The 141217-nt window shown below is 55.4% G+C and overlaps 1 protein-coding gene across 2 annotated transcripts; it reads left to right on the top strand.

Moving 5' to 3' along the window:
* The first annotated feature begins 20934 nt into the window (after positions 1 to 20934).
* Positions 20935 to 106742, top strand: NECTIN1 (nectin cell adhesion molecule 1). Of its 2 annotated transcripts, XM_076002586.1 has the most exons (8): positions 20935 to 21710; positions 68919 to 69269; positions 69844 to 70146; positions 70447 to 70564; positions 72027 to 72178; positions 104797 to 104944; positions 106042 to 106117; positions 106611 to 106742. In XM_076002586.1, the coding sequence occupies exons 1-8, from the start codon at positions 21632 to 21634 to the stop codon at positions 106740 to 106742; spliced, it is 1359 nt and encodes a 452-aa protein (XP_075858701.1). In that variant the 5' UTR covers positions 20935 to 21631. The 2 variants fall into 2 exon arrangements, with proteins under 2 accessions (XP_075858701.1, XP_020142336.2); XM_020286747.2 differs by lacking the exons at positions 104797 to 104944; positions 106042 to 106117; positions 106611 to 106742 and adding an exon at positions 80969 to 85174 and having other exon boundaries at positions 20938 to 21710.
* The last annotated feature ends 34475 nt before the right edge of the window (positions 106743 to 141217 follow it).

Raw genomic sequence — 141217 nt, 5'->3', positions numbered from 1 at the left:
TGCCTAATCTCTTTGCATGACCTTAATTCTAGAAAGGAGGCAGGAACCACTTCCAACTAGGTTCACACCCACCCCTACCCCTCAGCACCCAATTGGGAAGGAGACTTCCTCCAAAGGGCCCTCCACAGGCCCCCTGTCCCCACTCCAGATAAGCAGGGGCCAGTTGTGTCCTGCCGCCCCTGCCATTCACTCTCTCCCCCACAGCTCATCTGTCAAATGTGGTGTGCATTATTAATATCCAATGCGGGTCATTCATTCATTCCTCTAAGGAGGCCATAAGGCACAGCAGCTAAAACCATGGACTCTGGAGCCAAAATGCCTGGCTTAAATCCCAGCTCCACCCACTGATGGCTGTGTGACCTTGGACAAGTTATTTAACCTCTCTGCATCTCAGTTTCCTCACCTATAAAACAGGGATTATATCAAAAGCTATCTCACAGGAGTAGTGTGAAGTTTATATGGGTTAATACATGTCAAGTGCTTGGAATTACAGCTGACACATAATACAAGCTAAGTAAGTGCCAGCTACTATGTACCATTATATACTCAGTCACCCAGAAATTACTGAGCACATCCGCCAGGGGTGGTTACAGGCCTGGACCCTGCGGTGAACCGCCCAGGCGCAGTCTCCACTCTCATGGAGCTTACGTTCAGTGGGGAAGACAAACTTTCAACAGTCAGGTAAAATCTTCTGCAGGTGACACATGGTGACGACAGCTGTAAAGACAAAGGATGTGGAGCCCTGAGAGCCTGTCACAGGGGACCGTGCTGAGATTCACGGGCCAGGGAAGGCTCCCTCGGGAGTGACGCACACCTCGCTCCTCCCTGCCATGTCTGGCCACCTCGAGTGTGCCGTCGGCGTTAGCAGGTGCCAGCGTGGACAGAGCCCAGCCTGTGCCCTTCACAGGCGTGGCCCCGGCATGTGTCCGCTCACTCTCTCAGCATGAAAAGTCCAGGCAGAACCGAGGCCCCCGGATTCTGCTCCAGGTTCTCACATTGTCCGGTCAAGAGCAGGCACCCTTCCTATGGAATTTCCTGGCACCATTTGGCTACCCTGAAGGTCATGGCTGTCCCTCGGGAGTCCTACTTGCTGCCCTACAGACTGTCCTCAGTCTGATCCCAATCCAGGAAGATGAAGCAACGCATTGTTCTAGGTACCTTGCAGTTCATTCGGCAAATTCTTACAGTTGTCTCATGTAGTCATTATAACTCTATGAGGTCAGTGTTATTATTATTATGCCCATTTTACAGATGAAGAAATAGATTCAGAAAGGTTATGCCACTTTCCCAAGGTCACAGAGCTTATAAGTGTAACACCTAGGACTCCAACCCAGGTCTGCTTCACTCCAGACCCTGCCGTCTTAAAACTGCATAATATGGTCTTTTAAATAGCATGACTAATAGTGATTATAATAATAGCTAATACTTACAGAGACTCTCTGTGTGGTAGGTGTCATTCTGTACATTTTACGTATTAAAGTCATTTAATCCCCATAATGACCCTATGAGGTTGGTGCAGTTGGTGCGATTGTCATTCTCACTTTACAAGTGAGGAAACTGAGGCACAGAGAGGTTAAGCCACCTGCCTAAGGCCACTGAGGTGAGTCATGAGATGGAGTCACCATGATGTGAGTCAGAGAATGGTGACGCTGGGAACAACCTCAACAGCCCTCAGGGGGAGGCCCAGAGGGAGGAAGTGACGGGCTTGAGGCTGCAGTGGAGCAACCCTGTCCCCTGAGCAGAGCCCACTGTCCCCCACACCACCTCCCTGGCCCATCCGTCTCTGGGTATCGAGAGGCTGAGTCTGCCCTTGGGACTTTGCCTGTCCCCTCCCCTCTCAGTTGGCCCACGCTAGTGAGGGCCTGGGCCCCTGCACTCCACTCAGGTCTCTCGCTAGGTGACCTCAGCGCAGCACAGTGGGCCTAACCCTATAAAACCAGACCCCAGGGCCTGCGTGGGCAGGGGGTGCCCTTGCAGTGTGGCGGCTCCCACCCAGAGAAGGGTGCAGACCACCAGCTCTCCATTGTCCCGATTCCAGAGACGTCTCTGCACCTCTCAGGCCCCGTTCAGCTCCAGCCCCTCTCCCCGGCACGCAGGCCTGTCTCTGTCCTTCTCAACACAGGACAGGGAAGGGCACAGGTGAAGGATGAGGCTGAGGGGGCAAGAATTAAAGGCAGCCAAGGACTTTGGAGACCAGAGAGTTCATTTGGCTTTTGTCCTTTAGCCGATGGCCCCATCCCAGCGCCACCACCAGAAAGCCACGGGGGTCTCTACTACTCTGGTCCGCGTACCTTCTGAGCACTTGGCCTCCTTTTCCCTGGGGAATAAATGAGGGGAAGGGTTGCAGCGGAAGGCCCCTCCGGACAGCCGGGAGGTGTGGAGCACCAAGGGGAGGGCACAGAGCAGAGGCAGGTCCTCAAGGTGACCCCCTCCTGTAGACCCCGGCTTGACTCTCCAGAGGTCTTATATGGAGGACAGACAGTGTGTAAAGAGAAAGGAGCCTGCAGGGTGACGCTGAGAGAGGGCCCTGCAGGACAGACGCAGAGTTTAGTGGTCCCCGTGGACGGGAAGGCAGGGCAGGTGGCAGGTTGCTGAGCGGGCTGAGGATCCTGTGGGGGTGACGCCCCCCTGCCCTTCAAGTTGCACAGAAGCATCTTGCCGAGGCTTTGTGCTGAGCTGGCATGTTTCTGCCTCCCAGCTGGACCACAAAATGGGAGGAAACATCCCATAAAGCTCCTGAGCTGCCTCTGTGGCCGGAAGCCCTGCCAGGGGCCGCTGATTCCCCTTCTAATTGGTTTTAATTTCCATGATTTGCAGGCCCCAGGCTCACTGAGGGCCCATTCCCCATTGTGATGAACAGGCAGGAAGAGTTGGCCTGGTGAGTCAGCCCCGCGGGCTCTGATCTGATCCAGCAGGTTCCTGCAAGGCGTAGGACACAGCTCGCTCCTCCTCTGCCTACACCCAAGCCAGAGCCCTGGGCCACGAGCCCCCACTAGAGCTCAATCCTTTCTCCCATTTAACCTCTGCAGGGGGGTCTCACCTCCTACCACACAGCAACAGGATGCGGGAAGAGAACAAGCTCAGTACCTGGGTTCAGACTGAAGCTCTATCACGTATCGCTGGGAGCCCTTCCCAGGGCCTGACACATAGTAGGTGCTCAATAAATACACATGACTCCACTGCCCAGCTGATCTAGGGGGAACATGAAACTTGGACCTCTCCTGCCTCCTGCTCTCTGGTTCTACTTTTGTCACAGTGACTAAGGTACAACTGTGGAGTCAGGCTGCCTCAATTTGAACTCCGAATGAACTACTGTCCAAGGAAACTCGGGCAAGTTATTTAGCTTCTCTGCGCCTCAGTTTTCTTATCTTTAAAATGGGAGCAATAACACTACCTACCTTTCATACGTGCTTTGTATGAAAAAGTTCAAGTATGCTGTGGTAGACAGAATAATGGACCTCAATGCTGCCCATGCCCTAATCCCTGGGACCTGTGAGTATGTCGCCTTGCATGGCAAAAGGGACTCTGCAGATGCGTTTAAAGTCTGGTGCTTGAGAAGGAGAGATTACCCTGGATCATCTAGGTGGGTCCAAACTAATCACATGAGTCCTTAAAAGCAGAGACCCTTGCCCGGCTGGGAGAGAGAGAGAGAAGTGCTAAGAAGTGTCAGAGAGACGGGCCGTTGTTGGCTGTGAAGGAGGAGCCACAAGCCAAATTTAATAGTGGCCTCTAGAAGCTGGAAAAGTCAAGGAAGCAGGATCACCCAGAGCCTCCATAAAAGAATGCAGCCCTTCCCACACCTGGATTTCTAGCCCAGTGAGACTTGCATTGGACTTCTAACCTGCTACAGAACTGAAAGATAATAAATCCGTGTGGCTTTAAGCCACTAAGTTTGTGACCGTTTGTTACAGCAGCAATAGAAAACTAATGCATGTGTGTTGCACTCAGAACAGTGTCTGGCACACGTAAGAGCTCAATAAACATTAGCTCTTGGCCGGGCACGGTGGCTCACGCCTGTAATCCTAGCACTCTGAGAGGCCGAGGCGGGCGGATCACTCAAGGTCAGGAGTTCAAAACCAGCCTGAGCAAGAGCGAGACCCCGTCTCTACTAAAAATAGAAATAAATTAATTGGCCAACTAAAAATATATAGAAAAAATTAGCCGGGCATGGTGGCTCATGCCTGTAGTCCCAGCTACTCAAGAGGCTGAGGCAGGAGGATCCCTTGAGCCCAGGAGTTTGAGGTTGCTGTGAGCTAGGCTGATGCCACGGCACTCTAGCTGGGGCAAATTGAGACTCTGTCTCAAAAAAAAGAAAAAAAATGGCTCTTTGTTCTTATTACTATTAACACAGCTGTTGTACAGGGTAGCGGACACAGGTTGCTTCCCTCCAGGGCACTGCCTCTCCAGTGAGCTGCTCAGAGCCCATAGCTCATGTCACTGGGTACAAAGACTGGATGCATGACAGCCTGGGGGCAGGAACATCCTCAAAACATCACTGACACAGCCACCTAGTGAGCATAAGACAAATGATCAGTGCCCCCCAACACCGTGGTTCCTTTCTTCTAAAGAACAGGAATGGTGGGCACCCCAGGAGAGAGGTGTGGGCCTGCCTGGCACAGGCATGCTGACATTCCTATAGTTGTCACTGCAGAGATGACAGCCCTGGGGCTTAATTGCACCATCCCATCCCCATATGACTGGGACTGCCCAGGAGACAGAGTGGCCGGGGAAGGCCTGGCCATTCGATCAGGTTGGCATCCAACCCTCGTGCCTGCTATGCCATGTGACAATGAGCAAGACCCACAGGAAGAAGGACTTAGCGTTAGACAAGAGGGCAGACTATCTTTAGTGAAAGAGCACTGAAAGCCAGATAATGCAGGATTTGCTCCAAAGAGCCAAAAGAATGGGAAGGGCTACTTTTCCTTCTGAACAGCTGTGTGCTGGTGACAGGGACAGGGAAGGGAGATAAAATAGTGCCCAGAGGCCAGTCTGGCCGGCCCGCTATGGGACATCCTCCCAATGCCCCCAGCCAAAAGAGAGTGAGTCTGTGCCCACAAAGCCCCCCACCTGCCTGCCTCCCCTCCTTTGCCGAAGCCCTTCATCCCCAGTTTTCCTCCCCAGCAACCCCCAACATTCTCCCTGGATGCTAGGGGCCCCAGAATCTGTCCCCAGCAGATCTAATCTACCACTTCTCAAGTGCCAAAGAGGGCCAAATTGGTGGCCTCTTATAGACCTCAGTGCTCTAGGGCAAGAGTCTTCACCTTAGACCAGACCAAGCCCCACTGTCAATACCGGACTGTCCACAATGTCCCAGACCTCCCCCCATCCCAGGGAACAAAGGCCACTTCTAGATGGTGAGGTCCCTGAGGGCAGGGCCCACCCCTGACTATTCACAGCTGGGCCTGGCTGAGTGGGCCTCCAGAACGAGTTGCTGAACCAGGGAACACCCTCTAAAGAGCCCACAGCCCTCTGGGGGGCCTTGGATAAAACCCATCCCCTTCCCAACTCCCTCCAAAGGGGAACTTGGCAGAAAAGGCCACTCCAAAGAGCAGGCTGCCTTGGGGTGACTGGAGAAAGGAGAGAGCTAGGCTAGGGGGCAAGGGAGCCGCCACTCCCAGGGGCACCCTGACAGAAGGTGAAGGGCCCATCCTACATGGGAGCCCACTGTCAGCAGGGACCTAACTCTCAACACCCCAACCTCCTCCACTGCTCTCTGCTCTACCTTCATGTTCGTGACCCTCCCTCCACAGCCTTTCTCCTCCGTCCCCAACTCACGATCTCACTTTCTGATAAAGAAACTCCCCTCCACTCCCCCAACTCTGACTCCAACCACAGGCAGCCAGCCTGCTTGGGGACCTGGCAGGGCCACTGCTAGCCCACGTGATACCCTCGCTCAAGTTAGAAAAAGTGCTCTTTCTCCAGGTGGAGGCGGGCCCCACCAGGACACATGGCCTGGTGAGAAGAGAAAGTGTAGGCTGGATTTCAGCCCCATCTCCCTCTCGCCCAGGTGTCCTTGCACAGTGCACAGACTACCCACCTGCACATAGCAACCTGGTTGACAGACTGCAGGGAGTGCATCCACTGAAGGGGCCTGATAGACAGTCCAGGCTTAATCCCTCGTTTTACAAGCAAGGAAGTAGAGCCCCAAAAGAGGGGGGTATTTATCCAAAGTAACACAGTAAGCTGGTGGCAGAACCAAGGTTCCAGACCCAGGTATCATAACTCCTAATCCAGTGCTCATTCCCTCACCCAGCTCTACCCAAGACTCACTTCTGGGGACAGATGGAAGAGCCAAGACAGCAGGAGAGCTCCTGACAGCAGCACCTGGGAAAGCCCTCTTGCATTAATTACAAGAGAAGTGATGGCCTCATCTCAAACTCTGTCTAGACATAAAATTGAACATAAAGCTTTCTGAACCGTGCACCACCTAACCCTTGGCTGGTGTAGAACGTAAATACAGATCTTCCCCAGTTATTTCCCAGCTACCAACCACATTTATCTCATGCTACTTCATTGTGCTATGTCCCCTGATGTCTGCCTAGGCCAGTATATCTGCCTTGGCCTGGAAACTCCAAGATGAAGTTTCTTGCTTCAGGAAAACCCTGAATGCACAAGTGCTCAGAAGATGAAGGCAAGGGCAACAGGGTGTTGGAGGAGGAGGAGGGGGAAAGGATGAGAAAGGAAAAAAGGATGAAGAGGAAGAAGAAGAAATGCAATTTCTGATGTCTTACTTTCTTATCCAGCATTCCCAGTTGTCTATAACACCACTCAGCTCTGCTTTCCAGAAATGGTAGTGGAGATACACACGTACCTGCGTGCGCATACTGTTCACTCGCTCTCTGTCTCTGTCTCTCTTCCTTTCTCTGTCTCCCTCTCTCTCTGGGCAGTACCTGCAATATAATGTGGTGATTAAACTCAGGCAGAGCTAGCCTTCCTGGCTGTGAGACTCTAGGCAAGAGCCTTAACTTCTCTGTGCCTCAGTTTCCTCTTCAATACAATGGGATAACAACACACATGACCTCATGAAGTTTTATGTAGATTACGAGAGTGACTATATGTGTGACACTTAGTACAGTGCCTGGCTGATAGCAGGTATTTGGTAAACATCAGCTGTAACTTCCTCAGGATGCTGTTTCTTGACACCCCGTCCTGGCCCTGTTTTCCCGCAGATGGGGTGGAAGTGGGGGGCAGTTGCCTGGCACAGTTTCCGAATCGGTATTCCAACCCTCAGCAGAGATGGGCTTTCTGGGAAAGAAGTGAGTTTCCAGTCCCTGGGAGTGATCAAACAGGATCCAGATGAACATTTGGCATGGAAGTGGCAGAGGGAGAGGAGGAGGGGAAGGTCTCTTCCCAAGTCCCTTTCAACCCTGAGAGCCTGTGAATATGCAGATAAACCCACATCTCCAGGCACCCATGTGGGCACAGCCTTGCCCACAAATGGGGACACATGTACAGGGGTACACCCTGTGCACTGACTTTGGGGAGCAGGAAGAAGTGTTACAAACCAGGCCAGCCAGCATCCCCACCCCCAGCCGATTCCTGTGTGCACACAGCACCCAGGTGGCAAGCAGGAGCTTTGAGGGAGGCACCAGGTAGGATTCCAAAGAGCCTGTTTCCTGCCACTCCCAGTTCCCTTTTGACAGGTACCAACTGCCAGCCCCCCCCCCCCACCAGGGCCCAGCTCTGAAGGGGGTAAGGGGGCAGGGAGCAGCAGTGGCGCTAGGTAGAGGGTGATGGTTCTACTCTGCCGCAGGTGGACTGATAGGGAACTGGGCGTCCTAGCCTCTAAAGGCGGGGTGCCAGAATTCAGACGCAGTGAGCGGTGACTTCCCTGTCACAGAAGGAAACGAGCAAGAGTTTGCAGAAGGCTCAGAAGTCCCACTTCTCGAAAAGGCTCAAATCCAGTGACACCCTCAGGTCCGGGCAGTTTCCTTTTAGGGGTCAGATAAGACAAGAGATTCAGAGAAATCTTGCTGTCAAAACTATCCCTGCCCTCTCCTCCCGCCACCTCACACGGCCCCCCCACGTTCCTTGCTCTGGGAGCTGCGTGCCCCTGTTAGCCACTGTGTGGAGAGGACCGTGCTGATGAGCCCGAGCAGCAGCTATTCTGGCCGCCCTACCAGCCCGGGTTGCATTCCTGCACAGGATTTGTCTTTGCAGCAGCTGCCGCAGCAGTTCTTCCTTCCTAACAACACTGGCTTCGCCTGGTATTAGAAAGGGCCCCTAAGTGCCACGGAAAGTCTTTGCTGGGAAGGCAACCACACACCGGGGGGATGGGGAGGTAGGCCAGCCCGGAGCGAGCCATGTGCTGCGGATGCATCCAAAGGCAGGTGATCCCGCTGCAAAAATTAAGTAGAGGGTCGGGTAGAGGGATGGAGAGGAGACCGACAGTGAGGAGGGGCCAAGAAGCAGGCAGGAGGCATCGCTTTCCCAAGACCAGCCCCCGCCCCCGCCCCTCCCCCACCCACCCCCGCCCCGCCCCCACCCACCCACGTACCCACGCCCCCGCAGAGCGAGGGGCTGCAGGAGGCGGGGCGTGTGTGTGCGAGTGTGTCCCCGCGCGTGTCCCCCAGCTCCCCTACCACAACCCGGCTACTCTTCCCAATCAATGGCCTCTTTGTGGCACAGAGGGACAGAACGGCATGTGCGGGGGGAGGGGCGGAAGGCTGCCTCCTGGGCACCCGGGCTAACTGCCGTCGGGGCAGGGCTCCCCGGGAGAGTCGCTCCCACGGAGGGTCTGCACACCCTCTGGACACAGAGAATGGGCGACAGGGGCCGTGGCTGGAGCCTCCACGACTCTGCGCCGTGGGGCTGCCGCGGTCCCAACGCCGGGAAGGACCCGGCCGCGCACTCTCCGGGCCGGACGCCCGCTAGGTGGCGCTGGGCCCGCCGTGCTCGTCCCGCCTCCTGGCAGCACAGCAGCGTCCGAGGCGCCAGCGCACCTGGAGGTGGGCGGGGGTGACAGGTGCCTGCTCAAAGACCCACAGAGGGGGGAGAGGGAGATAGGAGCAGCATTCTTGAAGTCACTCATTCATTTGTTCCTTTATCCATGCCCACTGAATTGGGCAGCTGGACACTGGGACAGTTGCACATCCTTCCCTTGAAAGTCTAATTATAATACCCCCGTCGAGAAGGCCACAACCTCAGAGAGACTAGAGATGTGCACAGGAAAAGTTAATTCACAGCAATCTATGCTAAAGGCCAAGTGAGAGGTGGAGCCAGTTTCCCGAGTTCAGAAACAACCATGCAGAGATGGGCTACCTTGACCATTCCACTCCAGACCAGTCAGATAGGTGAGAGCCATTCATTCCTGTCTGTGGCCCTGGGCCAGACCATGGGCATTCAACTGTGACCTCGTCCTGGGGGAGTTTATGGACTAGTGAGGTAGAAAGACATCAGGCAGATAGCTATACAAATAATTACCTAGCTACAGCTGTCATATAAGTGCACAGGTATATAAAGACTTGGGGAGGAAGAGTCAACATGCACCCCAGGTTGCCTGCTCCAGCCCTAGCCAAGGTTGGGATAGGGGAGTTTGCCTCGTGCAGAACATAATTCCAGTTCCTCTTAGTTCACAGTAGAAATAAGAAACAGTTGCCTAACATCTGAGGCATGATGAAGGCTAGGGTGATCTTTTTTCTCTGGGTGAACCAGGGAAAACAGGAAAGAGCCAACAGTTACTGAGTGTTAATTCTATATGCAAGGCATGGGGGATGTCATCTCATTTAACCTTTCCTTCACTCAGTGGAATGGATGTGAAGCCCACTTTACAGAGGAGGAGACTGAGGCTCAAGGAGGTAAAGGACTAGCCCAGAGTACCAAGAGCCAATCTGTGGCCAGGCTAGGACTGGAACCCACAACTGCCTGAGGTCCAAATCCCACACCTATCCTGCTGTTGCAGCCTCTGGAGCCACGTCTGGCTGCCCTGCTGGGGACAGAGCAGTAAGAGGAGAGAAATCAGAAAGAGAAAGGGGCTGGACAGGCTGAGAAACCTCCAGACTGGGGCCCTGTCACCACTTCCAGCTCATCCCAGCCAGCCCTTTCTCAGAATCTCCTGACCAAACCACCACCCGCTTAACATTCTGCTCAGTTTCCTCTCTACTCCGACTCCAAATGTTTATCAACACATGCTGTAATGTAATCAGCTCCTGGGAAAATACACACCAGGTAACGGATGCTGACAAGAGTGTCAAACAGATGTCCCCTCCCTCCCTCCCTCCCAGCCAGAGCTGGCACACCCAGGAGGCTGGGGAAGTGCCTCTTGCCATGCCACCCCTCCAGCCCTGGCAAGGGAGGCATTCCTCCAGAAGCTGCCAGGAAAGGGGACAGGCTGGACTTCGTGGGGCCCAGCAGTGTGCCAGACACTATGCTGTGGGCTTCACACACATCTCATCTCATCCTCACAGCAGCACTGTGAGTTTGGGGTTCCTATCCCAATTTTTCAGATGCAGAAACTAAGGGAGACAATGACCATGAAACCAGAGGGAAGTAGCAGCAGCAGCAAAAGAAGCAAAAGGGACCCTCACTCTACCTGTCCATTTGCCATTAGGCCGTCTCCCTACTGACCACAGGCCCTGGAAGGAAGCTGCCCTTGTCACCTTTCAAAGTTGTCAGATCTAAGGGCCTGGCCTCTGTAGACTTGGAGGCCAGGTGGAAGAGGGCTTGCAGACTGCCCTGCATTTCTGTGCCAGCCAGGTAGGAGATGGCGTGCCAAACCTGTCCTGAAAGCGCAGGCCCAAGCAGGAGCGAGAGGCTCCCACTGAGGGTGGAGGAGGAGAGAGGGGCTCCAGGGAGAAAAAGACCCTCCTTTGTCCTTTTCTCTTCCCATCTCCTTGAACCAGAGGTTAAGGAATCACAGGCCAGTCTAGACAGAGGGGAGAGGAAGTGCACAGAGTTGGGGAGAGCCCAGATGGGACAGGATCCCACCCCCAGGACCTTCCAGGCTCTCCCAGGATCGTCCCTCTAAGGCTGGGCAGTCCTAAAGGAAATCGGTATTTGCTTTTCCCTCCAACGCAGTCAATTGCTCCTTTCATCTGACAGGGAGTTGTAAATGAGACTTTATGGGATTTCTAATGATGGCAGTTTCCCTTTATCAGCCTCCAATTCCCACTTCTCAGCTGGAGTGAACTCCAGGAAATGTTTTGACCAGGAATCAAGAATCTAGCAGGATTCTGCCCTGGCTGCTGCTCTCTGTGGTGAGAGCTGAAAGTTGTCAAAAAGGTATCTGAGGGCCATGGGAAGCTCACTACTGAGAAGTCAGATCTGAGTTTCGGGCCGCCTCCCAGATGGCGAACTTCACCCCTCTGGCCTCTGCTGCTTCCACTGTAAACCTGGGGTAATAATGCCTGCTCCACCCACCTAGCTCACAGGGCTGCTGTGAGGATCAAATGAGATTACAGGTCTGAAAGCCCTTTGAAAAATACAAAGCAATCACCCAACCTGGTTTTGCTATTGTTATTATTGCTGTTGTGATTGTGTGTAGGTGCAACAGGGAGAGCAAATTATGGCAACCTGCATGTCTTTGAGAGTGATCTTGTTTGTGTACATGGATGGAGGCATATGCACCAGTTTTATGGAAGGGTGGAGTTCTGTGTTTGCACCTGCTTTTAAAGGAGTATATGGGGCAATGTGTGTGGGTCTATAAGTGTGTTGGTACATGTGCACACATTAAAGTATCTTAATATAATAGTAACATATTAAAATATCACATAATAGTCCTATGTGCCAGACATTGTGCTAAACACTTGATATGGATGATCCTTTTTGATCCCTGTGATGCATTTATAAAAGAGGGGGTGTGGGGCAGCACAGATGTGCAGACATGTGTGTGAGGCCACGTATAGAGCATTTACAACATGCATGTGTCAGTGCTAGGTGGGGTGTGTCTCAGATGAATGTAATGTAATGTCATGTCTATTCATCTCAGCCAGGTAGTAGGGAATCTGTCCATGTGTTTGCCTGAGTTTCAGAGAAAGTGTAGGCATAAATGTCAGGGAATCTGAATGTGAGTGTGCGTGCATGTGTGCGCACGCACACGCATATGGATGCACACCCACCTCCCTGTTGCTGGGCCGATTAGTGTAATTGTTTGTTATTTATTGGCTGTCTGGGCTGCATGAGCCCCCGGCATGCCCTGAGCACCATTGCCACGCAGCCATCAAACCCACACAGACACACTGTGGTGACAGCAGCGTGCCTGGGAGGGGGCTCCACTCAGCTCTCCAGGAGCCACAGTCTGTGCCAGGCAGTGGGCCCCCTCCAGGGAAACGCGCAGATTGACTCCACCAGATTTGGAGCTGCAGGAGGGCCTCACATACGGGCTGGGCACAGAGCCTTCAGGGCAGGACAGACACAGCCAGTGCGCTCAGCTCCAGGGTACCTGGGCCCAACAGCAGAGCCTGAGCACAGTATGGTCGGGGGCTGCTGGGTGGCCAGGTGGGAAACATTCTTGCTCTGCTGTCGCCCTACCGCAGCTCCTTGCTGCCCTCAGGATGAAGTGCAAACTCCATAACGCAGCAAGCAAGGCCCATGCGACACACGGGCACGCGTCCCACCCGGCCGCCTCTCCCATGCTCTCCTGCTGCCTCACAGCAGCCGACTGAGCTACTCGCAGTTCCTCAATGCACCCAGCCTCTGCGCCTGGTCGCCTCCTTCCCCTGTGCCTGATTTCCCCACCCATGACAGCCCTGGCCAGCCAGTCCTCATGCCTTGGGGCTCTGCTCACAGGAACACCCCCAGACCCTTCCTGACCCTGTAGATAAGGGAAGGGTCCCTGCACACCTGACATTCCCGAAGACCCCCAGATTTCCCTATCACCCCACTTCCTTGTGGGCCCTCGCCTCCCTCGTTAGACTTTGGTCCCAGGAGGGAAGGGAGTGTGTCTCAGTTGTCCCTGGCTTCCTCCCGAGGCCTAGCCCAGTGCCTGGTTGCAGGTTGTCCATAAATATTTCTCGAGTGGATTGTTAAAGGCCTGTTGTGAGAGACAGGCTGCTCATACAAATCATAGTGCTCATCAGACACATGCTTGGTCTCTCGGATCTCAAGGCTGGGGAGAACGACTCCTTCCCCCACTCCCCCTCTCCCATCTCACCCCACCAATCATCATCATCATCTGGGTGTGAAGATGGTGGAGTTCACGGAATGCTTTGACAAAGGTCCAGAGTCACCACCACCATCTTACAAGGGAAGAGACTGAGGCCCAGAGAGGCAAAATAGCTTGCTATTAGGGTGACAGACTTGTCCCACTTTCCCAGGACCTTCCCAGTTTTAGCACTGGAAGTCCCATGCCCTGGGAATCACTCCCTTCCCAGTCCCAGGCAAACCAGAATGGTCACCCTTCTTGTCCATGGTCTCACAGTTAGTAAATGGCAGATGCGGGATTCAAACCTAGTATTCCCAACTCCAGATCGGAATATCAGAATATCCTCCCCCTGCTCGGCTGCCTCAGGTTCCTCAAAATTCAGTTACCTGCATGGGCATTGTCTACTCTTTGAGTGTCACCTCCAGGCCACTTGGCACCCTCCTGGAGCACTTCTCCCTGGAAATGTGTGCTTGAGGAGCGCAGGGCATTAATATTAACCTAAATCAAATATAATTCAGAAGCTCATTTCTGCAGGAAAAGCACTTTACATAATATAGAAAAAAATTAAATCTATTATTAAAGTAACTTCGTAATGACATTAAAGTAAATTTTAAAATAAAATTAAAATAAAAAAAAATCTTCACCCACAAATTATTTTCATTTCTCCATGTCACCTTCACATTTTTGTCTTTATAGGTGCATATTTTTACAGAATTGTAATGCAGTATATGTGTAATACTTGTTCTTTTCACTTCACATTATAGAAATCTGGTTTGGATTGTCCTCATTTGGGATTCTCCATGTCACTAGCATCCCTCATTAGCCCAGATCACAGGGAGTCTGGGCTCAGGGCTGCCTCCCTCCCCAAGGACTCCTTCCTCAGCGGGGATTTCTAACTCAGGGCCCCAGCTGGGTTTCGGCAGGTTGCCATGCAAACACCGTCCTTGCGCATATGTGCCACTTGCAGGGCAGAGGGACTGGCATTAATCAGATCCTGATGTGGGCTGAGATGCAGAGAGGCAAGACCCATGGCTCTACGGCCCCAGCCACGTGTCTGCACTCCCAGGCAGGTGTCCACTACACGCTTCCTCCGCTGGGCTTGAGCTGACCCAGGAACTCTGCTCTTCCCTTATAATAAATTCCATTTCTTGGCTTCTATATGGCTCTCAGAAAGTTCTAGTTCCTCTAGACCAGGGGTCCTCAAACTTTTTGAACAGGGGGCCAGTTCACTGTCCTTCAGACCGTTGGAGGGCTGGACTATAGTTAAAAAAAAAAACTATGAACAAATTCCTATGCACACTGCACGTATCTTATTTTGAAGTAAAAAAATAAACGGGCAAAAACACCTGCATGTGGCCCGCGGGCCGTAGTTTGAGGACGCCTGCTCTAGACGAGTAGTCCACTCTGATAATTATCCTGACCACAACACCCACCCCTGGATGTAAGGGCATCGTCACAGGGAAAAGCATGTGCGGGGGAGGCTAAGTGTCCTCCTTTCTCAAAGTTCTCTTCCTTCTCATCGCTCCCCTGTCCAGCGTGCTCCTCCCTGAGCTCTATCTAGTCCCTTTCCACCCTCATGACCGAAGCTCCCTGGTCCAAGTGGAGCCTCAGTGAAACCCTCTTCTCAGTTCTGCTGTCGAGTTTTAAGTACTCCCACCCCTAATGAAAAATGCTGCTTCCACCCACATCCTGAGTTCTCTAGGATTTGAGATGTGGCAACTCACAAGAATGTATGGGGGGCCTTCTGACCAGAGCAGGGCATGGACAAATTCACCTTCTGGAGTCCCTTTTTCCTGGAGAATTGGGACTGGAGCCTTTCTATCCTTGCACAGAGCTCCGGCCCCAAAAGCATGCAGATCCCACAAAGAGAGCTGGCTGCCTGTTAGCCACCTTGGTGGCACATTGACATGGTGGATTGTCAGCCCCGGGAGTGGGTGCAGCTATTTGCAGCTGATCCATCCCCAAGAGCAATGGCAGCCAAGGCAATAGGGAGGCTCTGCAGTGATCTCTGTGGGAATAATAGTAATTAAATGTTGCTAAGCACTGTGGGATACGGAGGCACCACCATAATCACCACAGCCACCAGGGTGATGATAACAGTAATTACCTTCTGTGGTTTCCCAACTAACTACCCCCAGGAACACTGCCTGGGGTGAGGTTGGCCTGTCAGGTTGGGGAAGGGGTACCCATGCCAGGTGGGTCCTCTCCCATGCCTGGGCTTAGCTAGGGCGTTGGCCATACTTTCTCCATGGGATTCCTGCTCTTCTCCTCTCCCCTTGCCCTCAGGCTCAACTGACCCCAGATTGAGGATTAAGGACACAGGAGGGGGCGACTCCCAGCCAGCACACCACTCCAACATATCTTCTCCCCTCAACAGATTTCAGGGGATTGCAGAATCTTGGGGACTTCTTAATAGGGCTCCCCGCACATCAAAGTGAGCTTTATTAGCCAATTACTGAATGACACAGAGGGGCCCAGGATATGGCCAGGAGGGGAAGTCATTATTGTATTGACTTTGGGCTTTTTCCAAGCCCAACAGCTGCCTCTCTGAAAGAGCTGTGGAAGCCGAGGGAGGGCTTGGGGGAGAGTTTCCTAGGGACTGCGCCTTCTTCAGGGCTGATCTCTGTCCAGGGCCCCCACCCCCACCCCGTGCTGCCTCCAGCCCTGGGGCAGATGAAAAAGGTGGGCCCAACTGCCTGTCCTTGCTGTGGGCTGTCATTCCTACAGTCATCAAGTCTCAGAGCCAGGAGCGAATGTGGAACTCAACACATCAACTCTCCACCCCAAGGCAAGCGAAGCCCAGGTATGGCATCCCTGATAAATGGACCTGCAGCCTCAGGCTGAAAGCGACTAGGAGCTCATGCCATTGTGGGTCAACTCGGAAGCCTAAACAAGTCTTCCCTAGACCAACCTGAAATCTACCTCACCAAAACATATGCCCACTGGTCCCTGCTCTTCCCTATGAAGGCACACAGATTACACTTGCTCCTCTCTCCCGGCAGGTTTTGGAAGATTGTAATCACACCTCCCTACCCCTCCTTTTGGCCTTCTGAATTGTGAAATCTGAAGCCACCTTCCAACCTCCCTCTGCAGGCAACTTCAGCTCTCACTTGACTGCAATGACTTTATTCTTAACTTCCACCCATTCACTGCTCTCTTCACCTGCCCTCCAAGCTCAGAGAAAGATGGGTCCTTCCCAAGGCTGGCCCCCTCACCACCCAGCCTCTCCAGGGCCTGCTCCCCAAATTACATCCTCTCTCACTTCTTATACCTGCTTCTCCAATCCCTCGCTGTCCACCAACTCTTTTCCCTCTGACTACAAGATGCTCAGTAGCTTTTGATTTCCCATGAAAAGGAGAAAATAAGCCTCTTGGCCTATCTTCCTAACCCTCTTCAAGCTTCTGATCCATCTCACTCATTCTGTCCTCCAACAAACTTCTCAAAAGCAGAGAGGACACCCGCTGCCTCTGCTTTTCCACCTTCCAGTTGCTCCTCCTTCCCCTCTGATCTGGGTTCTGCCCCTGCTTGGCCACCAACATCACTCTCTCAAAGGTCACCGGTGGTTTTGCCACTGCTTCCAAAGACCCTTTCTGATCCCCACCCGCTTTCTACAGCATTAGCTGCTGTTAGCAACCTCCTCCTCCTCCTCTATTAAATTCTCTTCTCACTTGGCTTCCATGACAACCCTCTCTCCTCGCTTCCCTCCTCCTTCACTGACCAATCGTCATCTGTCCGTCCTACCCACGTTGTTGCCAGATTCATCTTCTGAAAGCGCAGCTCTGACAGCTCCCAATAAGCACTTCTCTGTTCAGAAACCTTCAATGGCTCACCACTGCCTGGAAAAAAAAATCATGGAGTTGTAAAATCATGCAACTATATGTAACACATAATATATAATACAATAATCTGTCATGGCTTTTCAAACCTTTTTAAGCAGCAGAATCTTCAAAATCCATTAAGATGAATCTTTGTCAGAAGCCCAATGTTTAAAGTGCGTGAAAACAACATGCTCTTTAAACATGGCTCCTACTGAGGCAAGGACTGGAGAGCCTAGGAAATTCTAGGGCTTTCAAAACACAGTTGAAAACCAATGAACAATTTAAATTTCTCAGCGTGCAGATAAGAAAACTGAGGTCCAGAGAGAGGAAGGGATCGGCAGAGGGTGGCACAGGATGTGAGGTTGTCAATCGACACATTTTTATTAAGTGCCTACCAGGTCCCAGGCATGTTCTAGGTGCTAGAGATACGGCAGAGAACAAGACTGATAGGGCCCCTGCCTTGGGGGAGCTGACAGCCCAGGAGGGAGTGAATGAAGCACTACAAGTAATTACTGAAGCCGTTACAAGTATGCAAACGGGGCTGGGAGAGGACATAGCAAGAGACTCACCCTTTCTGAAGGGCTGAATGGGCCACCATGAGGGAGTGACACATGAGCCCTAAAGGATTAGGAGCTCTCCAAAAAGAAGGGAAGAGTGTTGGTGCAGATGGACAAACTCAGGTGAAGGTGGAGGAGGCGAGTTTGGTGGCTGGAAAATTAGGAAAGACCAGAGGCTCCTCCTACTCAAAGCCCTGGAGCATGGTGAGAAACAGGCAGAAGCCCTAAAATCCTTGTTGAGGACTTGACATGGCCTCAGAGTCTGGCAGGCCAAGGAAGGGTTCTCAGGCATTGGGACCTGAGAAGATAATCCACTGCTAAATGCAACATAGTATCCTGGACTGGATCTTAGAACAGAAAATAGACATTAGTGGGGAAAAAACCTGGGGAAATTCAAACAAATTATGTAGTTCCATTAATAGTATTATGCTAATGCTAATTTCTTAGTTTTGATAAATATATCACAGTTATATAAGATGTTAACATTTAAGAAAGCTGGATGAAGGGCACATGGAAACTTTATACCATCTTTGCGACTCTATTATAAATCCAAAATTATTGCAAAATATAAAGTTCGTAAAATACATACATCTTTCTGGCAGAGAGGAACAAAACTGGATATGGAGAGACAGATTACAGTAGTAATGATGACTAACACTTAAACAGTTTTTCCTGTACACCAGACATTATTCCAAGTACTTACCATGTTTAACTCATTTAATCCTCACAACTCCTCTCTAAGGTAGGTGCTATGATTTCCCCCTATTTTACAGATGAGGAACCTGAGCACAGAGAAGTTAAGTCACTTGCTCAAGGACACTTAGCTAGTGAGTGGCAGAGTTGCAGTTTAAGAATTCCAATCAAGGCAATAGCTCCAGAGTCCCATGTGCTTGACCACTATGTTTTACTCCTTCCCCTCAGTATGTGCTGGCTATACTATCAGAGGGCATTAAAGGACCAGGCAGAAATCATGAATGGCTGAACTAAGGTGATAACAGCAGAAGTAAAGCAACTAGGCCTAAGATATATGTCAGAGGCCGAATCAACAAGGTTTGCTTTTGAATTGGAATATGGTGGTTGAAGAAAAAGGAAGAAGTGAGAATGACTCCTGGGCTTCTAGCTTAAGGGAATGAACCAGAGCCTACTTTCCTGAAACTCAGTCATGTGCTTCTTCCCACCACTGAAGGAAACCTTCCAGACATTTTGCATATTGACCACACCTACCTGTCCCTTTCTCTTACACATTCCCAGAATGCAAAACAAACTGGACTGCCTGCTATTCCAACACAGGTGGAACCTCTCCCACCTCCATGCACTTCCATGTCCTTATACAAGCTATTCTTTCTACCTGAGATTCTCTCTGCCACCTCCTTTGATCCAAATCTAATCCATCCTTCAGGGCCTCAGTCAAATGTCACTTTTTCCAGCAGCCCTCCCTGCTTGTTTAAAGATGATGCATGAACAACCATTCTATCTCATTTACTGGCTCCATCTTCTCCCCCAACCCATCCCCAGGGAGCCAAGCCCACCCTCCAGATACACCCTCTCTGGAAGTCCATTTAAGAGCAAATGATCAAAGAAGCCTTACCTGAGGACTGACAGGGTGGGAGAACAAGAGCAGGGAACTAGCAGACATTGGTGCGTCTGGAATTGCCCCATCAAACCCATCCATTCGGTTCCTATGATGGGCCAGGCACAGAGTTGGAGGCCATAGCAATGACCCAATTCAGCCCTGGCCCTTAAAGCACTTAGCAGCCAGATGGGAGATTCCTGCCTGCTGAACTGGCTGCCACAAACTAAAGTTGATATGGTGTTCCCAGCTTAAAACTGGGAGCAGTGGCTATGGGGCAAGATTCGCAGATCTGCAAGTTTTAGGCTAGGGCTATGACCAACTGACCACTTGTGGGCCCCTTACTCACCCAGCTGTTGCTCACCTGCATGCCTTTCCTCATGCTGACCCTCTACCTTAAATGCAGTAAGAATGCCTCTCCCTCCAGCACTTCCTCTTGCCTGATGACCCACTGAGACCCTGTGTTCCCTTCCCCCAAAGCCTTTCCTGACTCCCACCCCACCCAAGGCTACACTGGGCACTTGTCCCCAACCCACCAAACCCACCCACACCATATTAAATGCTTCTTTACAGCATCCATTTCTATATGTCTTCTCTCTGCTCCCCAACTAGATTGAGTTCCTTTAGGGCCGGGACGGTGTCTCTATCCCCAAGCCTGGCACAGTGTTTTGGTACAAAGAGAGCCCAGGTTACATTTGTTAAATGTGAAAGACCATACAGTGAGTGGGTGAGTGTTCATGTGAGTGCCGGATTTGACTACTGCAGCGGAGACTCCAGGAGACAGTCCAGGGCTGGATCCCAAGCAGCGGGAATGTGCTGCTGTCCTCGCCCCTCCTCCCTCTGCTCCTCCTCCTTTCAGGAACCAGAATTTACATGTTATCAGAAACAGGCCACGTCCCCTTCTCTCCTGCCCGCTTGGAGGGCAGAGGGCAGAGGGAGCATTGTCCGATCAGGCGTCTAGGGAGAACTGGGCTCTCTTCAGTAGGAAACCCGGGGCAATGGGATGCAGATAGGAGGCCCCGAGGGCAGGGGGAGAGGGCAGGCTTCGGGCTGCCAAGGGGCCTGGAGGGCGCAGTCGCCTTGGCAGGAAGCCTGCCACACCCGGATGTGGCGGGTGGTGAACGGGATGGGGTGGAGAGTCCCTGCCCTGCCAGGGACGCTGACTGGCTGGGCCACTTTCGCGGGAATACTGCAAATCGCTCTAAGTCAAGGTGCTGGCCAAGCAGCTCAGAGTGCCGGTCCGCTTGGGGAAGGGGGCGGTGCTTCAACTGTCGGGAAAGGAACCCCGAGGGGAGCGGGCTTAGAAAGGACACCCCACCAGAAACCTCAGTGGCCGCATCACGCCCACTCAAGCCCACCACCGACTTCTCTGGCTGTTTCCTGTTGGCCCCGCGCTTAGCTGCCCCTCCATTGAGCTTCCCAGCGATGTAGGGGAGAGGGATCCGAGCTCTGGCACTGCCTGCCCTGGGCGAGTCGCCTCGTCCTTCTTCGTGCCTCTGTCTCCTCATCTGTGAAATGGGGCGAGGGCTGGAGCAGAGGGCCGCGGAGGCCCTTCCCGCTCGGACACTGCTGGACCGTGCTCCTCGGCACCGCACGCCGCTCCGCCGCCGCCCGCCGCCCCGTGTTAACTCCGCCCCCGCGGGCAGCCTCCCCGGCGCCGGCCGCTAGGGGTCACTGCCCGCCTTTGTCAGCGAGGGAGGAGGCAGCCCGCCCGGCCCTCCCCAGCCTAGAGGCGACGGGGCACCTCCGGGGCGAGGGGCCGGAGCGGGACCCCGCGGCCGCGCTGGGGACCCGCCTGGGCGGCGGGCCGGAAGGTGCACGCGGGCGGCGGGCGGCGGGCGGCGGGCGGCGGGCGAGGCCGCGCCGCGGCGGGGCGAGGAGGGGGTTAACGCTAACCCCTCCCCTCGGGCTGACATCACGGGAGAGCGGTGAGAGGCTGAGCCCGAGCGAGAGAAAGAGAGGGAGAGCGGCGAGCGCGGCTCGACTCGGCGCCGCGGCGGCTCCACATTGTTGCGGACCGCCGGCACCGGCAGAGCGGCGGCGGGGACGCGCGGCGCACCCGGCTCGCTCTCCTCGCGCCCGGCCGCGCAGCCAGCGCCGCCCGGCAGCTGCCGCCCAGCCGCGCGCCCGCCGCCTGGGCCCCGCGCCCTCCGCGCCGCCGGGCTCGTCCCGCCACCCTCGGAGGACAGCCGGCCATGGACGCCTGCAAGTTGGAGCCGAGCGGGAGGGTGTGAGCGCGCCGCGGCCGGGAGCCCGCGCCGGGCAGCCGGGCGCGCCGGGGGTGGGTCCCTCTCCCCAGCCCAGCTCTGCGTGGAAGAAGAGGGCGGGGACGGCGCGGGGCGGAGAGCGGAGGCGGCGAAGGGGCATGACTCGTGCAACTTGCGGCGGGCATCTGCCGAGCCTCTGAGCCGGCGGCGGCCCGGGCCCCGGACTGCGGCCGCGCCGATCCCACCCAGCCCACCCCGCCCCGGCCGACGGCTGCGGCTGACCTGGATCCTCCGAGCGCCCGCCGGCCGCCAGCGATCCGCCCTCGTCTTCCGGGCTGGTTTCTGGAGCGCGGGGAGCGCTCTCCTCGCCGCCCCTCTCGCCGGATCCCCGGCCCCCGATGGCTCGCATGGGGCTTGCGGGCGCCGCTGGACGCTGGTGGGGACTCGCTCTCGGCTTGACTGCATTCTTCCTCCCAGGTAGGCGCGTCCCACCCCCTCCACCCCATGCAGTGCCTCCCCGGGGCTCCGAGCTGCATGGGGGGCACGACTGGGTTGCAGGGAGTGTAAGGAGCCAGAAAAGTTGGGTCACGGCTTGGGTAAAGGGGGCGGGAGGTGGCACGGCAGAGAAAGAGAGGTTGCGAAGCCCAGCAGCCTGCCCTGCAGGGAAGCAGTCGGATGCACGTCTCTGTAGCGAGAAAGCACTTTCTCCGCTCAGTTCTTCACAAAAATAATAATATGTAATAGCGTTCTATTTATTTAATAACCAGCTCTCAGCTCGGGAAGCAGTTTGGAAACACTGCATGTTACATAAATGCAAAATAATCACCGTAATCACTGCGTCGGGGTATGAGACAACAGCCCCAGGAGGAGGGCGTCAGTCTCAGGGCTGGTGGGCTGTGGGTTCGGAGGGTGGCACGGGGGCTTCGTTCTTTAGCCAGCCCCTTTGCCAGACCGTTTCGAGAGCTTGGGCCCCACATCGCCCCACAGCGGGCGCAGAGAGCCCGCTTCTGCAGCAGGGGCGGCTATTGGCTCACCTGCGGTTTCTTTCCTGGAGGGTGAGGCCGGAGCCACCGGCGATCGCAACCTCCGGGCCTTGCGCGGGACTGGGCTGCACCTCGGAACTCCGCTCCCAGTTCTGGGGGCTCTCCCTGGAGGAGGCGCCACGGGCTTCGTGCCAGCCAGGTGGCTGCGTGACCCACTTTCCCGGGGGTGCTCCGCGCGTCCCTCCTCGAGGTGCGAGCTGCCGGCAGCTGAGGGGTTAACCCGGCCCCCGACCCGGGGGTGGCCCGCGGTGGCCCATTCTGACGGGTGGGGTGGTGGCGGAGGCTGGGGCCGGCCCAGGCATATTGTGCTGGGGAATGAACTGGAAAATGCGTTTAGGAGGCAAATCCTACCGAGTCCCCTTGCCTGGATTTAACCCTTTGTGTCCCTGGGGACTCTGCCCGGGGCTCCTGCCGGGGCTGGCGACACCAACTCAGGTCAAGGGGGGAGGGGAGGTCCTCTAGCTCTCTGAGAAGAAACCTGAGACGACCTCCAGCCCTAGCAAGATGGGCTTTTTTTTGGTGGGGGCGGGGGGGGGGGGAAGCTTGACTAGAGCACGAGGTCCTCGCCTTGGGGTGGCAGGGTAGGGGGTCAGAATATGGAGATCGGCAGCTCCGCAAGGGGCGAGAATATTAGGTCCCCAGCGCCTATCGTGCTGCAGACTGGCCGTACAGTTTATTAGCAAGGGGCCAGCCCGGTTGCCGGCTCCGGTGCACTCCTGGAAGGCAGGAGCCTGGCCTCATTCACTTCTGTGCCCTTTCTCCCGCCAGCCAGCTCACTGCTAGGGCTGGACAGATGTCGCTGAGTGGTGGATGGCTGGGAAGCCGTTTGTGAAAGCCTGTACTGGGGTGCCCCCACCCCTACAGCCTGGGGTGCTGCCTTGCTGAGTGTGGAGGGCAGGGAAAATTCAAGGGCTCACAGGTGTCACTGCCCACTTCACAGGGGCAGGACTGAGCCCCTCTCCCAGAGGGTGATCTTGGTGAGACCAAGAGGTCTTCATCTCACACCGGATTGCCTGGGAAGCCTGCCGCAGATACAGAAGCTCGGGCTCTAGGACTTGCCTGACCACCGGGGTTTGGGCTTCTGGGAATCCTTCAATTCCATGTGTCCCCATCCGAAACCCAGAGAAAGGAGAGCTTTGCGGGAGCTCTGGTTGGTCCCGCACACTAGGGGTTAATCTAATCCTGGGATGGACAAAGGGTGGGAAGGTTTGGGGGAGGGGGAAGGAACTCACCCCATTCTCCCCTCTTTTTGTTCTTCTCTTTCCCCAGCTTTGTGATCCACAGTGGTTAATTCCTTCATTTGGGGGCTAGAGGTCTGCTGTGTTCCACCCACTCAGGAATCAAGGGGCTGGGAGGTGACACTCACCTGGCTCAAGGTGGACACTGCCTCTACCAAAAATCCAATGAGGGGGTGCGATGCAGAGGAGGGAACCACAGCTGAGACAGGCACTTAATAAGTGCTCTCCCATTGATTGAAATTGATGGATGTGTAGCATCCACCGCAGCCAAAGTTCCCGGACCTGCCGAGCTCCTCAGCCCTGGGCTCCTGGGGCCTCCTCTGCGTCCTTGCTCTGGGGTCCATTGTGAAGGGAGGCAAGTAGATAGGGTTGTGCCTGGTCTGACACTTGGATGGAGGCCAGTAGGCCCAGAAGTTGCCAGCCCACGCCCCACTCTGCACCACCCGCGGCTTCCTCCTAATTGCCCGCTACTGCTTCTCTCTAGGGACTTGCCAGTCTGATGCTCTTTTCTGGGTTCTCTTGGGCAGTGACAGGGAGCGTGGGGGCACGGGGGGGGGGGGGGAGGTCAGGGGGGATGAGGAGAGAATGAGGGAGGAGCCCTTGTGTGTTGTGTATGTAATGGTCCCTGTGGCCCCCCCAACTTTAAAACACTCCCCATCTGGCTACTGAAGTGTAAACACAGAAGTATGTTTTCAACAACACAGACTTTACTAGGCAGGGTGGTGAGCCCCACAAGCCTCTGTTTCCTGAGATGACTGTCTGTGGCCCCTTGCCACTAATTTAGGGTCAGTGGGGCATGTGGGCTGCATCCCAAGGAGGGATGGGGGAGCCAAGGAGGAGGCAGAGAACCTGCCTGAGAAGCAGGTGCGCTGAGCCAGTGTCCCAGCTGTGCCACGCCCTCCCTAATTGGCTTCCCCACACCTTTTGTCTGGAAAGAGAACACACACCCCAGGTGTCATGCACACCCTCGGAAGACCTGTCAGGTCACAGCACACCCCTCTCTGCAGTCTGTGCAGAGCTCACTGTCATGGTGTTTTCCTTTGACATTCTGAGTGTCAGGGCTGTTGGGTTAGTTTCCTTCCTCGCTCCCTGTTTCTCATAGACAGTGGTGTGCTTCGGCGTGCTGGGCAGGGCTTTATGGCAAACACAGTTCTGCTGGCCTGGGGTTTGCAGTATGTGTAAAGGGGAATCTCGCCACCTATTTGTAAAGCAGCGCTGTGGAGTGTCTCAGAATCAGATTCTAGGCCTTATAGTCAAGGCTGGAAAGGAAGAGGAGACATTGCAGAGCTTGGGTCCCGCTGTCCTGGCTGAATGGCCTAGAAGGTGTTTCTGGAACCTGAACTTCTGAGCATGTGAGACAGGTAGCCCCTTGTTGCCTGATGCTGGCTGAGACCAGAGGTGTTATCCGTTCCCTTCTCAGCCACTCAGCTTTGCACAATGAATCTTCCTTGGCCACCGCCTGGCCACTGGACCTAGTTGTTTGCTGCCAGGATGGTTGCACCGGCCAGAACCCTAGTGCTGACAGCTGAGCAAGTGGGCCAGGCTGGAGGTAGAGGGTCGGCCCCGGTGCTGTGTCTGTGATACTGCCATTGTTTAGCCGCTGACTAATGTTCATTGTTCAGCACAAACAGAAAACACCCGAGGGAGGTGTGAATGCATCTTCGATTTTTCTGATTATATCTTTCCTGGTTAACCTGGTAAATTGAATGCCTCCCACCTGGGGGAGGGGCACATGGACAGGTATCTGCATACTCACCTGTTTTGCTGATTTTTGTTTTTATTTTTTTGACTTTGAACATTAGCCAGCATGCCAGGTAAGAATGGACAGTAGCCTGTTGGGACTTAGGCTGTAACATTTCTGACAGTTCGAATACGGTCTCACCTTTACTGTAGAGTGAATGCATGCACACACGTGTGCGGGGCTCTGTGTGTCTGTGCTGGCGATCTGCAGTCCACTGGGCATGTGCAGACCTGTGGGGACCAGGATTAGGAGGTGTGTGTACTTGTATCTGTGGGTCCCTGTGGGGCTGTGGCCATAAACACATAATAACAAATGTATGTTCACCTGTAACTAACCTCCGATAGCTTTCTGACTAGGACTTTGTGAGTGGTCCAGAGCCTTGATAATGCCTGTGCTTATGTCAGAGTGACTTTGGGAGGAGACCCGGGATTTTCCCTTGGCTAGCTCCTTCCAGGACATGCTGCTGGGTCCTTTGGGAGGTGGGGAGCCTAGATGTTGTTTCCTTTTTCTGTTCTGCCCTTGGCTTTAGACTGGGCCTCTGAATCTTCACTGGGGGAGATGCCAAAGACCTTGACAACACCTGGAGAGACTTTTCTCTCTTGTCAGCCTTCTGTTGTTTCCCTGGCAAGCAGAGCCGTGCTAGAACCTGGTGGTAACTGGGGCCAGGCCTGCCCCACAGGTTCTCAGGATCCCTGCATGGCTGGGAGGGGCGGAGGGAGATAGGTTTCCAGCTCCTAATTTGGCATCTTTGCTTCCTACGTGGGTTCTTGGGGAAAGAATCATGGTGTATGTGTGTGGGGGGAGGGGAGTAGCATATTCTGGGCTTTTAAAAAGGGGTGTGAATGTGAGCCTTGGTCCCTCATGAGCAGCCCTGCAGAGCCATATGTGTGCCCAGGTCAGCAGCATACGTACGTGTGTCTACAAGCATCTGAGTTCATGTAGCAGAAAGCAGGAGCCCCCTTGTTGGAAAAGGAGGTGGGGATGAGGGGCAAGGAGCAGGGAAGAAGGTAATCCCAGGAGCCCAGCTCCCTGTGCCTGAGCCCAACTGGAAAATGGTTCCCCTGCGATGCCCGCCCCTCTCCATAGAGACCAGGTCTGCAGAGCGGGCAGCAGATGTGCTGGCTGGGGCAGGAGGTAACTTAAGATCTGAGCAGGGATCACCTTGCCCAGGGAATGCCCTGAGCTGGAGATAACACACTTTAGTCCAGTTAACCCTTTAAGCGCTGGATTCTCTTGTGCTGTGTGGGGCAGGGGAGTGGTGAAAGAGAAGAGATATGAGCAAACGCATTGACCCTAATATCTGAACCCTGACCCATTCCACAAGCAGAGATGGACTCAGTGCAACAGAAGAGTCCCAAGAAGGACAGAAAGAAACACTTTCTGACAGCAGATTGCAGGACCTTCAGGGCAATGGATAATCCCAGGCTTATCCTTGGCGGGGGTGGGGAGAGGCAATAGGTATGTATGCTTGGGGGCTGGTGGGATTGTGCCTTTCACAGATTCTCAGGGGAGGGCAGAGCGGCAGGGACACAGCAGATAGCTCACTTCCTATCCCTGCAACCTGCTGGTTACCCCATCTCTGTAGCCCACCATAGTGAGATCGAAAAGTGGGGCAGTTGGACTGGGCTGGAATCCCAGCTCTGCCAGTTGCTAGCCGAGTGATCCTGGTCAAATCACTTTGTAGGCCTTAATTTTCCCATCAGTAAAATAGGTTTTTTGTTAATACAGGTTTCCCAGGAGGCTGTGAAAGGTGAGATTGAGAATGATTTGTAAAAAGTGCCTAGCATGTTGCCAGGCATGTGAGAACATGCAGCAAAGTGTAACTTCTATTCCCTGTGCCTTTCCTCGGAACGGTCCTGGCCCCCTCTGGGTCTGCTAATTGGGCAGTGCCAACTTTGTGTCCCCTTGAGAAAGAGCCACTCAGCTGCCTGCCCACTGCTGACCTCACTTCCCACGTCTCCGACCAGGTGCTGCTCGGGGAGTGCGTCCCTGCTCCCGATTTGGGGGCAGCCCCGGGGGCTCAGGTGGCTCGGGCACCTGCGCAGGCCCAGCTGCAGTGGTCAAGTCCTGCGCAGACAGCAGGTGCTGTGCGGCCTTTGTTCTGTAGCATGTCGCCGAGGGCTCTACCAGCACCCGCCTCGCTCCCTGGCTGCAGCCCAGCCGCGGCGCCATTGCCCATCTGGAGGCTCGCGGTGGCAGCAGCCTGGGTCTGGCAGGGAGAGCCTGGGATTCAGCCCCTGCCTCCCTTCAAACGTGCACATACGAGGGGAGGGTGGGCCGCAGGACCCTCCCTTCAGGACTCACTCACCCGATGAGATGGCACCGGCCAGCCAGGCAGAGGATCCCTCTGGGGTCACCACCTTCTCATCAGCAGAAAGTCCTTTCTGTCCCTCCTGTTGCAGATCGGACCCTTTCACAGCACGGTGATGATGCTGTTGGTGGCACTCTTCACAGCTCATAGCCCCAGCTGAGCCTCTCCATAACCCCGTGTTAATGGCACCAGTATTACTTCCGTTTTAGAGATGAGGAAGGTGAGACTAGGTTTAGTGACCTGCGGACCATCTCCTGCCAGTGTGGCCACGTTAGATGCCAGATGAGTCTCCCGACTGCAAATCCGGTACATCAGGAAGATGAAATGAACCGGGATGGGCGGAGAAGAGTTGAGCCGGGCCACAGTAGAGTGTGTCCATGTGATGGTCATTCTCTTTGCCGGCCACCTCCAGTTACATTCTCCCCCCACAGCAACCCAGAGCGTGGGGCTGCCTGGGGAAGTGAGGAAGGTGTGGATATTAGTTGGAGGGTGGCCGCCCAGCTGGAGCTGACTACAGAGCCCAGGTTGGCACAGAGTATGGGATGCCTAACAGCTGGGTGGCCAGGGGAGTGGTGTCTTTCTGGACACTGGAGCATCTCCCCCTAAGGATCTGGGCTGAGATGTGGGCAGGGCCCCTGGGTTGTGAGTGTGGAGCCCCAGGGCACAGGCAGGCCCAGGGCCAGGGTGTGGGGCTGGCCTAGGGGCAGAGAGCAGGTGCTCAGAAAGCATTGTGGGCTACACAGAGCAGCAGAGAGGCAAAGGGGCACGTCGACTTTCCTGGGCCTACCCCACCCCCTCTGGTCTGCACAGACCCCAATTTCATTCCCAGTTTATGAGGAGTCTCATTACCAAGCCACAGACAATAAAACCTGCCTGGCCACTCTGGCCCGGATCTCATTAGAGGACATTAGTTCCGCTGGCTGGTGGCTCCACTGGGACACAGCTGCAGGCGTGGCCCTGGCAGCAAAACAGGCCAGTGGCCATAGGCACAAGAATGTCCCTTTGGGAGTGTGAGTTCACTCTATGGGCATAAATGGAATCCCTCCCTCCAATATCCTGGAATGAATGCTCCCCAAAGCTGGAAACATGGGGTCCTCTCACCCACTCAGACTCGGGTTCAACAGCCTCCAGGGCTGTTGTGAGGAGTCTGCCTTCTCTGGGAGGAGCTGGCTATGAAGCTCAGCAAATCATCATTCTGTGCAGGGAGGCCCTTGGGGACAAGGGACAGCACACCCACCCGTACCCCTACATCCAGAGGTGCTCACCCACCCACACCCCCACATCCAGAGGTACTCTGAGAGCTATGTCCTAGCAGCAGATGTGGAGTCTGGAGTCCTCACAGCAGCCGTGGCCTGAATCTTGGCCTCTCTTTCCATCTAAAAAGTAGGGCTCGGGACTTGGGGACCCCAATGTGGAAGCATTTCCCCTCACCTGTAGAGGGAGTTCCACTCAAGGCTGAAAGAACCAGCCACTACCAAGAGCCAGCGGGTAGCTGTGGAGGGGCTTCCTGGTCCCACCGCTCCCCAGGGTTGAGTACCTGCGCACTGTCTGTGGTGGGGCCTTGCATTCCATCTGGGGCTCTTTCATCAACTGCGGGACTGTTTCTTAGCAGAGTCTAGTGCCTGTCGACAGCCAGCCTGCCTTCTCTCCACGTGTTCCCCTCCTCTCTGCTTTGCCTTTCCTCCCCTGCAATCCTGCATAGCTTCCGGGCACCAGAATACCACCACAGCTCAAAGGATGTCACCAAGAGAAACAAGATGAGCACAAAGGCCCCTTCTCAGTGCCCCAGGCTTGTGGAGGAAAGTGAATGCCAGGCCCAGATAACTGGTTCTTAGCACACATGGGCTCACTCGGTATGCTTGTACCTGGCGGGGGGGTCACGAGGGTCAGCCCACGCTTTGGCAGGTGAACTGGTATGCCCACCAGATGCGTCAGCGGAGATGGGAGCGCCAATCTGTTTGGGCAGATGTGAATCAGCTCTGCTCTGAAGGAAAAGGGACTGGAGGCCTGTACCAACCCATAGAGTGTGCCTGTGAGGGCCTGCGTGCAGCTGGCCTGGCGCGCACACAAGTGGGGCTGGGAGGCGGTTCCCGTGAGCTCTGCTCCTTGTGCCCCAGGCATCCCCTCCCTCAATCCTGATGTCCTGGGGGCTAATGCTGTCAGCTGCTAGGACAAGGGTGGTGGAGAAAGTGCCTCTGAGCCAAGCCAGCCCTGACACCACATCACAGGGGTCCAACAGCAGGGGATCCTGGTGGCAGCATCCTCATTGTAAGCCGCACCCCCTGGCTTACTTCTCTCCCTAACTCCTAGCTCCAGTCTGCCCACGCTGCTGCTGGGATGCCTATACCTACAGCACACCTAGGAAGAACACTGCAGACCCGGGAGCTTGGGATGGCTGCCCCTCCCTGGCTCATCTCCCACTGCCCTCCCCTGCACACCTCTTTCATGCCCAGTGCTCACCTCAGGGCCTTTGCACATGCAGTTCCCCCACGTTCTCCCTTATTTCCAATGCTATATCTAAATACTGAGGGCAAGAGCCACGTCTGTCACAAAGTCTTCGTGAACCTTCCCTGCTGAGGATAATCTTGTTCATCTCAAAGCCCACCAGCACCTCATGCATGCCACCTTATGACACTGATTCCTTTCTATCTTGCTATTTAGTTATTTGGACCTGGAATTTATCTTCTCCACAAGACTGAGAGCTCTACTGCTGCCAGGGCTTGGATCCCCCAGGGCCTGGCACAGCGCCGGCCACATAGGGGGTCAGCAGTACATGCTGGGAGGGTGGATGATTGCTTGTGTGGACTGTTGGTGATGATAATCATAGCAGATTTTATTGAGAGTTCTTGGGTGCCAGGCACTGTTGTAAACATCTTACATGTAACAACTTATTTAATCTTCATAACAACTAATATTCTCTGTGTTTTTATGTATGGGAAAACAAGGCCCAGAGAGAGTTGGGTAACTTGCCCGTGATCACTCGGCTAGTAAGCAACAGAGCCAGGATTTAGATGCAGGAAGTCAGACCCGGTGTCCGTGATCGTACCAGCTGGCTGAGCTGCTTCTCTTGCTGGGGGGTGGTGGGATGGTGATGGGGAAGATCCTTACTCAGCCTGGAGTACTCATGAGGCCGAGCTTCCAGAATCACCCCAGGGATAGCCCCTTCTTCCTGACAGTCCTGTCCCTTTGAGGGTGCAGGGATGACCTGGTGCTGTAGTTGCATATCCCTGGGACATTTAGGGAGTTACAGTGCTGGGTCTTCAGAAAGAATCGGTGGCACAGGTTGAGCATCCCTAATCTGAACATCTGAAATCCAAAAGGCTCTAAAATCTGAAACTTTCTGAGTGCCAACATGATGCCACAAGTAAAACGTTTCACACCTATCCTCATGTGATGGGTTGTGGTCAAACTCAGTCAAGACATTGTTTCATGCACAAAGTTGTTAAAGATATTGTATGAAATTTACCTTCAGGCTATGTGTATAAGGTGCATATGAAACATTAATGAATTTCATGTTTAGACTTGGGGCCCATCCCCAAGATATTTCATTATGTATATGCAAATATTCTAAAGTCTTAAGAAAATCCCAAACCTGAAACACTTCTGGTCCCAAGCATTTTCGATAAGGGATACTCAAACCTGTATTACTGTTACATGCTTTGGATGCCCTAGCAGAGTTAGAAGTGCAGTTGTTATGTTCCTGCCGTGGTCACCGTTGTGTCTTGGGAGTATTCATGTGGCTCTGCTGGAGTGGGATGTCTTGATGTCATCATCTTTCATCCCCTGCGTCTTTGGGCATCACTGGTGCCATTTGGGGGGCCTCCTACTATGTTTCACAGTGAGACTAGAGGCAGGTGTAGTAGTTTCTCCGAGAGAGAATCTGCCTGCGTCTCCCCGCGTGGGTGTTCCCAGGCTAGTGGGTGTTCCCAGGCTAGCCCCAGATCCTGGGTGGATCCAGGGCTCAGTAAGCTAATCCTCTGTCAGAGCCTGTCCTAAGCTTCTGGAAGGTTTCAGTCTTTCATGCCCTCACCCTGAGATCCCAAAAGATGGCTAGGGAGGGGCCCTTACCCGGGAGTGGGGATGGGGCGAGGATTTAGGGTGTTCACCTCTGCAGGCTGCTTTGATCTCCTGGGATGAAAGGGCTGGTGCTTCCTCTGCCCCAGGCAGGTTCAGGACAGGGAGCTGGGGACAGGCGGCTGACCCTGGGCCCAGGCATCCTCAGCCTTCCAGTGGGGGTAGAGAACTTTCTCCAGAAAGATGACAGGAGCAGAAAAATCAAAACCATTCCCCGGTGTTGTAGCAAAGGACTGCGAGTTGACTCCAAACTGTCCATGTACAGATTGTCCTCGTAAGGGTCACACGGGGCCAGTGCTCCTCCCAGCGCTCTCTGACCCTGCAGGTCACCATGTGGGCTCAGGCCTCACAGACTCCCTTGCTTAATTAGGAAGGTAACTCGGCTGCAAAAGAGTCATCTGATCTGTTTCGACGCCAAAGAGAAATTCCTCCTAGACCCTCTGCTGTTCTAGATTATCCATGCTCCGTTAGCTTGAATTACCGCGCGGCCTCTGTGGCCCAGACACAAGCCAGAGCTGTGCATCGGCTCCTGGGGCTGGATCTGCCCTGCACCCAGGAAGTGCCTGAGAGCAGGAGGAGGAAGGCAGGCTTAGGACCCGCCTGACTCCCATCCAAAGCCAAGGCTCGCCCAGGGGGCACAAAGGGGCAGCGTTGCCCAGAGCCCACTGCCCCAGGGCCTGCAGGTGCCTGCCCCCCGACTCTTGAGCCTAGCCACTTTTATGCCCCTCTTTTCTGTCCCCTGGGGCCAGGCTGCCTTGGGGGGTTTTGGATCAATGGCAGAGGCTTCCCGCAGCAGCGTCTGGGTGTAAATTGGAGTGGAGGCAGGGACAGGCATCTCCCCGAGTGTAAATAAGACTGGAGTGGAGCAGCCACACTGCACTGGATTATTATATTACCATGCCCACCTCCCCCGCCCCCAACCATCCTGATCTCATTGGCCTAGATTGCTGCATCTCTCAGCATGATGGAGGGACTGTCTCTCCCTTCCCAGGAAGGGCGGCCAGCCCTGCTACCAAGGCACCCTCCTCCCCGGCCCCTTCCCAGATTTATTCCCTGTGTTTATGGTGCCCAGAGAGTAATCAGTGTCCTGGGCCAGCCAGGCACTCTGATTATCTCCACGGGCTTGATGGATGGGCTCCAGGGGAGCTGATGCGACAGGCCCTGCTCCCTGCGCCTGCCTCTGCCCCGCCACAGCACCCTCCCTGACCCTCCCGGCCCCTCCCAGGAGTCCCCTGGTGGGCCTGGGGTCAGTGCTGCATGGGGGCAGGGCTGAGGGAGGGAGGGAGGGAGGCAGTGACTGTCCTGGCGCCCACTCCCCCACCCCCAGCTCAGCTCAGAAATGCCCTTCCCAGGAGTTCTCCCCCATGGCCCTCTCGTCACTCCATCGCTCCTGTCCCCTCGGCACTTGTGTGCACAGTTTGCGCTATAATGATAATCTGTGCTGGTTTATGTGTTTCTTTACAAGTGTTTTTATGTCCTCTGTGTGTGTCTGAGAGCGGTTTATGGTGTGTGTGTGTGCGTGCATGAGGTCACGTGCCGTGTGTACGTGCCCCTGATTAGACAGACTCTGATTGCCGTCTTCTCCCCCACGGAGGTGGGGCTCTCACCCAGCTCATGGGGTGGGGGCAGACTCTGGGCATGGCGATGGAGGTGGGGAGAGGGAGGGCAGGGTCCACCCCCCCCCCCACCGCTGCCAGGGAGGGAGCAGGCCAAGGTCGGTCTTGGGTAACTGTTTTGTCTATAGGGTCACCAACAGCTGGTTTGTTTGACTATTTTTCCGCACTAAATTGACTGAATCCGCTGGTTATTTTGGAGCCACATGGTCTTGGCCCTTGATGACTTACCTGTGTCAGGGTGTACGTCTGTGTCTTGTCACACTCAAGTTCCCTTAGCTGCGCAGAGGGGAGGAGATAATAAAAGGTTAGAGGAGGTAAGTAATGCACCTGGTGTGCTTATTAGCACAGGCCCTGACCCAGAGCAGGTCTTCACACCGTGGGCTACGACTCCCCCAGAACCCTGAGTCTACACTTGATCTTAGCCAAAAGGCTGAGAAGCGATTGGACCCTGAGTCTAGAGGGAGGGTCCATTCCCTGGGGCTGGGGCAGCCGGGGCAGGAGCCCCTCTGCTGGGCTCCTGAGACTTCTCCAGGGCGGGCAATGTGGGGAGGGTGCGTCAGGGGCTCAGGGCCCTGGACTCCTGGAGATCTGCCCCCAGCCCCAGATGGTCACCTGGGAAGATGCCTGGTGGCTCTTTGGAGCCATCTTGTCCTCCCCTCTTAAAGGCTAGTTGGAAACAAGAGTGAGACTCAAGGTGCAGGGTTCTGGCTGCCCCAAGTGCCCGTGCTGGCCTCTGTGGGGATCCCACTGCCCTGGGTGTGCTGTGGGAGAGGTGGGCAGGTTCGTCCCTGCATTCACTCAGCACTGTGAGCCCTTAGTGCCTCCTCCTGTGTGCCAGGCAGGGAGGTGAGAGCAGGGACACAGCAGCAAACATAACGTCCAGTCCAGTATGGGATAGCATCCACCCTCTGACCTATGACCTCACACAGCAGGTGACCCCTGAGTGTGCCAGCTCTTTCCTGCATGAGCAGGAACGCTGGCCGGACAGAGGTCTGGCTGGGCTGGGGAGAGAGGGAGCTGGGGCCTTGTGGGTCAGGCTGGCATAAGCCCCTCGCTCTCCCTGAGCCATCCCAGGTTGGACATGAAGGGGCAGGTGACACTAGGCTGGGCACTGCATTCTCTTCACTCTCCAAAGGTGTGTTAAACACCTGAGCCTGATGTTCCCCCTCCTAGACCCAGGTCTGGAAAGCGCCTCCCAGCTGGGCCCGCAGGGGTAAGTCAGAGACTCCTAGAGCCTCGTCTTGGAAGGGAAATGAAATAATGGAACACCCATCCGTTTCATAAACCCCCAACCACACCCCTACCAGTCGGTTGTCATCCAGCTGCAGCATGAGTACCTCCAATGACAGGAAACTCACCAACCTCCATGGAAGTTCTGGCGGCCCTGACTGCCCCAACTCGAACTCCTCCCTGCACTGAGCTGAGACCTGCACCGCTCCGTAAGCCCGTGGAGCACATCTGGTCTCGCACATGACCCTCCAGGCACTCCCAGACAGCCCCGGCTCCAGCCCCTCTCCCTGAGTCTCATGCCCTTCCCATCTCGGGTGCCCTCCTTGGAACCCCACTAACAGGTGTGGTGCTCCTGGCAGGGGATTGGGGCCCAGGCTTCCCCAAGCACTGCAGCTTTCTAAGGTCTGGGAAGAGGCAGATGTGTTGGCTGTCCTCATGCATCCACCCCTCCATCTCACCCTTTCCCAGTCCTCGCCCCTTCCCAGCCCTGTTTTCCTTTGGATTAATGATGAATTTCTGTGAAAGACCTGCTTATCTCTAGTGGGCATTAAGGAATTATGTTGGTGAGGAGGAGAGGGGATGGGGAGAGAGAATGGGGAGGGGGAACGTATCACACAAGGTCAGGGCACCCATCTGGGGACAGCAGGGCTGGAGGAGCAGGACCCTCTGCCTACACCAGTTCACCCTGGAGGCAGGTTGGGCTGGGCTCTGGCTGGTGCCATTGTAGGGAGAGGGATTCAGGGCCACCTTGGATGGGTGTGGTGACTCATGAAAGGAGGCGCATTGCAGGGACCCCACAGGTGGGGTGATCGGGTAGCGTCTCGCATCGCCCGTTGGTGCTGCATGGCAGGGTGCAACGGCTCTGTGGCATGTCATGGCTCTGGGAGGGCAAGCTGCGGCATGCGGCAGGGCGGGCTACTGAGCCCGATTCCGCATTCAGGAGTCCAGGGCCACCCCCACAGGTTCATGATACCATCTAGCGCTGAAACACCCCTAGGAGGGCCCTGGCAGGGACATGTCTTCTCCCGCTGAGCTACTTTGGTAAGACTGACCGAGACACGGCCAGCCCTTGCCAGCCCGGGTCCCCCAGGCCTGTGGTTGAAGGGGGCTTCCACCCCTGGACAGTCTGAGCTGCCCTTTGCCCTGAGGGACTCATAGCCTCCTTCCCGAACACCGGGAGAAGGGATCACTCAGGATCTGCTCCTCCAGCCCGGCTTCAGCTTCTCGGCTCCCAAAGCCCAGGAGACTCTGTCTGGAGCTTTGTCCCCAGGCCCCAGTCTAGCTGCTCCTTGCCATCCTCCCTGGCACCAGTCCCAGCAGGGGCTGCTGAGCCCAGGACTGTGGCACTGGACAGTGCCTGTCAGTGCCTCCTGCTTCTCTCCTACTGGCGCCTCCACAGCCCTCTTGCCAAACCCTGGACTGAGCAGGGAGAGAGGAGGGCAGAGCTGCCCTGCAGAAGGTTGGGGTGGAGGGGGGTAGAAGTGAAGAGGGGGTGGGTCCCAAGGACATGGCTGTCTCCTGGGTCACCCAGACCAAGCTCACCCAATACCAGTTTCAATCACTGTCTGCCCCTTCCTTCCTGACCACCCTGCCCCCAGGGCTGGGAGGAGGGGGTGGGATTCCCCAGCAGCAGCCTCAGGCCATGGGAGATAAGGGCAAGGCCAGCGACAGTCTGGGGGAGGAGGGGAGGCAGGACACAGTGGGGCTTCAATGGTGTGACTGATGCTGGGGGACAGAAATTGGGCCCTCAAGTCCAGGAGTCGAGCTGGTTAATAATTAGTAACTATGGTTAATGAATATTGATGGTTTTTTCCCCCAATTTCAGCTTCACCCCCCCCCCACCACCACCACCACCCTGGAAATCTTTCTAGGCTCTGCCCAGGCTTCAGAAAAGAAGCCCCTGCCCCCACCCCTGCCCTGGGCTGTCACTTCCCAGGCAAGATTTGCCCTGCCCCTCCTGGGCCTCCTCCCCCTCCCCCAGCTGGTTTCTGGTCTCTGGAGCCAGCCTGGTGGTGTTTAATCTCCAAGAGAGATTAGTGACCTGCTTTAGCAGCCCTCCCCCAGCAGGCTGTCTGGATGCCCCTAGATATTCCCTGCTGGAAGGGCAGGCCCTAAGGCCACCCCAGAGAGGCCACCCCAGAGGGCGTCCCCAGGTGCCCTGCTTGGCAGTGCCACCTGTCCAAAATGGCTCACTTGGCTGGGCCCTTCCTACTGGTCAGGTGGTGTCATGGGCAACCCTGTGGGTAACTCATCCCTAATGCTTTAACGTGAGGTCAGTCAATCAACAGATGTTCTTTGGGCCTCTACTACGCACCAGGTACTATGTGTTAGGAGAGAACACTTAAACCGACCGGAATCAAGATTAAAGGCTGGTGCATGTCAGGGGCACCTGAAGACCAGGATTGGCTGTTTAGGTGAGGAGAAGAGGGGACATGTGTCCCTGAGGTTTGGCATTTTTCATCTCTAGCTCCGGGACACTCTGGTTAGCCCTTGTCCCCATTTCCTGTGCCTCTCGCTGGGGATCCGTGGTGCAATCCCATCCCTGTGGCTGGTACAACAGTTCTTTCTAGAGCAGTTTTGGTAAGCCTTGTGGTGGAGGTGGGGGTAGGACAAAAGGGGGAAAAGGAAAAAAGGGAGGGGGGCAAGGGTTGAAGCAAGGGAACTGGGGGGCCGGCTCCTGCCTGCTCTAATCCTTTGCTGTGCTGGGGCCAAGAGTGCTGTGGTGCTGGACTGGCCTGGGAACAGGTGTGGTCCTGCCCCTGGGGTGATGCTTTGCACAAAGCCTCCAGGCAACTCAGGGAATTACTTGGCTGATTAAAATGTGCGCTAGGCTGTGATGGAGACACACAGGCCTGACCTGGGGCAGTGACGGGGTTCTGAGACCTGGAGCCTAAGGAGGAGTAGGCTGGAGAGTGACCAGGACAGCCGAGGGAGGGAGAGAGGACCAGACCTGAGCACTCCTGGAAGAAGACCTGAACCTGCAGAGCCTATGGATGGGACAGGGGTGTGGGGATTGGGAAGGCCGTGGAGGATTTGGGGCTTAAGACCACAATCCCCCAAGCTATTCTCTCTGATTTCAGCCTGACCTGTGTGCAGTCCAAGCTCAACACATCCAAAGCCACCCTCGCCCTCCTCTTTCTAAGACATAACCCTCCCTGGGCTCTGCCCATTTCTGCTATTCACTGGAGCCTGGCTCCTCCTCCTCCATCCCCTGCCTCTTCTTATCTTATCATTCCATTTCTGCAGGGCCCCTCCCCAGTCCCACCCCTGTGAGCTCTGGTTCTGTTGGCTTTCCTGGGTGCCTCCTCCCCATTCCCGGGCAGGCTGCACACACCGACAGAGCAAAGGGAAGTTGGAGCATGCCACTCCCCTGCCCCAAAGCCAACATGGGCTCCCCAGTGCTGCCGACTTAAGTACACACTCTGTGACCTGAACCAGGACTTTTCAACCTCAGCCCTACTGATTTAGGGGCCTGATGATTCTTTGTTGTGGGCCTATTCCTGGCCTCAATACACTATATGCCCATAGCATCCTCCTTCCTCCCTCATCCCCCTGCAGTGTGACTGTAAAAAATGTCTTTAGACGTTGCTGAATGTCCCCTGGGGGGCAAGGGCACTTCCATTTGAGAGCCACTGGTCTAGGCCTTCACTGCAACCAGTCTACATTTCCAAAGATACCTCCCACAACTTTACATGAACATAGTCAAGGTTCCAGCCCGGACCAATGCTCCCAGCTCTTGCAGTGCACTCCTGCCCAAGCCTTGCTCCTGATCCCCCCTATAAAATACCTGGTTCCCAAACAGCCCTTCCCATGAGCCCTCCCACTTCTGTCTCCTGCTACCACATTTAGCACTTACTTTCCCTCCTCCTCTCATCCTAAACCCTGAACTCTTTGAAAGAGAGGACTCAGCCTTGAAACATCTCTGCAGGCCCTAGCTCAGTGCCTGGTACACAGTAGGTGCCCCATAAATGTACAGCAAACTGATGGGAACTGGCTGGCTTCTCAACCCCAATAAGCTATGAGGTTTCTTCCTCCTGTGGTTTGTTTTCTTGGCACCCTGTTGAACCTCCGTAGCCAAAGTAGGAAATCCTCTGATGCATGCCGTTGTCCTGACACCTCCCAAACCCGCCTCATTTTGTTTGCAGCAAACAAAATCATCCTTTTTCTATTTGTTCCACATTTATGAGTACCAGGAGGCTCTGTGGTTGTGTGTGTGTGTGTGTGTGTGTGTGTGTGTGTGTGTGTGTGTGTGTGTGTGTGTGAAGTTGTCCGTGAATGTGTGGTTTCGCAGGCGGGTGCTGTGTGATGGCATGTTTCCATGTGTGGGGTGTTTGTGTTTGAGTCAGAAATGACACCTTCCACGCCAGGGCTTGTTTCAGGGTCCTCTCCTGCGCTAACTGCTCTGCCCCCACCAACTCCACTCATACTGGGCTTATCCCCATCAGAAGCCCTGACTTCTCTGCTCACCATGCCTTTGTTCTTGCTGTCCCCTCTGCCTGCAGGGCCCTGTTTCACTGGCTGGCAAACTCCTACTCATGCTTCAAAGCCCAGTGAAATCTTACCTCCTCTGGAACACACTCTTCCTTCTAATTCCCCTCCCCAAATTCGTCATTTCTTGCCTATATTATCATGACACTTTGTGAACAGTCCTACTGTAGCAGTGATCATGTTATTAGTTAATTTATCCCCTGTCCTTGAGGCTAGGGATCATATGCTTCACGTGTGTGTGCACACATGCGTATATGTTTATATCCCTGCTTGCAGACATGGTAGATTCTTAGTACATGTTTATTAAATATATGAGAATAAATTGCTTCTTTTGTCTTCTAAAGATTGTCTTTGTACTCGGTTAAAAGTGTGTCTCTGCATAATGACTTTGCTTAACCTTCCTGCACTGCTCCTGTGTGTTCTGTGCATGTAAACGCATGTACGTACCACAGTGTTTAGTTGCACACGTGAGCCTGGGTGTGCGCGTACATGCGTGTGCTCTATTTCAGTGCTCTGGAAATTTACAACCATGTGCCCCCACTGCGGCGCTTCCCAGCTAGCACCCCCTCAGCCTCCATGTCCCCACCTCCCCACCTTTGAGGACTGCAGGGGTGAGGGTGGGGTGAGTGGGTGGTGACCTCCCCTAAGCAGCTTTCTTTACCCACCTGAGGTCCCCCTGCCAGAATAATGACCCCAGGTTTCCTGTCCTTCCTGAGGACTGAGCCCTCTGCGGCCTAGTCACATCACACCCCCTTCCCTATCCATCTCTGCCCTGTTTAATTGGAATTTGGCTAGTGGAGACCATCTGTTCTATCCGGCCTGTTTCCATGACAACCAAGTGGCTTGAGACTGAGGTTTGTGGTGAGAGAAGTGGCCTAGGGGATGCTGGGAAAGCAGCTAGGCCCTCCCCCTCAAGCCTGTGCGCCTAGCCCTCTCTGCTCTGCCCTGCCTTTACCCCCAGACCCAGTAGGAGAGTCTCCGGTATCCTCTCCCACCCAGCCCCAGACCTGCTCTTCCCCGCTCCCTCTGGGCTCCTTCCCCGCTGCACTCACCTGTACTTTCCACCTCGCCCTCGAAGACTGGGGCTGGCCCGGCCCTCCTCCCTCATTGTCTGATGCCCTCCCCTGGGACATGAGTGTCCCCCTGAGCCCAGTCACAGATGCTCAGGACCCCACAGAAAGGACTCGGTCTGTAGAGGGCAGTGGTGGCCCCCCAAGTCTTGGCGGGGTCGCACAGAAGAGCGCTGGCCCACTCTGTAGTGGCGCGGGTGATCCCAGGACTCCCGCTGGGATGTGCGTGAAGGTATCTCTCTTATTTGTGGACACACACGTCTGTCCTCGTGGTGTTACTTTCTGCCCTAGTTTCCCCATCTATGGCAAGGCGTCTGCGTGCTTGCTCTATTACCAGGGGACCTGCCTGTCTTCAAAAATAGGTGGTGTGGCTTGTCAGGTGACCTGTCTGTCACGTGCAGGATATATGAGATATGTTGGCTGTGGGGGGTGGAGGCATCCCAGGATGTCTCCAGTGTCCCCGTCCCCCAGCAGAATCAGTCCTAGGTGGGGGAGGGAGGAAGGTGACACTCAGGCTTCAGAAGGTGGTTGTTCACGGCAGCAAGGAGCTGGGGACCCCACACTGGGGGTGCTGCAGGCTTGCAGAGGTCTCCTGGGGGCCTGCCTAGCTCCATTCTAGCTCCCCGCCATCCATCCTTCCTCGTGTGCCTATTTCTTCGGTTTTTATTGAGATGTAATTCACGTACCATAAAATTCACCCTCCTAAAGTGTACAATTCAGTGGCTTTAGTACATTCACAGAGTTGTACAGCCGTCACCACTACCTAATCCAGAGCATTTTCATCACTCATTAGCAGTCTCTGCCCATGTTCCCTCCCCCAGCCCCTGGCAGCCACTCGTCTACTTTCTGTGACTGTGGATCTGCCTATTCTGGACGTTTCATAAATGGAATAATACAGTATGTGGCCTTTTGTGACTGGCTTTCTCCACTTAGCATTCCACGAGCCTCTTTCTAAAGCGCAGATGTGACCATGTCACCACTTTGCTTAAAAGGCATCAGTGGCTCCCAGTTGCCTACAAGGTGAAGTTCAGACCCTCATCTAATACAAAGCCCTTTTAAAATCAGCTCTTACCTCCCTCTTCATTCACCCGCTATTCCCCACGCCTCTGCCCCAGATAGCCAATGCTTTAACCACATCCGTGCTTTTTAAGACACTCTTTCCTTTTCCTGTTCCCGTGTGTGTGTGTGTGTGTGTGTGTGTGTGTGTGTGTCTGAGGGACTCCTGCTTATCCTCTTGTGTGATACCCCAGCACCCTCAGAATCACTCCTTCTGAGCTCCCCTTGCTTAGAGTTCATACTTAAAAAAAAAGAAAAACCAGCACTTATCACTCACTTGTCATTTGTTTTCATGTCTGGGCCACTGCTAGACAGAGCTTCTAAAGAAAAAGAAAATGTCTTAGTCTCTCTTATTCCCCTGCCTTCCTGCCTCTTGCCACTGCCGGCATCCCCTCCACCCAGAGGCAGCTAGCACAGAGCCTGGCACATGGTACATGCATGGTACATGCATGGTAACGCTTCATGAATAAAAGCAAGGGGGGGGTAAGTGAGGTGACGGATGTGATCATTACACTGTATGCATGTATCACAATGTCACATGTACCTCAAAATATGTACAACTATGACATATCAATTAAAAAATTCAAAAAATTAAAACAAGAAGGCTAGAAGAACCAGTGGATTTAGTCTGAGAGAGGCAACTCTCTAGAAGAATCTGGAAGAAGGAGAGGGTTTAGCAAGTTGGCATAGCAGGGGCAAGGTGGGGTATGACTGGGTCTGGGAACTGCATATATGGACGATCAGAGGGGAGAGAAGGTGGGGAGAGGCCATGCCCTCCGCCTTATGGGGCGCCTAAGTGGGCTGGAAGGTTTGGCAGGGGTGGAAGCAGAATGGGAACAGCCATGAAAGAGAAGGTGGAGGTGACCTTCAGCCAGGAAAGGGGAGTGGTGGGTACAGGGGAGGTGCACCCAGCAGACAGCACAGCTTGTGCAAAGACCCAGAGGCAAGCAAGAGCCAGCGTCTGGTAGGTCCTGGAGCAGAGCCCAGCATGGGGTAGGGAGAGGGCAGCGGTGAGGCCGGGCTGGTGGAGCGCACAGGAGCCGGTCACCAGGGGCTTTGTGTCAAGGCGAGGGCAGTGGCCTTTACACCTGTGTCTGACGAAAACCTCCCATCCTGCAAGTCACTTGAGGATGGATGGCCTTTCCCTGTCCACCCCATGCAGCATGGGCGGCAGTGGTCTCACTGCTCTTGCCAGCTGAAAACCACTGGAAGGCAAGCAATGGATTCTAACCCCTCTCCTTCCTCACCCAGCCCCGGGGGAAGAACTGAGGGATCAGGTGGACTTAGGTTCCCTGCCACATGGTAGCTTTGTGCCCTTGGACAGGCTACACCAGCTCTCCGACCCTCAGTTTCTTCTCCTATGAATACTGATTGAGTGCGGATAAAAGGGGGATCATGATAGCAACTGGAGGGTTGTCCTGAGGATTGAGCGAGGTAGCGTGTGCCAGCGCTCTACAGGGGCTGCGCCAGCATTCGTTCTCAGGTGTGCTGTCAGCGCAAGGTGACTGAGTGAAGGAAGTGGAGGCCCAGGGTCTCTCTGTTTGGAAAAAATCACCAAGGCCCCTGCCCCCTTTCATGCCCTTGTGTTTTGTGACATTTCCAGGGCATCAGAAGCCCTGGTGGGAGCAATGCTGGGCTGCGTAGCTCCCACCCTTACTGCTAGGGTACAGGTGACAGAGACAAGGTGTAATGCTGCCTGGATGGGGGCGGGGATCCCTCCCTCTCCGGGACACCAGCAGTTCTTGGAGCAAAGGGAAGCTGGGCCCTTTCTGCTGCTGTGGGGTGGGGGCGACATGGGGGTGGGCCAAGGACAAGGCCACAGCCTTCTCCCCTGGGAGTTACAGGAGCCACTGGCCCTGCCCACAGGGGGATCCAGTTCCCAAGGAGGGTGCCAAACAGACCTTCTGCCCCTGCAAAAACAAAGCCATCTAATTGCCTTTAATGCGGGGCTGTGGGTTCCTCTGGTGTTGGTGCTGAATAGTGAGGGGAGATAATATCTTTCCTTTGAGTGAAAAGTTATTTGATCTCTGTGTGTCAGAGGGAAGCCTGTGCCCGGGAAGAGGTAGGGACGGAAGGGGAAAGTGGAAGGAAAGAGAGGAGTGAGGGCCTGGCTCCCCGCCCAGTGGAGGCTGCTGCTGAGGGCTTTATTTCTCCCAATAACACTCATAAATAAAGGGGAACAAGCATCTCTCTGGTCTTGGCTCAAGGCCATCGTTCTGTGCATGGCTTCCTCCTCACCCCTGCCCTTCCCGCCTCCTTTTCAGGCCCAGGTTGAGAAGACAGCCTGTGTGCAGAGCCAGGGGTGGCTGCCAGCTGTCCTACCTGGACGGGTGGGAGAGGTGACCTCCACAGACCGGGATGCAGCCCCCACCCTGCCCTGCCTCTAGCCTTGGCTCTCCCTCCCCAGCCCTGCAGAGGCCGCCGAGATGCCCCAGATGATTGCAGTCACCTCCTACCCAGTCTGCCTGCCACCACTCCCCACCGTGTGTTCTCAGCAGTGCCGGTGATCTTGTTAAAACACAGCCCGGGTCATGTCCCTCTGCTCACACCATCCAACGGCTCCCGTCTGGCCCAGAGGGGACGCCTGGGCCCTACATCATCTGGCCCCTGCATCCCTCCCCGCCAGCCACACCAGCCAAGCTCACCAGTCACACACCCACCTCGGGGCCTCTGCACCTCCTGCTCCCCACCAGCCACATGGTTGGTACACCACCTTTGGTTCTTTGTTCAAATGTCCCCTTTCTCCGTGAGGCCTCCTGTGGCCACACTTGATCTAAAATTAAATACTCCTGCACACACTCTTCTTATTTATTGTTTGCCATTGCTGGAATGTAAGCGCCACGAGGACAGAATTTTTTCTCTTCTGTTCAATGCTGATGTCCAGGACCCAAAAGGTGCTCAGTGACATCAGTAATATTTGAATGAACACATACCCCAATCAATGGACAGCTGCTGCCTCCTGCCCACGCATACCCTTCCTGCATCCACGCATGTGTGCACGCACGTACACAAACACCCAGTCTCTCTGAAATCCCTGCTGTGGGAGGCCTGCTCCAGCAAGCTGTCCCCGACCCGCCACACTGAGGTTCCATCCCAGCCCGCGGTGAGGGCTCCCTCTGACAGGGCTTCGCTCCCTGCAGGGCTTTACGGCAGCTACGGGGTGTTCTCTCCTTGGCTCCTGTGCTGTCCCCTCGGACTCCTGGCACCCCCCGAGGTCAGGGCTGTCTCCCTGGTTTACATTTGAGGAAAGAAAGTTCAGAGAGGTTAATGACTTGCTTGAAAATACCACCGCATGTATAGGCAGGACCAGGACTCAGACTTGGGTCTGAGTGGAAGGTGCCCACGTTCCCCAGAGAAGCTCCCGCTGGGCTGTGAGTGGCGGAATGTCCAAGCCCTCCCCAGCCGTGGGCCTGACACCCTGGCCAGGCTGCAGGAGTCAGCAGCCAGATGGGGAAGGTCCCTCCAGGAGCTGCTCTCTGCCCACGGCCAAGGGCAGTCTGGACTGTAGCCTGGCTCCCGCTGACCCCTTGCTGTCCCATGTCCCAGGGCATCTGGATGCCCCTCCCTGGCATGTGTACAGGCACAGCTGAGCTCTCAGCTTTTCTTCTGCACCTGTCCACCTGCTGGAAAGAGCCTCCTAGGGTACAGCAGGGCCCTCTTAACACCCCCAAGGCCTACCCCTTACCCTAGGGAGTAGAGGGAGGCCCACTCTAAGCACTCCCGACGTTTAGGAAACCAAGTCGTAGATGGGAAAGTGGAAGCTGGGAGGGCCCAAAGGGCCTCTTCCTACCCTTAGGCTGAGGGACTCAAATCCAAGGTCTCTGACCCTGTGCAGCCCTCTGTCCCCAGAAGCCATTCTCTCCAGCTCTGGGCTCTCTCTGTTGCAAGAAACACTAGGGTGGTCAGGGGTAAGACCCAGAGGGAGGAAGGAAACTGCCCCTGCCCTCAGGTGCTTGTGCAGGAAAGTGATGGGGGTGGGCCAGCTGTGTGACCTTGGGTGAGCCACCAGAGGTGGCTCCTTGCCCTGAGAACCCAGTCTCTGGGTGCTAACACAGGGTCCCTGAGCCAGAAGATTTGCAAGGAGGAGTGGTCATCTTGGAGAACAGGCAGCAGGTGGCACACTAAGGGTGTGTGCCCAGCCAGTGTGAAAGGGCAGACATGACAAAGGCCACTCATCCTTTGGAACACAGCTCCTGGGCACCCACGTGCCGGCCCCAAGCTGGGCGCCGTGGATGCGGAGGAGTTGACAGCCTGACAGGCTGAGCCGGGCATTTCATTAACCCGGCAGTAAGCTACCTTGCACCTTACGGGATTCATCCTTTTGGGATCTCAGAGTGGGTGGGAAGGGGGGAGTTCAGGCGCGAGTCAGACAGGAAGTGGTTTACTAACGTGGGCCAGGTGTGCTTCCATGGAAAGAGGGTCCTGCCGCAGCCGCTTGCCCATCTGTGTGGCACAAGTGACTATTCCTACCTCCTGGTGAAGTCCATGGCACTCAGACCAGGAAGGATGCAAGAGTGGTGCCTCGACTCTCGAGGGTCAGTCAATCTGTGAGCTCTGGGTCTGTCCGACCGCACCTTGCTGTAAGACATTTATCTGTCCCTTTGGTACCAGTGTGAGGCTCTTCCTGACTAGTGGGCCACGGAGTGGGGCAGGCAGGAGAAACATGTGGCCAGATCCTCTGTCGGGCGCATTTCTCAAACCCGCCCGGGTCCCAGACCCTTTCCACTGGGGCCGGGGAGCTTTGAGGCACCTTGCCCTCCGGGTCATGTCATGTGTCAGTCAACTCTTAATTATTGATCACACACACAACGTGATTATCACCTCCCGTGTGCGGGTGCCGGGCATGTAGCTTTGAGCGAGGCAGGTGCCATCCATCCATGTTCTCAGGGAGCTCATGGTCTGGGGTTGGAGGGGGACCAGACATCGAACAAGCTATTTTGCATGTGGCAAAGGCCTGGGCCTGGTGGGGACATAGACAGGCTTAACTCAGTCTGGGGACAGGGGATCTCTCCCAGGGAGAGGGATGCTTAAACTGAGACTGGAAGACGGGCACTGGAGGAAGAGGAGAGGAGAAGCGGGGAGAGCGCTAGTGAAGGCTGCATAGAGGCAAGGTGCTGCCTTGGGGCCCGGGGGCAGAGGGGGCGTGGTGGGGCCACAGCACCAGAAGCCACCGTCCGCTGCACGCTTGACCCAGCCAGATGCCGCTCTCCATGCTTTGCTTATAGAAATTTATTTAATATTCCCCCAAACCTTTGAGGGAGTTGTTATTTTCTCTCCATTTGTATAGATGAGGAAACAGATATAGAAAGTTTAAAGCCACAAAGCCAGCAAGTGGCAGAACTGGGATTTGAGCCCAGGAGCCAGGAGCCAGGGGCTTCTCTGCTCTGCAGCCAGAGGGAACAGAGACCTCCAGCAAATGACCCTGGTGAGGTGGGACTTGAGAGGGGCAAGAGGCCAGGCCAGGCCCAGCCAAAAGTGAAAAGGAAGACCCTCTTCCTTCCAGCACCAGGGCGGGTTTGGCAGTCCACAGACGGCCTCAGCCCGACCCCGGCCTGACCTGGATGACGTCTGGCGGTGGCTGACCCTCTCCCAGACTCTGTATCAAAAGGCGTGGGGAAATGGACTTCCTCTTCAGCTAAAGGGATGGAGATGAAACAGCAGGAAGAATTTCCCAGCTGTCAGGACCATACGCTATTAAAATAGGCAGCCAAGGGAGGTGGAGGCCCTTGCAGAGAAGGTTAATGCCTTTGTTGCTCGGAGCTGCTGAAGAGGTGAGTGGAGCAGGGAAGGTCCACGGTGACCCCTCCAGGGTCTGGGGGTGAGGTCACATCACACAGGTCAAAGACACTGCCCCACAGAAAGAGACTATCGCCGGTCCCCAAGCTGGTGCTACCCTCTTCCTGGGACCCTGTCTGCCCAAGCCCTGCCATAGGACTTCATTAAATTGCATTTTCCCAGAGGAGGGCAGGCCGGTGACAGAATGAGTCAACGGCAGCTTGCTACAACTGTCGCCCCTGGAGCTGGCGGGCATAGAGGGAGATAATTGGGAGTGGTTTGACAGCTTAATGTCTGGGGTTGGCTTCCTGGAGCAGGGGAGGGTGGGGTGGGGGTGGGGCAGGGAGCCAGTGAGGAGGGGGCAGGTGGATTTGGCCTACCTCTGTCTTCAAATTGACCCCCCACCACCACCTTTCCCCTCCATTTCCCTCGCAGCAGCTTGTTGGGCAGAAAAATAAAGCACAGCGAAGGAAATGAGATCTGGAGAATAAATTAGGCTTTCTTTATTAATTTGTCAGAACTAATTAACATCTCCCCTAGATTTGTCTCCTCTCCAGATGCCCCCCGGAGCCAGGAGGAAGGGAAGTGTCTGGGAGAGGCCCCTTGTCCCTCCCCACAGTACCTACCTGAGAGCAGGGAAGGACAGAAGAGGTGTCACTCAAAGGAGGGGCCCCCTACAGTCCCTTTCTAGGGTCTACAAACTGAGATGGCCCCCACAATCCCCCTTGTTCACTTACTCGGGGTGCTGAGACCCAGAAAACCCCTAGCATCAAGTCTCAGTTGCTGCACCTCCCTGAGCTCGCATCCCTTCATCAGTGAACCCGAGTTAGCACCTGCCCCATTCAGGGCTGGTGGGAGGATGTCCTGCAGGGAGTACCGCTGGGGCAGAGCCAGCTCCCGGCATTACTGTGGGAGACAGAACTTAAGTAAAGCATGGAAAGTTCTCGAATGCCCTTTATCCTCGTGACGTCACTTTGGTTTGACCTTAGCAATAATCATAAGGAGCAGTAGTTGGTGTTCCCATTTGACAGATGGCAAAACTGAAGCCCAGAGTGGTTATAGCTTATTGGGGCCACACAGCGAATGGCTGGCATAGGTAGGAATGGAACTTAGCTGAGCAAGCGCTCTGCTCCCCAGCCTAGCCTCCTGAGCACCCCTCCACCCCACTGCAGAGCCCTGACTCACTGCTGGGAGCCTCACTTACTAACAGACACCTCACTTCCTGGGTGTGAGTTCCAGGCATCCCAGCCCAGGAGTCACCCCTCAGCTACCGAAGCTCCGGTGCTGCTGTGGGCCGCCCCTTGACTTGGGCAAGAGCCTGGGTTTGTTTCGCAGAGTTGGTATTTTCCCTCATATGCCCCCGTCCCAGAAGAGGGCCAGCCCTGCCCCTTCAGAGAGCGAGCAGCTCTGAGAAACACCCTTCCACCACGGGCACTCGAGAGCCCCTTGAGAATCGGCCACGCCTTGCATGCAACGTGGCGGAGGGTTGCAAAATCCAGTCTGTTCCTATCCCGCCAGTGCTGCAATAGCGTCCTAGAGGTTTCATTCCCGCCTCTTGACAGCCCCCGGGACCCTGGGAACGCGTAGAGGGGACGCTCACACCCACACCTCCAGGCCTGGGGGCTTGTTGCCTTTCACACCAGAGCTGGCTGCCCCGCAGAGACTCTCAGACTGGCCAAGCCGGGGGACCCTGAGGGAAAGGATCCATCAACCAGCCCTCCTGCGTTTTAAATGAGGAAACTGAGGCCCAGAAAGAGAAAGCCACATAGTTCACCGGCTCGTGGTGGCATCAGGATTAGGACCTGGGTCTCCTGACTCCCACGCCAGGAGGCCCCTTCATGAACTAAGTGTCAGTGCTTGAAAAATGACATTGTAACTAAATGAATTTGTCACTTTAGGGACTCTCAGAGCCAAGAATGGGCACCTCCCAGGGGGGTGGGGCATAGGCCCCGTGCGCTCAGACTGCAAGGTCAGCGTCCAGGGGCATGGTCACTCCCCGCACCTACTCACTGCCCACAGTGGCCACGAGGGCAGAGATTCTCCCCCAGCCCCTTGGCAAAGCCGTCAGGGGTCCTCACCCCCACAGGGACACATGCTGCTGCTCAGCGCCTCTCCTGCAGTGGCATGGCGCCTCTCAGATCTCGCTTCATTTGATGGCCCCAGCAAACCTGCAGGGGCTGGTGTGGCGGTGCTTGTGACTCCTGCCTTACAGGTGGGGAACAGAGACCCAGAGAGGTTGTGTTGTCCCAACAGAGCTGGGCCTGGAAAGCACCCGAAGCCTCTGGGGGCCTTGGAGAGGAAGGGGCTGAGCCAGTGGGGAGCACGCTACATTTGGAGCCTGGCAGACCTGCGTTTGCATCCTGGCTCTGCCGCTAACCGTGACTTCCGCAGTCCCTGGGTGCTGCTGAGCCTTGGTCTCTTCAGCTGTCTTACAACCTTTGCTTTGGAAGTTGTGCTGAGGACTTTATGAGCCAGGTGTGTGACATCTCCAGGCCAGTGCCCGTGCCCAGGGAAGCTACCGAGTGTCTTCCAAAAGGCCCTACCCCAGGCTCCTGCCACTCTCCCTTGCTCATTTGTGGGTGAGGAGGGAGCAGGCGGAGATGGAATGGGGCCCTCCCAGACATCCTGTGACTCCAGCCAGGCCCAGAGGCCCGTCGCACCCACGGTGCCAGAGTGCAGAGGTGGGGCAGGCTGCTGGGATAGGGGCCTCTGCTCTCCAGGACTCGGGCTGGGCACCGGCACAGCAGGGTGTGGCCAGCCTGAGGTGGTGGGGAGGACTCAGGGAGAGGGAGGAGCTGTGCTCATTGGCGTCTGTCAGCTGGACATGGGAACAAGTCCCAAAGTTCCCTTGAGGACACTTGGAACTTTCTTAGACTCCAGGAACTAGGGAAGGAGATTGGGGAAAGGCCCCTCAGCTCAGGTCAAACCTCTAGCGCCCCTGGTCCTTCTTTTCTCTGCACCTTTGGGACCTGTTGCATACCATTGTGTGGACACAGGTCTATGCAGGTGCCCACCCCGGGGGTCAGCTGGTGGACACATGGCATTTCTCCTAATCCTCGCAGAGAGGATGGCCCCAGCCCCACTTTGTGGAGCTCTCCTAGGTGCCCATGCTACTGGCCACAGGACTCCAGGACCAGGCCAGGCACCATAGACCAGAGTTAGGGTGCTAATTGTGGGGGAGAAACAGTTGAGCTGGCTGGGACCTGCGGTGGGGCTTTGAGGCTGCGCAGCCTTCTGTGGGTCAGCAGAGAGAGACAGAGGGGAGTAGCCTTAGCCTTTGGGGAGGGCCTGGAACCCACTTTGGGGTGCTGGAAAGGGCCCTGCTCCAGCCCTGAGAGAAAATCTCAGCTTGCGGCTCTGTCCGTGACCCCATGGTGCCCGCATACCAGCCACCACTTCCAGAGCAATTACCTACCTGTGTCAGGCACCTGGTTAACCATGTACGTACATTGTTTTATTGAATCCTTATAGCCATTTTGTAATAAAATATTAGGTCCATTTTACAGATAAGGAAACAGGCTTACAGGGGTAAATCAACTTGCCAGTGAGTGGGAGAGCCCAGCCCCAGGTGTGTCTGCCGCCCAAGCTCCCTCCCTAGCCAGCACCACACCCCACTCCCATTCTCTCCTTAAGGGGAAAGAGCTGTCTGATCTCTAGCTCTGGTACCTGATCTGGCAGGCCCAAGCACACCAAGGGACATAGTAAGCTTCCACTGCAGCAGCAGGAATTGAGGGCAGACATCAGGAAGAACTTCTCCCCAGTGAAGGGTATAGAACATTTTAGCAGTTTCCCAGGGTGAAGACCTTGAAAAAAGGAAAAGAGATCATTTAATCACCTGGGTGGAGTTGTTTGGGGTCAAACTTTGCCAAAGGCAGAGGGTAGTGTATGGCAGCCATTCTCAACTGGGACGGTCCAGAGGCTCAGGCCCCAACTCTGGCAGGGCATGACTTCCATCTGCTGCCACCTGGCCAAGAGGGTCAGGCATGGGTGTTGCTTTTCCAAGAACTTTCTTGCTCAAGTCCACTTGGGAGCCTTTGCCAACTGGTGCCTGGGGCAGCATGTCAGGCAGGGCAGGGCCTGGGCAGGTGTGGTCCCCAGCTACCTGTCTGGGCACCAGTTGGCTCCACGCTGAGACTTCGCCACTCCAAAACCCCAGTTCTTGCTCTCTTTCCCTTCTCTGCCCCTGGTAAGTTTCTGGGAGGAGACCCAGTCTGGGCAGGTCACCTAGGTCATCATCAGCTTCTGCAGCCCACCCTGTCTGTCCTCTGGGGAAATCAGTCTTAGTAACGTCAGCAAATTTGTTGATAGCTGAGGATATTCAAGCCAGTGAGTTAGGCACTGCCTGCCTACAGAGCTGGAATGCGGTCTTAGGGGAGAGGGTCCTAATTCAGAAGAAAGAAAAACAGAGGGCAGTGTCATTGTGAAAGAGCACAGCACACTGCAACCAGAAGACTCGGGTTTAAGTTGTGAGTCCACCACTTTTTAACCATGCAACCTGGCAATTTCTTAACCACTGGCCCTCAGTTTCCTCCTCTGTAAAATGGGAATATTAGTACTTGCTCCAGAAGACAGAAGTGAAAATACAAGATCCTAAAGGAGAAGCACTTCACAGTGCTTGGTACATAAAAGGTGTTCAGCCGATATTGGTGCAAATAAAACAACTTGCTGCTAGAATTCTGGGAGGCAGGAAATACAAACACTGTCCACCAGTATTTATTTCTAGGGTTGAGGGAGCCTACAAAGGAGGGGGGGCTAAACCTTATAAAAACTAAGACACACAGTCTGTCTAATCACTTTGAAGATGAAAAGTTGCTGTGAAATGCTGGCCGTTCTGATGGGACCAGGGCTGGAGCCAAGATGAAGAGACACAGCAGGGCAGATTGTGTAAAATAAAATGCAGATTTTTAATTGCTTGAGTTCACATCTCATAAAAGAAAAAAAAATAATAAAGCACAAGCCTCTGCCGTTCCCCACCCCCCTTTCTCTGCTATGAGTCAAGAACCAGTTCCCACCAGTCTTTCTGGGGTTCAAAGAGTCTCCCCGCCCTAATCCTCACCAGAACCTCCCTGCCCCCCACTCCATTGTGGACTCTGGGGGCCCTCCCTGAGCACTGCCTCCCAGGGCCGGCCTGTGCCTGCTGCGGGTGGGCAGCACTGAGGGAGGGGCCGGGAGATAAAGGATGCGCTCCACCCCACCTCCACTGCCAGCCCTCCAGCCTCCTGTTGATTGTTGCTAGCATTGTCAGGGTGAGGCAGGCAGCTATCTCCCCATTCTCAGGCCTCAGTGCGGTTCTTCCCTAGACAATGCAGGCAAGATGCTGCCTCCCTCCTTGCTGCCCTGCCTGGCCTTGGGTGCCGCCAGCAGCCCTGCTTCCCAGGGCCTGCCTGAGCCTGTAACCGGGAAGGCAGGCAGGGGCCTTAGGCCAAAGACCCACTGAGCCAACACCACCCACTCTGAGAACCCACCCTTTCTCTGGCTTCTGCCACCCTGGTCCCCAAGTCCTCTGAGGTGGGACAGACCTCCTGCCCCTCCTCCCTCTCTCTCCCTCACCTCCCGGCCCTGACTCACTCCCTCACTTCCCACTCAATTGTGTCTTTGGGACATGTCTGGACAGGGTGCCTGGGTTCTGGTCCTACAGGCTCCGGCCCCGCCCATTCTCAGTGGGGGTGGGGCAGGTGGGGAGGATTTGCTTTGACCTGCTTCTCCAGGCTTCCCTCCCTCCTCCAGCCCCACCCTAAAGTGGTAGGCGGGGTTGAACTCTAGAGAACCTCCTGATTGCACCAACAAGAGACCCCCCCAACAGGCTGCTGAGGCCCAGTGGTGGGGTGGGATGGGGAGAGGGGCTGCCACCTTCGCCCTGATCCAAGCCAGCCTGCCCTCCAAACGCTCGGCCGGCAGTCTTCACCCACCAGGGCCTGTCTCTGCCTGGTCCCTCTTCCTCATCCTTTTGGGACCAGGGAAGGGTCAGGAGACTTGGATTCATTTCAGCTTTTACAATTAATTTATTGTAAATCACCTCACCTTTCTGGGTCTCAGTTTCAACATCTACAAAATAGGTGGCACTTTCCTCTCAATTATTCCAGAATCCAGGATCAGCAGGGTAAATGGGGCTGGAGGAGAGAGATGGGATCACCTTGGCGAACTGGCCAGGGTAGCAAAGGATGGGGCTCACACACCCACTGGGGTGTGACCTGAATGCACCCCACACACATGGCATCTCAGCCTTTCTCTTACTGACAATCCCTCCGTTTTGCAAATAATCATGGCCCTGACCAGGGAGTCTGTCCTCCTGATCAGTCAGCTTCCTGAGAAGTCAACAGAGACTCCCGTCCCCAAGCATGTTGTTCTCTGGGATCTGACTCTGGCTTGGGGTTCATTGAGCAAAGCTGGGTCCAGGCCCCTGGTTGCTAGGTTGGGTGCTGGGGCTTCAGAGATGAACACGTCTCTGTTCCTGGCACAGCCAATGCTGTGTTCCAAGGAGAGCGGTTTGAGCAAAGAGCTAGGTGCTGTGGGAACTTGAGGACAGAGCTGGTGGCAGTGTGGGACCTGAGTGTTGAAAGGGCGGGGTGGGGGTTGGTGTGGAGGGTGGGGACATGGGAGGGGCAGGAGAGGAAGCTGAGAATAAGGGCAGGGACAGATGGTGAAGACCTGATAAGTAGTTTAAATTTGCCCCAAGGCAGTGGAGAGCCCAAATGGAGACTTGTGTAACACGTTCTGATTTGTATTCAAATCCACTCACTAACTGTGTGGCTTGGACAGATCGTTTCACCAGCCTGAGCCTCAGTTTCCCAGCATAAGGGGAAAAGGGAGGGTCAGCAGAGTTTACAGCATTTTTGTGAGGATGGAATGAGATTTGTTGCCTAACGTAATACCCATTAGATAGTGAGTGCTCAGTGAAGCTTTGCTATTTTCAGTGTTATCAGCACCATGGTTCCAGAAGAAATGGTGGGTTGGAGCCTAAACTCTCAGTTGAGCTAAGGATAGGGAGCTCAAGGGCTGTGTTCTAAAAATTCAGAAGGGCAGTCAAATTGCCATGGTGATGTGACCAGTGTGGTTGGGGCCTGGGAGGGGTGGAGGTGAGGGAGCAGCTACAGTGGTGTTCGGTGGGGCACACAGAGGGCGGGATGCCCACCTGGTGGATGGACACATGGATTTGGGCCCTCAGCTTTGAGGCATCACCAAAGGTCATGTGGGCCCACTCTGGAGTGGATGGTGGACCAAGCGTCCACCCCCAGATGGCCAGTCCTCTCCCACCTGCTTCTCGTCTCCTATTGCTTTCCCCAGGCTCCTGCTCCCCAGCGTAGTACAAAGTCTGTATGTCACTGTAAGGTTCAAGAAGCTCATCCTCACCCATCCCACCCTCCCCAGCCCCCATCGCTCAGGTGCTGGTGGGTAGGTGGGTGTGAGCCATGCAGAAAAGAGGTAAAAGATCAGGAAGCTTAAGACACAGGCTCATCCAGCCCCAGTCCCTGTAGACCAGGAAGAAGAGACCCAGAGAGGAGAAAGATCCACAGGCAGTGGCCTTCCAGGGCACCCAGCTCCCAATTGCCTCCCACTGTTCTTTCTTGCTACACCTGGCTGCTTCCTGACTCGATTTGTGCTATTTGCTTATCTAGTGACCCCGAGGCAGGGCCTTTATAACCCCAACAGGAGGAACAACCACAGTACATTTCTACAGGCTTGTGTCTGGCTGATAACTCTTGCTCAGGTGCTCTCAGGCTCTGAGATGCTGTGATAACATTATTGGGCCAGGGAGTTTCAAGCCACACCTCTCCACCCTCTTCTTCCAGGGTCTGACTCTGCAGCTCCTCCTTCCTTGATTCCCACCAACTTCCTGCAACCTTGGCCAAGCTGCTCTTCCTTGCGCCTCCACTTCCTCATCTGTAAATGGGGAGCTTAGACCAGGCAGTCCCGTCTAAGGTCTGCCCGCCCGCCGCCCACTGAAGGACTGTCAGCCTGGCCCTTCCTCCCGCCCACACTCTCCCTGGGTCTCAGGCTGACTTCTCTGTCCCTTTGACTTTCCTCTCTATTTATACACAAAATGCACCCACAACATTTCAGTTTTCCATTCGAATCATTAATTACCCCAGTAATTAAATCCAATTAGCAGTTGTAGGGTCCTTTCTGAGCAAGGAGCCATTAGCTAGGGTAAAAATGCACGGGAGAGAGAGAAAGAACCCTCCCCCTTCCCAGCATTAAAAATGAAAGCAGGAGATGGCGCTGCAAAGCAGAGGGCCCCAATTAAAGCCGGGCCTGGCTCGTTAAGCTAATTTGCTGCGCTCTCCTAGCAGCCTCTGGCGGGAAAGCCGGCTCGCTGTCCAACGCTGGCTGGTGGCCGCGAGGTGTGTCAGGGCACCCTGCTCACCTTGGGGGCCAGAGCCAACCTCCAAGCACCCCTAGGGACCCTGAGCCCTGAGGACTGGGCCTGGAGGGCCTCAGCTGATTTCTCATGAGCAGGGCTGCCGCTTCCTGGCTTCAGGGTGGAAACAGCCGGAGTGGGAGGGGCGGGGTGAAAAAATGTGGAGGGAAAGAAAAAACAGCACCTTCCTTTTCTAGGGAAAGGACGGAGCTTGGCAGTCACCCCCTTCGTCTCTTGGCCTGGGGCTGAGGGGACTGGGGCGGTGGTGAGGATTAAATGAGATTGTATCTGTGGATGCCTGGTCCCCACAGCCCCACATCCAGGAGGCAGCAGGGGAGGTGGCGACCCCCACCCAGCGTGTCCCAGGTGGAAGAGCCACCCTCAGAAGACAGCTCAAACTGGACATCAAGTCTCTGAACTTCCGGACAGGGAGGGAAAGGGAACGGGGAAGAGTAGAGGTTTTTTCTGTATGGAGTCCCCAGAAATGTCCCTGTGGCTGGGCTGCCCCAGCGCTGCTGGCCCCTGTGGTCCCAAAGGATGTGTTGGGGTGGGGGTCAGAAGCCCAGCCTCTCCCCAGAGCCAGGGGTGGGAGGCAGAAGGGGGTGGTGCCTGCCTTCCCCACAAGGAGCCCTTGCCAGCCCCTGGCCGGGTGCAGGCCAGGACAGGGACAGGGTGAGGCCTTGGAGGAGCGGGTGTGGTGCCAAGCAGAGCCGCTGCACACAGATTGCCCTGGACTGTGCCACCTTGGCCTCTCTGAGTTTCCTCATCTCTAATAGGGACAGTAATGGCACCTCGCTCCCAGAGTTGTCGCAAGGACTAAGTGAATTAACGTGTAGATAAACACTCAGACCTGGGCAGGGCCGTAAGTGATATACGTGTGTTAACTGTTCTTGCCATCACTGGGGGGCATTGCAGGGAACCCAACCCTTTCGGACTCTCTCTCCCAGGGAGAGGGAGGGGAGCACTTGAGGGGATGGGCCCATTCTCGGGGGTGGAAGGGCTTTCAGGGGCCACCCTGGACAGGGTGGGAGGCGGGGCCAGGAGGGCACGGGCATGGGAAGGGAGGCGGGAGCAGGTGGCCGCAGAGGCTGGGCTGCGCCTTGCAGCTGGGCGCCGAGCCCTGTGCCTACGTGCTGGCTCCCTCTGCGAGGCAGGACGAGGAGCAGGCCCTGGCATGCCGGCCCCTACCCAGCGACTCCTGAAACCCCGACAAGTCTGAGCTGGAAGCGGGACTGGGCGAGGCTCCCAATAGACTCATGTTGGGCAGAGGGATGGTCGGGGAGGGGGAGGAGGAGAAAGACCCCACGCTCGAAACTCGGGCACCACCGGTGTTGGGGGAAACTGGGGGGAGCGAGCAAGGCTGGGGGCAAGTGGCTGGGCGTGGGGTTCTCACCTCCTGCTGCTCAGGTCCCCTCACCCCGCGTGCCCCTGCCTGGCAGGGCAGGAAGAGGACAGGCCGAAACAGCGGCGGGGATGTGCTCCTCTCAGCAGTTTGCCAAGGGATGATTTCAGTGCTGCTGAGAACCGGGGAGGAAGGGAAGATGACAACCCGGTGCTGGGAGCGGAGGGGCCCGGGCAGGAGGGCTCCCAGAAGGCCCCCCGGACTGTGGAGGTCATTTTATGCAGGCACCCTCACTGCAGCCTCACCCCAACAGAATGAGGTGGACGTGCTGGGGCCCCTTTCCAGGTGAAGAGGCCGGGGTTCAGGAAGGTTAGGGACTTGCGCATGGGTCCTGCTGCTGGAAAGTGCTGAGGCTGGCATTAGCCCCAGGACAGAGGAAAGCTGTGCCCTCACACCGCCCCCATCAGCCTCCTGGGTGCTGGGGAAAGGGACAGCCCTGGGACCAGGACGTGCCTACAAGGCCCTGCTGTGGTGGGGAGACTGCAAAGACACAGCCTGGAAACACAGTGCCCCAGCCAAGCAGATCACCCCAGAGTGGCTCGGCCTGTGTCCCCCGGAAACCCAGCCTCAGGACCTTTGTACGCCCGCTCCAAGTCGGGGGACTCTCAGGTGGAAAGGAAACTATGGGCCCTGGCTGTCCTGCCCCTGGAGGGTGACGCTGAGCTGGGCTGAGACCTGGAGCTCCAGAGGAGCTGTGGTTAGGGCTGGTATGAAAGTGATGTGTGGTTGAAGCAGGAGAAGGTTAACACTAGGGTGAGGGTTGTGACCGGGGTTTTTGTTGTGGTCTAGGTGGGCACTGATGTTGAGACCTTAGTGGGGGCTACTACTGGGGTTTCCATGGGTGGTTGGGGAGGATGCTTTTGTGTGTTGACTCTGAGTTAGGCACAGTGAGTTGGGGTCTTACAGCCAAGGCTGGTGTTCACGGAGAGGTTGGGTGAGTTTGGGAGACCCAGCACCAGGGCAACAAAAGGCCATTCCTTATATTTTGGGGAGAAATGTTCATTTTCACTGGTACCTTGGCCAGGGGAGAGAATTGGGGTTAAGGGTAGTAGCTGAGCCAGAAAGCAGGTTGAGTGTGGGGGACATGAACAACGGATGGCTTCTGAAGTGATGGAAGGACCATTAAAAGGCTCTCCCTGCCCATTTCCCCCAGTGCCACCACCTCTGTTGCATCCTGTGATGCAGAGCCTGCCCTTGGGTCCCGCTCACATGCTACCCAGACAGAAGCCTGGGTTTCTGGGCGTGGGGAAGTCTCTGCTCTGTGGGGTGTGGGTTCTCACATCGGCCAGGGGGACACAAGGGCTAGGGGTTTCACCTCCTCCTCGTACCCTAGCAGACCTGGGGCCCTGGTCTGCTGGCGCCTGGGGAACCTGTCCCCTGACCCACCCCCAGCCCACTTGCTGGAGACCCTTTAGGGGATTCCTGGAGCTACACTAGCTGAGAAAAGTCAAGAGAAAGCTCGACCCCAAGTCTTTGCCAGCCCCTTGTTTCCAGCCCCCTCTTGTCTGCATCAGATAAAGATTGCCACCCTCCAGCCTGAGGTCCCTGGTCCAGGAGCAGAGCTCACAGGGTAGCTTTTTTTTTTTGGATGGAGACAGCACTGAACTTGGAGGCGTGGAAAGAGAGACTGCCCCGTTGGGGTCTGAGTCCAGGTGTGTCAACTGAGATATTGCCAGCCGCGGCTTCACCAGGGAGGGGCCACGCAAGAGGACTCCCGCCATCTTCTCCAACATCGCTGCTCCGTCTCCGAGCACCGCCTAAGTCCTGGTACAGAGGAGGCCCTGAGCACCCTGTGCCAAGGCCTGGTGCAGTTCTTGTGCCATCCGTATGGTGAAGGGGTTTGGCCCTGCCCGAGGATGTTCTGTCTAATCTAAACCTTGTGCTGCAGTTTGAGTACAATATCGCTGATTGGGTCCAGCCCAGTGAGTCCTGCCCAGAAATGAAATGGCAGGTTCGCTGCCTGTGGCAGACACCTCCTACCTGCTGAAGCTCCTTGGGAAGCAGGTGGAGGGGAAGAGATTGCTCTAGGGCGCTGGCTACTGATCCCACTCCCTGACCAAGAGTTCAGGGGCACCACCGTGCTGTGGCTACAAAGCATTGACCCAGAGGTCCCAGCAGTAGGGGCTGGTGGGACCAAGGCCCTCCTGGGGGGCGGGGGGAGGGAATCAAGAGCGCCCCCATCCGAGTATCCCTCCAGCGTCCTCAGTGCTGCTCCAGCAGTGCACAGCGAGCTCTTAGCCCTCCCGGAACACGTGGACACAACCTCCTGAGCAGTTAGGTCGTGTTCTCTTTGTTGCCCCTTCAGTAGTGGGGCCCCGGCCTAAACTGTGGTCTCTCCCTTTGCGGCCCCTCCCACTGTGGAGTCCCTCTGGGCAGGCAGGATCCAGACCCTAAAGCCTTGCCTAGGAGGAAGCCCCGAGGCAGGAGGAGGTGGGGCCGAGCAGAGCTGCCTCCACGTGGAGGTGCCTGGGTGGATGGAGGTGCTGAGAGATGCCAGCCCTGGGAGGGACGGGCTCAAGGGCTGGTGCTGTAGGGTCCAACTGCCAGAGGGGGAGTGTGAGTGTGTGCGTGCACACGCGTGGGCACTATGGGAACGGCCTGCACGTGCACAGTCAGACCCGTTTGCGTTCAAGGGGAAGACAGAAGAGCCTAGGCCGGGGCTGAGGAGAGCAAACAGCAAAACTTAATGACTTTAATATGAAAGAATTTGCCACTAATTAAGCACAAACACTCCACTAATGCAGAGAACACATGTTGTGGATTTCACTTAAGCAGGAACCAAATGAGGTGAAAATCCTTCCGAAATGATAGCAGTTTACCAGCAAAGGAAGACGCTGCCTGACCTCGTTTTTGCTCTTCCAAATACAGCCAGCCCCCGCCCTGGCAGCCTCCCTGCCTGCCCTGTCTAAGGGTGCCCGCGACACTCCCCACGCCCGTCTCCCAGTCTGTGGCCCTCCCTCACGCCCGCTCTGTAACCACGTCTGACAGCCAGAGGCCCCCCCCCACTCGCCACCTGTCTCCCCCAAACACAACGCACTGCCTCCTCCTACAGAGCCCAGGAGCCGGCTCCCCGGACAGGAAGGCCTGCACCCCTGTTCTTGCCCACCACTGGGCCCTCTGTCCCAAGACAAATGGGGACGATCCCCCACTGGAATCCCCCCAACTGTGCTCCCCCTTCCCCTCTGCACCCACTTGCCGCAGTTGTCCTGCACAACCATCGCGAGCACCACCACCCTGCTTGAGCGTCACACCCCTTCCTCTAGAACAGTGGTCTTAATTGGGGGTGATTTTGCCCCCATGGGACATGTGCCAATGTCTGGAGATTGGCTATTCTGGCATCTAGCCAGGAGAGGCCAGGGATGCTGCTAAACTTCTACAATACACACGACAGCCCCTCAAAACAAAGAATTTTCCAGCCCAAAATGTTAAGAGTTCCCAGGTCAGTAGGGCTCTGGGGAAGTGGCCTTATCACAGCAGAGACTTGCTTGGGATCACCTGGTGTGTTGTCAGAGCCCAGACGGAAACCAGCTCACCTCATTTCTAAGCAGGTTCCCTCCCCTACACGAATAATTCAACCTCTTAGGTAGCATAACTAGGTGCCAGGCACTGTGCTAAGAGCACTATGAATTATCTCATTTAATACTCAAATGAGCCCTAGGAAATGGTACTATTATTGTTCCCACTTTATACATGAGAAAGCCGAGGCACAGAGAGATGGATGCAACTTGCCCGAAGGCATCCAGCTAACAAGCAGCAGACACAAACCCAGGTCTATCTGAATTCAAAGTCGGGGCTCATAGAGGAATTACGTTATACACTCCCACCCCATGTTTCTCTTAATCTCTTTCCTATCCCATCTTCCACCCACCCCCTAGAGCTCTCCTCACCCCTATTCCTCTTAGAAGGCAGCTGCACGGGTGGACAGGGCGTCAGGAGGGCTGGGTGCTGGGGTGGTCCGACAGGCCCCTCCTGGTACGTGGCAGATTGAGGTTCCTCTGCTTCCAAGCAGGTGTCGAACATCGCACAGAACCCACAGGGCTGAGACAATGCATATGTCAATACTGAGCTTTTAAAGGGTTCTCTGGGGAAGCCTGGGGAATTCTCTCTCTGCTTTCTCGGCAGCCCCCAGCCTCTCCCACCCCCACACTAGCCTTCCAAAGAGGCTGCTGCCTACACTCCAAAAAGTGTCATTAAAAATGCACATTTGCTGAGGGAAATCCGGGCTGTGAGACAGTGCAGTTCGCTGCAGCTGGGGCGGAGAGTGTTGGCATCGGCAGCAGGTGGTGGGACCTGCCTGAATCTTAGCCTTAGAGCCAGGTGGTCCCAGGTCTGCCAGGCCTCAAAAGGCCAGGACAGCAGTTCCCCCAGCTGTGGTGGGAGGGTGTGCATCTGGGGAACCAGCAAACACAAACAGGGCTAAGATCTCAGGAGCAGGGCCTCAGGGCTGCAGCTTGCTTGGGTGAGAAAAATGTTTGTCACCTTATGGTCTGGCGTGAGGAAGGAAGAGGGGGCTGGGTGCTAGGAACCAGGGCAGAGGAGAGAGGAAAGGAATCAGGACGTGGCAGCTGGGAGGCAAGCAGAGGATATGGGGCTGCAGTGGGCAACAGGTCGGGCTGACCTGCACCCTGCTAGGGTATAACATCCTGCTCTCAGTTGAGGAAGGACCAGATTCGGATCCTGACCTGCTTCCCTTCCACATAGGTGCGAGGCCTCCCCTTCCATCTCTGCCCCTCAGCTGGTATGACCAGGAAGCTGCAGTCAGACCTGAGATATGGCTAAGCCTGCCCCAGGCCCTCAGCTGGCTCTGGGCCTCTCCACCAACCACTCGGGCTCCTGTGCTTCTCGTATGCCAGGCATTGGGTTGGTGGGAGTCCTGGCCTTCCCTGTGTTGCAGGGGGGACGAATGATATGACAGATGCATGCTCAGGTACAGGGCCCTCAGGGTGCAGGGATGCCCAACCCATGACAGTGGAAGGGAGAGGAATTCAGAAGCCACTTAGGAGCTAGCATCAGCTGGACTTGGTGATTACTTGGCTGGAGAAGAGCCCCATGTGCCCCAGCTTTGCCACGGTGTGGCCTGGGTTCTCCTGGCATTCCGCTTAATCTGGGAGGTCTTCCTGGAGGAGCTGGGCAGCATACAGGTGCAGAGCAGCCACTTGGTAGCCAGGTTCCCAGAGGATGATCAGGGACGGTGCAGACTTAGGACAGAGAGAGCTGGGCAGGTCATGTCCAAAGTACAGTCATCCTCCGGGGTCACCAGGGTCAACACACCCACTTTACAGACAAGGAAAGTGGCCATACCAAAGGCCATACAGGGGAACAGTGACCAAGTAGTGGGGACCAGAGCCACCTCTGCCAATTCCCAGCAGGTACCCTTTCTCTCCACCACCTGGACCTGCAGGACCGAGTACATGTACAGGTACAGGGGACTGAGAAGTGACGCCTTGAGGGCTAGAGATGGAGGGGACAGGGCGGGCAGAGAGTCTCCATGTTCCTGAGCACCCTGGTGGAGTCAGGGGCTGGCTGAGGACCGGCCCTGCCCTGGCCCTGGGGGTGGGGCCAGCAGCGTGAAACAGCCTGTAGGAGAGCAGCCCAGGTGTCCTCAGACACCTGCTTCTCAGTGGGAGAAGGCAAAACTCAGCTCCCTGATTCATCCCTGTCCCCCAACCTGTCCTGCTAGGTTTCAGAGAGAGATGGGACTTGCCAGAGCACCCCCATCGCTGCCGCTACCCCGGGGTTTCTGCACTGCCAAGAGAGCAGAGCAGGGCTGGCCTGGCCTGTCTGGACGGGGCTCCTGCCTCGGCTCCCTCTCTCGGGGCTTTTCCCAGGCTGCCGCGCCCCCTCCTCTCCCACGCACTGCGCTCACCCGCCCAAGGCGCCGGCGCCAGCCCCACAGCTGGTCATTAACCCGCTCTGTGTGGGGAGTGGGGGCACATCAGACAGGAGGAAAACATCTGCAGTTTCTGTGACCCCAGAGGAGGGGCGGAGGCGCCTGCCTTGGACGGTAGCAATTAGCCCCTGGCTGTGGGCTCCTGGGATGTTATCACCACTGCCGATAGGGGGTGTGGAGGGCCCGAAGGCCCCAAGACACCTGGAACAGTCCTAGCAGGCACTGCCCCAGAGGGAATCTCCCAGGCCAAAGTCTCTGCCCTAATGGAGGCCGGGGATGGAAGCAGAGATGCTGGGCGGCTTGGGTCCAGACTGGCCCTCGTGCCTTCATGCTGTGCCCAGCCCTGGGGAGGGGCCGCTAGGCTGCTGGGACAGGAACCGGCTCCGCTGGGTCTGCTTCTGCTTCCTCACTGAGCCCACTGGCCTGGGGCACGCTGGACCCGTGCTGGGTGTAGAGGGCGTCTGGAGGCAGGGACACAGCCTGGGCACTGGGGAGCTCCCAGGCTAATGTAGAACTGTGCCCGGGGCATAGACAAGAGCCCGGACAAGTTCAGAGGACTTCAGTGAGAAGTCCATGTGGGTTTTGCTGGCAGAGTGATCAGGTCCAGATGATGCTGATTGGCAAAACCTTCTGAGGGGGGGACCCTAGAAAGGGGATTCCTTCCTGATTTCACTCTCCTCTTGGCCAGCTCTCTCCCAGGTGGGGCTGCCAGCCCTGGGAGTTGACATCTGGGGAAGTGGCTGCGCTGGGAGGAGGGGGCCTGTAACCTTTAGGTCACTGTGCTGACTCAGCAGGGTTTCAGCTGGAGGCCCTACCCCTCCCCAGTGAGTGAGTCATTCCCGCTTACTACTTAGCTGGCTTCTCACTGGACATCCTGTTCCCCTTTGCCAGTTCCTGGGGGTGGGAGGGGAGCATCCCTGGAGAGCCCTAGAGGTGGATCCCAAAGGACATTGATTTCCCAGAGACCCTTATGAGGAGATCCCATGGCCCCCCACCCACATGTGTGTGTGCACACATGCACGTGCACACGCGTGCACAGACTCCCTCTCTCTAAGGTGCTGCCACTTTGCTCCAGGCCAGGCCTGCCACCCCTGCCCACCCACCTGAGGGCGCCTAGCAGAGCCTCAGGACAGGAGGGGCTAGAGAGGGCTGGTCCACGCCAGGAAGTCCCGACCCGCCCTTGTCTCACCTAGGCACCCCTCTTTCACCCACCCACCTGGGCCCAGTTCCTGCACTCTTGGCTAGGATGAGAGGGGTCTGGGGTTTAAAAGGGCAATAAGAGAAACCACTGAAAGTGGGTACGAGGGGAGCAGAGCATGCCACACCCACCGCGTGGGAACCTGTGGCACCGGCCTACAGATTAGCTCCATGGCAGGCAGGCCTTGGGGAGCAGGTTTGTCTGCCGCAACTGAGGAGCCTTTGTGTTTTGTTGCTGAGCTCGGGCTTTTGGACGTCTACGTCTCGCGGGGCCGGCCCAATGCCTGCTGTGCTGGCTCAGCACTTCTGGGAAGCTGGGCGGCCTGAACTGCCCAACCTGAGCTCTAGTGGGGAAACCGAGGTGCTTGAGCACAAACCCCAGGGCCTGGGTCCCAGGGCGCGGAGCTCGTAGGGTGGTCAGGGAGCATACAGGCAGTGCTTGAGGTCTGGAAACAGGGACTCATGCTTTGGTATCCCAGGGTTGCAGGAACTCCTCCGCTGAGAGCACAAGTCCCCATGGTTGGCCCCACCCTCCCTCCCTCCCCACCTGGGCTCCTCAGAGTCCCTGTTTCTGACCCATCAGCTGACACCCAGTTGCTGGACTTCAGGGTGGCCTGCAGGCACAATGGCCATTGTATTGTAACCAGTGTTTGCGCCATTTCTTGCAAGGGCTGATGGAGGTACTGAGGTTGCATTCTGGGAGGGGCACCACCCAGAACGAGGCCCCAGGGAGTTAGATTGAGCCAGAGTCTGTTTTTGTGGCAGGGTGGGAAGAGAATTGGGCTGGGTGCTGCTTATTTTGTGTCCCTGGGCAAGTGACCCAACCCCTCTGGACTTTGTAAATGATGGATTGCATGGTCCATTGAGCTCCAGTATGCTACCACTTTAGTGGTCCCAGTTCCCACATCTGGGCCAGCCTCTGCTTCTTGTGCAATAAGGAACCTTTGGGGACGGAGAAAGAGTGCATTCTGTGGACCAGCCCTAACTGCTTGGGGAATGAGAGTCAGCAGGGAACTCACCAAGCCCTGGTGTGACATGGGTGACTTAACCCAAAGCCAAGCCTGCCCCTTTCCTCTCCTATAGGGGCTTACGATATGTTGGGAGACGGGACAGACTAGACACATCTGCCAGGAAGCAGAGAACAAAGGGGTGCAGATTAATGCTATATGCTCTTGGGATATGAAGAGAGGTGTCAGCTGAGTAGGAAAGGCTGGGAGTCACAAGGGCATCCTGGAAGAGGGACCCAGTAGTACCCAGTGCAGTGCCCAGTGTGGGGTAGGTGCTCAATAAGTGTTTGTTGAATGGAGTCCGAGGGAGGGAGGCCTACTGCCTCACAGATGAAAGATGATGGTGGCGGTGGTGATGGTGATGATGATGACACCTAACATTTATTGGGCATTTAATTTGTGCTAAGTGCTGCTTTCTAAGCTTGCCATGTAGTCCCCTCGCTTAATCCTTACAACAATGCCATAGGACAGATATTAACTATTAAAATCCCCATTTTGCAGATGTGCAACCTCATTGCAAGCTGAGCCTCAGAGAGGTTAAGTCATTTGCCCAAGGCCAGACAGCAGGTGGAATGCAAACCCACACTGCCCGGCTTTTAACAGCCCCACAGAACTGCCCCTGAGTGAGTGGTGAGGGAACAGCCCTTCAGAGGGTGGGAGTGGGCAGCATGTTTTCAGGTTGACAGGGCTGGAGTATTTGGTGGAGAAGCCTAGACAGGCCAAGAGAGGAGCTGCACAGTCCCCAGCTTCCATGCCCCTCTTCCTGCCCCCGGAGCAGGCTCCTCAATCTCGGAGTCCTCCCCATACAGCAGCCCTCCTCCCAGTGCTGAGCCCTGCTCCCCTTCACTTAGGCATTTTGACCTTGCCTGCCAGAGTCCCTGGGGGTCTGGCCAATCTAAAGAACAAGGGACATGCTGCCCCACACTGAATCCTTGGACCAAGACAGGCAGCCCCGAGCCAGAAGCTGGGGTCCCAGGTCCCTAAGTCTGGAGTGGGGAAGAGGAGGTGAGTAGGGGGAGTATTTAGGCTTTGCCAACCTTCTAGCCCCACCCAACTCTAGAACTCTGGGATTCCCACCCTCAGTAACCCCAAACCCCATACTCCAAGGGCTCCCTGTGCCCACCCAGGGCCACCTCTCTTGGCCCTGCTAACAGTCAGCTGTGGCAAGAGGCGAAGAGCAGAAGTGAGTCTGTCCCTGTGCCTTAGAGATCCTCCCTGCCCCACCCTCCCCCCTCCCATCACTGGGCAAAACAGCAAGGGCCAGAAGCACCCACTCTGTGCCCAGGGAGAGGGAACGCAGGAAATTTCTTCACTTCCCTGCCAAGAGGTTGCTGATGGGAGAGCCACAGTGGAGAGATAACAGCCACCTCCACCCCAAAGTAGACCAGGGGTTGGGGACGCCTGCTGCCCGGAGAGGCATTGGTAGATGCAAGGGGGCCCCTGGGGTGCCTGGACCCCTCACAGCACCCACTCACTCCACACCCGGGCCACTAGCAGCGATCTCGCCTCCTGGCATTGACACACTCTGAAAGGTGAGGTCACTGCTGAAGGCGCAGCAGATGAACATGAGCCTGTGCGCCAGGGGCTACACCCTGCCCGTCCCCACACCTGCAGGCCAATGAGAGGAGCAGGGTTGCAGGGCTTGGTGGGCCATGTCCCTCTGCAGGCCCACCAAGCCTGGCGCCAATCCCAAGATGGCTTCTGGTGCCCACACCCCTCCCCCCACTCCCACCTGTGGCCCAAGCCCTCCCAACTGGCTTTTCCTGTTCCTAGCTTTGTGTGGCGTAAGAGCTCCAATTATGCCCGCATTATCTCAGCTGCTGGGCAGTCTCCAACGGGCTGGGGGAAGGGCAGGGAGCACCCAGTTATCCTGCTGGGGAGAGCCCGGGGCTGAGCTGCATGCAGGCAGCCACTCAGTGAGAGTGTGGGGTGTCTGGCCCACTGACCTCACCACTGGACTTTTCCCTGGGTGTGGCCACCACTGGGCTGGGCAGCCATCAGACAGTTAGGGCCAGAGGGACCACTGAGATCGGGGAGTCCAGCCTGCTCCTTTACAGAGGAGGAAAACAGGCCCCAGAATGGGAAGTGGCTGGCCAGGTCCCACTGTGCTGATGCGGCTGGATGCTTCTCCCATCAAACTCCTGCCATCCCACGGTGCCCCTGCCCCAGGCAGCACCGGCTCCAGAGCACCCCACAGACTGGCCGAGGGGACGGCCAGTAGGGTGCAGGAGGAGACAGTCCCATTGGGCCTAGGAGGGCTGTAGGGGAGGGACATGTCAGGGCATGGGAGCACCACTGGCTTGGTGGGGCCAAAGATAGATTTATTCGGTGAGCATTTCTTGAGTACCTACTGTGTGCTAAGCATCGGGGATACCTCAGTGACCTAGAGAGACCTGGCCTGTGTCCTCCCAAGGGGAGGAGGGGGGGCAACTCATTTGACCAACCATGGGAGCCCCCCGAGGGACCTGTGCTGCCCCCGTATCTCCATCATGCAGAGGGGACAAGTGTAAGCCCCAATTCCCACTCTTGGGTCCCAAACCCCCTTGGGGGGACCATTTAGGCCATCCCCCATGCCTTGAGCCAGTTCGGGGCCTGGCATCATTGATATTATTGACAGTGCTCAATAAATTGGGTGAAGTAAGGATACAAGGATGAGATGTGTGCTAATGACAACAAGGACACAGCTTGTGGGAAGTTGGCAAGGCTCGAGAGAGCTGGAGGGCAGAGCCTAGTGACCGGGACGGCTACCCCAAGGGAAGGGAGCCAAGCCAAGTTCAGGGGTAAGGAAGCTGAAATAGGAGACATTCTAGATGGGAGGAAACAGTCTGTGGGGAGACCACCAATCACTCCTTCTTGCAAATCTCTACTCTCTTGGCTGCAATTGCAATTTGTCTGGCAACAAATATTTACCAGCACCTACTATGTGTCAGCTGCTGGGCTGGACACTGGGGAGCCAGAGGTGGAAGAGACACAGACCCTGCCTGGAGGAGTTCAGAGTCTGGTGGAGGAGTCACATGTGTCAACCACCACATTCCAAGACAGGAAAGAGCTGTGCTAGAGGTCACCGGAGTGGTTAGCTCAGGCTGGGAGGATCAGGAAAGCTACCCAAGGAGGTGGCCTTGGTGGCTGACCACAGGTGGGGAAGGAGAAGGGCCATCTAGGTTGAGGGACCTGCCTGAGCAAGAGTCTGGAATGTGACATGGATAGGCTCTGTACCCGTGGCCGGCGGGACTGAATTGCTCACTGACATGCCCCAGATGTTGATAATAGATCCTGCAATCTAGTCACTCAGCAAATCATGGCTGAATAAATGGGAGAAGGGAGGGACGGAAACACGGGAACGTGGCATATTCAGAGGACGGGCCCAGTCTGGTGTGGTTGGAAAGCACGGCTGATGGAGATATGTCTGCAAAAGGCAAGGACGTCGAATGCCACGTTAAGATATCTATGCAGTGCCTACTTCCCTCTGCCTGACTGGGGAGGAGGGGCTGACCCAGCACACCCCAGGGGACAGGGACCCAGCTGCAAGGGAGCGGACGGCGGGGGTGGCCCTAATGCTGGCCACTGTGGGCCCTCACGCTCACCCAGAGCTTCCTGCCTCCTGACGCACTTTCTCGCCCATCATGCCACTTGGTTCCCCTGGCAACCCTGTGAGGCAGAGAGGACTGAATTATCCACCCCATTTACCAGATGAGGGAACCGAGGCCCAGCAAGGTGAAGCGCTCGCGGCTCCTAGGTGGGGGCTCCACCTGGAAAGCAACACATTCGACCCTCATCAAAAATGAGGGTGTGGACACATATTTACTATCACAGAGCGATACTGATAATATGTTACTAAGTGAAAAAGCAGCTTATGGAACAATATCTGATCTTGTAAAAAAAAAAAATAGATGGCTATATGGATATACATACATACAGAAAAAAAAGCGAAAGAAGATAGAACCCTCAAGATTGTCCTTCACGATCCTTCAAGATTATCCTGAGTGACAGGATCATGGGATGTTGTCATTTTCTTCTCAATATTTTTCAGTATTGCCCAGTGTGTTTATAACAAGTAATTAATATTTTTATAATCAGAGTAAAAAGAATAATAACTGCTATAAAACACAAGACCAGAGTGCAGGGAATTGTGTGGGTGGCGAGGGAGCTGTGCCTGCCACTGACCACTTCCTTCTCTCCCTCGGCCAGGCGCCCATGCCCAGGTGGTCCAGGTGAATGACTCCATGTATGGCTTCATCGGCACGGACGTGGTGCTGCACTGCAGCTTTGCCAACCCGCTGCCCAGTGTGAAGATCACCCAGGTCACGTGGCAGAAGGCCACCAATGGCACCAAGCAGAACGTGGCCATCTACAACCCCGCCATGGGCGTCTCGGTGCTGGCTCCCTACCGCGAGCGCGTGGAATTCCTGCGGCCCTCCTTCACCGACGGCACCATCCGCCTCTCCCACCTGGAGCTGGAGGATGAGGGTGTCTACATCTGCGAGTTTGCCACCTTCCCCACGGGCAACCGTGAGAGCCAACTCAATCTCACCGTGATGGGTAAGCTGGCCTGGGCCTCAGCCCCATCCCTGCCTGTCCAGACCTGGGGGGTTGGCCATCCTCAGTGTGCCCCAGTGGCCCCAGACACCCTCCTTGAGTGGGCATGCTCCCACCGCTCCAGGCGTGGTGCTCCAAGTCCCTTCTGGCCAGGCTGCCCCACAGTTCACTGGGGATGGGGGGTGGGGACCTTAGCTCTAGACACAGTGGAAGGTCAGTATTCAGGTTGGAGCCCCACCATGGGCGCTTTGGGGGTGGCCAGGAAGCAGCAAAAGCATCAGTCACTGTGGTAAGGAAAGGAGCCACTTAAGCGGCTTGGCTGGAACACGCTAAGACTCCAAGAAGGCCCAAGCTTGATGGAGGGGGATCTAAGCTGTAGAGCAGGGAGGACATACATTAGACAGGAAGGACTTCCTGCAAGAAGTTCTAGGAGTGGCTTTGGTGAAGCACAGCTGAGAGGCAGGGGTGGCCAAGGCGACCTGAAGACGTGGCCTGGCGGGCGCCACACCCTCCTGGGCCTGCGCATCTTTGGCGAGGCAGCAGAGCTGGTCCCATCGCGCTCTCTGGTTCCCTGCAGCCAAACCCACCAACTGGATAGAGGGCACCCAGGCAGTGCTCCGAGCCAAGAAGGGGCAGGACAGCAAGGTCCTGGTGGCCACCTGCACCTCGGCCAATGGCAAGCCTCCCAGCGTGGTGTCCTGGGAAACACGGCTGAAGGGCGAGGCCGAGTACCAGGAGATCCGGAACCCCAATGGCACCGTGACGGTCATCAGCCGTTACCGCCTGGTGCCCAGCAGGGAGGCGCACCAGCAGTCCCTGGCCTGCATCGTCAACTACCACACGGACCGCTTCAAGGAGAGCCTCACCCTCAACGTGCAGTGTGAGCCGGGGCGGGCACCGGGCCCCTGGGCTGGGCGCCGCTAGCCCTCTCCCCCAACCTCACCGCTCCCCTCCTCTGCCTCTCCTCCCCCTCCTCCCCTGCTCTCCTTTCTCTCCTCCTTCCCCATGCCCTTCCTGTTTCTGCGCTGGGGTTCTGTGGTTTCCACCCTCCCTCTCACGCTTCCCTCCCTTCCAGATGTTTCCATGTCGCTGCTCCTTCCATTCCTTCCTGTCTGAGGCTCCCTCACCCCAAATCCTACTCTCCTGACCACACCCTCTTTGAACATCCCTTGCCCCACAGATGAGCCCGAGGTGACCATTGAGGGGTTTGATGGCAACTGGTACCTGCAGCGGATGGACGTGAAGCTCACGTGCAAAGCTGATGCCAACCCCCCAGCCACTGAGTACCGCTGGACCACGTGAGTGCGGTGGGGCTGGCGGGGCTGGCTGGTCATGCGGGAGATACCACAGCGGGCCACCCCCACCACCACCACCACCTCTAGGAGCCGTAGGTGGAGAAGAAATTAGGATCTGGTCTCAGGTTTCCCAGTGAGAAGTGGTACATGAGAGAACACACACACACACACACACAGTGTTTGAGAGTGTCAGAGTCAGTGGGACACACCATTCTGCCTGAGGGGGCTTCCCCTGTGATCTGCTTCCCTTCCTCTCCCTAATAAAGAGTTTTGTCATTTTCCTTTGGTGATTCAGCCTGAGTCACTCCCACCCCAACCCCCAGTATTTATTTTTATCGAGGTGTCCCCAGGGAAGCCAGTGTTCTGGAGCATCCCAGATCTTTCTTTGTTCCTGTTCCTTCTCTCCAGCACCCCCGGATTCTCAGGGAGAGGCAGCAGTCAGCCCAGAACGCCTGTGCTCGTGGGGTGCCGCTCCACAGCCCCATTCTTGGCCACATGGTCTTTGGGCCTGGCCCTCGGGGGGCCCTGTCTACCCCCCACGCCCGCCCCCAACAACTGGCTCTGCTGGCCTGAGCCAAGGCTCTTCCCAGAGAAGAGCTGGATGGACAGAAAGACAGGGGCAGGGGGCATGGAGAAGACGGTTGATATGGGTGGCCAGAAAACGGCTGCCCAGGGGACTCTGCCCTTTTTCTAGGAAGCAGAGGGCACTGGCAGGGCTGAGCTCTTGTTCTCCACTTCTTGGAACAAAAAATGCTCCTCAAGGTGCAAGTGGGCAGAGCCTGCTTGCCCAGTTCAGCTCTTTGGACCGAAGAGCTGCCGGGTTCGACAGTCATTGCTTTGTGGCATCTGGAATCAGGAGGAAGGAAAAAGGTCCCCTGTCCTCGGCAAACTCCCAGGATGCTCCCCACATGCAAAAGTACTGTGACATTCCCAGCAAGAACGTGGATAGTGAAACGGAACACAACAATCCCCGTCTCATTACTGAGCGGCTTGTTAAAATACAAATCCCCAGCCTTCATCCCAGAGCTTCTGCTTCAGGGGATCTGGGGTCAGAACCCAGGCATCTGTATTGTTAACCAGCTACCCAGGAGGCCAAAGACCCACAGTCAGGAGCCATGACTAGTGAGTAGAAAGAGCACTGCACCAGGAGTCCAGAGAGCTGGCAAGAGCTCCCACACTGCTCCTGACTAGCTGCGTGTCCTTGGCCTTGAACCTCAGGTTTTATCTATTAAATGGGACCAGTACCTACCTCCTGCCTTTATTTCAGTGCTATGAACATCAGACATGAAAAGCTGAATAATATAAAACTGTCAAATGCAAGAGATTATTATTTTTTTTCCTACTTCCAAGACAGAGCCTATCACTTGAACTCAGCAACAGGGCTGGTGGGCTTGGAGCCAAGTGGGTGACACAGGGACAGCTTCCTGGGGCTGGAGAGTCGTAACCCTGTGCTGTCTCCCTGTAGGCTGAATGGCTCTCTCCCCAAGGGCGTGGAGGCCCAGAACAGAACCCTCTTCTTCAAGGGACCCATCAACTATAGCCTGGCAGGCACCTACATCTGTGAGGCCACCAACCCCATCGGCACCCGCTCGGGCCAGGTGGAGGTCAATATCACAGGTAGGAAGCTACTCCCTCCCCTGCCTGTCCCCACCGTGGGTTCCTCCACTTCCCACGTCCCCCACCTCTGGGTTGTGTCACTGCAGGAAGTGTGTCTTCTTTTCCTGCTTCTCTGGTTCTCCCTTGAGCTCTGGCCACTGGTCTTGCTTTGCTTTTCTCTCTTCTTCATTTAAGGCTGTTTGGGAGACAGTCAGGGTGACCCCCAATCAGACAGGGACAGGAAGGAGGCTCCAGAAGGGAAGGGGGGAAGTGCTGTCTACAGTAATGCTCTTTTGGGGGGCAGAGCCTTCCCTTGGATTTGCCAATAGAACGCTCCATGGGATGCTGGCCCGGTGGGGATGAGTTTGCAGGTGGAGCCTGTCTCCTCTAAGCTCCGTGCCTGCACGTAAGGAAACCTGCATGATTTGACTGGGCTCAAGCAGGGAGACTGGCAAGAAAGCAGGGAGATAGCCCAAAGCCACGATGGTACGTGTGCCCTGCACCTGAATTGCTGTTTTCTCTGCATCTTTCTCTCCGTCAACTCAGCTGAGGGGGCTCAGCCACCTCACATCTCAGGGCAAAGGGGGAACAGGACTAGGATGTTCCAGGGAGAGACTTCACATGGGCTGGATGTCAGACAGCTGTGACCCTGGACAAGCCCTCATCTGTAAAATGGGATCATATGGCCTGCTTGGAAGGGCTGTTATCAGAATTACACATAATGCAGGGCAAGTACCTAGCCCAGGTCAGTCCATCAATCAGTGGCCAGTGCTCTGTGATTATTGCCCTGACCGCCATCATTATCATTATTAATGGGAGCATCAAAACAAGTCAATAGAGGGGTAAATTGTCATCACAAGTTCACACGAGGAAGTGTCTTTAACATTGTACCTGAGCTGGAACAGGAAATGGCTAGAAGAGAACACAGCCATGTCACGCTGCTGCCAAGATGGACAGGAAGTGACATGCACAGGAGGTGACCTCAGGGATATAGAAAACTGGGCAGCAGTTACTGGGCTCCCGACACAGACTTGGGCCAGCCCTGAGGATTCACTAGCCCTGAGCCGGTGTCTCAGGAGTGGGAGACCTCACTTGTGTGCACATTCAAGGCCCAGCTGCAGAAGGAGCAGCCTGACGCCGTCCAGGGGCTGTACCTGCCTGTCCTCAGGGCTGATCCATCACCTCTCCCAAATGGGGGCGGGTGGGCAGAGCCACTGTTTTCTCCAACCCCCTGCCCTTGTGTCTAAGACTGGTTACAGGAATAGGAGCCTGGGGGAAACTGAGGCAGCCCCTCCCTCAGGCTAGGGTTAGGGGCTCCCATAGGTTGGCAGGTGGAAGGGAGGGCCAGAGTCACACGTGTCTCCCCACCTGGAGAAAGTCTGAGCGAAGCTCGGTAAGAGCCTTTGGTTGCTGGAGCCCCAATCCCAGGGCAGTGGGGGCAGCCGAGGGGGAGGTGGGGGGGGGAGGGTCCTCATGAGGAGTGGGACCACTCCTCATGAGGAAGGAGTGTCATATGAGGGACAGACTTGGCCTGAGTGTGTTCACATACTGGCTTTTCTTAGCTGTGTGTCCTTGAGCAAGTTCTCACCTTGCTGAGCCTCAGCTTCCTAATCTCCGATAGGGAGATAATCATACTTATCTCAGGCTTTCATGGTGATACCTTCCCCGATGGTGGGCTAGATAGAGGGTGGGTGGGCCTGGCCACCCAGGGTTCCAGCTGGAAGAGAGACACAACATGCCTCTTGCTGACAGCCCAGTTAGGCAGGAGCCAGGGGAGCTGTTAGCCTGTCCCTCCCTGGGAAGCGTCTCAGCCCCCTCAGTGACCTGGGCCTTTTCAGGGCTGTTTGTTCTTGTGCTCTCGCGCAATTTCCGAGCAGCAGCCAACCTCACCACTCTTCATCCCGCATCGGCCAGTGCCTGCCGCATTCTCTAGGGGACCCACCCCGAAGGGCACACCCGTGCCCCGTGCTCCAAGCCCCGCTGGTCCGGAGGGAATGCATGAGCGAGAGGGATAAGTGGAAATTTAATTTTTCATTCTGGCCACTCGTTCAGGTAATAGCTTTGCCCTGGGCTCATCTGGAGAGGGAAATGAGGAGCGGCTGGGGCAGGGCAGAAGTTGAGCAGCAGAGGGTGTGCCAGCGACACACGAGTGTGCAGGGCATGCACGTGCCGAGCCATTGCATACCTGTGCACACACTTTGGCACAGGCTTCTCGGGGCCCCAGATCACAGAGGAGGGGGCTCTGAGTGGCTGCTGCAAGAGGAGGGATCGTGCAGCAGTGGCGTGTGTGGTGCCCAGGCAGGGAGGCACGGGGAAGGAAGACGCAGAGCCCAGTGGGCACGAGTGGAAGGAGTGAGGCCTTCTCTCTGCTGGCCATGGGAGCTCTGAAGGACTCTCAGCAGGAAAGCAGCGTGGTGAGGCATGTGGGGTAGCCTGAACATCCGGGAGGGTTTAGCATCCGGGATGGCACGGGGGCACCAGTTAGCAGCTGTCACTGTGAGTGATTCCCTAGCAGGAAGCAGCAGGCCCAGGCTGTGGCTGTGGGGATAGGAGAACTGAGGAGATGACCGGAACAGAATTGGTGTATGTATTTCCGTGGGCCCAGGACGCTCACAGAAGCTCATTTCAGAGGTCCTTACACTGAGGAACAATGGCATGGGGTTGGCCCAGTAGCCACAAAACACGCCAGTGGAGCTCCCCTCCCTTCTCCTCTGGGTGTAACATGAAGGGTGGGGAGGGGGGCCCAGGGTGTGGCCTTGATCAGAATAAAGAGACCAAATGAGGCACCATCTTCCCTTGGGGGTGTCAGGAGGAGAGAACCCAGTCCTCTCTGATCGAGACCCAGCCTCTTGCCATTCCCAAGAGCAGGGCAAGGAAGCCACTAGGGCATAGGATGTCTGTCCCAGCTCCCATTTCCAGTGAAGCCCGGGCTTATCCCTTGGGGGTGAAGGTAGCAGTCTGTCCAGCAAGCCTGGGGTTCTTAGACCGAGGGTAGTAGGCCCTGAAGGTCAGCGTCCATCTGCAAGGGAGGGGGTGTGAGCTGTGGGAGTGCATGCCCAGGCCTGAGTACGGGCATGTGCCTCTGTGCGCATGTAGACCTGAGCCAGTGTGAGCAGGCAGGCGGCCGTCTGCATGCTGAGTGTGCAAATGGGAGCGTGGCGGTGCTGTGGGCAAACGTGCTTTTCTCCAAGCCAGCGAATGGCAGTGTGGTCCGGAGGTCTGAGAACGCAGCTGCGTCCGTGCCTCTGGGGGGATTCGGTTCTCCTCCAGCTTGTGGAGGCCCTGCCGGATGGTCTGACACGATGCACAGCTGCTGCAGCTGCAGGAGGACAGAAGGGCTTCCCAGAGTTTGACCTCAGGCCTTCCCACTCTCCCTGCGGCCGCTGCACTGCATGCTGGGAAATGTAGTTCTTGCAGCTTCTCAGCCTCATTTGGTGCCGAAACACTTCCTGCCTGAGAAAGCACCAAACATTCTCTTTGACCCCATCCAGATCCTAGATGCAGGCTGCAGACCCTCACCCTTCACTCCACCTCAGACCCATCTGAAGCCCCCACACCAGCCCCCCACCTCAGTCAGGGAACCAGGGTCCCAAAGGAATGCAGAGTCCTCACCGTCCCACTGTCGTGGCCAGCCCAGGACGCCAGAGGGAGGCTGCAACCCTTCAGGACTGGGGCCAAGCTGCCCCCTCTCTAAGAGGATGTGGGGGAGGCCGGCTGGGCCCCCGCCAGTAAGCGAAAATGACCCCACTGCCCGGCTCTTCTCTGTCCTCCCAGCTGCGGCCCTCGAGGCTCAGGGCCTGGCACGGAGACAGGAGCGACTGGCTGAATGTGACAGCTGGAGGGATGGAGGGGGAGGGGCAGGCTCCACTCCACACCAGACAACCCCCTCTGCTCACAAATGAGTTAGGTCCCCCCACCTCCTCCTCTCTCCTGCCCCCTCGCCAGGCATCCTCGCTCTGAGGTCTGCCGTGCTGCACGGCCACCAAAGCCATTCTTCTGCCGCTGCTCAGGCCCGGCCCTGGGGTAGCCCAAATAACCAGGCTTCCCTTTGGTCCCAGAAGATCCCTGGGAAGAGTAAACCTCCTTAGGCTTTAGAAAACAAAGTTAAGCAGAGTGCCCGGAAGGGAAAGAAACCCGGTATAACCTGGCTCCAAGCCACTGCTCCACTCTTCCTACCCCCAACTCCAGGGAAACAGGGTCCCCTGTGTGCCCCATATCCCTGAATGCATGCTCCGCTTGGAGCAAGGCTCACTTCTAACATGCAGCCTTGCCATTGTAGATTTATTCTTTCATTCAACAACTATTTTTTTTTTAACTCTGGCCACATTCCAGGCAATGTAGGTGCTTAGGATACATCCATGAGCAAAACAGACAAGTCCCTGTCCTTGTGGAGCTTATGTTTTAGCACAGGAGGACAGACGACAGATAAAATGCATTTTAAAAATTGTGTAGTAAATTGGAAGATGAAATGGAGAGAAGAGCAGGGTAGAGAAATCTTCAGCGCTGGGGACTGGGTGGGGGGTGCTCTTGAGCCGCAGTGGGGTTTTTTGTTTTGTTTTGTTTACTTTTATGTATTTATTTTTCTTCTGAGCTGCAGTTTTAAATAGGGCAGTCAGAGAGGGATTCTATGAGAAGGTGATGTTTGAGCCAGGCCCCAGTGGAGGTGAAGGAGTGAACCGCAGGACCCCAGGGGAAGAGCCTTCCAGAGTGGGCACGGAACCTGTCTGTAGGAAAGCAGAGAGCAGTGGCGTCAGAGGTGGGTGGGCACAGGTGTCGCAGAGCATGTCAGGCTCTAGGGACAGCCCTTGGAGGCCTCTGAGCAAGAAGTGATGTGATGGGATTTACACTTTAACTGGATGTGTCTGGCTGCTGGGTTGAAAACAGTCAATAGAGGTAAATGGTGGAATCCGGAAAGCAGTTAGGCGGCTGTTGCAATAAATCCAGCTGAGAGATGCTGGTGTCTTGGATCAGGGTGGCAGTGATGGAGACAGTGAGAAGTGGTCGGGCTCTAGATGCATTTCGAATTATAGTTTACAAACTGGTTTGGGATACCAGCCATTCTTGTGAAGTTGATAACACAGTAAACACTACCATGCTGTGATTAGTGGGGTCCAAAGAATGCAACCTAGTTGAGGAACATATAGGAGAGCTTTGTTTTTCATTGGACCTCTGCTGTTGAAGAAAGCACAAAAGTAAAGAAGGTGGAACTTACATCCTAGACAGCTACAACATACTGAAATAAGGCAATCCCAAATTAGCATGAGGCTGCTGCTTCCTCAACCCCTGCCCTTATTCCTGCAGAACAGAAGAACTTTAGCCATTTGAAAACTGGCAGAAGGACCAGAGTCAACTGTGGTAAATCCTAATTTGCATTTATTTGCAATTTGTGCAGGCTTTACTATGGTACGTCAGTATGTGATTAATGGAATGGCATTAGCAATTGTTGAAACCAGAATGAGAGGTGCAGACCATTAGTCCATAGAAATTCTAAAGAGAAAAAGATCAGTGTGAGCCAGAGAAGAGAAGGCTGCCTGGAAAAGGGACTGAAGACCTGCAGCGAGCAGGAGGGGCATGGGAAGGCATTCCTGGTGGGATGAACAGCCTGAGCTCACAGGAAGGCAAGGGCAGCAAGGAAGGCAAACTGGCCAGGCCCAGGATAAAGTGGCATGACGGGAGCTTTGAAGGCCAGACTGCAGGACCCAACAGCCAGTAGGGGAGTCACAACTGGTCTTGGAGGAAGGTCATGGCCACACAGTGAAAATTAACTGGGTGACTGTGGATGGGGTGACTGAAGTGGTACAGAGACCAAACAAAGGTGGGAGGGTCCAGAATCTACTAAGACAGACACCTGATATAGGTGATAAGATATTGAATGGGAAGAGTCAACAAGATTTGACAGCAGACTTGGCCCAAGAGATGAAGAAGGAAGAATCAAAGATGAATGAGATTCTGAGCTGGAAAGGTGGACAGATGGTGGTGGTGGTGGAGGAATGGGGGGGGGGGATGTGTTAACTGGAGATTGTTTGGGAGGAAAGTCGCAAACAGAGTTGGCATAGACGGGTCTTGAGGTTACAGTGAGGATGTGCTACAGGACAGGTTTTCAGATGTATAACCGTAAATATTAGTTCTGTGAGAGGGTTCTTGGGGCAGAAGGGGTGGGATTCACACTCTGTCCATTGGGAAATGCTGCATCCTACATGTCCGTGTTCACAGGGGAAGGTGACTCTCAGGCTTTGTCCGAGCCAACATTTCCGAAGTGTTCAACCCTCCTATTTTTGCTGACCTTCTTCTGGTTTGAGGTTGCACGGGCCACAGTATGACAAATGCTGTGGCGATAACGCCCCAGAGTTGAGAGCTGTGTGCCTGAAATGGTTCTGAGAGCCAGCAGGGTGAGGGTAACTCATGACACCGGTCTGCAACTAGGAAAGAAAGCAGACAGTGAGGGCTGGAGGTTCAAGGACAGGGCCTTCCTCGAGACCAGCAGCGCGGCCAGAAACAGCACTCCCAGAGAAAGGCAAGGACCAAGGAATGCTTGTATTAGAAGCAAGGGAGACGTTTCCAGAAGAAAGGCAGGCCCCTCCACCTGGACACCTTCTCTACTCTCTTGGCCTCCCCAAGCTCAGCCTCCCCCAAGCAGCCTTCTCTAACCCCAGGCCACAGCGCTGCATCCCCTGCGCTCCCCAGCACTTCCCTGCCAGTTCCCTGGGTGACTGCGCTGCTGTCTCTGAGGGTGTCTTTTGGTTCCCAGGCAGGGCTGTGAGTCTCTTGCATGCTGCGAGTAGCAAGATAGATGCTCAGTACCTGCTTGCTGATTGGACGGGTGGATGAGGAGATGAAGGCAGGTGTAGAGCGGAGTATCATTCAGATCTGGGTGGGAACTGAAGCGGCAGCAGGCAGGCTGAAGGCGCAGAGGAAGCCAGGTCCCTCCCCACTGGGGCACCCCTTCTGGCGTGGCTCCCACCTCACTCGGAGCAGGTGTAGGGCCCTTTTAAGGGCAGTAAACAGATGGGACCTGGTGAGCCAGGAGAAGCTTGAGGTCCCAGGGAGACTGCTCTGGAGATAGGCATGGTGAGAACAAATATTTAGTAAATATTTATTGGGCAGCTACTCAGTGACCTGCACTGAGGACACAGTGGGGACAAGTGGGGCGCTGGGTCCTCGGTGGCTGTGCTTCTCTCTGCCAGCCCTGCACGGAAGAGGCCGGGCGCAGGAGCATCTACGGCCCCAGCGCAGCCATGTGACCTGGGGCAAAGGGCCTCCCCTCCTCTGGGCCCCAGTGTTTCCACCAGCCCTTCCAGCCTGAACTCCAGGAAGGCCTTTCCTCTTTCCTAGAATCCCCACCCTGCTCCCGCCCGCCACTGGTGGGACAGCACCCACACTCACGAGGGAGGGGCGGACGGGGGGTGGAGCATGATTCCCGCGAGGGAGCGATCCTGAGTCAGGGCGTGGGCTGGCAGCAGCGCACTCCCAGCGGCTGCAACATACACCCAGCCGGACCTGGGCCTGAAGACAGGGGCAAGCCTGGAGATGGGCCCCAGGCTTGCCCTGGACCCGCAGCCCAGCGCCTCCTGACCGAGGCCGGCCGCGGTCTCCGGTGCCACCCTGTGGTGGTGCTGGGAACCGCCTCCCTTAGCCTCACCTTGGGACTTCTTTGGCCTCTGGCGTGGCCCTGGCTTCACCTACCCTCCCAGGCCTGTAGGGAAAGGGGCGGCGCCGCGGTGCCACAGCACAACAGCACTGTGGCCTGGCCCCGCTGGCACAGAGAGCCGCCACCCAGCCCTTTCTTGCATCCCACGGGCGTCCTTTCTCGCCCTTTCCCCTTTCCTGCCATCTCGTTTCCGCTCTATCTTCAGAGTGCACAGATTTGTACACGATTCTATCACGTCAGCATGGGGGTGTGGGCCCTCCCCCATACGTGCTCCCTGAGTCTCGGCTCGCCTCGAGGACAAGGGTGCATACCTGTGCACGTGCTCTTTGTGTGCACTCGTCTTCGCTGCACTCACTTCCACTCCCCCTCTCCGCCCACCCCCGCTCTGTGCCTGCGCCCTGCCATGTGGCTGTCTCACGCTTGCAGCTCAGGTTGGCAACACCGCGGGCCCCCACCTTCCCTTGCAGAGCCAGACCACAGCCAGGAACCGCAGCCCTGGTTTCCGGCACCATGGCAGCGGATGAGCACTCATGGGACATCTACTGGGCCAGGACCTGGGAACCCATTTTCCCTGTGCTCCGGGAGCAGACACAATTCAGCACAGAACACCCAGTCTGTTCCGGACTCTGGGTCTTGGAAGCCAAGCCGATGGTGTTGGGGCACAATGACCACCAGATGCTGGGCAGAGGGGCACCAGTGACATTGTCAAAGCATTAGATACAAGAGAATCAATGTTGCACTTATTAAGTGGAGATTAATAGCATACTGCTTCATAGAGCTGTGACAGCAAGTCGTGTGTATTGGATGCTGTGCGGAGCGTGCAGCTGGCTCGTGTGGCCTCTTGCACCACGAATGGGGGTCAAGCTGGGCTAGCACCACACCCCAGGACAGTCGGGATGGAAGGGCCTTCTTGCTGTGGGGACAGTCTTCTGCCTCTCTCCTCTCGCCTGTCCTGCTGCCGCTACCAACGCTGCGGCACAGTTGGGCTCCAGGAGGGGTGGGGTGCCGAGGGGCCTCTGGAACTGGAACTGCTCAAACCTGGGGTGCAGACAGCCTGTCCTTCCTGGCCTTTCCCTCCCCTGCCTCCCCACTCCCTCCCACCCCTGTCAACGCCCCAGGAGCACACGCTGACACTGTCCCCTCCATCTCTTTTCCTCACCCAGAATTCCCCTACACCCAGTCTCCTCCCGACCATGGGCGGCGCGCCGGGCCGGTGCCCACGGCCATCATTGGGGGCGTGGCGGGGAGCGTCCTGCTGGTGCTGATTGTGGTCGGCGGGATCGTGGTGGCCCTGCGCCGGCGCCGGCACACCTTCAAGGGTGACTACAGCACCAAGAAGCACGTGTACGGCAACGGCTACAGCAAGGCAGGCATCCCCCAGCACCACCCCCCCATGGCGCAGAACCTGCAGTACCCTGACGACTCGGATGATGAGAAGAAGGCCGGCCCGCTGGGTGGGAGCAGCTACGAGGAGGAGGAAGAGGAGGAGGGCGGCGGAGGGGGCGAGCGCAAGGTGGGCATCCCCCACCCCAAGTACGACGAGGACGCCAAGCGGCCGTACTTCACCGTGGATGAGGCAGAGGCCCGTCAGGATGGCTACGGGGACCGGACTCTGGGATACCAGTACGACCCCGAGCAGCTGGACTTGGCTGAGAACATGGTTTCTCAGAACGACGGGTCTTTCATTTCCAAGAAGGAGTGGTACGTGTAGCCCCCTTCCAGAGCCTCTGTCTGTGCCCACTTCTCCCCAGCCCCTGCCCGCACGCCCCCTTCCCACCCCTCCTCCAGGAGCTCAGCAGAGACTCACCTGGCTGCCCAAAGCCAGCCCCCGACTCCCGGGGGCCAGGGGAGCCCAGGGCAGACATGGCTCGGCTTTGTTTTTTATTTCCTCCCTCTCCCTGGCCCTTCCCCATGGTGTTGTGTTCGACTGTGGCTTTAGTGTTGCTGTATCTTCTCTTTACCCACCCCACCCGCCCACCCTCTGTGTAGGGAGCCCTGTTCTCGTCTTGTGTACCTGGGCGTCCCTCCAGGGTTTGGGGAGCCAGCCTTCCCCGGCCCCCGACACTGGAATTTGTTTCTGTTCTCCTCATTGCGGGTGGAGGGCTCTAGGGGCTCCACGAGGAAAAGCCCCCCCCACCCCCAGATGCTGCTCCTCCTCCCCTGAAAAGGAGAGGGGAACCCGACACCCCCAATGAGAGCCGACACAGCTGGGAGTTTGGACCCCCAATCTAGACAGCCGGTGCACCCCAGAGGTAGGGGCAGGGGTGTGGCTTCTCCCAAGCACCCAGAGGAGTCTTTGTTAAGTGGGGCCTTGGGCAGGGTTTTCCTGGTGAGGTTGGTTTTACATTTTTTTTCCTCATTGGCCTACAGAGGTTAGAGTTGGCCCAGCTCTGATGTGTCCCTCCTAACCCTGTCTGCTCCCCACAGTGGGGATCCAGGTAGACCCTGACCCCCACTTCCCATAGGTCTCCGCCGACATACACACACATGCACACCTGCACACACACCGCTCCCCTGCTCTCCCTGGGCCCCATGCCCCACCAGTGTGGACACTGCCCACAGCCTGCTTCTCTCTTCTATGGCTCTCCCCGTTTTCCAGCTGAGGATAGGGGCTGCCTGTAGAAGCTTCCAGAGATAGCTAAGACTAGGCCCCCTGGTGCCTCCACCATAGGATATCGGGCCAGCCCCAAACTGGGTCAGCACAGAAGTTTCTGATTTCTCCTTTATCTACCTAGTGACTCTCTGAGATAGCTGGGACTGGGAGTCAGCAGCAGGAGGGAGAGGTGAAGGACCTACGTGCAGGGCGATGGAGACGGAAGCCCTTGGCAGGGTTGGTGGAGGAGCTCTGCAAACACAGCCCGATGGACGGAGGAGTCCCGATCACCACCGTGGGGGCCACTGTAGAAGCCTCAGGCCCAGCGGGGGGGGGGGCAGCCTCCTGCCCCCCCACTGTCCATCCCTGCCCAGATGCCCCTGGGCCCCGTTCTGGGATGACGGCAACACCTGGGAGAAGCCCTCCCTTTTGTGCAGATTCCCTCCTTGAATGGGACACTGGGTTCCTACCAGCCACCCAAGACTGGGTCTTCCTGTGTATAATGGAGGAAGACCCCTCCCAGCTCAAAGTGCCTCAGTTCCTCCATCTGCCCCCCAGAGCCCCTGGCACTCTAGAGACAGGCAAGCCCATGGGAAAGACCCTGGGGTGAGAGAGGCAGTCCCCAAGGGCCCTCATGGCTGCCTGATAACATCCAAGCTAACCTGGCAGGGTGTCAGGGGCTCTGTAGGATGGCAAGTGTTGGGGGGGAGGGAGGCAGACCTCTCTGTGCCCCACGGGCACTGTCCTGCCCTGCCATAGGCTTCCTAAGGGAGCCACCCAGTCCCCCACCTCCCCTCCCTGGTGCTGCTGCTGACCCCCAACCAGCTCCGTCTCTGCCCTGGCAACCCTGGGCCCATCAGCTGGGCCTCCCTCGCCTGGCCTCACTGCCCTGGCCCTAGCCCAGGCCTCCCAGTAGCCACGTAGCAGAAGTCTGAAGCCATGCCAGCCCTGGGGCGGCTCTCCCCTCTAGGCATTGGAGGTACTGGATGGGCTGGAGTTAGGGGAGTCTAGGAAATTCTGGAGTCTTTCTAGCCACAGGGTAGAGGGAGGTGGAGGAGCTGGGCTGCTTCTCCCAGCAGTATTAGTGTCCCCCTGCCCAGGGCAGGGGACCTCGTCCATGTTACATCACTGCCCCATCCCACCTCACACCACTCTGACCCCTCTGCTTGGTCCCCTTGCCCTCCAGGTAGGAGGCAATCCCAGGGGCCTGCCTGATAGAGGCGTTCCCTATCCCCTGCTTGTCCTCCTGCGTCTCTCTTATCCTGCACTGCCACCCCTGTTCCTTATTCTGTGATGGACTTTGAAGGCCCTGGGCCCAGCCAAAGCACTGAGTCCCCCTTAAGACACCTCCACACCCTCCCCACAAGCAAAGCACAAATTATGGGGTCCATGTACAATGGGCCACGTAGGGGGCTCCTGCCCTGCCGGGAGCCACGGCATACCCACAGGCTGCTCTGGGCTGAGCGCGGGCACAAGGCAGGGTCGGCACTTGGGCCTAGGGAGGGGGATTTTCCGTACCCCACGTCTGGGAAGGGGGCACTGCCGCTGGGCCCACAGACACGGCCAGCGACAGGGGAGGGCTGGCCCTGCAGGGAGATGAGGACGTGTTGATTCCCTGATGCCCCCAGCATGAGCCGAGCTTCCGCTTTGCTGGAAATGAAACAAACTTGGTATGAATTGTGCCAAGGCCTCCCTACTTGTCACCCTGCCTCTTGTTGCCCTCCCTGTCCTTGCCCCCCACTCTACCTACACCCCATTTCCTTACAGATTTTGATATTGTTCTAACGTGTAACAGAACCATCTGAGTCCCCTTTTATCAGAAGGATCTGAAAAGCAGCAGCACAGAGTAGGGGGACAAGGGCCTGCAATCAGGCCCAGCACACGTGCACACAGTAGGCTTGCGCCTCCGGCAGACCCGGCGCAGGGGCGTGCACGGCCAGAGGGGCACTCGGCACACACGTGGCAGAGGAGTGGGCTTCTCCCGCTTTCAGCTGGAGAGAAACAGTGATCTCCCAGCGCTCAGACCGTAAGAGCCTCACAGGGGCCTGCACCTCGGGCATGTGCCCCCTCTGCCAGCCACCCCCATGTGCCCAAGTCACTGGTGCAATAACCTTTCTGCCATCCTCAAAGCAGAGGACTCGGGAATTGTGTTAGGTGGGTGCGGGCCGCTGGGCGGAGCCAGGCAGACGCGGGTGTCCCCTCTCCTGGGAGGAGGGCAGTGCTCCTAGGCCTTGAGAGTCCAGAGACCTGCAGAGCCTGACTGCCAACAGACGCCCTCTCCCAGTGAGGGCCGGCAGGTCTCCCCTAACCCCCACACCCACAGGGAGACCTCGCCAACGCCCAGCGCCGGGGATGCCGGGAGCAGGCCCCCCACTGTGGCCCAAGCAGTGAGGGCTCCTGGGACCTGCCGCTGCCACCGCAGCTCGGCCTGCAAGACGGGAGGAGCCCTGCCCACCTGGTGCTGCTGCTCTTCTGACCCCTGCTGTGAGGAATGGGACTCTTGGCCGAAAACATTGGTTTTCTCTTTTTGTATAAATGGAAACAACCCAGGAGAAGCTGCCATCCTCACCCCGAGTGTGACACATGCGACCTTAGCTTCGGTTTCTTCATCACCCTTTTCGCCTTTGGTCCTGGGGACGGCCCAGCAGATTCTCCTGGTTCTGACCCGGGGGGTGTTTGCATCACCCCCTTTTACTTGTATTAAAAAAAATGATGGGTTGAAAAATGTACTGAGGAAAAAAAATGTACTTTTTTATAAATAAAGTGTTGAAAACAAGCCTGTTTGATTCATACTACTCGTCTCATCTCCTAGCCACGGCCTGTCTCCGTGGCAGTGGGGATGGGGTGGGGTGCAGCTGGAGGGGCGCACAAGGAGAGTGAGGGGACAGCCCCACCCCGAAATCTCGTGGGGGCCCCGTCAGAGAATGCTCCCAGCTGCCACGAAACCACCTTCCACACAGTGGGGGGGCCGTGGACATGGGATGGCGGGCTGGCACCTGCAGACACGGCATGGAGCCCCATGGAAGGGAGGCCAGGGCGGGCTGGACCCGACAGAGGGAGAGCCCAGGCGGCTGGAGCCCTTCTGGGGGGGTGGTTTGGGTGCCTTCTGCCCCAGAGCTGCTGAGCTCTCCAGTTCCCTTTGTCCCCTTGTCGCCACACTCCCTGCTGTCCTGCTCCTTCCTGCCAAGTCCCCTCCTGTGGCTGTTTGGAGAAGAAAACCAGCAGTGTCACACCTGCTGTGTTGGACAGATCCCTGGGGACGGAGAAGAGATGGGAGCTTTATCCTTTCATCTTCTATTTGGAAGATTCTTCCAGCCCCCTCCCCTGCAAGCTCTCCCCGAGACCCAGCCCCCACCCCATTCCTCTCCAGGGGGCTCGTTGGAGGGAAGGTCTCCTTGTTCCTTGGTTACCTCCCCCTCCGCTCACCAGCACCATCTGCTTCCCATCTCCTGGGCTGGAATGCAGGACAAATCGATCCCGGGGGTGGGAGTGGCAGGGGCTTCAAGGACTGCCCTCTCCCAGCCACCCCCAGTAGCATCTCCTTTCACTGAAATCCACGTCATGGACCCCTGAGAAAGGAGGTAGGGACGACAGAAGCCAAGGTGGCTGCTTAGCAAAGCCTTCCTGCCCATTTGGGGGTGAGGCCATGTGCTCCACACCTAGGATTAGGGCAGGGTGGGCAGAATTAGGCGTGACGGAGAAGACAGCAGCTGTTGGCAGCTGGCTGGGCCCCTCGCTGGGGGCCCAAATCCAAATCCAGCACCCAAGAAGGGGCTGTGTTTAGGTGTTGATATTCGAATGAGATGCAAATTGGTTGTTTAAGCGGTCACTTCCTCAGTTTTCCAGGCTGTCCATTTAAGTTAATTTTTAATTTGTGCAGGCAATAAATGCTTAATTACATTATTAATATATTGGAAGAGAGCAGTGGACAGAACGTCCTAATTGGCATTTAACTAGAGCGTTCCGGCAAATTAGACAAGACTTCCTACGGCAGCGGAAGGAAGGCAAGCCAATTCGTCCCAGGCACAACCTCTCCGGGCGGAGCTTTGGGCTGGAGAACCCAGGCCCAGTCCCTTCCCCCAGGCCCAGATGCCAGCATGTCCGACCTCCCCTTGCAGACACCCCAGCCCCCAAGGCCCCGGGAGTCAGTCTTAGACTTCCAGTCAAGTTAGGCTTAGGAAGAACCTTCTGATACTTAGGCTGTGACTCCTTCTGCCCAAGCTTCAACCCTTGCCCATGTCCCCCCACCACCTTCAGCAGGGCAGGGGACCAAAGCCCATGGCCTAGAGACAGCACCTGCCTCAGTGGCTAAGTCCCTCCACTATTTTCCAGTCTGAGCTGGTGGGCCCAAGACTAAGATACCTGGTCAGCCACAGCGCCTCTCTGGAGACCATGGAGGCCTTTCTCTCAACCCCCCACCCTACCCCTGCCTGGCCACAGATGGTTAAAGGAATAGACTTGATGAATTTAGGGAATTATTTATTCAGGGATTTATTTATTTACTCGGGCATTCATTCATTCGTTTATTTCATATTTTGGGCCACTCTGGGCCAGACACTGTGCAATACCATGATAGTCACACCCAAAGTTCCTGCTCTCAAAGAATTCCAAACCCCAGGCATCCCAGATTCCAAAACCGACAGTGCCATATTGGCCGCAGGCTGTAGCAGAGCTGTATGTAAAGTGTGGTGACAGCACAGACAGGCAGGAGGAGATCATTTTTGTTTGGGGTGGTCTGAGATGACATCTCACCTGGGCCTTGAAGGATGAGTAGGAGCTCTCCCGAAAGAGATGTGTTAAATGTATTCCAGGCAGCCTTGAGAATGTGCCATCCTACATTAGTTGTTCTAAAAGGGATTATCCTAGCTCAACACTCATTCTGCGTATGGAGAACTAAAGTCTAGAGAAGGAACTAAGGTTTGGCCCAATTGGCCCATCAGAAAGCACGCACCAAACACGCTCAGGGCGGGGCCATGTCCTGAGAGCAGCGGGAGGGGGAGGAATGGCACCAAGGAGACACTAGATCTGGTACACGTTTCTCTTCACTCACAAAGCAGCAGGAGCCCCCAGTGGGGTACAGACTGGGTTTGCCGGAACCACTTTTCACGTTGAGTGGAGCTGTCAGACAGGGCTCACCAGGGAAGACTTCCCGGAAAATGTAGTATTTGAGATGGTTTGAAAAGTAGGAAGGATAGACTGGTGGGAAAGTTGGAGGAGGAAAGGCCTCTGGAGGCTTGAGAGGAGCAGCAGCTAGACCTGCTTCTGGACACACCTCTGCACCTGCCCCACCACTGGACACCTGGGGAGCCATCCTTGGGTTCTATCTTGGTGCTGGCTTCTTGGCCCCTGAACCTATTCGCTCCCCTGGTTACAGGCTTGATGGCAGAGCCAGGCCAAGTCCTTCTCTGTGGGGGCTGCCAGCCCACTCCTCGTCCCCAGAGCCCACTCCCAGATGAGAAGCTGCAGGCAGTGTCCTCACCCTCCCTCCCCTCTGCCAACAACTCTTCCCACAGTGTGTCAACACACACACACACACACACATGCACACAGAGCACGATCACACTCCCTAAGGGGCCTCGTCTCAGCTGCCCGTCCAGCTGTGTCCCATCCAAGGTCATCCTGAGCTCCGTGGAGAAGGTGCAGGGAGAGCCGTGTGTGGCTTGAGAACCAGCTGCAGGGTGTCGCCAACATACACCATGGGCTCCATTGAGTGAGAGAGCTTCACCCGGGATACACACCGGAACTATCTGCGGCTGTAAAATACCAGGCCCCACCCCAGGCCAATGGGGTCAGAGGCATATTTTTAATAAGCTGTCCCGGAGGTTCTAACGGACAGCCAGACTCAGAGCCCCACGTGGAGCAGAGGCCATTCCGGGTGTCAATCATGAGGAAGAGGTGGGTCTTGAGATGGAAAATGGGGCAGAAGGGTGGTGGTGGTGGTAGTAGTATTCGGGTGATTCAGCGAGTTAAGGCACATAGGATGTGGGTGCCAGACAACGCGACTCACTGTTATCATCATTAGTCATCATGGATCATCCTCATCATCATCGCCTCTGAGACTTGGGTCCTGGGTGCTAGTGACTGCAGTGGAGGCCACCACCTGGAGGCACATGGGGAGCCAGGAGGGAGCCACACTTGTGATCCTCAGGAAGCAGGTTTTCGGGCTTCAGGCCGGTCCTCGGTGCCTGGTTTCTAGACACCCGCCAGATGGAAAAGCGGGATGATGAGTTCAAAGCCCGGCATGAGGCCCCACAGGCCCGCTCCGAATGGAGTTCTTGCTGCACGGTGCCACCAACCTAGGGGAAGTGAACATCCCCCATAGAGGAAGGAGGCAGTCCCCGCACAGGCTGTCAGGCGATGCTGGAGGACCCTCTGAGAGAAGCAGAAGGGGAGGTGGCAGGGCCCTTACGTCCCTCACTCTCTGCCCGAGGACCAGCCCCAAAGGTCCTAGGAGGCTTCCATTGCACAGTAAGACCTCTGGGGGACGACTGACTTGGAGGCCACCGGGCGGGGGTCCCCCAGCCTGACCTCCTCCTCACACCTACTGTTCCCTCAGTTAGTGGCCAGGTCCTTCTCATTTGACAACACTCCCGGGACCCTCGTCCCTAACAGAGCCCGTGGCCTTCAGGGCGATAGGGGCAGTGGGCTGGAAGCCCCCTGAAGGCCAGGATCCCGCCTTTCACTCCCCGCACCCAGCCCAGAGCGGCACAGACGGGTGCTCCACAGATGCTGCACCAAACTGCATTTGCCACAGTGAGAGCCAAAGGAGACCTTCCGGGTGGTGTGCCAGCCTCCGGGCAGCCCAGGTGCCTCTGCTGATGGGCCTCCCCTTCCTGCCGCCACAGGGCCACTCCTCTGTGCAGACAAATGTCCCTCCTCTACGTGTCACCCACCAGTGTAGGCACTTCCCCGGGAAGCAACACAGATAACTCAGCCTGGCCTTCCTAGCACAGTTCTTCAGATCCTAGGAGATTGCCACTCCTCGCCAACCACGTTGTATATGTTTAACCCTGTGCCATGGTCATCAGGCCACTTAGCAACACAGCTGTGAGGAGCCCAGATGCTGGCGTCAGGTAAACCTGGGTGCAGGTGTCGACTCAGATCAGTAGCTGCGGGAGGCATCACCACGGTGGGTGGCAAAGGGCAAAACCGACACCAAACACCCTGTCACCTGTGGATTGCTAACAATGGGGCAATGTAGACTCACCACCTACAACAACCGTGCCACTCTGGCGTGGGCTTTTTGGTAGTGGGAGAAGCTATGCATATGTGAGGGCAAGGATTCTACGGGAAATCTGTGCTTTCTACTCAATCTTACTATGAACCTAAAATGGCTCTGAAAAATAAAGCCAATTTTTTAGAAAGAAAAAAAGTTCCTGTTACTCCAGGTGTTCCCAAAAAAACCACATTGCTGTCTCCCTCTCATTCTGAGAGCCAAGGGTCAAATACCTTTCCCTGGAACAGGCCCGACCATCAGGGGATGGGAGGTGAGGGCGTGGGGGACTGTTCACGCGTCCTCCCTGGACCTAGCCCACCCCCCTCAATGCAGAGGCACAGCCAACCCAGCCAGCCTCAGATGTCAGCACAGAACACAGAGGGGCTCAGTCCTGGCTGCTAAAGTCCTGGTGGGTGCTGGGTGGATGGAAGGAAGGAAGGAAGGAAGGAAGGAAGGAAGGAAGGAAGGAAGGAAGGAAGGAAGGAAGGAAGGAAGGAAGGAAGGAAGGATGAATAGATGGGTATTTGGATGGACAAGTAAGCCTTTGGGTTGTTTTCATATGTGCTACCTCTAATCAGATGTCCTTCACCCCGTACTTGGGCTCCCTCTTTGCCCCCACCCCACCCCCCACATGTGGCGATTTTCATGTGTCCCTGCTGAGTTTGATCTTGATAATCAGGGCCAGCATTTCAGCTCAGGGCAGTCCTTTGGATGCTCATGCTATCATGAGTTCAGCTCACAGCTGACATTCATGGAAAACCTGGTGGAGCAAGAGCCAGGGCTTCAGAGTCAAGCCACCCTTGACTCAATCCTGGTTCCACCACCTCTCAGCTGTGTGGACCCAAGGCCAGTCACTTGCCTTTGCTGAGCTGTATTTCTCCAGCTATGTGAATAGACCGCTGGGGTGAATAGAGATCACATATGGAGCAAGTTATTTGTAAAGCAGGTACCTACCACAGACTGCTGTAAGGACTAAAGGAGAATAATCTCTTTGTAAAGTGCTCACCACAATGCCTGGGACAGACTGAGTGCTCGGCTGAGTTTAGCTAGGATAGTACTGTTTCTTACCATTATGTTCAGCACTGTGTATCTGCCCTAAGCAGAGAAACAGAACCTGTCGTGGAAAACGACTTTGAGTATGAAGACACTTGCCAACTCCTAGGTGGGATCCCAGCTCTGTGCCACCCTGGCTATGCTGTGACCATCACCCTCTTAGTTTCTTCCTCTCTGATCTGCATTACCCCACACCAGGACCCACCCGCTGGTTGGAGAGGCACAGACATGAAGGAGCTGGAAGTGCCCCTCGGGGCGGCACCCTGGTTGGGATCCCCACACTGGGCCACCCTCATGCCATGGGGGGCCAGGGCCAGCTTCGGGAATGGGAGGCTGTGTTTACTCAAGGGCAAAGGCTCCCAGTGCATCCTCCAAAGTTTCACTGCAGAAATGGCTTCGGCGTCACGTGACATAGGAACCAAGAGAATAGGTCTCAGCTTTGGTCCGTTTAAAGTTACCAGGATTCTGTTTAAAGCTTTGGTACTTTTTAAATAAGTTTGTGTCTGTGAGACTCATCCATGAGGGTTGTTGTCCATTGCAGGGGCTGGGGGCTATATTATCCGTTGTGTGGATAGGCCACAGTGGACGTCTTTATTCTGTCATCAGTGGATGTGTGAGTTGTCCCCAGTTTGGGACAATTATGAACAAAGTTGCTAAAAACATTTTTGCATGTAACTTTGGGGCCCATTACCTTCATTCCTGCTGGGTAGGTACCCAGGAGTGGAATTAGGGCTTAGCAGATATGATCAGTTTTCCAAAGTGGTTGTGCCAGTTCATGCTCCCGGCAGTGTATGAAAGTTCCCAAGGCTCCGCTTCCTTGCCCACACCTGGTATCGTATGTCCTTTTAGTTTTAGCCTTTCTGGCAGGAGCATGGTGATATCTTATTGTGATTATATAGTAATTTGCATTTTTCTGATGACTCATGTTGAGCACTTTTTTTATATGACTGTTAGAGATTTGGAGATTTGGAAGGTTCGTAGACTTTAAAACAAGAATGTTTGAAAGCCCATCATCATTCATACATTCACTGGAGCTCCAGAGGAGGGGTTGGTGTCCAACCAGCCATGCTGGGGTCCTCCCAGGAGAGGTCCCCGTTCCGGAGGCCTAGGAGGCACTGGGGAAGCTGGGACAGAATGGGTGCAGCCAGAGGACGATGGGGAGGATGAGGGCTCTGGGGGAATCTCAGAGGAGCAGGAGGGACACACCAGCAATCAGGAGACAGGAGTCTTGATGTAACACGGAGCGGGTGGTATGAGGCACTGAAGGGTCATGGTGACCACACTGGGCAGGGTTTGCTGGAGAACCCTCCTCTGGTCCCCACAGCTGACTCCTAAGCAATGCAGCTTTCCTTGGGGGAGGGGGTTCTCAAGAAGAAGGGCAGGGGACAGGGAGCCATGCCCAGTGGAGTTTTCCCTGATGACCATAATGGGTTGGAGGGAAGGGCTGGACCACAGGTGAGAAGGAGGAAAGGGCCTGGGAGGTGGGAGGCTGGGCTCTGCTTCTGGCTCGTTTGCTCTCCCCAGGTAGCCTTGAGCAAAGTGATTCCATGAGCAAGGGGTCTGGGGCATGGCCTCTCTCTGCAGATGGAACAAAGAGCCTGAGAGATGGGAGCCTGGCGACCTCTCCTGAGCTGCTCCTGCACAAAGCAGCAGGGCTGGGGTGGCAGGTCCCCGGAGCTCACAGACAGCCCTGACAGTGACGAATCGCCATGCCCCATCCCATCGCCTCCATCTACTGCAGCTGGTCCTGAGACCAGGTGCTTGGGGGGGATTGTGCCAAGGGCAGCTTCCAGAGGAGTCTGGCTGGCAGTGACCACAGAAAGAGTGTGGGAAGGATGGCAGCCGCCTCTTAGGCCGGCTCAACCCTCCTTAGTGAGAGTGCCCCTCTCTGCCCTCCCCTGCAGAGAAGTGAAGGACCCGCCGGCTAACAAAACACATGACCCAGCCCCAACAAGAGGTGAGCAGGAAAGGGGTTCCCACAAGGAAAACATGGGGGCAGTGGGCTCCCCACATCTCCTCTGACCAGCAGGGTAGGGGAACAAAACCCTAAGAAAGACTGGCTGCTGTGCCCAGGGTTTTCCTCTGGAGAAGTGTCTGCTCACCCTGAGAAGATTTGGGATTTTGATCGATGAAAAGCGTAGGTCCCTTACATAAGCCCCTTCTCGAGACATACCCAGTGGAACTGGAGCCCCCAGCTGACTGGCGAGGGCCTTCCTGCAAGCTCTGGGATAAGACAGCACCCAGGGCCCCTCAATGGGGAAGGGTCGCCCTCCGACACCTGCTGCCTCCGCTTGGGTTTCTCTGCTGCCCCTTCCCAGGGACCAGGCTGTCCAAGCCAAAGCCTGGGCCCCTGGATGTCCTGCCTCATGCTCTGTTCTTTTGTCCCTACAGTACAACACCTGCAAATCCCAAGCAAGAGATCTATCTACCTATTTTAAAATTACAAACCATTATAACCAGATGGAACCTCAAAGATCATTTTCCCCAACCCTCAAATGAGGAAATTGAGTCCCAGGAGCCTAATGACAGTAAGAATTCCTTACACTGATATAATGTTTAGAAATTACAAAGTGACCCAAGATATTTTAATAATAGCTAGGACCTATGATATCAGTAAGTACCAGGTACTGTTCAAAGTGCCTTACGATATTAAATCCCCGCCCCAGTCCTGGGAGGTGGGTATTATTGTTATCACCTTCCAGGCAGTCTGGCCCCAGAGGCCATGCCACTAACCATTCTACCACCCTGCCCTCTGCCTGTTGGGTGGACTGTGAAGGACAGGCTATGCCTTGGCCCAGGAGAGAAGGACCACACCAGCCTAACTCTTGGGGGATCCCGGGGCCCAGACAAGTTTTAGTACACCCACAGAGCGGCAGGTGCCCCAGGCAGGGTAAAACCTGAGCTTGTGGGAACCACATTTGGTACCAAATGGAGTCCTCAGAGGCAGGCAGGGCTCATGAGGAAAGCATTCCTGGAAAAGGTAGTATGGGAGATGATTTTGTAAAACAGAAGTGATCTGGAAAAGTTGAATACACAGCACTGGGGAGGGGCAAAATCCCCCATGTAAATATTTATAGCAAGCATCAACTTGAATAGAGCAGACCCCTTGGACTGCAGGAAGGGGACCTGGGTGCCCGGTGGTCCTCAGAGGCCCCGGGGGAGGTAAGCGAGAGGCAGGTCTGCTACTCAGTTTAGCTGACGATTAACCCCAGGCTCAGGGATGTTCACTGTCTGCCCAAAGCCACACAGGTGGTGAGTCGTACACTCAGGACTTGGACCCAGGCCTTCTGACCCGAAGCCAAGCGGCTCTTTACACTCTACTGAACTCCCATTAAAAAGAAACAAAACTCCATCATGGCTCACGGTGTTCCGTTGGCTTATAACTTACTAAATGCATTAAACATACACAGTCCCATTTGAAGTCGTGCTCTGGAATCTCAAAGCGTAGCCTAGACATGCACAGACTCTGGTAGACGGGCCCAGGTTGGGCCTGAGTTTAATCAAGTCTGTCTCTCATTAGCTTGGAGACTTGGGGCAAGGAGTGTTCGATGGAGACACTAGTGCCGACCCCAGGGCTCATGAGGCGCAAGTGCCCAGGAAACACTCACTCTGGCCGCCCCTCCCCAGTCCAAATCAGTCCTGGTCCAGCTTCTCTCCCAAGAAGGACCCAGAGCCCAGCTGCCCCTGTTTCTCTTCTTGAGAGCATTAACCACTCATTTTCAAAGGGATAAACAAGTTAGTCCAAATCTTCTCTCTGAAGCTTCCCATGGTGCTGCCCATAGAACTTGCCAGAACAAAACCTGCTACTCCTCATCACCTCCATAAGTACGTTCAAGCCTTGAAGCTTCCCAGATTTCTAGAATATTCAGTGCCCCCAGGATACCAGAGCTCCTCCGGTCCCCCACCCCCTCACAAAACACATACCACTTTAGAACCAGGACTCCTGAGGAGGGTGGATTTGTGCCCTCCACCTTGGCAAGGCCAGGAGAAAGTCCATTCAACTTAATTGCATTTATCATAAGCATTTACATATCTAAATCCCCTCTCATTTTAATTACTTCAGACCATGCTGAGGTTATCTCAATATATACTCAATTTGGGGAATTTTCCATCAGGACCTGAGGCCACATAGTGGGGTCCGGGACCATTGAGGGCCCCCTGCTCAGATGGACAGAAGGTTAGACCACAGACACCCCTCACTCCCAGGAAGACAGACGGCCCCTCAGTTTCTGGCTATTTGCTTTGGCAATTCCAAGCTTTCCAGGGCCCCTCCCCTCCCAGCCCCTCCTGGGTGCCCAGCCTGTCTTGCCAATGTGGCCCGTGTGAGGGGGTGCCCCCACTCCCCCTGCTGATGGCTCATCAACTCCAGAATCACCTTCTAAGTGCCCTGCAGAGGTGGACATCCCTGGAAGAAGAGGGTAAATGGGCAGGCAAGAGGCCAGTTGGTGGGGGTGGGCTCCCCACGCTGGATTAACTAAGGACAGAAATGTGGGTGCCCTGAAGTCCGAGCAGCTCTGCCTCAGCTGGGGCTCAGAATCCAAGTGTAAACCTCAGCAAGCTTAGTCACTTCCTGTATGTGACTTTGGAAAAGCCACTTCACTCTTGTGCCTCAGATTTCTCATCTGTAAAATGGTAATATTAACCCATGCCCTGACCATTTCCTGGGATTTGCAAGTGATTTGTAAGCCATGAACTTCGGTGCCAATGTGAAGGATCCTCATTCTGCAATGACCTTTCAAGGTCATTCCCCACCAAGGAGACCTGGAGACCCGGCTAGAATGCCCCCAGTGGCAAGAAGCTTATTTCTTCCTGGGGTGGCCCAAGCTTGTCACAGGCAGCACTGACCTTCAGAGATTTCTAGTGAGTCTATGGCTGGATGATATTTAAGGAGAAGAAATAGGTACTCCATGAACTCCACCATTCCTGTGTTTTTGTATTTTCTGTGTTTCTTATTTTCCTGGTAATGCTCTTCTTGAAAACTGCTCATCCAGGCAAGTCCTGGGGCTTGCGTGGATGAGGGTCTCCTCGAGCACACAGCAAGACTGGGAGGGAGGGATGGGACCCCAAAGTAGGGAGCAGGGGAGCTCAGAAGACAGGCTGTTTCTGAGACTTGGGCAGTGTGTATGTTGGAGTGGGGAGAGGGACAGTTGTCTGCTGTCCCCTCCTCCCACCCACCACTTACACCCCCGCCCCAAGAACAGGTTCCCTCTTCCTCTCCCACCCCCCAGCCCAGCTCCAGACCGTGCCCTGTGGGGTGGAGCCTGCTTTCAGCCCAACTCCCAGATGCCCAGGCATCGTTTCAGCGGGCCTTGAACTCACATCGTTCTGACTCCACATGCTGTGGAGTAGGAGTCGGACTTGACCGATCTAATGCTGCTGTCTCTCGGGCCTTCCTACCCCTGGCCTCAGACCCGAGCCCCAGGAAGGCAAGCCACGGCGTCAAAGCTCCTGCCAACCTAGAAGGGAGACCCACTGGGATTCCCACCCGCAGGGAGAACAGAAGCGTCATGGGTATGGGGAGTCCCTGTGCAGGGGTTGCCAGCTGAGGGGAAAGGGGCTGGAGAGACCTGGCACAGACCCAGGCTCTCCTCCCAAGGCCCTCCCTGCACAGGCAGCTTCCTGGGCCCCGTCCAGTGACTTTCATGGGGTTGGGGAGGGATCTGGGTGGGGACCTGGAACCTGGCTGTTTACAGAGCTCCTCAGTGGACACTGCCCCCAAGCCAGTGACGTTTGGTTTCTGCAGGGACAGTCTCAGGCCCTTGCTCTGCCAGCTCTCCTGCTGGGTCCCAGGCAGTGGCTCTAGGGGGCTGCAGCCACAGGGGTGATGAAGGAGGATCCTGCGGGTGCTAGAAGGATCTGGAGGCCGTCTGCTAGCAGCCAGCCCACCACCATCCCGGGCAGTGGGAGAAGCCACCACCGCGCTGTGCTTCTTAATGCTAATAATATTAGAGTACAACTCCTGCCCCTGCCATCTACAGAGGCTGCTTGGTGCCAGGTTCTCCACGTGCATCACCTCACTTGTTTCTACCCTTTCTCCATTTCACAGATGAGAAAACTGAGGCTCAGCACAGGCCACACCACTAGAAAGTGGGGAATCCGCCATCATTTTTCCCACTGCACTAGTGCCTTTTTGGATTTGGCGCTTCCTCCCCCACTCGAGGACGCCTTTTGTGAGGGGAGATAGGGAGGAAAGAGTTAGGAGCCAGCGAGGAGAGGGAAAAGGGCAGGCTGGGGGTGGGCCGGATGGGAGTGTGGCAGATAAATAAATGTGTTCCCCACGCCCCCAGCCCGCCCCACATGGCTGGGCAATTCCCTCACTCACCCTCCTCCTTCTACAGGGCTGGGGTCAGAGCCCTGCGCAGCAGGGTCCCCAACAGCGAGATAGTCCCTCTCCCCCCAGGAATGTGCGTGAAATCCCAGTAACTCTCTCCAGCTGGGCCTGACCTTGGAGGGGGCTCAGAGGCAGCCTCACTCATGTTCCTTCTTCTTCCTGATGACAAGTCAAGGTGTGACGGGCTGGGGAGGGAGGGGAAGAAATAGGGGAGCTGGTGACATTGGGGAGATCATTCCAGATAGAGGGAACATTGTAGGCAAAGTGGAAAGTGGCTGTCCTCAACTCCTCCCAAAGGGGGTCACAGTCTCACGCACGTGCACACGCGTGCGCACACACACACACACACACACACACGGATGCTCTGACCTCTCTTCTGAGGCCCGCAGGGGCCTAGAAAAGTTGGGGTGTGTGGATCAGAATGGTGAAGGGACTAAGGAAAGCTGAGGGCAGGGGTGAGAGAGGCCGACAGGCAGGATTAGGGCAGGAGCCCCAGCCCTGGCTGCCTGGCGGGTCTGCTAAGGAGCAGACATGTCGCTGCCCTAGGAGAACTGACACTGGCTAAGCACTGAGTATCTCGGCACTGAGTATCATCTAGGCACGGTGCTAAGGGCTCTAACCTGCATTGCTGCATTTATGCCTGACAACAATCCCATTGTTATTCTCATTTTACACATGAGGACATGGAGGCTCAGAGGGTTTACGAGATTTGCCCAAGACTATACAACTAAGAAAGTGGCCAGTTCAAGGTTGGACTGGCCTGTCTTCCTCTGCAGATGAACTGAGAGGTGGAGGCAGCCAGGGGGCATGAAGATGGACCCTGGCCACACAGAGCACTGCATGGAGAGTCAGGGTGCCTGGGTTCCCATCACACCTCCATCAGCAATGGGCTATGTAACCTTGAGCCTTTCTCTAACCTTCTCTGAGCCTCCAGTTACCCATCTGTCAATAGAGGCAAAGGGTGGGGGTATCAAATGAAAGCATTTAAGTAAAAGCACATGTAACACATAACTGATGTTATGATAATGTGGCCACAGGTGTCATCTGGGCCAGAGTGCCAGCGTGGGTGAAGAAGCCAAGCTTCCAGTGAGGGGAGAAGTGCCAACGTCATCACCACCATCATCATCACCACCATCACCATCATCAACACCATCACCATCGTCAGCAGCTTCATCACCTTCATCAGCAACTTCATCACCATCAGCAGTACCATTAATTTCCATTTATTAAATAGCTAATAACAAAAATAGCAACCGTTTATTACACATCAACTATGTGCCAGGCACCTTGCTAAGCACTTTACATGATTTACGTCTGCTCCAGGTGAGCAGAATGGAAGTGAGGGCAAGGGCAAGAAGAGGGCAGGGCTCAGAGCATAGGGCCTCCAGCCTCCACCCAGGAGGTCTGAGGAAGGCGACTACAAGGTGACCTCCACCTAAGTTCAGAATGAGAGCACATTCTGTGGCCAAAGACAAAAGGCATTTTGCACCAAAGGGCCCACCAGGGAAGACACAAGGCTGAAGCACAACCCAGCCCAGGCCAGAGGGAGTGCCCAGGAGCCCAACTAGGGGAGAGGTTCAGGGCCGGCTCAAGGCCAGCACAGGCTGCAAGAGGAGGAGAGGGCAGAGGCCTGGCTGCACAGGCCAAGGAAAGAGCTCTGTGATTGCAGCTCTGGGTGGGTTCTCTCACCACCCTGGATCAGAGGAAAGCTCCTGAAAGGGCCCCTCCTGTATGGGCTAAACGGGGGAGAACGGGGTATGTCCCCTCCCGGGCGAGGGGAGAGGAGATTGACACATGCCCCAAGTGTGATGGGACAGCAGCCAGCCCAGCTCCAAGTCCTGGGGAGAAAGAACTGAAATGAGACACAGACGGAGACGGAGAGAGCTGGAGCGAGCCAGGACACGCAGGCGCGTGCGGGACACGCTGTGGGGCCCGGCTGCGAAGTGTGTGCAGGGCCTTGGTGGGGCAGGCTGGGGAGCTTAGTCTCGATGCCGAGGCCACAGGGATGCAGGGATGCCCATTGCTGGCCCCTGAGCATGGGACCAGCCCTGCTCCATCCCAGCCCCAGCCTCCACGTTGCTCCTGCCTGTGCAGTCAGAACATTCCAGTCCCTGGGGTGCAGGTCCTGCATTCTCACAGTTGGGCTTCAATGTAACAGTGAGATTCACATGAGTCTTGGGGCCCTCCCAGCAGCGAGACTGCTGGGTTCTGCCCTCAGATCTTCCAGACAGAGGAGAGTTGGTCCAGGACACCCTCCCTCCAGCCCTTGCCTTTGGCAACAGGAAAGAGGTCAGTCTTGCACACTTGGGCTGGATAAATGGCCAAGTGGATGCTGACCCACAGGATGGGTCCTGGGCAGTAAAACCAGACTTTCCTTCAGCCCATCCTACCTCAGGGTGCTAGGTCCAAACACCCAGCCTCTTCTGAGCTCTCAGCTCTCCAGAAACACCTGCTTGGCCTGCACTGGAGGAGATGGCAGACCAACCCAGGCATCTTCCTGGGCAGAAGGCCCAAGTGGCTGCCCTAAGGAGCTCTGGAGGAGACGACCCCAAGATAGCCTTGTCAGTCCAGCTCCTGAGAAAGGGCGTGTCTCTGTCCCCACGTAGGGGCAGAGGGGGCGAGGGCATTACCATGACCTATGGGTGAAATCCAAACCTCTGAGCATGCTCTGCCCCCTACTTCCCCCACCCCCAGATTCCTGCCCTGTCTATCTCCCCTGGCACCCCATTTCTAAGTCATATCCGATACTTGGAACTTCCCTCATATGCCCCACATTTCACACACGGGCTCCTGCGGCACCCTTCACTCTGCCTGCAATGCTCTTCTCTCTCCCTTTCTTCTCCTGGTGAACTCCTATTATGCTTTCAAAACCCTGCTCAGAAGGCCCCTCCTCTGTGAAGCCATGAACTCCCAGAGTTAACTCTCTCCTCTATACTCGCCTGGGCCTTGAGGAGACTTCTCTTGCAGCGTGAGTCACAAAATAGGGTATTTAGTTGTGTCCGTGCATGACTCCTCCATTAGCCAGGGGACAAGACCCTCAGCACCCGGCACGGTGCCTGGCACATAGAAGGTTCTAGGGACATGTTTGTCTAATGGAAGGAGGGGCAGTGGGCAGGGCGAGTGTGAAGCAGGACGTCCGGGTTCACCTTCCGCCCTGTGCTAGGCCTGGGGCGCAGGAACACCAGGTCCAGCTGGGAGCTGGGTGGTACGAGGCCCAGACTCAGATGTTGGCTGCGCAGGTGTGATCCAAGGCTCCTCACACTTCCTGACCACGAGGCCTCAGCGAAGCGGGCAGGTCTGGCTCCTGGGAGAGCAGAGAGGCTCCTATGTCCCTGTCCTGCAGCTCCCCAGAAGGGGGCCCGGGTCTGGGTTCACCTCCTCACGGTGGATTCCACTTTCTCAGTTTGAGGGACTGGAAAACCAGACATGCTGTTGCCACGAGTCAGGCGAGAGAACTGAGGCCCAGGGGCTATGGTCCCAGAGGCAGGAGCATCCAGGAGGGAGAGGGCCAGAGGCCGTCCTGGGGCCTGAGCCAGGACAGAGCGCAGGGTCTCCCCAGAGAGAGGAGGCCAGGCGCTGCTGACATAACAGGACAAGAGGGACTTCAGCAAGTCCTGCCATGGTGGTCCTCGCTGTGGGACTCTGGACAGTTGACTTGACCTCTCTGAGCCTTCTCAGTAGAACAAGGCCAACCTCACAGGCTCTTAGCGAGGACCGAGCCTGGCGTGCAGCAGGTCTCTCTGGGGCGCCCTCGCACCCTCCCTCCCTGCTCAGCTGGCCGCTGCCTGCAGGTGACTGGGCCTGCCCTGAAGCCCGCGGAGCTGGGAGTGGGGGCACAGATTGGTCACGGTGTAACCAGAGAGTGTCTGGGGGCTCCATGCCAGGGCCCCCGCTGGGGCCAGCGCCAGACCCCCTCCACACAGCTGTCAAGGCGAGGCTCAGAGACAAAGCAACCAGGGGCCCCCACTGGGGCAGGGGGGTCGGGAGGGCCGTGTCTGGTAAAGGATGAGACGGGGTGCCGGGCCCCTGCCCAGTAAGGGACCGGACTACTGAGGAGGCCTGGCAGCCTCAGACAGAGTCACTCACAGGCTTGGGCTCCAGTGTCCACGCTGCCGCTGACCGGCTGGGTGACCTCACACAAATAACTTAACTTCTCTGAGCCTCATTGTGCTCATGGGGAGTAATGTTACCTCATTTTGCAGCCTTGATATGAGGATCACACAAACCCCAAATCAGCAACGTCACCCGGCACAGTGCCTGGCATGCCACAGACTCAGGCCAGTTTCTTCTCTGTGTCTTTCCCTTGTCTTTCCCTTTTCTTGTCCCATTTCTCATTTTCTCACTACTGCTAGTATTTAACCCCCAGGGTAAGACCCTCCAGGGGACCAGGCAGGGCTCCGAGGCACCAAGGGAAGTTGCGCTTAGATTTTGAGACGGTGGGACGTGGAGAGAGGGCAATTTGGAGGGAACAAAATCAGAGTTCTCCACTATGGCCCTGGCTCGTTTGCCCCTGCCCACTGCATCCCACATGCCTGGACCCTTGGTTTTCCTACTGCCCACGTTAGCGCGTTCACAGACGCGCGCGCCACACGCGGGCAGCCCTCCGTACCTGTGCGCACTGCATCCGTGGATTCAACCAACTGCAGGTCAGAAATATTCCCCCCCAAACTGGATGGTTGCATCTGTACTGAATATGTACAGAGTATTTTCTTGTCATTATTCTCGAAACAATACAGTGTAACAACTATTTACATAGCATTTACATCGTATTATTAGGTGTCGTAAGGAATCCAGAGATGATTTAAAACATACAGCAGGATGTGCGTAGGTTACGCACCATTCTATGTCAGGGACTGGAGATCGAGGAGTTTGCTGTTCTGGTGGGGGCGGGTGCTGGGGCCGATCCCCCACGGATACCAGGGGACAACTGTACTTGTGTTTTCACTGTAAGGGTGACATGAGGGCCTCTATAAGAATAGCTGCCTCCCTCTCTTGCCAAAGTGGCCCAGAGTCCCTGAGGGGTGGTGGAAGAAGCCTCTGAGGAAGGTCCCCTAGAAGCAGGAGTCGAGGCAGGAGCTGGAATCCCAGCCCTCTGTCCTAAAACCGTCTCTCCCTCCTGCTCGGATCCCATGTGGGGCTGGCCATGTGGGAGAGAAACCTGAACTCCGTGAGCCAGACGTTGTCTGTGTTCATTTCCCTACTGGTCCCCCCAGCCCAGCCCTTTGGAAATGCCAGCCTGCCTCAGCTGTGCTGAGAAGAAAAGGGGATCTAGGTCTGGGCTGTGTCCAAACAGAATTCCTAGCATCTTGCACGGACATAGCTAAGGACTCAAAGTGAGAGCTCCCCCTGGTGGAAGGTGAGATTCCAGAACAGCCCTCTACACACTCATTCAGGCAAACCTCCATTCATTCACCACGCACCTGCTGAGCGCTTCCTGCATACCAGGCACCCCCGTGCAGGGGCTGGAGAGACAAGTCAGATGTGCACTCACAGTCTATAGAAAAGACACCGAAAGAGGGTGCTGGGGAAGTCGAGAGTGGACACCCACTCCAGCGGAGGAGGCAGGGAGGGCTCTCTAGAGGGAGCACATCCAGCTTAAAGCTGCAGGACAGGCTGGCCTGGACAGAGGCAGGAAGAAAGAGAGACCCCTGTAGGGAGAGCAGCTGAGGCTGAAAGGAAGCAGGGATGCCCCATATCCCATATGGGAACTGCAAGAGGTCCAGCTGGCTGCAGCGTGGCATTTCCTCCAGGAGCCAGGTCATGAAAGCCTCAAAAGCCTCAGCCCTTGAACACTTTCCTGAGGGCCAAGAGGTCTCAGAGGATTTTAAGTAGGGAGGTGCCCTGATCAGATCTGTGGCTTAGAAAGAACACTCAGGCTCAAGGGCAGAGAACAGTTTGGAGGGGACAGGACTGGAAGCAGAAGAGCTAGTTAGGCTGTGGCAGCAGTGCAGGTGATGCTGGTGGCTGGACCGAGAGGGGTGGCACTGCAGATGGGGAGGAGCCGCCACTCCTGAGAGCTGTTCAGGAGGTAGACACGAGCAGGTGAGAATCAGTGGTGTTCGGAGGCAGGGACTGTAACTCACGCATCTCTGCTTCCCAGCGCCAGGACAGTGCCTGGAACACAGCAGAGGCCCATACATGTTTGCTAAACCAAAGCAAGAGGCAGAGATGGAAGGGTGCAGGGGCAGAGCAGGAAGGCGTGCGGATAAAGAAGAGAGAATGTGGAAGGAAGCTAGGGCTGGGTGCCAGGGTGCCAAGGTTTGGAGAAAGGGGGACAAGCTTTGTTTAATGGGTTGCAATATCCAAGCCCAAGAGGTGTGAGAAACAAGAAAGACCAGAAGCATGACGCTGGGGTAGAGGGTCCTAGGAGGAGGCTGGGGTTTCTGGGTCCCTGTGATAGACACGCACACAGGACCCAGTCCCTGGAGCCCACGACTCTCACATAAGGCTGCCCCTCCTGGCCAAACTGCCTGCCCAAGGGGGCCACAGCCCACCAGCAATAGACGGATGGATGCTGGGGCCGGAGGCTTTGCAGAGAGGGCTCTCTTCAATTACCAGAGGCTAGGGCCAGAGAGGAGCTGCATAGTCACTTGGAGCCAGGGTTGTGCTGAGGTCTCTGCCAGATACCTGGCACTGAGATGGAGAACAGAGAGAGAGAAAGAGAGAGGCAGGTGCTTGTCAATTCCACTTTAGGAAAATTGGCTCCATGATGTTTATTGCAAACTGCAATTTAGCATCTCTATTCAGGTGCTCTGTGTTTAATTATATATAATATGGTGGTGGGGAGGAAGGAGAGAAAGAAGTCTACAGTAGATGATTTTCTCCTCGGTCTAGTGCCCTCTGGGTGTTGTAAAGGTCAAAGGTGAGAAATGGAGCCCAGCAGAGGGAGGGACGCAAAGGATCAGCTGTGGCTTCACAGCCAAGCCTGGACAGCCAGAGAGCAGCAAATACCCCTGGCCACAAGCTCAATGTCAGCTGCCTCGTAGTCTTCAGGGACAGACTGGTGGCTCCAGATCAGACTGAGAAACATCGCAGCAAACCAGAGCAATCCTCCCAGGCCCTTCTCTTTCTGAGGCCCAGAGAGGTTGTGTGACTTGTCCCGCCACAAAGCAGGTTGCGAGGGGCTGCTGGACACCCCAGCCGCGCTCCCCTCCGTGGGGCAATGGCCAGGTGGGTCCGACAGAGGGTGGCTCAGCCCCCGTGCCTTAGGCCACAGCCCTCTGAGTTTTGCAGCTCCTCTGTACGGGAGAGACTTGGTTTCCCTGAGAGGAGCCCCCAGGCGCCCCCTCCTATCCACACTCACAGCTCCCATCTTCCTGTCAGGGGCCTCACCCTCTCTCCAGAGCTGCGAGGGCAGAGCTCCAATTAGTTCATTTGCTAGTTTAATTGAGTAGGGAGGGGAAGGAAATTAAACTCCTCAACAGGAATCTTCCCTGCAGGGCCAGAAGTGGAAGGAGAGGGTGGAGACCCCACCTCTGAGCACCCTCCCCCTGCCCTGGGTCTCCCCTCCCCCAGTCCACCCCTGTGCCCCAGATCCCATGATCAGAGCAGGGTTGAGGGTTATAGGGTCCTGGGGACCTAGAGGATGACGTTCTCTCCCACCCTGGCTGGGACAGCCCCTCCTAGAACAGGAGCATGGGTGGGGGGCATGCAGGGCAGGGGTGCTGAAGGCCAAGTACTGCCTCAGTTATCTGATTCTCTCACTCTTTTGCCCACCTGACTCTCTCTGGCTTACTTCAGTCTGTCTGTCTGTCTGTCCCTCTCTCTCTCTCTGATTCTCTTTGTGTCTCGGTTCCAGAAAAGCCCCTCCCCCAGGGTGGCACAGGAAACGTGGCCAGGCTCCTAGGCGGCACCGTGGCTGTGGTCCTCATTCTTGCCATGCCACTGGCTGTCTTCTTTCTGTACCGCCGGCAGCAGAAGGGCCAGCTGGGGACAGATGGTGACGGGTGAGTGTTGACAAGCTTCTGCCCACCCCAACTCTCCCTTCTCTGCTCCTGCCGCCCACCCCCATGGCTTCCCAGACACACTGAAGCACCTGAACTTGTGAGAGCTCAGGGCCTTCCGAGGGCTTCCCCACCCCCACCTGTGGGGGGAGGGGCATTAACCCTTTGGTGGGAGGAGCTAGTCCTCACAGGTGCCTGCTGTGCAGTGGGCACCGCCCAGTGTTCACACTGCCAGAAAGATGCGTTTGAGCCTCACAGCAGCTCCAAGGGGCAGGTGTACCATTAGAATCAGCAATTGACTGATGAGGAAACTGAGGCACGGAGAGATTAAATAACTCACACAAATTTACCTTCTCCCAGCCACTGACAAGGGTGAGGGGCAGGCCTGGGGCCAGGGCGGCCAGTGAGGCACAAAGTTTATGGGAGTGCCAAAAACCTCAGCCCTCATGATAAATAATATTTTAATGCGATATTTAAAAAAATCAAAATGAATTCAAAAAATCCATGATAAACAAAATATTAACATTTTAAATAAAGACGGGGTTGGAATTACTGATTTTTCCCTGTTGCCTCAGGCTCAGCATGCCTCTATTACTCTATGCCTGTCTTTACTTCAAATGTTGATATTTTGTTCAGTATGGATTTCTGCATTAATTTTCATCTCAAAAATGTTATATTAACTATTATTTATCGTGATGACTGAGGTTTTTGGCACCCCCATACTTTGGATCCGGGGCCTCCCTCCCCTGGCCCTGGGTGAGGGCCCCCTGGGCATCTTTTGGATTTCCCAGTTTTTTGAGCTGGAAAACCTGAGATTCACATGGTTCCAGTACCCAGGCTAGAGGGAGGGACGAGAGGGACAGGACAGGCTAGGGACAAGGGCAGAGACACCTGGGAAAGGTGGGCAGGGCACTCAGCCTCTAACCCACTTGGCTGAGTCACCACATCCCAGGCTCTGGCCACCCAGCAGGCTGCCCAGGAGCAGGGCCCATCATTGACAGTAGGGCTCAGGGACCTGTCACTGTCAGGTGGCCTGACCAGGGAAGAGACTGCCCCATGCAAGCCCCTGTACTGAGTGCACCTTCATCCTGTTCCCCCAGGACCGACCTAACCGCCTCCCAGAAGCTGGAGCCTCCTCCCAGCAGGCAGAGCTACCTTGCACCTGAGGACATCCAGGTGGGCTTGGAGCAGCAGAGAACAAGGTCCCTAGACTGGGGGAGGGGAGAAAACCGGGAGATGGGCTCAGGGAGGGGCCCAACCTTAAGGCGGGGCCAGCACACCTCCGTGGGCCGGTTTCCACAAGGCCAGGGCCAGGCTAGAGCCACGGTCCAGGTCTTCCCTCTGTCCCCACCCTGAGAGATAACAGACTAGGACCCTCCCCGCCCCAGGGCCCCCAGGGGAACCTCTTCCTCCACCTCTCAGTCCATTCATTCATTACAAAATACTTACTGGGCACTGACAGGGTGCCTGGCCCCGGGCTGGTAGAGCCAGCACAGCTAAAGTCTCAGGCTGCACGTGTGCCCTCCCAGGTGGCCACAAGTGTGGCAGATGCCGGGATGGGGGTGCATGGAATCGAGGAGGGGAGTCCCAGTCAAACTAGGGGTCCAAGGGGCCTCCCGGAGCAGGGGCACAAGAAAGTGTGCACAGCACTCACGTCCTTCTCTTCCAGATTCTCCGCCTGGAGGCAGGGAGGCTGCGGCAGGAAGAGGAGGAGCTGCAGAAGCTGTCCCTGCAGCCCCCCTACTATGATCTGGGGGTCTCCCCCTCCTATCACCCCTTGGTAAGGACGACTGAACCTTGAAGACAGTGCCCCCAGCCAAGTTCCACCCGGCCTGACCACGAGCCCAGCTGCCTTAGAGGGAAAGAGGACAAAGGAGGCTGAGGAGGGCAGGGTGGCAGGGTGGCAGGGTGGCACTAGGAGGCCCACCCCAGGGGGAGCCTCAGCCCCTCAGGGCTGCCCACTGCGGGCACGCTGGGAAGACCAGCTGGGGAGAGTGGGATTTCCAGGGAGGCTGACCCCAGGCTGATGCCAAACTCTCTGTCCCCCAATCCCTGTCCCTAGCTCTGTACCCTGCACCCCAGTCCCCCGTCCTGCCAACGACCACCAGAAAGCCAGCCACAGCCCCTCCTCTTGGCCCCACTCCCAGCCGCTCGGAGGGCCAGCGTCCACTTGAATGGCTGCCACCTTTGCCCACAGCCTGCTCCTTTCAACAGACTCTGGGGTAGGGGCGGTACCGGTACAGTGCCAGCCCAGAGACCCAGGCCAGACCGCCTGGGCCCAAAGATAACACAGTCTCCTGGCACTGGTGGGAGAGCCAGGCCTTTGTCTCCACAGCACAGCCTTCCTCCCTCTTGGCTGGAAGTGCCGATGTGAACCCATCTTAAGGTGCCAAATCCTGCCCCCAGGGAGATGGCATTCCTTTCCCAGGGTGCTGAGCCCAGAGGACCAGCCCAGCCCCCACCTTCTGGTGCTATGCAAGGGCAAAAGACCACCAACCGTTTGTTATTCCTCAGCCAACTCAGGTGGACACAAGACCATTCCTCAAACAGCTGCTGGGCAACCCTTGTATCATTGTCCTCCCCATCTGAGGTGCACCCCTACATCCAGTCTGCACTGCACAGCCCTGCCAGTCCCAACAGAAGGGATCGCAATGGTAGTGCGGAGTGCTTGCTGTGTGCCAGGCACCTTGCTAGTCGCTTTCTAGACATTTTTCTGTTTAATCTCACAGCAATCTATGTGATAAGTCTTATTGTTGCCCCATTTTGTAGAGGGGGAAACTGGGACCCTCCCCACCCCAGGGCCCCCAGGGGAACCTCTTCCTCCGCCTCTCAGTCCATCCATTCATTACAAAATACTTACTGGGCACTGACAGGGTGCCTGGCCCCGGGCTGGTAGAGCCAGCACAGCTAAAGTCTCAGGCTGCACGTGTGCCCTCCCAGGTGGCCACAAGTGTGGCAGATGCCAGGATGGGGGTGCATGGAATCGAGGAGGGGAGTCCCAGTCAAACTAGGGGTCCAAGGGGTCCATCTCTCAGTGAACTTAAGAGATGTCTTAGTGCATTTTGTGCTACTACAACAAAATACTCGAGACTGGGTAATTTATAAAGAACAGAGATTGGGTTTTACGGAGCTGGAGGCTGGGAAGTCCAAGGTCGAGGGGCCCGAATCTGGCAAGGCCAAATCTCAGCAGGCTCTGAGAGTGAGAGAGCAAGAGGGGCCACACTCGCTTTCATAACAAGCCCGCTCTCCCCATCACTAACCCAGTCCCTTAATGACATTCACCCATTCGTGGGGGCAGAGCCCTCAAGACCTGATCATCTCTGATTAGGCCCCACCTCCCGACACTGTTGCGTGGAGGATTGTGTTTCCAAAGCGTGAGCTTTAAAGGACACGTTCAAACCATAGCAAGATCACCCAGTGCGTAGCTGGGGGTAGCGTGATTGGGACCCTGAGTACTCTGGCTCCCAAGTCCAGGCCGTAACCAGGCAGCAGCCACCAAGACCACCAGATGTGTGGGGAATTCACCTGGGGACAAAGGAGCCTGGCAGGGCTTGGGCCTCAGGATAACTCAGCTCAGCCAATGCCAAGCGCTCTGCTGCAGCCTGGGCCTCCCGTGTGCTGCGGCCTGGCTGCCCCACAGCCCGGGAGCCCAGAGGGCGGGCGGGGTGGCCCTGAGGGCTTGGGTTCAGAGTCTCAGAGTCCCAAGTTGGAGGTCAGGGTGCCACTTTGGGCCACATGACAAGCACCAGGTGTGGAGGTTCACCTCAGGATGGAGAGAGAACACTAGCCCAGGCCTGAACTCGGGTGAGGCAGGATGCAGTGGGGAGCCCGGAAGCTCCGGAAAATAGGAAGCCATGCCCCATGCAGGGTTCTCTGAATCAGCCTGCTCCCTCAGCGTCCTCAGCAGTCGCCAGCCTCACTTGTCTGAGCCGCGGTGCAAGGAGGGGTGGGCGAGTGGGGCCTGAGGCAGGAGGGAGAAGTAAGATGATGGAAGTTAGCAATCTGGGAAGTCATGGAAGACTCCAGCAGGATCCCCCATAGAGTGGGCCCAGGCTCGGCGTGAAGAAGGCCGTGATGTAAGAGAACAGCTGCAGCCGGCTCTAATCCCCACTAACGATTTCTCGGTCTTGCTCCCTGACTGCTGCCCCCTCGGCCCGGCATGCACAGCCCTCCCTGGGGGCACTGAAGGAGCAGGCCAAGCCTGGCAGCTCCAGCTCAAGGACAGCACCCACTGCCTCGGCCCCTTCCTCTGCACACTCCTCCCCTCATCCCAGCGGCAGCCCCAGCCCATGGCTCCTCCCCCTAACGGCCTTCCCTCCCATGCTCTCCTTGTGCGGGATCAACAGGGTCCCCTGATGAGCTCATCCAATCAGAGTGAGCCCCTCTACCCACCAGCCATGGGCAGCAGGGGCTAGGTGAAGGCCAAGGAGAGCATCTGCTCCCTGTGTCCTGCGCCCGGGCACCGTGTGACTAGGGCATCTGCATGGATAGATGCTTACAAGAACGGCCTCTGGGGTGGCGTATGGAGGGGAAGGGAAACTCTGGCATCCTGGGGAGGCCCTGTTATTGCCAAGAAAAGTGTAATTCCTTTTGGCTTACAGAGAAATTACAGGGCCAGGAAAGGATTTATCCCCAGTACTCGGGTTTGTTGGCGGTGCAGCTTGTATACAAGTCACATTATTGATGTTGTCATCAATTCTCCTTCCCAACAAGTCGCGAGCAGGAGCCAGGCAGAGCATGCACTGTGCACTGAGGCAGGCTTGGGGCGGGGGAGGCTGCAGGGAGCCCGGGGGACAGCAACTTGACGCTTATCCAAGCTTGGCAGCCTGGTGGGCCCAGACTCCTCTGTGTGGACCAGGTCCATGCTGCACACACACCCAAGGGTGCTCACCCCCCTCGACTTCTGCCAGGGCCTCTGGGCTAAGAGTCCACTCGGGTGGTGGGTACTACTGGGAGAGCTGGGTGGATCTAGGCTAGGTCCCGGGGAGGACTTCCAGAGGATCCAAAACCAGTGTCGAGAAGAGTAGAGGAGACACTGCCTGACTTTAAGGAGGAGAGCTTCCATCTCCTCAGTCTTGAGTGCAGGTGGCCCAGGTGAGAAGTGGAGGCTGGACACAATGCCTTCGGAGGGATGGGCTTCTGAAGCTATTATGTCAGTTCAAGTCCCCCAAGAAGCAGCTGCCAAGGTGAGAATAGACATGCAAGTCAGTAGGGTGGGAGCAGGAGGAGGCAGGGACAGCCTTCAGACCACAGTGCTGATCTGCCTCCCGTGAAAGGACAGGGAAAGAAGGAGGGTGAGCAGCAAGTCTCAGGGCGGCAGCACAGAATGGCCAGGCAGTGCGCCATCCTTGGGCCATCGGTGCCATTAGAGGACTCCTGTGTCGCGCAGGCATGGGCCTGCACCAGATGCCCATCTCTTTAGTCATTGGCTGGGAGCAGTCTAGGGGAAGCGTGGTCTCAGCACAACACCAGGTGGGTCCAGAGGGGCAGCAGGGAGGGCTGCAGCCAGCCATGCTCCCACAGCTGAGATACAAGCCACACAGGTCCACTGTCTGCCCACCCATCCAGGTGCAGGCAGTAGCTCCTCCGTGATCAGTGGACCTCTCTTCCTGAGGCATGCACCTTTGCTGCCTGGGTAGATCATAGGGCCACACTGCACTCATCCTCTCCTTTCCATACCCATTCCAAGCTCCCCTCACTCAGCTGTCTCCTCAGTCGCCTTGGTGGCTAACCTGGTGGCGTCACCCCAACCTTCATTTGCGAGGGCTCTGAGCTCTTGACAAGCATACTCATCTCAGGCCAGGGTTGCTACATGTGTTCGTTCACCCAAGCAGGCCAAGTATGGGTCCTACCCATGTTCCTCCCTGGCCCTGTGGGGCAGCAGCAGCCTAACCTCCTCCTGACCGGGGCCAACATGCAACTCCTCTTCTTCCACAACTGGAGTCCAAGTGCCCAGCAGCCACCCCAGCTATAGTCCAGTGGGACCCTCGCCCCGCAGAGCCTGAAGTTGTGGGAATGGGAGTAGAAAATTCCCCCACTAGGTCACTGGAAGTGATGGTTATGGGGTCCCTCCTGCTTTCATCCTTTGGTTCCTAGACCCATGTATTCTTCCTGTTTGAGGACAGAGCATCACATGGACACATTTCAGAGTATTACTCCTGCAGCCAGCATTTAGAAGACTGCTCCAGCAGCTGCAATCGGGGACACCACTGGACTGAGCCTGTGGCTAGTGGACTGTCTTAGTCCAATAAGCTACTATAACAAAATACCATAAACAGGGTCACTTATAAACAACAAAAATTTATTTCTTAAAGTTACAGAGGCTGGGAAGTCCAAGATCAAAGTGCTGGCATATTCAGTGTCTGGGGAGGCCCCCTTTCTAGTTCATGGACAGTCTTCTCTCTGTCCTCACATGGTGCAAGGGCATATGAGCTCTCTGGGGCCTATTTTATAAGAGCATTCATCTCATCCTCCTCCCAAAGGCTGCACCTCCTAATATTGTAGCCTTGGGGATTAGGATTTCAACATCTGAATTTGGGGGTAAGGGACACCAGCAGACCATCGCAATGGTCAATCATTCTCTAGGATCAATCTGGTTTCTGGAGGGGTAAGACTGATGAATTTAATGGACGTTAGACAGGGACCGCCCCTCCCCTTGCATCCTTTAGGCCTCTCATGACGACAATAATCTCTGCCATTCTCCACACCCTGAGTACACTACCACTTTTGAATTACTCTCTTGGCTGGTGGGGCAGTTTCAGAGGTTCCACCTTCCTCTTACCCCGTAGACCCAATGCGGGGTCAGTATGCCAATTCTGTGCTTGTGCGCGGGGGAAGTGCCGTGCGCCTAGCAGTGACTTTGCCCTATTCCTCTGGGGTCCTTGCCGGGTGTTGAACACCATGTCCTGAGGAAGTGCCTCCAAGGCAATGAATTTTTGCTTATCCAGCCTTTGTTCTGGCCTCCTTGATCCAGAACCCTTCACGTCGGACCCGGGAGTGCTCGCCACACTTCTGCTGGTTCATGCTGGCTGATTCCTGCCACTCCTGGCTCATGTGCGACCTCTCCTCCCTGATCAGGCCCAGCGGGCCCCCAGCTGGTTCATGCTGGGCTTTAACCCTATTATCAGCCTGCAGCCAGGAACAGAGGTGGGGGCAGCTCCAGGGACAGGGCGGTAGGGGTCTCTGCAGTGTCTTCCGCCATGGGGTGGGGCCAGCTCTTACTAGGGAAGGGTGGGCCACTGCTCAGGAATCTCCAGCCACTGGTCCTCACCTCAGTTGCAGGGACCCAGGTTTCCCAAGCAGGGCCCTTACTGAGCACAGCAGACCTGCCGTGGCGGAGCACCTGGGCTCGCCGATTCTTACTGCCAGATCCTGTGTCTGCTCCTCAGCTCTGTCCACTCTCCTGCCACAGGCCATCGGGACTCTCTGGAAGCAGCCGAAGAGGGTCTTTGGCTCTCACCTTGAGCCTTTAACTGCTGATGGCCCTCAGCTTCTCACTGTCACACATCTGTGCCAATATGACTTCGGAATAACCAGCCAACTCTGCTGCCCCTGCAGGCCTTGCTCCCTACGTATCTTTCGAGAGCCTGAGCACTGCACATGAAAGAGTGCTCCTGTTCATCAGGACGTCCTCCCAGGTCACCACCGTAGAATTCTTCAGCAACCAGGCTTTGCACCAGGGACACTCTTGCCCTACTTTCCACTCAGGGTGGGGTCCCCCTTCCCAGCAGGCAGTGAGAAAGCGAGGCCCAAATCTCCCCTTTACCTTTACCCACCTGTTTTCTTAGGCCACTCCTGGCATCACCCAGCAGAAGTTGCAGGTCACTGCTCTCTGTCCGCCTTTGAGACAGATTCTATGATGATTAAAGGCAAAGTGGCCAGCACTCCCTGGGCAGCTCCACATTCTTGGAACCTACAGAATGAACTGGGCAACTCCCCTCCACCCACCTAGATTAGATGGTCCAATTATCTTGTTGCACCCCACTCCACCTGCCTGGGTGACATGTTCCCAAACCACCTTTTGCCATCACCCCAGGCCTCCCTGGGGGTCAGAGCCAAGGTTGCTCCATACCAATGGAAGGGCCTACAGTTGGGAAGGGCATACACAGAGAAGTTATCTGGACACTGGCAGTCTCTCAACAGACATCCTCAGTGGGAGCCTGTAGAGTCTGGCGATCCCAGGACCCCCCTGGCTCCCATCCACCCAAAGCACCTGTCCCCAGGCATGCTCATGATGATGGGAAGGACAAGAGGTGGGACCCCTTCAGTCCTACCACAGCACTGGTGTACAGAATGAGGACACAGTCGATGCAGGCGTCTCCTGCCTCCGCTGGAAGGTCTTCACCCCATCCCTGAGTGGCCGCCACTCTTCCCAGCCATGGGACTCCCTGCAGTGCCGTCAAAGCCTCCGTCAGGGACAAGGCACATCTGGGCTGTCTCCTGGAGGCCTTTCGTGCCAGCAGCTCCCACTTGCACATGCGCTGCCTGCCTGTCCCCACCTCCCTGCCCCTCAGTCACTCTCGCAGGCCCTCCAGCTTGCAGGTTGGGTCCCAGACCTCCTGTCTGTCCAGTCCCCTTCCTCTCCCTTCTGTCCAGGGCCTCCTATACTCCCAACCTCCTCCCCAGAATCCTTCCTTCGGGAAAAGAGGTGTCTCCTCCACCCCTACGCCAGGCAGTCTCTGGAAGCAGAGGGCTAAGGGAGGAGAAGGCGTCTCCTCCAGGGAGTGTGACTTTCACTTATGAGAAATCGGGAGCTAATTTCGCTAAATTTAGCTCTGCCATGTGTCCCTGCCTGCGGTCATCGATGGGCATGAGACGGGCGTTGCTGGAAGGCAGCTGAAATCAGGACACTGGGCCTTCCCTGCTGCCCAGACAGCGCAGCCAAGGGGAAGCAAGTGGGCAGCAGCCCAGGTCACGGAGGTCCCCCTCCAACAGTGTGTAGCCCTCTTCCTGCCCTGCCCAGGGAGAGCCTTCCTCCCGCTCAGGCCCTGCTCTGCAGACAGATCCACCTGCCTGAACATCAACACTGCGCACAGAGCTGAGGAGGAGGGGGCTGTGAGGAAAGATCCAGAGATAAGAGCTGGCAGGGCCTCTGGGATCCTCAAGCCACGCTCCCATTTTGCTGAAGGGGAAACCAAGGCCCTGGGAGGGAGAGGGGCTCGGCACGGCCACACCTCGAGCAGAGCTGGCTCCCAGCAGTGGCAGGGAGGACCTCTGCCTTTCAACTGCATGGCAGCCCCTGCCCTCAGAGCACACTTGCTCTAATAATGTCCAAATCAAACCGGGAGTCAAAGTACTACAGTGCCACCGAATAGAACAGGGCTGGGAGTCAGAGCCCTGGGTTCTAAGGATAGCGATAGTGCTCACAAGTTTTACTTCCCGATTTACAAAAGGAAAACTAGGCTCAGATGTGTTGAACCTGCCTAGCAAGCCACAGCAAGTGGCCCAGCTAAAATTCAAAGCCAGGCCCTCTGACTCCAAGTTCCACGGTGTGCCACCAATCCTCCACTAGACAATTCCCTAAGACCTGCACATCCTGTCCCCTCTACAGGCCTCTTTCTTGTACAAAATGAGAAGGTTGGCATAAATAGTCTCTTAGAGTCAAGTATAGTGGTGCAGGGAGTAAGGACCCACGCTGCCTCTACACACCGGTGCCCAGGGCTTAAAGGGACATAGCTTAGCAAAGCATACAAATGCTTTGTGGCCAATTTTTTTTACACACCTTCTCCAAGCCTTTGTTTTCTCTGTGGTCACTGATTAATTGGTGTACTGCTTCTCTCTCTCTCACCCCATCCCCAATCCCCCACGGCTCCCTTCCCCCTCCTGCACCCACTGCACTCCCACACACCTCCCTCTCATCCCGACGATGCCTGGCCCTGGGTGCTTCATCCTGGTCCATACTCTCCTCGCCCCCTCCTGCCATCTCCCCCTCCTGCCTCATTCCTAGGGCTCTGGCCTAAAGGATCCTGACGTCCACTATGCTGAACTGGACACCTCAGCCCTGGAACTCGTGCCAGGGCCGTGGACTGCCCCCTCGGGGCCTGGAGAGTCTGTGGAGTATGCAACCATCCTGCTGAGCCCACCCTAGTGCGTGAGCCCTAGCATCCACCTCTGCTTCTGGACAACAGGTACACCCTGCCACCTCCCTCCTGCTCTGGCCACCCCCTCACCCGTCCTGGCAGTGCCGGTGCCCCAGCTATGTGGGACTGGAGGAGGCAGAGTGGGGCCAATGGAAAGGGTCAGGGAAGTGGGCAGGGGCCAGACTGGCGTGGACCAGGAGCCCAGAAGTCTGGAATGCAGTCCCATTTGTGCTAATTTGTGTTACCTTGAGCGCATCAGTTTCCCCTCTCTGAGCCTCAGTTTCCCCACCTGTGAAACCCCATCATCTCTAGGGCCCCTTCCTGCTCCAACAGGCCTTCTCATCTTCCTGTGGCCCCAGAAGCTGCCACACTCCCTGCATCACAGTGGCTCCTTAGCCCTCGCTGGGCACCTGGGGCTCCACTTTCCCTTCCTAACAAGGGGCCCTCTAGGTCAAGGCTGTATGTCCACATTCCTCTTGACCTCCCCTGGCCCAGCTGAACAGTTTAATTAACCCACACTTATTGAGTGAGCACCTGCTCATACCAGGCACTGTGCTGAGGGCTTGGGGTTCAGGATGGTCCCTGGCCTCAAGGGACTCCCAGGAGAGGAGACTGCTTAGGACCCCTAAGTCCCTGAGTTGAAGGGAACTGATGGGCCTGCAGGGGGAGGCGGGGGAACAGGACTCCCTCCCTGGCTGGGCCCTGGAAGACACTGAGGTACATGGAGGCCACAGTGCAAAGAACTCAGACATCGACTTGGACATGGCGAAATGGGAGGAATCCCAGCAAACATGTGACCTCCCTAAGGAGTTAGAGGGAGCTGAAGAGGAGTCCAACTGAGAAACTGGAATCACAGGGCTGGGACTCAGGCCAAAGGGTCCACCCTCCGGCACAGAGAGAAGCCCAAACTGGAGGCCCTTGGGCTTGAGCTGGTTTGGGGGTGAGCAGGGTGGGAGGGGACAGAGAAAGGACAGGATGGAGGAGGCAGGACTACCAGCAAGGACATGATTGGTGCTGACTGTGAGAGACCTCCCATGGGCCCAGGAGGTGGCAGGTCCCAAGGCAGCTGGCACAGGGGATGGACCCAGGAGGGGCCTCTCTGGTGGCTGCTGCAGAACGTTTCCCACCTACCAGGAGCCAGTTGGGTTCCAGGATCCATGAACCCTGTCCCCTCCCCCATCTCCCAGTGTTCCCCAGCCCCACTCTGCCCCAGCAACCTCCTGTCCTCCTGTCACCTGCAGTTCCCAGCACTTCACATTTAGCCTCAACCCCCCGTTAGGTGTGGAGGAGTGTGAAGCCAGCAGTCGACTGCATGCTGTCCTTGGGGAACCTGGCATAGAAGCGTGGACGTCTCCCCACTCCAGCTCGTCCTCTGCGTCACCAAGGAAGGGTGTCGTGGCCAAGGAGGGGGCCAGGTGCCAGGCACGCCCCCCACCTCCCAGGAAGCATGCTCCACTATGGCAGCTTCTTGTGAGGTCTGGGCCCCGGGATAGAGGCCCAGCACGAGGAAGGCATGAGGCTTGGAGTTGGGGAGACAGGCTGGGGGACCAGAAAAAAGCCATTAATCCCATAAATCCTAATTTGGACGCCCTCCCAGCCTCTCTGAAGTACATGGAGTTGTACTGGGTTTAATTCTGGACACTCCAGGAGGAAACCCAGGGGAGGGGGGTGTCTACCACCCCACCCCACCCCACCCCCCGGCTTCCTTTCACTGGCCACCCTGTGCCTCAGTGAGGCCCTGTGTTTGGGTCCAGGGTCTGAAAGGTGCTGGACCACCAGGGTGCCCAGCAGAGGGGAAGAGCTGCAAGGAACTGACGCTAGCCTGGGGCGTGTGGGGGATGGGCGTGCAGAGCCAGAGGCAGGGCGGGAAAGGAGGACACTGCCAGGCTGGGAAGCAGCGCTCACTGCTGGGGAGCCCCTCCGCACCACGTGTTCCCACTTGCCTGCTGTGGCAGCCCCACTGGAGGAGCTGGGATGTCAGACAGGAACAGGTGCAGGGCTACACTGCAGAGGCCCGCCCCGCCCCCTTTGCCTGGGCGACAGCCTGGCCCCAGACCCCAAGAAAAGTCCCGGATGTGAGCCCCTCCCCACCCCCTCACCCGTTCCTCCGACCATTCGATGCCTCTGCTGAGGCTTGGCCGGGAACTTGTTGCACCTTTAGACACCGGCAGTCAGCCTATGGCAGAGCCAGCCGGAGAGAAGGGCCTCCCTCGGGAAGAGAAGAGGAATTTGAGGCCAGGACGGTGGGCGAGGGGGCTACGGCTCCACTGCGCAGGCTCCCCCAGAGCCCGGCCTGCTGGCACAGGAGACGGGGAGCCGGACCCCTCCGCCTGCGCTGCCCCAGGCCTCTCTCCCATGCCACCAACCCGCCCCCCAGCGCTGTCTGCCCGCAGCATTTCCTCCCCCAGTGCCCCCAGTCCCTCTTTCCCAGCAGCCTCTCACTCTCCCTGGCTCCCCCGTTCTCCTTCACACATCTGTTTCTCTCCAGTCTTCTCCTGGCCGGCCTCCGCCTTCCCTCTCCCCCTCTGGCTTCCCTGCCCTTTCATCTCCCCCTTCCCTGCGCTCTCCCCATTGAGGTTGCCAGTTCCAGAGGCCGGGACTTCAAAAGGAGATCAAAGCCAGGCTCCCCCATCAAAGAGCAGGCCCTGCCAGGAGCCGCCCCTTCCCCACCAGACTGTAACTCTCCCTGACAGGCCAGAGTCCTGCAGCCCAGCCCCCTGGGAAGCGAGTTCTCAGCCAGAGCTTCGTGCTGCATAGACGCTGGAAATCTCGGAGATTCAGAGAACCAGCAGCAAAGCTGGCACAGCCAGCCCCTTATTGCCTCTGTGACCTTGGGCACGACACTGAACCGCTCTGACTTGGAGTTACCTTGTGTTTTTTGTTGTGGGAGTTTTTCTGTGTATTTTTTAGCAGGATCTGACTCTGTCACCCAGGCTGGAGTGCAGTGGTGTCATCATAGCTCACTGGAATGCCTGGGCTCAAGCGAACCTCCTGCCTCAGCCTCCCAAGTAGCTGGGACTACAGGCATGCACCACCACGCCCGGCTAATTTTTTTTTACTTTTTGTGGAGACAGGTCCTTGCTATATGCCCGGGCTGGTCTCTAACGCCTATCCTCAACTGATCCTCCCACCTTGGCCTCCCCAAGTGCTGGGATTACAGGCATGAGCCACCATGCCCGGTGCATTATAGCATTGCGAAGTCCTGTGGCATGGGTGTGTGGGGGGGGGTGAGCACAGAGGTGCTGGGGAGCAGGGCCTACTGGGGCGGCTGAGCTCTGACATCCCAGTTCTGGGCCCCACTCCACACAGAGGCCCCACCTGAGCCCCAGGCTCTAGGCCTGGGCCACCTCAGAGTCCCCATCACCCCCTGCCAGGCACTGAGCCTCTGGCCCAGTCCTCATCCTTGTCCTCAGCCCAGCCCCACATCCCTTAAGGGGACGGTGGCGTCTGGATGGGGCAGGGGGTGGGGCTAAGAGGCCGAGGCTGCATTTATGAAACTTTTCTTGGCTCCGAACATCAGGGAACTTCAGGGACGACGTGACTTCAGTAAGTCCCTAAACCTCCCAAAGCTTGTTTTCTCATTTGTAAAATAAGGGGTTAGCTGCCTCAAATCCTCCTTAGGAAGCAGACTCCGTACACATTATAATTTTAAAGAACTGAGGAGCTAGAACTCAAGGATCTCTGTGGTCCCTCAGGACAGGGGAAGACAAGAAGGAGCTGGTCTTCAGTCTGCGCGTTTCCCCTGCCAGCAGGGAGGACACTCACTGTCCCTCCGTGAGCCTCACGAAGCCCCTGGAGGTTGGCTCTGCTGGTCCTCCTGGACCAAGCAAGGGACTGAGGCTCAGGGAGGTGAAGGAACCTGCTCTGAGTCACACAGCGAGCAGTGGCGGAGTGATGAAGCTAACCTAAGCCTCTCTCGGACTCTTCTCGCCCCACCGTCTGACCAGGATCACTGCTCCCAGGTTGTGAACGGGAGCATGGGCGCTCAGAGCCAAGGCGCACAGACAAGGCTCCATGCTGCGCACCCGCCCCTGGGGCCCGCCTGCCTCCTCCCCACGTGTCCAGCTCTGGCCCCACACCCTTCCCTGGCTCCTCTTCCTCTGACGCTCCCTAGGGCCGGGGCTCCCTGTGGCAGCAACCTCCCACCCCCACCACGCACACACCCCTGCTCCTGACCCAGCTTCCTGGCTGCGCAAACCCCAACCCTGACACCAGGGCCTCCCCCAGGTGTCAGGGGCTAGACCAGTGCTGCCCAGTAGAACTGCCTGAGATGATGGAATGTTCTACATCTGTACTCTCCAGTACACAGCCACTAGCCGCAGGAGGCTGCAGAGCACTAGAAATGTGGCCAGTGCCAGTGAGGAACTGGTGTTACTGTTATGTTAATGCTGATGTTATTTAATTGTAATTTAAACAGAGACACGTGGCCGCAGGCTGCCATACTGCACAGCACTGATGGAGGCGCCACCCAAATGTCTGGCCTCTGCCCTCCCCTCTGCAGGCACATTCAGCACTGGCATACACGGGGTGGGGCGGTGGGCAAGGAAAATTGCTGCTTCCTCAATTCCTCAGCCCTGGGCAGCCTCCTCCAAGGGGACGGGGAGAGCTGCCCTGAGAAGTGAGTTCCACCTTACACAGCAAACACCCGAGTCACGGGGTGCAGACCGGGAGCCCCGCAAGCCTGAGCCTCCTTCCCAGACCTTTGATGAGTGCTTTTCTCCCTTCCTGGGGATGGCCTTTGCCCCTGACACCCCTCCAGGGCTGGAGGAGGTGGGAGGGCCCAGGCTCACCCACGGAAGGGGCTTGGCAGCTTAATGGCCTGAGTCTTATGTCCCACCTCACGGGAGGCCAGGAGTCACGCAGGCCAGGCTGGCCTGGGGCAGAGAGGGCCGAGGGGCCTTCCCCAGAGCCAGCGGGTCCTTAGCAGTGAGTGGCCTGCTGCCTTGGCCCTGCAGCGGCGAGGGGGTGGGCAGGGGCTCCCCCTGCTGGGCAGCCCAGGAAGTGTGCCCCAGCCTCACTCACTGAGGGCTGGAAGCCCCTCCCTCAAGGTGAGGGCGCCCCCGACTCCAGGCTGCGCTGGGATTTCTGGTGGGGGGTGGAAGACAGGGTGGAGTGACTCTGAGACATCCCCTCCAAGGCTCAGGCTGGAGGAGCAAGTGAAGGTCAACTTAGGACCCCAGGAGTGAACTCGCCTCCCCATCGCCACCCAGGCCCCTGCGCAGAGAGAGTGCCCTTCCTTTCCCTGCCCTGGAGAGCTCCTCTGGGCCCTGCCCTGGTGCCGGGGAGAGAGGGCTCATGGGCTTCAGAGCCAGAGAGACCTGAGTTCAAACCCTGCTCTGCCGCTTACTTGCGTGTGACCTTGGGCGAGGCTCAGGGGGAGAACAGTGCCCACCTCCCTGCCCCGATGAGGGTGCAATGCACAGAATGAGATGAGCCGTGAGGACACCCAGCTTGCAGTGCCTGCCGGGTGTGGGCAGCGGTTATCCCCGGTTCTCTTCCCTGCCCTGCCCACCCCTCTCTGCTCCTTCCCTAGAACTCCAGGATGAGAAGGGCCATCCCCTGGGACCTCCAGAGCCACCTGACCTCCGAGAAGACCACCACCTGGAGCTGGCTGCCCACCTGTCACCCCAGGGCCACTTCTCCCAGCCTCTCTTCACTGGCCTCCTGGGCTCTGCCCCTCCGGCTAAGGACGTCTGTGTAGAGGACTCCGTCCCCTCAACACACAGTCTAACCCCACCGGCCACATGCAGGCCAGCCCAGGACAACAGCCTCATCCCACACCCCATCCCCTCCACCAGACCTCCAGAGCCCTCGGACGCCACGGCCCTCCAGCCCCACACATGGGGTGAACTTGTGAGTGAACAACTGAGCGGGCCCCCGAGGACGAGCGTGGAGGGCTGGTGTGCCCCAGTGCGTGCACGCGTGCACACCCGTCACCACACTCTCCGTCCTCTCACAGAAGCCTCCGGACTCCGCCTCGGCCTCCCAGGCTCAGCGCCAGCGCAGGCCTCCAGGCCAGAGGCCCCTGCCTGTCCCCTCTGCCGGGAAGCTGAGCCTTTAGGAAGAGGCAGTCGGCCCCTATGAGGCAGCCCGCCTCCTCTCCAGCACCTCCCAATCACCTCCAAACTCAGAACCAAGGTCCTTCTTCCCACTCCCCACCATCTCAGGCACTGTGGGCAGATCCCTGGGTTGCTGGGGGCCAAGCAACTCAGACCGACCATAGCCTCTGCCAGCCACTCAGAGCCAGGTGCCTCTGTCTGGCCTTTGCCCACCCTCAGGGCCAAGGAGGTGAGGTCTGGGGGCTCTAGGACTGTGAGCTCCTGCTCCTACCGGGAGTTGTGAAGGGTTCTAACCTGGCCCCCTCCGGCTGGGAGCCAACCCAGGAAGCCAGAGAGAGACTTCCCTCCCCCACCTCCCAGCAACCCAAACCTCAGACCTGGCACAGGGTGCATGCCCAGAGCGCGCATGCACCGTTGGTGAGAGGGCCCTGGGCACTTCTGCGCCATGCCCTGTAACGCTGCCCACAGGCCAGCAGGCCCTGTGAGAGCTGAGAGGGAGGAACAGGGCCTGGCAGTCACAGCGACCAGAGCACTGGACTAGGAGTCCAGTCATCTCCTTTCTCCTGAGTCAACAAGGGGCCAAAGGACACAGGGATGAGACCAGACCTACCCACGAGGGCAGCGATGAGTGGGGAGCAGGCACGGGCACCCTCAGGGCAGCTCAGGAAAGCTCCCAGATGGGATAAACCTCCTTAGCCAAATTCCTAGTCCCATCTAGGCCCTCAGGGGCTGAAGAGGTTTGGGGGGCCCCCACACCCCCACACATGCTTCTCTTCTCAAGAGCCCCCTCGAGACCTACTTTTGGGATCAGCAGGAGATTGAGCCCCACCCTGACAGGAAGGAGGAAGGCCCAGTGCAAGGCCAGGGTCTCGAAAGTGAGTACGCAGGGAAGGAGGCTCAGAAGGAGCTCAGCCGCGAGGGCTGATGAACCCGTCAGCCTGCGACTGGAATGCTCACGCTATCGTCTGCATTTCCAGCCTGGAGCGCTGCCCCTGCCAACCAGAGCCAGCCCTAACCCAAACCTGAACTAAGGGCCCAGCTAGGACAGCGCCAGAGAGGGCCACACACTGACCGTCCCGTCCGGGACACAGACTTGTGCAGAAACGGCCACAACCCTGGGCGCACACACACCCAGCATGGTTCTGTTGTGGTCAGTCCGTTTGTGATAAGGAAGGGTGGTCGGAATGTCGCAGTCATTTCTGCCTGATGTCAGCGCCCGTCCGAATGCGGCTGCGTGATGCAGCCGGGCGGGCCCCGAACGTCCGGCCGTCGTGCGTGAGGTTTGGTGTTGCCGAGCTCTGGCCTGGTGTTGCCGAGCTCTCTCTTTGGCCTGGTTCTTTTCAACTTTCTTTTCATTCCCTTGAATGAATACATTGTGCTTATTGAAGCTCTGTGGGTGAAGGAGACAGCATTGAGCGGAATTAGGAACAGTCTGTACGGTTAAGTTGATTATCCGGAAGGTCCGTAGAAGATGAAAGGTTAGATCAACACCAAAAGATAAAGCGTAACAGAGATGAATGTAAAATCCTTTATTTAGGTTCAAAACTCAGTCGCCTTTAGGATTAGAGGTGCCTGGTTTAGTTGCATTTCATATAAACTATGTCACTGACTACATGTTTAAAATGAGTTAACAGCTTTGGGGGTTTGCTTAAAATGGTAACCAACCAGCCCCAGCACTGGTTGACTTAGCTGTTCAATGGCTACATCAATGCCCCCCCCTCCTGTTTGTTTGTTTGCCTGCTTGTGTGTTTATATTTTGTTTGTTTTTGCACATTTCTGCTCTGTTAGCCTTAGCCTGTCCACTATGCCTTCAGATTAGCTTCCCTCATGGTCATAATATAGCTGCCACAATTCCAGGAATCACACCTATACTATAAAAGAAGAGGCCGGCCCTTCTTGTGTCTCTTTTTAAAGGGAAGGGAAACTTTCTCAGAAGACCTTACCAAGATTTCTGTCCCCCTCATTAGCAAGGTTGTGTCAGATGCCCATCCCCTTGCCTGAATCATTCACTGGGAAGGGAAATGGGCTCCCCACAACTCCTTAGACCAGTTATGATTCTCCCCTTGGCACGTGGAGGAGGGCAAGTACTTGATTAAAGGGAGAAAAGAGGGTGGTGGAGAGGATATAATTAGGTAACCAAATGCTCCTGCTCTAGTGGTAGTGAACTCACCATCATTAGAGGCATTCAAGTAAAGACTAAATAAAACCGACCAGAGATGTAAGAGGAGATTCTTGCAGTTGGTCAGTAACCAAAGACATGGACGTTTCCAGATATGGTCAGATTGCCCTCGTTTGGTGAGTGTCACCAGCAGCTGTGTGTCCCCCTTCGGGGCCCTGGGTACAGAGGGAAGCTCAGCGGAGGCATGTTCCACCTGCTCCTGTAGGTCCATGCCTACCTCCCTTCTGATGAGATTTTTGTATCCTTGCTATCTACAAAATGGGACATTATAATGTTGTTTTTTTTTTTAAATAGTAACTCCCTCCACTGTACACTTCCTTGGGAAAAAAATAAAAATAGTAAATCCCAAATTTCTAAGAGTTTCCTACGTGTTAGGCCTGGACGTTTAGGCGCATCATCTAACTGGCTTCTCAATAACCCAAATGCTCTCTTGATGTCCCTTGAAGGCTTTGGGCTCACTCTTTCCTTTACTATTCAGGTAAAAATAGCTCTACACCACGCGCCCGCTCGCCGAAAGCCCCGAGAGCTGCTGGACTGGCATTTTCAGGCTTTCCTCGCATTCAGATTCCCTCTTCTCTCTCGCCCCTGTTCTGATTCGTGTCTTCTTTGCCTTCTCGCTGGCCCAAAGAAGGGGCAATATCTAAACCAGACTTGGGGGACAGGAAGAGTAAAGCAAGACCTCCTGGAGGAAGTGACCAGTCGGGTGGCTCTGCCTTTCCTTAATTTTCCCCCAAAATGTGACTAGCAGAAGGCAGAACTTGTAAGAGAATTTTACTAAAAGTTGGGAGTAACTGGGGTGGAGGCGGGCCTTTTTTTAAGCCTAGCAAGCAGCTCGAAATTGAAAAGTCAGCCCTCCTTTCCTGCAAGATCTGTCTTCTGCCTCTGCCCTCCAGTCCTCTGCTGGGCTCTCTCTCCCCTCCCCCACTCCCCCCTGTCCCTGGCTCTCACCCTCCTTCCTGCTCACATGCCCCCGGCTTTTGTCTTCAGAGCAATTCAGCCCCCACTTTGTGTGGCCCTCTCTTCCCACACTTCACTCTGGGGGCTGGAGAGCTGTGTGGGTCACACTCAAGGGGTCATCTTCCGACAACACGAAGGTCGCTGTCCCCCGGGCAGCCATGAGCGCCTTTCTCTAGGATACAAGAGCAGCCGGAGACACACACTTGATTGGCTGCAATCCTGCAGCACAGTGACCACCCTTTACACAGGAGATGGAGGCCTGGAGCGGGTAAGAAGTTTGCCCACAGTCACAGAGCCGGTGAGGGTGACGTCTGGAGCTGAGCTAGGTCTGTGGGCTCCAGAGCCCCTTCTAACTATGACGCTGATCTTCAGAGGCGAGCCCTCAGGAAGGGGACAGCCAGACAGAGAGGCTCCGGGCAAGAGGCAGAGCCCAGCTGAACCGAGGGGAGTGAGCAGAGGAAACTGAGGCAGGCAGCCTGGAGGACCTGTCACAGAGACAGAAAGGAGGTCGGAGGCGGATCGAAGAGCTGATTAGAGGGAACATCTAAGGGACAGTTGGGTCAAATCAAACGGAAGGACAGACCGTGGGGGTCACAGAGAAGGAGGAGCCAAGGATCGTGCCCAGGTCTCTGACGGCCACCCGGGGGACGCTCACGGAGACTGTGACCACGCAGGAAGGCGGGAGGGGTGTTGAGATCACGTTCAAGGGCGCACACACGTGGAGCCCGAGATGCCCATGAGGCACCGGTAGAGACGTCCTCAGGCTGCCCAGTCGCTGCTCCCGAGACAAGCCCGCACTGGCGGGGCCGCGGTAATAGAGCCACGGGAGCATGAGCTCACGCAGGGAGCACGTGTGCGGGGAGGGAGCCGGGGCCTTGTGTGCACCCAGGAGCACCCACAGCCAGGGAGGGGCCGGCAGAGGACAGGCAGCGGATGAGACCCAAGGCCCAGGCACCAGCCGAGGCCAAGGGGACAGAGCAGGGAATCCAAGAGCAGGAACTTTCCTGTCCTGAGTGACCACTGGCTTTAGAAATGGGGGGGGACGGGGGGGAGGGGAGGAGAGGGGGGGTGACTTGGAGACTCCTGGGGACTCCACTCAGAGGATAACGCCGGGAAGCCAGTTTGTATTGGTTTGAAAAGTGAATGAGAGGTAGAACATGAAACAGCAGGAGAGAGAATTCTCTCCAGGTTTGAGAAAGATGAAATGTAATCTGAAGAGACAAGTGGGGCCAGGGGAGAGAGGGATTTGTTTGTTTTGCTTTAAGAGAGTTGAGCAATCTTAACTGATAATGGGAAGGAGCCTGGCGGAGGTGGGTGAGGAGAGGAGAGAAGGCAGAAGAGAAGACTCGATGTGGCCCAGGAGTGCCGCCAGCCTCGACAGAGATCCCTTAGAAGATCCGGGCCGAGCAGGCACCCTGGTCCCAGTAGGGTGAGAGGAGTGGAAATGGCTCCTGACAGAAGAAACCCAGCTAGGAGGTGGGGAGTCATTTCCCAGGAGATACAGTGGCAGCCTGTGTCCTTCCAGGATATCCATGACCCCACGCCCAGCACAGGGGCCACCCTCCTGGGGGCCGTTTGTATGGCCTTTGGGCCACCCACCTGCGCTGCGCCCACCAGTTTGCATGAACTGGGGTCTCTGTTTCCCTCTGCCCTCGGGGGCTTCCCTGTGAGCCTGCAACTTCCACCCGAAGTCGCCCTGTCCCCTGTGGCCTGGCTGTCGAGTATCTTAGCTCCCAGCTCCTTGATTCCGAGCAGCGGGGGTCCCAGAGCCCTCATACCCAAAGGAACTGAGCCTTCCCCTGAGCCTGGCCTCCCACGGCCGCTGGAAGACATCTGCAGACCCGGCTCCTGCAGCCTCCCTTCCGCATCCCCAGCCTGGGGTGGTTAGTTCCACCAGCAATCCTGTTTCTACGCCGTGGCTACAGCAGGGCCATTTACTGAGCTCATGCTACTAACTTATTCCTTCCTTCAGCGAACACTCATGGAGCAGCTGCCACGTGCCCGGCGCCTGGCTGGTGGCTGGGGATGCACTGGGGACCAAGTCAGATCTGTCCCTGCCCTGGAGCGGCCCGCAGTCCGCTAGTCTAGGGGTGTGCTAGACTGTTTTGTCCTAGTTATTCGTATAGCAACCCTATGACATATGCATTACTGTCTCCATCTTAGAGAAGAAGAAATGGAGGCCCAATGTGGTTAAAAATCACGCGATTTGTAGATAGCAGACCCACAACCCACCGCCCTTGGAGGCTTTGCTTTGCCCACCCAGAGCAGACTTTGAGCCTCCTTGAGTTTGGGTTCCCCAAACTGCCCTCTCTCCTCCCCGTCTTTCAAGTTTCCTCCTTCCTTCCTCCTCTCCATTGGAGGAAAGAGTGTGTCATGAGTCCAGAGACCCAGTCTGAGCCCTGACGCTGGCTCACAGCGGGGTGTCCTGAAGCGAGATGCCCATTTCATGGCGCAAAACCCAGGTACCCTCCTCTGTGAAAGGAGAATGATCCTCCAGGCCCTGCCCACCCCGCATAGGTGCAGGGGGACCCCATAAGGTCAAAGATGTGAAAGTGTTTCAGAGCCACTCACAGGCAAGGGCTTAGTCTTCTCGAAGCGTTCTGTGAGCGGAAGCCCTGGCATCTACAAATTACACGTTCACTCACACGCGTTGCAACCACCGTACTTCCTTTCCCAGGCTGTTGACACTCCGGGCCCTGGGCTAGCTGTGTAATGAAAGGGTTTTCCTCTTCTAAAGGAATCTCAGGTGTCACCCAGCAGGGAGAGGGAGGAATTGGATGCCTTCCTTGCACTTCTGAAGTCATCGCCAAGAAAGATGAGAAGACTAACATTTATGGAGCATTTAGTGCACGCCAGGCACTGGGCTAAGCTCTCCGCACACAGCACCTCGTTTATTTCTCACAAATCCTTAAGACGAAAATACTATTTATACTTTACAGATAAGAAAATTAATTTATCTGAGGTCATAAAGCTTTGAAGTGGTGAATTTAGGACTTGGAGCTAGGCCTGTCTGATTCTAAAACTCATGCTTTTCCCAGTAAGAAAAAAACCAAACTCTGCCTCAAATCCCTGCTGAAAGTGACCCCTCCATCTGCACTGTCACTCTGCGATGACCCTGGTGTGTCACTCTGCACTAGACAAGGTGCTCTTTGAGGACAGTGACTGTGTTAAAGTCATCTTTGTATCTCCAGCCTTCAGCACAGTGCCTGGGCCAGGGAAGTCATCGCCAAACATTTGCTGAAGGATTGAATGGTCAAAGAATAACATTTGTTTTAAGGATAAAATCATGACTGTCATAAAAATATGAAATCAACCTGTGTAAAAAATCTTATTGAGCTTATAAATTAATGGGGAACCAGTTAAGATGTTACAATTGGTTCAAAGAAAAAAATCAAAGAACTCAAATAAAACTCTCTCCATTTGCTCGGGCTGCCATAACACAATACCATAGTCCAGTGGCTTACACAACAGAAACCTCTTCCTCACAGTTCTGGAAACTAGAAGTCCAAGGTCAAAGCTGAGGTGTCCGGTAAGGGCTCCCTTCCTGGCTTCTGTGTCCTCTGGCTGTGTCCTCACATGGCCTTTCCTCAGTTTGTTATTTCCAGTTTTCTACAACTTCCAGGGCTGTAAAATAGCTCAAAGGCCATGAAAGCCTGAAAGAATCCAGAAGAGTCTGCTAGACAGGACACCCAATAATCGTTTTGGTCCATTTCAAAGTCTTTTACAATTTTTTCCTGTAGAATGAATCAACGAATCAATGCAAGCTGCAGGAAGTGTCCACTCCCCCAGCCCCATCTCTCTGGGGTCACGCTTTGGCACACTTCTTTCATCACCCCACCCCCACCAGACGGTGGGTGGTCCCACAGCCTGGCCTCAAGGCCTTCCAGTTGCCAATCAGCTCCCACCCACAGTGATGTTAGCATCCCAAATTTACACGTACAGCTGCCTGTGCAATATCTCCTTTGTCTAGACTGGAGAAAGAAGCTGATTACGATGTCCTAAATGGAGGGGGCTCTGACTCAGCGCTGCCGGCAGCAGGGGTGCAGGTGGGCTGGGAGAGGAGGGCCCTGTCCTGGGAGCACTCCCTAGCCAGTCACGTTGGCATTGGCTCATGGAGGGTCTTCAGCCAGGAAAGAGGGGGGCATCACACAGTCCTACAGGAAAGGGGCACCCCCAGGCTGCTCAGGCCTAACAGCCCCGCACCCACTAGACACTGTTGAGAAGTTTCAGAGCTCGCCAAGACACTGCACGTGCCGAGGGGCTGAAGGAGTAAGAAGAAGACCAGGCATGTGGAGGGGGCTCCCACTGGGAGATCAATGGAAAGCAAACCCTGGAGTGTTTAAATGCCAAGTGGAGCCCAGCTAGCTCATTGGGAAATTCAGCCTTGACTTCAGGTCCTCTGGAAATCCAACCTTTGCTCTTAAAAAACAGTTCCTGATGTCTTTCTCTGCCTTTCTTTTTGAAGGTCAAGTTCTACTTGCAAAATGGCATTTGTGGTGCAGGTCCATGGTGTTTATCTCTGGAATATCAGTGGGTGCAACCTGGCCACACCCCCACCAGCAGCCCACAGCCTCATGTCCTGCCCTGGACCAGCAGCAGCAGCTGACTGGCTAGCTGGCACCCCGGCCTATCCCTTCCCCCCATCCCACGCCATGCCAGACACATTTGGTTTTATCATTTTCCTGCCTAAATCTTGTTGGCCCCTGGTGCCCAGGTGCTCCATGCCTGTGCCCTGCTTGCCCCTAGGCTGGCCTCCATCACTCCCTGATCACTTTATGCTCCAGCAGCACCCACTCCTGGTAATGTCCACATGCCTTTTACTCACACCTTTTTTTTCCCTGACCAAGTCCTATCCCCTGGGGGCTTGGTTCAGGTGTCTACCCGGCTCCAGCATGGCCATGCCCCTCACCACCTCGCTCCTGTTGACATGTCTGCGCCCCCTTCCACCAGACTAGGGCTCTTTGAGAGCAGAGACTATGTCTTGTGCTGTTGAATAGTGTTCCCCCAAGGCACACGTCCATCTAGAACCTGTGAATGTGACCTTATTTGGAAATTGGTTCTTTGGAGATACGATCAGGTTAAGATGAGGTCATGCTGGATTAGAGTGGACCCTAAATCCAATATGACTGGTGTCTTCTTAAGAAGAAGGAAAATTGGACACAGACACGTAGGGGTGAGCACCAAGTGAAGACAGAGACAGACCAGAGTGATGCTCTACAAGCCAAGGCCCATCAAGGATTGCCAAAAGCCTCCAGAAGCTAGGAGAGAGGTGTGGAACCAATTCTTTTCTAGAACCTCAGAGGGAGCATGACCCTGCTGTCACCTTGATTTTGGACTTCCAGCATTCAGAACTGAGAGAGACTAGATTTCTGCAGTTTCAAGCCACCTAGCTTATAGCAACGTGTTGCTACAGCCCTGGGAAACTAACAGCTTTCTTATTAGAGCCCCTAGCACAGTGCTCGGTTTACCACTGTGTGGTCAGTACATGTGGAAAGAGCGAGTTAGAGAGAGCCTACGGTGCCGCTGCCTGCTTCACCCCGTGGCCTCACGTTGCAGCTGAGGAGGGGAGAAAAGTCTCAGGGCAAGAGTTCTCACTCTGACCCAGGGAGGCAGGCTTAGTCAACATGTATTTGTTACGTTCTTGCTAGGTACAAAGGACTCTCCCAGATCTAGGGACAGAAATGACCGAAAACCATCGATAATGCAGGCAGTGTCCATGGGGTCCAAGGCCGTCTGGGCGAGGCTCACAGCAGCTGGGTGACGGGGGCACAGCCATTGAGGGAAGTGGAGATGTCGAGCGTGCAGAAGAGGGGCTTTTAAGGGGGCAGACACCACATCTGGAACGGACAGTGTGGATGGCAGAGTCACGCTCCCTGTGTCTCCAAGATCAATGTCTGCAATTGAGAGAGAAACGAATTTAGGCTCAGTCTAAGAAAGTTTTCCAATAGGAGGAGAAGGGGACTGACATTGCTGAGTGCCTGCTCTGAGCCAAACAACAGCCCTGGGACATTAGTGGGCTTTCCCACCACAGCCCGGTCTGCGGGTTAAGAAACAAACCAAGGAGACTTGCCCGCGATTCCATGGCTGAGGGCAGAGCCGGGACTCAGGCCCAGGCTGTGTGACACAGATAACCACATCGTCCCCTTTCCCCAAAGACACTGTCACACTGTCCCCCGTGTCCTTGGTGGAACCTGGAGACAGGACAGCTGGATGGGGAAGCTACAGAAATGCTCCAAGTTTGGGGTCGGGCTAAATGACCTTTAAATTTTCACCTAACCCTAGGGATTCAGTCCCCTCCAAATCCCTGGGAGGGTGTTGCGACCACTCTCCACCTCCTCGCTCTCAGCATCGGAGGGCTGGAACCCACATCTGCCCTCAGAGGCCGGCCCTGCGCAGGGACCAACTCGCAGGCATGAGCCTGCCTGCTGCACTGTCTGTGTAGCCCTCGGGGAGGGCCCTAACGTGGAGGGTGGGTGGATATTAGACAGGCAAGAAGGGGAAATGGTGTTCTGGGCAGAGGGACTAGCATCAGCAAAAGGCAAGTTGTGAGAGAGGACATTTCCTGGACAAGGAGATGACAAAAGGTTTACAGTAAAAGGAAGGGAGGAGCAGGGGATGGTGCCACCCAGAAGGAGACCAGGTTGGATGAGGAAGGCCCTTGCAGGCCAATGAGGGGACCGAAATCCATCCTCCAGACCAGCAGTCCCCAGCCTTTTAGGCACCAGGGAGCGGTTTCATGGAAGACATTTTTCCGCCAACGGGGGAGTGGGGGTGGGTGGAGGAGGAGCTCAGGGGGTGATGTGAGTGACGGGGGGCTGCTGTAGAGACAGATGAAGCTTTGCTCGCTCCCGCGCCACTCACCTCCTGCTATGCAGCCCAGTTCCTGGATATGAAAGGAATTGTCTTCATGGAAGACAATTTTTCCATTTTTCCATGGACAGGGGGCTGCGGGGTGCAGGGGGAGGCCTGGGTCAGATGGTGATGCGTGGCCTGATTCCTAATAGGCCGTGGACCAATAGTACCAGGCCACAGCCCAGGGGTTGGGGACCACAGCTCCAGACAAAATAAGGCCACTGATAAGGGTCTAGTATACAGAATATAGAAGGAACTCTTATCATCAGCAATTAAAAGTCAAACAGTCCAATTTAAAAATGGGCAAAGGATTTGAATACACATTTCTCCAAAGAAGAAATATAAACAACCAAAACGTACATGAAAAGATGCAATGTCGTTAGCCACGGGAGAAATGTAAATCCCAACCACAGTGAGAAACCCCCACTGGGATGGCAGTTACCATCCTACATGCACACTCAGGAGAACTGACAACGTCCATCCACACAAAAGCTTGTGCACCAATACTCACAGCAGCACTTTTCCTAATAGTCCAAAAGTAGAAACAACTCAGGTGTCCATCCACTGAAGAATAATTAAATAAAATGTGGTGCATCCATACAATGGAATACTATTCAGCCATGAACAGGGACGAATTACTGGGGTGTGCTACCACACAGACAAGCCTCAAAAATGTCACACTGGGAGGAGGATCAAGATGGCGGACGAGAAACACCGCCAGAAAGAGTGTCTCTGCAGAAAAGACAGATTCTAGCAGAAATTAGAAAAAAGAAGCAAGAAGGCGAGCATACAGCAGATGAGGGCTGGAAGGAGGGGTACCTGAGACACCAGGAGACTCCACGGGATGAGGCTTCAGAGCAGAACTGGAAGCTGCGACCGCTGGAGCAGCCCGGAGACCAGCGGGAAGGGTAGGTGGATAAATCACCTTTCCCCTCCCCTGCATTTGGGACTGCTGGTGGGCTCCCCAGCGGGTGGAGAGACCTGCGGACACCAGCCCAGAGACGGCCGCCACCAGCTAGTGGTGAGCCTGTAGCAGACATGGTACCAGACTCCCAAATCCCTGTGCACCTCCGTGTGCACAGACCCGAGCCGCGCAGCAGGCGCCATATTGCCTCCTTCTCCCCTCCGCCAACCCTACCCGCAGCTGCCCAGAGAGACAATACAGCCACCAGCTGGAGGCACCTCCAGGGAATGGGACCTTCCCTTTTGGGACCCTACAGCTGACTCAGGGGAACTCAGACTGTGAGCTCCCTACCCGCTAGCCTGCCCAGGTGCTGCTGGCACGGTGTTCCCAGGAGAACGGTGCTGACTCAGAGGCTGAGAGACATAGACCCAGCTTGGGCTCCCTGTGGGTGAATTGGGACCGGAAATCCTCTCCCTGGTGGGGATATAGTTTGAACTCTGGGACCCAGAGGTCGGACCTGCAGACCAGATCCCGTGCACCGAGGTCTTGCATTGCCCGGGGCACAGAAGGGATATTTGTGAACAGCCTGCGGAGGTGTGTGTGCCTCCAGGGGCAGATCAGCATCCTAGAGGGCAACCCTCCCACCAAAGGGAGGCCGTGCGCCCAGCCTAGGCAGCGTTTCTGCGCAGGGAACCTCCCCGCAGGCATCACAATCCGGGGAGGCCTGGTGGCATGTGGTCTGGACTGCTGGCAGAGGCTCAGGAGTAGCTGCAGAGTTGGGGAGGGTGGAGAGAAGCGAGGCCCACTCAGGACTGTGGGTCTCAGACAGCCCCACCCCCACAAGCAGACTTTTTGGCTGAGCGGGACCATTCCAGCCCTGCCTTGACAGCTTTTCCTGGAAGCAGAGAACAGAACTTTGACCCCTGCTAATTGCATTGGTGGTGCCTGAGGGCAGGCTTACCCAACCCAGCTCCGCCCAGAACAAGAGCTGATAACAGGACACAAAAACAACAGCATAGCCTGTTCCTCCAAGCAAGCGCCACCTACTACTGACAGGGACAGCATCCTGCACAGCCTTTTCATGGCACCCACTGACTCATTATACAGGGAGTGGTTGAATCTCACCCACAGACACCACCTAACGGCTCAGAAACTAAACAAGGCGTGTGAATATCCAAACAAAAACCTAAAGGAAAGAAACAACAACTGATCAACATGGGACGAAATCAGCGAAGGAACTCAGGAAATATGAAGAACCAAATGGAAAACACACCCCCAAAGAGGAGCACCAGCCCCCTAGAAACGGACACCAACCCAAATCAGGCAACCAAAATGACAGAAGAGGAATTCCGTATGTGGATTATAAGAACACTCACCGAGCTGCAACAACAACTCAATAACCAACACAAAGAAACCACAAAAAGCCTCCAGGACCTGGAAAAAGAAATAGACACAATGAAGAAAAGTTTAACCGAACTCCTGAAAATGAAGAATCAATTCAGGGAACTACAAAATACAGTGGAAAGTCTCAAGAACAGGGTAGATCAAACAGAAGAAAGAATCTCAGGCCGGGCGTTGTGGCTCACGCCTGTAATCCTAGCTCTTGGGAGGCCGAGGCGGGCGGATTGCTCAAGGTCAGGAGTTCAAAACCAGCCTGAGCAAGAGCGAGACCCCGTCTCTACTATAAATAGAAAGAAATTAATTGGCCAACTGATATATATATATAAAATTAGCCGGGCATGGTGGCGCATGCCTGTAGTCCCAGCTACCCGGGAGGCTGAGGCAGAAGGATCACTCGAGCCCAGGAGTTTGAGGTTGCTGTGAGCTAGGCTGACGCCACGGCACTCACTCTAGCCTGGGCAACAAAACGAGACTCTGTCTCAAAAAAAAAAAAAAAAGAAAAGAAAGAATCTCAGAGCTTGAAGAAAACACCCTCCAACTAAATAAAACCATCACAGAGATAGAGCAGAGAAACAAGAGAAAAGAGCAAAGCCTACAAAAGATGTGGGATTATGTGAAGAAACCTAATGTGAGGGTCATAGGGTTACCAGAAGGGGAAGAAGACAACACCCAAGGGTTGGACAAGCTATTTGAAGATATAATAGAGGAAAATTTCCCAGGCCTTGCTCAAAATCTCGATATACAAGTTCAAGAAGCTCAGAGGACCCCTGGGAGATTCAGTGCAAACAGGAAGACGTCACGACATGCAGTCATCAGACTGACCAAAATATCAACTAAAGAGGCCCTTCTAAGAGCTGTAAGACGAAAGAAGCAAATGACATACAAGGGAAAGCCAATTCGAATAACACCAGACTTCTCTAATGAGACTTTACAAGCAAGGAGAGACTGGGGCCCCATTCTCACTCTTCTGAAACAAAACAATGCCCAGCCTAGAATCTTCTTCCCTGCAAAACTAAGCTTCATATATGAAGGAGAAATAAAGACATTCTCAGACAAGCAAAGTCTCAGAGAATTCACCAAGACAAGACCAGCCCTACAAGAAGTACTCAAAACAGTGCTATGCACGAAACACCATAATAAAAACTCACGAATATAAAAACAACCAAAACCCAAAGATTAAAGGCCAGATAATACAATGGCTCAAGAGAGAAATCAAAGCAACAACATCCAACCCCACAGAATGAACAGTAATCTACCTTACCTATCAGTTCTCTCAATAAATGTGAATGGCTTAAACTCTCCACTCAAGAGACATAGGCTGGCTGAATGGATAAGAAAATACAGGCCAAGTCTACGCTGTCTTCAGGAAACACATCTAACCTGCAAGGAGGCATATAGACTAAAAGTAAAAGGGTGGAGATCAGTATTCCAGGCAAGTGGAAGCCAAAAGAAGGCTAGCGTGGCAGTTCTAATTTCAGACGATTTAGTTTTTAAACCAACAAAAGTAGTGAAAGACAAAGAGGGTCATTATATAATGGTGAAGGGCACACTTCAACAAGAAGAGATAACAATTTTAAATATATATGCACCCAATTTAGGTGCACCCAGTTTCATAAAGCAAACCTTACTGGATCTAAGCAAAAGGATTAATAGCAACTCCATAATCACCGGAGATTTCAACACCCTACTGACGGCACAAGACAGATCCTCCAAACAGAAAATTAATAAAGAAATAATGGACTTAAACAAAACCCTGGAACAACTGGGTCTGACTGACATCTACAGGACATTCTACCCAAAATCCACTGAATATACATTCTTCTCATCAGCTCATGGGACATTCTCTAAGATTGACCATATCCTAGAGATTTACACAAAGTAAATCTCAAGAAATTTAAAAAAATAGAAATCATACCATGTACCTTCTCAGATCTCAGTGGAATAAGTAGAAATCAACCCTAACAGAAACTCACATTTCTACACAAAAATGTGGCAATTAAACAACCTCCTACTAAATGATTACTTCATAAATGAAGAAATCAAGATGGAAATAAAAAAATTCTATACTCCTACACTGCTGGTGGGACTTCAAATTAGTTCAACCTCTGTGGAAAGCAATATGGAGATACCTTAAAGCGATACAAGTGAATCTACCATTTGACCCACCAATCCCATTGCTGGGCATCTACCCAAAAGATCCAATGACACTCTACAAAAAAGACACCTGCACTCGAATGTTTATAGCAGCACAATTCATAATTGCAAGGCTGTGGAAACAGCCCAAGTGCCCATCAATCCAAGAATGGATTAATAAAATGTGGTATATGTATACCATGGAGTACTATTCAACTCTAAGAAACAATGGTGATATAGCACATCTCATATTTTCCTGGTTAGAGCTGGAACCCATACTATTAAGTGAAGTTTCCCAAGAATGGAAAAACAAGCACCACATATACTCACCAGCAAATTGGTATTAACTGAACAGCACCTAAGTGGTCACATAGGTACTGCAGTAATAGGGTATTGGGCAGGCGGGAGGGGAGAGGGGGGCGGGTATATACATATATAATGAGTGAGATGTGCACCATCTGTGAGATGGTCATGCTGGAGACTCAGACTTGTGGGGGGAGGGGGAGAAAGGGCATTTATTGAAACCTTAAAATCTGTACCCCCATAATATGCCAAAATAAAAAAATAATAATAATAATAAAAAAAGAAAACATTAAAAAAAAATGTCACACTAAGTGAATTAATTCAATCATAAAAGGCCACCCGTTGTATGATGCTATTTAAATGAAATGTCCAGAACAGGTAAATGTGTAGAGACAGAGAGCTGATAGTGGCTGCCCAGGGCTGGGGGTATTGAAGGACTATGAAGAGTGATTGCTCATGGGTACCAGATTTTGGGGGGGATGATGAAAATGTTCTGAAATTGATTGTGGTGATGGTTGCACAATTCTGTGAAAATACTAAAACCTGATGAAGTGTATACTTCAAAATGGCGAATTTTATGGTATGTGAATTGTATCTCAATTTTTTAAAAAAGGAAACCATTGAATAGATTTAAGCTGGAGAATGATATGGCTTGTCTGCATTTTGGAGAGAACGTGCTTTGGCTGCAGGGTAGGAAACAGCCCGGAGGCAGAGAAACCCTGACAGTTACGAGGCTGTTAGGAGAGGTTTGGTGCGAGGTGAGGGCGACCTACACATGTGAGGTGGCAGTGGAGATGGGGAGAAAAGGTCCGACCCAAGAAGTGTGTATTTATGCATTTATTGGGGGGAGGCAGATGAGGAGGGAGGAGGAGGGCAAGAAAAGGGAGTGAGAAGAGGGATAGAGAGAGGGCCAAGAAGTATTTAGATGGATGGTTTAAACATATGTAGTCATAAGTGAGATGTGCAGAAACATGACTTTATCTCTCCATAATTGAACTTAACTTTGTTCTTGTGGTGATTTTTAAAAATGTCCTCAAAATCCTTTGACAGTCCTTCCTTTGGAAGGTGGGGTCTAATCCCTTTCTCTTGAATGTGGACCAAACTTAGGGACTAGCTTTTAACTAACAGGGTGTGGCAGAAGTATTAATAATATTAGTGACTTCCAGGTGTAGGTCATAAAATGATACTGCTTCCATCTGGTGCTCTCTCTCTCTCTCTCTCTCGCTCGCTCGCTCGCTCGCTCGCACACACACACACACACACACACACACACACACACTGCTGCTCTGGGCAGAACCAGCTGACACAGCATGAGGACACTCGACGCTCAGGCAGCTCTGTGAAGAAGCCCACGTGGAGAGGAACTGAGACCTCCCTTCAACAGCCAGCCCCGACCTGCCAGCCTGGTGGGTGCGCCCTTTGAAAGCCGGTCCTAACGCCAGCCCTGAGCCTTTAAGTTTTCCAGCTGCGGCTGCCGGCATCACAGAGTGAAGACCAGCTGCCCTTGTTGTGCCTTGGCTGAATTCTTGACCCACAAAAACCGTGAGAGATAATAACCGTTACTGTGTGGGGCCGCTAAGTTTTGGGATCATTTGTTACACAGCAGTAGGTAACTAAGACAGTTCTGAAGCTGCTGTATCTACAGATAGCAGAGAGCATTGAATCTTGCCACGTAAAGGTAACTAAGTAGCTTCCCTTTCAAAACTTAAGTCTCTTTAGGGTCAACTCTCAGCTGACTCCGGATTCAAACTCAAAGTTCAAACCCCTTATCAGGGCTTCTGGTTTTCTCCACCATTCCCTCCTGCCTGGGGTGCCTGGCTCATGGGAGGAGGCTTATGTAATGTCATAGCACCCCTCGGGGGGCTCTCCCTGCCCTCCACTGAAGGGCAGTGTCTTCCATGGTTTCTGTCCTTGCTGCATCTGCCACTGAAGTGGCCGTGGGTGGGCTAACCTGCAGTCTGTTCTCCAGTTGAGGCCACCCCGCAGACTTGTGCAGACTGTGCTCTGAGCAGTGGGGTGTGCTGAGAGCATGAATGAGAACTCAAAGCCAGCCTGTGCCCTCCTCACCAAGCCCTGCACGACTGCCCAGTCGGTCCAGAGGAGGGAGTGCTTTTGGCACTCAATCCTCCCAGGAGGCATGCCCTTCTGTAATCCCCTCCAACCCGTCGTCCAGACAGCACCCCTCCCCACCCCCGTGACCGCTCTGACACACACAGCCCCACCTCCCAGGACATGACTCCCAGGGTAAGGAGAATGAGGCGCTCACCTCAGGCACAAAATTTAAGGCAGTGCCAGAAAAACTCAGCAATCAAGATAAATAATATTTTAATACAATTCTTTAAAAAAAAAAATCAAAACTAATGTCAAAAAATTAAAACAAAATACCAAGTTTTACAAAGAGGCAGGATCCAACCCCCTGTCTCATTTGCCTCACTCTAATCCCAGCCCTCATTTCAATAAAACTTTATTTATAAAACCAGACAGACCACCCATGGGCCATACTTTGCTAATTTGGCTTTTTTAAGTATTGTACAAAAATATTATTTATATCGTGATTGCCAAGCTGCTCCCCTCCTGATTTGTCCTACCAGTCCTCACCTCTCAGATTAGGGACCACTCCGGATTTCCTCACTACCAGCCAGGGGCCAGGAATCTAAAGTGTGTAGGTGGAGGCGCTGTAAATGGCCATATCTCAAGCCCTCACCCTGCCCAAAGGCACCCTCATGCTCTGCTGTGTCTACCCCCTCCTGGTGCAGAGTGTAATGAGAGTGCCAGAGGGAAGCAGGGCTTAAGCTGTCTAGGGTTTGGCCAACTCATCCGTGTCTCTATCGCCCCCTGGGGTTCTTACCTCTGAGGAAAACATCCAAGGGGGGAGGGGGCAAAGAACAGGCCCAAAAGCTTCTGCTGAACTCTGGGTCTGCCGCTTTCTTTGGACTCTTCAACTTCCCAGGAAGGAAGTTTCCCTGTGTGGTAGGGCAGCTACCCTCAAGTCCCTGATCTATGGTTAACTTCCATTCATCCATCGGTTAGCCATTTATTTCACAATCATTGATCCCTACTATGTGCCAAGCATTTGCTGGATTCTAGAGATAGAAAGAAAACCCCAATACTCTTGGAGCAAACAATAAAAGAGACTAACATACAAAATAATTATAGCAAAGTTTTATATATAAAGTGCAAAAATAAGACCTGTGTGTGCACACAGGTTTAGTTGTGGCATGGAAAAGAGAATGGTTATTTATCTCTCCTTGGAAGCCTCAGAACAAAGGAGGTTTGATCTCCCCAAGCAGATAATCTGTCAATGAGTATTCCCAGCAGAAAGAAGAGCACATGCAAGGACCTGGATGGAGCAGGGGCAATGGAAACAGAAGCGATAGAATTGATTTAAAGACAGGGAGGCATTGTTACTGCTGGGTAGTATTAGGCAATTGACATGAGCTCATCTGGAACATGGAAATAATCATGAGACCACTTTTACAAGGTTGTTGAGTGTATTAAATGAGATATATCAAGCACTTAGCACAGTGCTTAGCACATAGTGAGGCTATTAGGTAAACATAATGTTAACTATGATTACTCGTTAAATCTTCCATCTAATATTAGAGGCATTGCGTGAAAATAACAGTTTAGTCACATAGATAGATTTTTGCATGTGGAGAAAGGTTAATTCAATCAATACTTAAACATCTACTCCATCCCTAGACACTCTATGGTTAACGTTTAAAAATTCAATGATCAGTCCTAACTTTAAACTAAGCCTGCTTGGAATTTAAAGCTGAACTTTAAACTTCAGCTTTCTCTCTTCAGCTCCAGCTCTTGCAAATCAAAATCGCTTTGTGCACAGACTATTGTATCTGTGTCTGCTTCAAGTTGAAAAAAATCCATCAGTAACTCAATTGACTTCTTTGTTCTAGGCTGTAGCCACCCTCCCCAGAGGCATCAATGCCATTGACTCAGTGGGTACAGGGCCAGCAGGCTATAGGAACACATCGGTTTACTATTTCAAAAACATTATCCAGCCTCTTATGAAACTGGAAAGATTTAGGGATGAAGCTTGGGTAATAGGGGCAGAGGATGAGGAAAGGCTTAGATCTGAGAGGTTTGATTTATAGGAAGGTTTGCCTTTTGAGGGTCTTTTTTTTTTTCCTCCTAGGAGGGACTAAGATATCTTGTTAAACTGCTCCACTTGGTGGAAAGTAGGATGGCATATATTTACTGATGTTGCCAAACCAGGCTCGTTTTATCACTGCACAGTAAGCCAAACACCGAGATGTTTGTAACAGACAAAGGGTTTATGCATGTGGTAGCCAAGCGAAGAGATGGGAGAACAGGTCTCAAATCCACCTCCTCAAAAATGGGTGTTAGGGATATTTGTGGGTTAGGAAGTAGCATGGTCTGAGGTGTGGAGAAAAGTGATTGCCACTAAGAAGAAGTGAGGTCATTGGAGATCCGTGCAAGTGTAGTCAAGCTTCATGCCTCTTCATGGGATGCTTGTTCGGATAACAGCAGCATTAGTGTTGCTGAGTGTCCTCGAGGCTGCATCAGAAGAACAAGGACAGGTGGTTTGAGGAGAAAGAAAGAGGAGTTTATTAATTTGCCAGCAACTGAGAGGGTTGGCAAACTCCCATCTCAAAGTACCAACGTCCTATTGCTGAGCAGAAGTACAGAGATTTTAAAGGTCCGAATCCATCCCATAATCCCATCTTTGGCTAAGACAATCTCCTGATCTCTCATGGCATAAAGAACAAAGGACACTCCCCTGGCCCTCCTGACCACTGGCCTGAGGCAGGGATGTAGGTTTCAGTTCTCAAAAAGGGTGAAAAGGTTTTGAAGAGACAGAAAACATTTTTACCCTTTTACAGGCCATTTGCTCTGTTGCATTAACATGATCTGAAGGTGGAGTTTTCGCCCCTTTGATGTCAAAAGTCACCCATCAGACACTCGTGCAGACCCGGTTTAGGGGTTTGTGGTCTCAACCACATTGAACTGAACAAGAAGTTGACTTTAAGTACCCAAGAAACAACTTAGGCTACCATAACCACTGTGACCCATATGTCAGAGGTGTTATCTATAGAGAAACTGAAAGGAGTCTGAAGGGACTCTTGTGATATATTGCTTAGCTATGTGACATTTAGATGGTTTGTAATTTTTAAGATCGGTTAAAAACAAGCAAAGCAGGTTAAAGTTTAGCGAGCCTAGTCAGGGTTGCCCTCAGCTTCACTGAGCACCTACTATGTGCCAGGTTCTGTTGGAAGGAGTGCTCCCAGAGACTGGGACAACTCTCTTCTGTGGCTTCCACCTGAGGCACCTTCTGAGAACAAGGGTAAAACTGTCCCAGAACCTGGGAGGTTAGAGGGAGATGATTGCATGATTTAGAATTTGGAAAAGTGAGTTTATACTTTTATCAGG

Source organism: Microcebus murinus, chromosome 4 (assembly GCF_040939455.1).
Source record: "Microcebus murinus isolate Inina chromosome 4, M.murinus_Inina_mat1.0, whole genome shotgun sequence".
Classification (NCBI taxonomy): Eukaryota; Metazoa; Chordata; class Mammalia; order Primates; family Cheirogaleidae; genus Microcebus; species Microcebus murinus.
This window is presented reverse-complemented; position numbering and strand designations above follow the sequence as displayed.

What these genes read in the sequence shown, in the direction of transcription:
- NECTIN1 (XM_020286747.2), top strand. Translation starts at nt 21,632, where the DNA reads ATGGCTCGCATGGGGCTTGCGGGCGCCGCTGGACGCTGGTGGGGACTC. An exon ending in CCTCACCCTCAACGTGCAGT is followed by an intron (nt 70,147 to 70,446) that starts GTGAGCCGGGGC and finishes CTTGCCCCACAG; the next exon opens with ATGAGCCCGAGGTGACCATT. An exon ending in ACTGAGTACCGCTGGACCAC is followed by an intron (nt 70,565 to 72,026) that starts GTGAGTGCGGTG and finishes GTCTCCCTGTAG; the next exon opens with GCTGAATGGCTCTCTCCCCA.